Here is a 144179-nt window from a genome sequence, read left to right on the forward strand (position 1 = left end):
TGTTGCACCCACTGGAGTGGGAATAGTAATTTTTACCCCTACGCTATCCAACGCTTTCCCTACAGTTGCACGCTGTGGAGTGGGAATAGTATTTTTTACACTTCTGCTATCATACGGTAATAATATTGGATATTATTTAATTATATTATGTTAATATATATATATGTTTTAACAAATATGATTGTAAAACATTTTTTTTATAACTTTCATTAATTATTTAATTATTATAAGTTAATTTAAGTATTTTTAAGTATATTTTAGTAATTAATTTTTAATTTTAATTTAATTTAACACTGTTTTTAATAAAGTCGATATTTTTTAAAACTATATTTTTGTAAACGATATTTTGTACTCGATATTTTTGTACTTACCTGTTTGTAGATACAAACTCGATATTTTGTCTGTAGATATTTTTTCCTCGATATTTTTGCTAGTCGATATTCTGTCAGTCGATATTATGTCAGTGATCCGTCTGTCGTAGAGCAGATTGGAGTGGCATGTCATAGTCACAGATGTTCAAAGCATTTTTCCGGTCATTTGTGATGGAAAAAATGTTTTTTCAAATGTATTAGGAATGGGTGTGTTATGGGTCTCCCTTCCAAATACTGATCCAGTATGTAATGAATTACCATTTTGCTACCGAATTCCAATTGCAAAAGAGTAATACTCTACCATCATTTTAGAAGGTGTGGTAACCAATTCACAAATGGGAAGGGGTCCCCTTGGAATCCCATCCCCTTTGAGAATGTTAAAAGAAAATATTTTTAAGAAACTTCAGTTAAGGAAAACAGGAGAAATTTAACAAAAATTGTTGTATTTTTAAAAAAATCACAGACTTGGTCTGCTGATTTCAGCAGACCATCTTGCCTGTGATTCCTAATACGTTGAAAATTGCAAATCACTAGGAATCGCAAATAAAAAAACAAAAATGCCATCCATTTAAGATACAGAGTACCAAATAGTGATTCAGAAAAAAAAACGGTATTTAGGAATCATTTTTGTAAAGGTACGTACATCTGGCCCATAGAGTGCCATGTCATAAAGAATCTTACAGTGGAGGAGCATAGAGTGGAATGAAATAGAGTGGAGTTGCATACTGTAGAGTGGAGCGACATGCCGTAGAGTGGAGTGGCGTTTCGTACAGTATAGTGGTGGAGTGTAGAGTGGAGTGGCGTGGAGTGTCATAGAGTGGAATTGTGTGGGGTGTTGTAGATAGTTGTGGAGTGTCTTAGAGTGGAGTTGCATGCTGTAGGGTGGAGCAGCATGATATAGCATGGAGTGGCAGGCAAAAGAGTGGAGTGAAGTGACATGTCATACAGTGTCATAGAGTGAGTGGCATAGAGTAAAGGGGCATAGAGTATAGTAGAGTGTTGTAGAGTAGAGTGGAGTGCATTGGAGTGGTGTATCATAGAGTTAGAGTGGAATGTCATAGAGTGATCGGAGAGTCCTAGGGTAGTGTGTAAAACAGTGGAGTAGAGTGGAGTAACATGGAATATTGTGTCCTAGAGTAATGCAGAGTAAATTGGTATGGAGTGGTAACTAGTGAAATCAAGTGTCTTAGAGTCGCAAAGAGTGGAGTAGACTTTTAGAGAGTGGAATGCCATTGGGTGATGTACAGTGTCTTAGAGTGGCAGGTCATAGAGTGGAGTGGCGTAGAGTGCAGATGCATGCCATAAAGTAGAGTGTAGTGGCTTGTCATAGAGTAGTGTGTCCTAGATTGTCTCAGAGTGGAGGGAAGTAGAGTGGAGTGGCATGCGTAGAGTGGAGTGGTACATCATACAGTGGAGTGGCATGCCGTAGAGTGGAATGGCATCTTGTGCAGTGGAGTGTCAAACAGTGAGGAGGAGTGGCATAGACAGGAGTAGAGCGTTGTAGAATGGAGTGTTGTAGAGTGCTGTATGATGTTGTAGAGTGTGGTAGAGTAGATTAGCAAAGTGCATCTTAGAGTTGAGTGGCATTGAGTGTCGTAGAGTGGAGTAGTAGAGTAGAGTTGAGTAGCATAGAGTATTGTGTCGCACAGTGCAGTACACTAAAGTGGTATGGAATAGTATAGTGTGAATTTGAGTGTCATAGAGTGGCATAGAGTGTTGTAGAATGGAATGCCATAGAGTGCAGTAGAATGTCTTACAATGGAAGGACATAGAGTGGAGTGGTGTGGCATGTGTTAGACTAAAGCGGAGTGGCTTGTCATAGAGTATTGTTTCGTAAAGTGTCTTAGACTGGAGGGACACAGAGTGGAGTGGCATGTCGTAGAGTGGAGTGGCATGTCATACAGTGGAGTGGCATGGTGTACAGTGGAGTGCCATTTCGTAGAGTGGAGCGGTGTGGAGTGCCACAGAGTATAATGGAGAGGCGTAAAGTGCAGTGGCGTATTATAGAGTGGAGTGTCATGAAGTTTCGTAGCTTTGAGTGGCGTGTCATGCAATGGAGAGGTGTAAAGTGAAGTGGCGTGTCTGAGAGTGAAGTTGCTTGTTGTAGAGTGGAGTTATGTGCCGTAGAGAGGAGTGGCATGTATTAAAGTGGAGTGGCTTGTTTTGGAGAGTAATGGAGTAGTGTGATGTAGAATGTTGTAGAGTGGAGAACAGTGACAGAGATTGGAGGGGCATAGAGCAGAGTGGAGTTTTGTAGAGTGCAAAGGCATGTCATTGAGTGGCGGGCCAAAGAGATCTTTACAGTGGAGGGGCATAGAGTGGAGTAGCATGTTCTAAAATGAGTAGAAGGGTTTTAAAGGGGAGGTTTGTAGTGTGCAGAATAGTATCGTAGAGTGTGGTAGAGTAAAGTGGCAAAGCATGTCATAAAGTGGAGTGGCATAGTGTGTCGTCGAGTGGAGTAGAGTGGAGTAACATGGAGTATTGTGTCACAGAGTACAGTAGTGGAAAGTGGCATGAAGTGGTATAGAGTGATGTCAAGTGTCGTAGAGTGTCATAGAGTGGAGTAGAGTTTTGTAAAGTGGAATGCCATAGAGTGCATTGAAGTGTCTTTGAGTAGGCAGTCGTAGAGTGGAGTGGAGTGGCATGGAATGGAGTGGCGCGTCATTGAGTAGAGAGGACTGACTTGTCATAGAGCAGTGTGTCATAGATTGTCTTAGAGTGGAGGGGCTTAGAGTGGAGTGACATGTCATCGACTGGAGTGACACGTCATGCAGTGGAGTGGCATGTCGTACAGTGGAATAATTCTAGAGACAAATACCCCTTAATAAAAAATGAAATACAGTTGTTCTGGATACAAACATCAGTTCCATAAACAGATTCAATTATCAAAGTTTTCAATTATATTACCACAATTCGATCAAAAATTTGAATTACCCCAGCCGGAATAATTTGAAAAACTACCAAATTACAGGTTGTTGAAAAATCAGGTGCTTCATGTAATATATCAATTGATACAATGCCAGGAAACTGATCCTCAGTTCTGATGATGATCCCATATATTTACAGGATCGGTACACTATGCTTTATAGTATTTTTGTTGGGTGCAGTAGTGTTTGCTTTTAACAAGTAGTGACCTAACGGTGTTATATTAATGTTGGTCACTCTTTGCTTGCCTGTATATGTCAATATGTCTTTTATTGTCAGTTTTTAACACCTGGGTGTCTGTGCATTATTGTTTTTGCTCATTGTTTGTTTCAGTTCATTGTTTATTTGCTCCCTTGATCTTTGGTTTTTTAAATTATTCTGGCTGGGGTAATTCAAATTTCTGATCGAATTGTGGTAATAAAATTGAAAACTCTGATCATTGAATCTGTTTATGGAATAGACTTTTGTATCCAGAACAACTGTATTTCATTTTTTGTTAAGGAGCCATTGTCTCTAGGATTACTCACGTACCCTTGGTCCCTTACGATCTTTCGGTTTCCCTTGTGTACATATACCAATACAGTGGAATGCTATCTCATAGAGTGGAGTGACGTGGAGTATCGTAGAGTGGAATGGAGTGTTGTAAAGTGCAGTGGCAGATCACAGATTGGGGTGGCATGGAGGGTCATAGAGTTGAGAGGATTGTCATGCAATTCAGTGGTGTGTCAGAGAGTAGTGGAATGGCATGTTATAGAGTGGAGTAGAGTGTTCTAGAGGGGATTGGAGTAGAGTACAGTGGCATCTTGAAAGGAATTGTCTCAGAGTGGCTTGTCATATTGTGTAGGGGCGTAGAGTGGAATTGAACAGAGTGAATTGTGATAGAGTGTCTTAGAGTTGAATGGCATGTTGTAGAGTGGAGTGGTATATCACAAAGGGAAGTGATGTTGTTGGTATGGGTGAATACGATGTCAATGATTACTGTAATGTATGAAGGTCTGACAATGGCAATACCAATAAATTCAATATCAACATATGCTAAAACTTGTGCCAGCACGACCACGCCAGTACCCATCAGTTCAATGGCAATGTGTGTTATAATAACCTGCACCAGCACAGTGGCGCCTACACCGGCAAAGCTAGTATAATTGTATGTCATAATCCCTGCTCCAATAACAATACTGTTACTAGTAAGAACAATGCTGATGTGCATTATAACCCAAGCAAACTTAACAGTGTCAATACCAGCAAGAACAATGTCAATGTATGCTATGACAACTGCATGCACAATGTTAAGGATGTTGATAAAAATGATACCACTGAATGAACTCACTTCATTGTTGTTGGATTCATCCAAGGTGACTTCCCCATCAACCACGAGTCAGACATACGTTGTTAGACAAGTCCTATGACCACACCCATGCCTAACGAATACTAGGTCACAGGTAGGGTCTCTCTTAACCGAAAGAAAAATGGGCGACCAGGGAAAACCCTACTCGCTTCCACAGATAGATAGTTGCACCACAAACAAGTCAAAGGAAACTGGCCCCAATAAAACCCTTTTGGCGAAAGGCATGCATTCAAAAAAATACCGCAAAGCTAGTTACCACATGTAGATTGAAGCATCATCATCATTATCAACAACTTTATTTCGATCACAAAGATCAAAAAAGTACACATCACATTATTGGTGAAATGCAAAATTTAAATAGGTGATCTTACATAGCATAAATACCATAAAAATAGCTAAAGATCAAGGAAGATTGAAACAGATAAGAAATTAAGTGCATCATAAAATAAATTTGGTGCACTTAATCCACAGTGCATGCCAGTTTCAGGAAAGGCCAAAGATCCCTACTATCGGACATCACTATTCGAAACATCTCAAGGTAGTGGCTGGGGCTGACCAGTTTACATAGTGGAATTATCAATTTTTCCTAGAAGATTTGTAATATGGACAGAAGAATAGCAAATGCACAATGAATTCTGAGCTAGCATTACACACCGGGCATAGATCGTCATTAAAATATCATTACACCACTTTATACAAAACTGTTTTGTAGGCAAGGTATTATAGCCAAACTGAAAGAATAATTTATGTGCCAAAGGGGGGACAATTTCATCTATAGTATCCTCAAAGCAGGAAGCAGATTTAAAGTTTAAAAATTCTGAAGTCAAGCGTCCCTCTGTTTTTGCCAGGGCTTGATTTGATATAGCTTCCCCAAACTTTTCTTTCAGCCTCACTCTTGGTATGATGGCCAGACTTTCCAGGTTTCCCCAGAACCCCTCCATCCCAAGTTTATCCGGTAGCTCCCTTAAGGATTTACACCAGGGGATCGTGGTTACCAATGGTGACTTCAAGAGGCCAATTAGTGATTCACAAAAGAACCCAAGCTCGTCCACAGACCACAACCTGTGCCAGAACATGAGAAATGTATAGTTCAGTTTATGTACCAGCTGTCTGTGAGCGAGGTCCAAGTATAGGGGCACTAGAGAGGTACTAGCAGGGAGGTATACCAAGGATCTAAGAAAATGATTCTCAATTGTAGACAAACAGTTGGTGTTACCCATGCCCCAAAGTTCTGTTTTTATTTTATTTTTTATTTTATACATTTATAAAGCGCCTGACTCACCCCAAATGGGGTATCTCCGCGCTGAGGACAGCAGTAAATATAACACCAAGGGTGAGAGAGATTAGAAGAGCTGAGTCTTAAGTTTTTTCCTAAATGATAGGTAGTTGGCTTCCTGACGAAGATCTAAAGACAGTTGGTTCCATAATTTAGGAGCTAGGTAAAAGAAAGATTTGCCTCCTAATCTGGTCTGCTTGATGCGAGGAATAGTAACAGGCTTTTACCTTTAGATCGAAGTGAGCACGTTGGGGTATATTTAACTAGCTTTTCTGTCAAATATGTTGGGCCCATAGAATTGAGGCCTTTAAACACCAAACAACACACTTTGAAATGAATTCTCTCGCAAATTGGAAGCCAATGTAGGCTGTGTAAGAGAGGAAGGGAAGGAGCACGATAAGGAGCACTAGTCACCAGGTGTGCCGCAGTATTCTGCACCACTTGAAGACTTTGTAAGTCGGAGTCCTTAGCAGATACCAGCAAAGCATTGCTATAGTCCAATCGACTGAGGAACAAACCATGAATTAACATTTTGCGTGTACTCATAGGCAGAAAGTGAAAAATCTTCCGGAGCAGGCTCAGTGCGTAGAAACAGGATCTTTTAACTGCTGCAATGTGACCCTCCAAATTAAGGTCTCTGTTGACTAGCACCCCTAGGTTTTCGACCACAGTCTTTGGGGTAGGAATTACACCCAAATCTTCAGGCCACCACCCAGGAGACCATCTTGAGATAGCATCCTTAAATAGCATAATCTCAGTTTTCCCTGTAGTTAATTGCAGAAGGTTTCTCTTCATCCAGAGGGTTATTGTTTTCATACCTTCAGAGAACACTTTCTGGACATCAGGGGTATATTTATTATAGGTGAATATCAGCTGTGTATCATCTTGCGTAGGAAATTGGGAAAAACCCAACTTTCCTAAGAGTTTGTGCTTTTCCAGCACTCTTGAAACATTTTATATACACACTGATTAACATGTATGATTCAATGTCTCTATATGTGTGTGATGTAAAGTGTTCTGACATCCTTCAATGGTATGAGAGATGCTATAAAATAAAATTAAATACATGTGACAGAGGGGCTATTACTTCAATATAAAATACTAAGGGCCAGATGTACGATCCATTTTTATATGCGCGAACGGGTTTGCGAACCCGTTTGTGCATGCAAAAACCTATTGGGCCATGTACATAGCCTATTTTGCGAGTCGCAATTTGTTTGCGACTCGCTAAATAGGTTTTGCAACTTGCTATTTGGAAGGGGCATGCTCTTCCAAATAGCGTGTCGCAAAACCATGTACAAATGTTTTGCGGTCGCAAAACACTCGCACTTACCAATTACTTCAAGTAGATGGTAATGCATTTGCAAATGGGAAGGGGTCCTCAGGGGACCCCTTCCCCTTTGCAAATGCATGCAAAATTATTTTTTAAGGGCAGGCAGTGGTCCCAGGGACCTCTGCCTGCCCTTATAAAATGAAACGAAAACGTTTCATTTTCTTTTTTTTTTCAAATGCATGGAAAACAGGCTGCATTTTTTTTTAAACTGCTTAATTTAAAAGCAGTCCCAGACATGGTGGCCTGCAGAGCCCAGCAGGCCACTATACCTGGGAGGGCTGGCAAATTGCAAACGGCTCATTAATATTAATGAACCTCGCAATTTGCGACCCCATTGGGAACCCCAAACAGTGTTAAACACACACTGTTCATTTAGCGACTCACAATTTGCCACTCGCAATGTGTTGCCAATTGCGAGGCGCTAAATGAAATGGACGTACCTCTGGCCCCAAAATCCTTAGTACTTTGAGTATTTTACTGTTTTAATATTTGAAATGTAACTCATACAAATTGCTTGGGGGTCCCCGGCTTCCAGTGGTGACTCAATGGGGGTCCTCGGGAGTCAAAAGTTTGGGAACCACTGCCCTACGCTATCCAACGCTTTCCCTACTGTTGCACTATTTGGTGTGGGAATAGTAATTTTTACCCCTACGCTATCCAACGCTTTCCCTACTGTTGCACCCACTGGAGTGGGAATAGTAATTTTTACCTCTACGCTATCCAACGCTTTCCCTACTGTTGCACTCTTTGGAGTGGGAATAGTAATTTAAACCCCTACGCTATCCAACGCTTTCCCTACTGTTGCACTCTTTGGAGTGGGAATAGTAATTTTTACCCCTACGCTATCCAACGCTTTCCCTACTGTTGCACCCACTGGAGTGGGAATAGTATTTTTTCCCCCTACGCTATCCAACACTTTCCCTACTGTTGCACCCACTGGAGTGGGAATAGTAATTTTTACCCCTACGCTATCCAACACTTTCCCTACTGTTGCACCCACTGGAGTGGGAATAGTAATTTTAACCCCTACGCTATCCAACGCTTTCCCTACTGTTGCACCCACTGGAGTGGGAATAGTAATTTTTACCCCTACGCTATCCAACGCTTTCCTCACTGTTGCACCCACTGGAGTGGGAATAGTAATTTTTACCCCTACGCTATCCAACGCTTTCCCTACAGTTGCACGCTGTGGAGTGGGAATAGTATTTTTTACACTTCTGCTATCGTACGGTAATAATATTGGATATTATTTAATTATATTATGTTAATATATATATATGTTTTAACAAATATGATTGTAAAACATTTTTTTTATAATTTTCATTAATTATTTAATTATTATAAGTTAATTTAAGTATTTTTAAGTATATTTTAGTAATTAATTTTTAATTTTAATTTAATTTAACACTGTTTTTAATAAAGTCGATATTTTTTAAAACTATATTTTTGTAAACGATATTTTGTACTCGATATTTTTGTACTTACCTGTTTGTAGATACAAACTCGATATTTTGTCTGTAGATATTTTTTCCTCGATATTTTTGCTAGTCGATATTCTGTCAGTCGATATTATGTCAGTGATCCGTCTGTCGTAGAGCAGATTGGAGTGGCATGTCATAGTCACAGATGTTCAAAGCATTTTTCCGGTCATTTGTGATGGAAAAAATGTTTTTTCAAATGTATTAGGAATGGGTGTGTTATGGGTCTCCCTTCCAAATACTGATCCAGTATGTAATGAATTACCATTTTGCTACCGAATTCCAATTGCAAAAGAGTAATACTCTACCATCATTTTAGAAGGTGTGGTAACCAATTCACAAATGGGAAGGGGTCCCCTTGGAATCCCATCCCCTTTGAGAATGTTAAAAGAAAATATTTTTAAGAAACTTCAGTTAAGGAAAACAGGAGAAATTTAACAAAAATTGTTGTATTTTTAAAAAAATCACAGACTTGGTCTGCTGATTTCAGCAGACCATCTTGCCTGTGATTCCTAATACGTTGAAAATTGCAAATCACTAGGAATCGCAAATAAAAAAACAAAAATGCCATCCATTTAAGATACAGAGTACCAAATAGTGATTCAGAAAAAAAAACGGTATTTAGGAATCATTTTTGTAAAGGTACGTACATCTGGCCCATAGAGTGCCATGTCATAAAGAATCTTACAGTGGAGGAGCATAGAGTGGAATGAAATAGAGTGGAGTTGCATACTGTAGAGTGGAGCGACATGCCGTAGAGTGGAGTGGCGTTTCGTACAGTATAGTGGTGGAGTGTAGAGTGGAGTGGCGTGGAGTGTCATAGAGTGGAATTGTGTGGGGTGTTGTAGATAGTTGTGGAGTGTCTTAGAGTGGAGTTGCATGCTGTAGGGTGGAGCAGCATGATATAGCATGGAGTGGCAGGCAAAAGAGTGGAGTGAAGTGACATGTCATACAGTGTCATAGAGTGAGTGGCATAGAGTAAAGGGGCATAGAGTATAGTAGAGTGTTGTAGAGTAGAGTGGAGTGCATTGGAGTGGTGTATCATAGAGTTAGAGTGGAATGTCATAGAGTGATCGGAGAGTCCTAGGGTAGTGTGTAAAACAGTGGAGTAGAGTGGAGTAACATGGAATATTGTGTCCTAGAGTAATGCAGAGTAAATTGGTATGGAGTGGTAACTAGTGAAATCAAGTGTCTTAGAGTCGCAAAGAGTGGAGTAGACTTTTAGAGAGTGGAATGCCATTGGGTGATGTACAGTGTCTTAGAGTGGCAGGTCATAGAGTGGAGTGGCGTAGAGTGCAGATGCATGCCATAAAGTAGAGTGTAGTGGCTTGTCATAGAGTAGTGTGTCCTAGATTGTCTCAGAGTGGAGGGAAGTAGAGTGGAGTGGCATGCGTAGAGTGGAGTGGTACATCATACAGTGGAGTGGCATGCCGTAGAGTGGAATGGCATCTTGTGCAGTGGAGTGTCAAACAGTGAGGAGGAGTGGCATAGACAGGAGTAGAGCGTTGTAGAATGGAGTGTTGTAGAGTGCTGTATGATGTTGTAGAGTGTGGTAGAGTAGATTAGCAAAGTGCATCTTAGAGTTGAGTGGCATTGAGTGTCGTAGAGTGGAGTAGTAGAGTAGAGTTGAGTAGCATAGAGTATTGTGTCGCACAGTGCAGTACACTAAAGTGGTATGGAATAGTATAGTGTGAATTTGAGTGTCATAGAGTGGCATAGAGTGTTGTAGAATGGAATGCCATAGAGTGCAGTAGAATGTCTTACAATGGAAGGACATAGAGTGGAGTGGTGTGGCATGTGTTAGACTAAAGCGGAGTGGCTTGTCATAGAGTATTGTTTCGTAAAGTGTCTTAGACTGGAGGGACACAGAGTGGAGTGGCATGTCGTAGAGTGGAGTGGCATGTCATACAGTGGAGTGGCATGGTGTACAGTGGAGTGCCATTTCGTAGAGTGGAGCGGTGTGGAGTGCCACAGAGTATAATGGAGAGGCGTAAAGTGCAGTGGCGTATTATAGAGTGGAGTGTCATGAAGTTTCGTAGCTTTGAGTGGCGTGTCATGCAATGGAGAGGTGTAAAGTGAAGTGGCGTGTCTGAGAGTGAAGTTGCTTGTTGTAGAGTGGAGTTATGTGCCGTAGAGAGGAGTGGCATGTATTAAAGTGGAGTGGCTTGTTTTGGAGAGTAATGGAGTAGTGTGATGTAGAATGTTGTAGAGTGGAGAACAGTGACAGAGATTGGAGGGGCATAGAGCAGACTGGAGTTTTGTAGAGTGCAAAGGCATGTCATTGAGTGGTGGGCCAAAGAGTTCTTTACAGTGGAGGGGCATAGAGTGGAGTAGCATGTCCTAAAATGAGTAGAAGGGTTTTAAAGGGGAGGTTTGTAATGTGCAGAATAGTATCGTAGAGTGTGGTAGAGTAAAGTGGCAAAGCATGTCATAAAGTGGAGTGGCATAGTGTGTCGTCGAGTGGAGTAGAGTGGAGTAACATGGAGTATTGTGTCACAGAGTACAGTAGTGGAAAGTGGCATGAAGTGGTATAGAGTGATGTCAAGTGTCGTAGAGTGTCATAGAGTGGAGTAGAGTTTTGTAAAGTGGAATGCCATAGAGTGCATTGAAGTGTCTTTGAGTAGGCAGTCGTAGAGTGGAGTGGAGTGGCATGGAATGGAGTGGCGCGTCATTGAGTAGAGAGGACTGACTTGTCATAGAGCAGTGTGTCATAGATTGTCTTAGAGTGGAGGGGCTTAGAGTGGAGTGACATGTCATCGACTGGAGTGACACGTCATGCAGTGGAGTGGCATGTCGTACAGTGGAATAATTCTAGAGACAAATACCCCTTAATAAAAAATGAAATACAGTTGTTCTGGATACAAACATCAGTTCCATAAACAGATTCAATTATCAAAGTTTTCAATTATATTACCACAATTCGATCAAAAATTTGAATTACCCCAGCCGGAATAATTTGAAAAACTACCAAATTACAGGTTGTTGAAAAATCAGGTGCTTCATGTAATATATCAATTGATACAATGCCAGGAAACTGATCCTCAGTTCTGATGATGATCCCATATATTTACAGGATCGGTACACTATGCTTTATAGTATTTTTGTTGGGTGCAGTAGTGTTTGCTTTTAACAAGTAGTGACCTAACGGTGTTATATTAATGTTGGTCACTCTTTGCTTGCCTGTATATGTCAATATGTCTTTTATTGTCAGTTTTTAACACCTGGGTGTCTGTGCATTATTGTTTTTGCTCATTGTTTGTTTCAGTTCATTGTTTATTTGCTCCCTTGATCTTTGGTTTTTTAAATTATTCTGGCTGGGGTAATTCAAATTTCTGATCGAATTGTGGTAATAAAATTGAAAACTCTGATCATTGAATCTGTTTATGGAATAGACTTTTGTATCCAGAACAACTGTATTTCATTTTTTGTTAAGGAGCCATTGTCTCTAGGATTACTCACGTACCCTTGGTCCCTTACGATCTTTCGGTTTCCCTTGTGTACATATACCAATACAGTGGAATGCTATCTCATAGAGTGGAGTGACGTGGAGTATCGTAGAGTGGAATGGAGTGTTGTAAAGTGCAGTGGCAGATCACAGATTGGGGTGGCATGGAGGGTCATAGAGTTGAGAGGATTGTCATGCAATTCAGTGGTGTGTCAGAGAGTAGTGGAATGGCATGTTATAGAGTGGAGTAGAGTGTTCTAGAGGGGATTGGAGTAGAGTACAGTGGCATCTTGAAAGGAATTGTCTCAGAGTGGCTTGTCATATTGTGTAGGGGCGTAGAGTGGAATTGAACAGAGTGAATTGTGATAGAGTGTCTTCGAGTTGAATGGCATGTTGTAGAGTGGAGTGGTATATCACAAAGGGAAGTGATGTTGTTGGTATGGGTGAATACGATGTCAATGATTACTGTAATGTATGAAGGTCTGACAATGGCAATACCAATAAATTCAATATCAACATATGCTAAAACTTGTGCCAGCACGACCACGCCAGTACCCATCAGTTCAATGGCAATGTGTGTTATAATAACCTGCACCAGCACAGTGGCGCCTACACCGGCAAAGCTAGTATCATTGTATGTCATAATCCCTGCTCCAATAACAATACTGTTACTAGTAAGAACAATGCTGATGTGCATTATAACCCAAGCAAACTTAACAGTGTCAATACCAGCAAGAACAATGTCAATGTATGCTATGACAACTGCATGCACAATGTTAAGGATGTTGATAAAAATGATACCACTGAATGAACTCACTTCATTGTTGTTGGATTCATCCAAGGTGACTTCCCCATCAACCACGAGTCAGACATACGTTGTTAGACAAGTCCTATGACCACACCCATGCCTAACGAATACTAGGTCACAGGTAGGGTCTCTCTTAACCGAAAGAAAAATGGGCGACCAGGGAAAACCCTACTCGCTTCCACAGATAGATAGTTGCACCACAAACAAGTCAAAGGAAACTGGCCCCAATAAAACCCTTTTGGCGAAAGGCATGCATTCAAAAAAATACCGCAAAGCTAGTTACCACATGTAGATTGAAGCATCATCATCATTATGAACAACTTTATTTCGATCACAAAGATCAAAAAAGTACACATCACATTATTGGTGAAATGCAAAATTTAAATAGGTGATCTTACATAGCATAAATACCATAAAAATAGCTAAAGATCAAGGAAGATTGAAACAGATAAGAAATTAAGTGCATCATAAAATAAATTTGGTGCACTTAATCCACAGTGCATGCCAGTTTCAGGAAAGGCCAAAGATCCCTACTATCGGACATCACTATTCGAAACATCTCAAGGTAGTGGCTGGGGCTGACCAGTTTACATAGTGGAATTATCAATTTTTCCTAGAAGATTTGTAATATGGACAGAAGAATAGCAAATGCACAATGAATTCTGAGCTAGCATTACACACCGGGCATAGATCGTCATTAAAATATCATTACACCACTTTATACAAAACTGTTTTGTAGGCAAGGTATTATAGCCAAACTGAAAGAATAATTTATGTGCCAAAGGGGGGACAATTTCATCTATAGTATCCTCAAAGCAGGAAGCAGATTTAAAGTTTAAAAATTCTGAAGTCAAGCGTCCCTCTGTTTTTGCCAGGGCTTGATTTGATATAGCTTCCCCAAACTTTTCTTTCAGCCTCACTCTTGGTATGATGGCCAGACTTTCCAGGTTTCCCCAGAACCCCTCCATCCCAAGTTTATCCGGTAGCTCCCTTAAGAATTTACACCAGGGGATCGTGGTTACCAATGGTGACTTCAAGAGGCCAATTAGTGATTCACAAAAGAACCCAAGCTCGTCCACAGACCACAACCTGTGCCAGAACATGAGAAATGTATAGTTCAGTTTATGTACCAGCTGTCTGTGAGCGAGGTCCAAGTATAGGGGCACTAGAGAGGTACTAGCAGGGAGGTATACCAAGGATCTAAGAAAATGATTCTCAATTGTAGACAAACAGTTGGTGTTACCCATGCCCCAAAGTTCTGTTTTTATTTTATTTTTTATTTTATACATTTATAAAGCGCCTGACTCACCCCAAATGGGGTATCTCCGCGCTGAGGACAGCAGTAAATATAACACCAAGGGTGAGAGAGATTAGAAGAGCTGAGTCTTAAGTTTTTTCCTAAATGATAGGTAGTTGGCTTCCTGACGAAGATCTAAAGACAGTTGGTTCCATAATTTAGGAGCTAGGTAAAAGAAAGATTTGCCTCCTAATCTGGTCTGCTTGATGCGAGGAATAGTAACAGGCTTTTACCTTTAGATCGAAGTGAGCACGTTGGGGTATATTTAACTAGCTTTTCTGTCAAATATGTTGGGCCCATAGAATTGAGGCCTTTAAACACCAAACAACACACTTTGAAATTAATTCTCTCGCAAATTGGAAGCCAATGTAGGCTGTGTAAGAGAGGAAGGGAAGGAGCACGATAAGGAGCACTAGTCACCAGGTGTGCCGCAGTATTCTGCACCACTTGAAGACTTTGTAAGTCGGAGTCCTTAGCAGATACCAGCAAAGCATTGCTATAGTCCAATCGACTGAGGAACAAACCATGAATTAACATTTTGCGTGTACTCATAGGCAGAAAGTGAAAAATCTTCCGGAGCAGGCTCAGTGCGTAGAAACAGGATCTTTTAACTGCTGCAATGTGACCCTCCAAATTAAGGTCTCTGTTGACTAGCACCCCTAGGTTTTCGACCACAGTCTTTGGGGTAGGAATTACACCCAAATCTTCAGGCCACCACCCAGGAGACCATCTTGAGATAGCATCCTTAAATAGCATAATCTCAGTTTTCCCTGTAGTTAATTGCAGAAGGTTTCTCTTCATCCAGAGGGTTATTGTTTTCATACCTTCAGAGAACACTTTCTGGACATCAGGGGTATATTTATTATAGGTGAATATCAGCTGTGTATCATCTTGCGTAGGAAATTGGGAAAAACCCAACTTTCCTAAGCAGTGCAGCCAGCGGGGCAACATAGACATTAAATAAAGACGGGCTAAGACAGGAGCCCTGTGGCACTCCTTTTGTAACATGACTGGTCTTTGAATGAAAAGGGCCCAGATTCACTATTTGAGTCCTATCAGTTAGAAAGTCCTGTATCCAGTTCAAGGCTGAATTCTGAACCCCTATGGAACGAAGTCTGTCTACTAAGATTTGGTGGGATATAGTGTCGAACGCGGCGGACAGGTCAAGCAGTACCAGAATTACTGCCTGACCTGCATCCGCCAGCATTCTTATATCATCAGTTACCTTCACCAAGGCCAGTTCAGTACTGTACCTTGGCCGAAAGCCTGATGGAGAATAGTCCAAACAGTTGGAGGATTCCAAAATGTCCGACAGATGGATGTTGACGTGTCTCTCCAATAGTTTGCTATATAAGGGTAACAAAGAAATGGGACGGTAGTTAGTGATAATATCAGAGGCAAGTTTAGCATTTTTGCGACTTGTCATGATTTGGGCAACTTTCCAGGCTTTAGGAAGTTTACCTTCTTTGATGGAATGGTTTAGAACAGAACAAAGAGGTTCCGCTAATTCTTCTGCCAGCTTTTTGGCAGACTTTGCAGGAATTAAGTCAGTTGGTGAGCCCGACTTAACAGATCTTAATAATAGTTCAGTATCCTGGACTGTCAACGGCGGAAATTCTTTAAGAGCACCCTTATCCCACAAACTCAGGTAATTTGTTGATGTCAGTATCATCCTTTTGAGTGACAGAAGAAATTATTTTGCTATAAATGTCTTCTATTTTTTTGGGTAAAGTAATCCAAAATGTTATCGCAGAGAGATTGAGTGGGTTCTTCTTCAGTGTCAAGAGTTTTAGGATTTACAAAGATGTTGAGAATCTGAAAAAGCATTTTGGGGGAATTGTCTGATTTTTCCAGCTGCATGATAATTTGATGTTTACGCGCCGCTTTTATATTTTTATGGTAAGTGAGCAAATCCATTTTATAACATTCTTTGCTTATCGTATCTTTAGTACGCCGCCATTTACGTTCGAGTTTTTTGCAGTTGCTCTTCTCTTCCCTTAGCTCTGTTGTATACCAAACAGTCTGAGTGCGACTGGACATTGTATTTGACATTTTCTCCAGAATTAGAGCATCCGTAGAGAGCCCCCCTAATACCTTGGTATTATAAATTTCCAAAGCTGGCGCAACCTGCCTGGACAATGTTTTTCTGTGTATTTAGTAATATTGGCTGTCTGATATATTATTTGTAATTTAGTTTTCTCAATGTGGGCATCCCAGTGAGTTATAATAAGTGTTATCACCGTGCACTCAATTGTTCAATTTTACGATGCAATGCTTAATCTCAATTAAGGTTAGGCGCTCATTTGTCACATGGCGTCTTTCCGTGTCTTTAAATATCCAAACGTGATGTGGGGAGGTTCACCTGCCCACTAGAAATGTGCGCACATTATATCATGAAACGTGGATGTTTCTTCACAAACACTTCAAATTTATTCATTCAATGCTCATCATTCAATCAAAATGCTTGATTCAATTCCATCTTTAGAATCAGTTTCATATGCTGGCATAATTAACATCTTATGTCGCAATTAATCCAAATGGTTCTCAGTTTTTCAATACCCAATGCATTTCGGGTCGACAGAATGGGACCCTTCATCAGGGGTCTATAAAAGAAATGAAACAGGACCTGTTCATTCACTTCACTTAACAATACATCATGATAACACTTAAATTAAATGCATTTAAATTGCAAACATAATTCTGAAAACGCTACTCGTTAAATCATAATGTTAACGTTGTACTCTATTCTCTTCCATTAGTTTAAGAAATTAAAGCTCAATGCTCAATTGAAACGCTGTATCAAGGTAAAACATGCATCAATGGGTTTATCAACATGCGCTATATATGCCGTTGTGAAACTCACAAACGACGCTCTACAATGCGCCTGCCCGAGGCCACCCGGTGGCCATCAGGAGGGCGGGCCCTTAGTCACGGAGGACTGCCCCCGCCCTCCCCCAGCTGGTAAGTTGGCCACCCCTCCTCAGGGCATGTTGCCTAGGTGGAGGGGGGCGGTCTGGTGACGCACGTCCGGGGGCACGGGCAGGGTGAGGGTATATCTCACCCCCCGGCCATTGTGCGGCCTCTTTGGCGCTCCGGACGTTGCGGCAGACACGGCGTCCTGATGTAAATATATGATGGTCTGTCATTGGGCCTTGGTACCTTGGGCCTTGCGGCGTGGCAGGGGTTGGCCAACTACGCCCGACGTTTAGGTCCTCGGGTAGATCTGTACTATGTGTATTCTGTAGCACTGATGGACCCCTTGCTATCTCATCAGGTTTGCGGTACACGATGCACTAGGCATCTAGACAGGAGCTATCCTTGTGGTTACAATTTACACGGATAGGCGTTCATGTGAAGGGGGGGGTGCACTGTCAAGTGATTCTTGCTTACGGCCAAGATCTGTAGGGACTTCAGAGTTGCGAGTCCAAAATCTATCTCTTGTCCGGTTCTCAAGGGCGTAGTTTGGCAGTAGGAGTTTTGATCTACGCATAATTTGAGGTTGCGTCGGTTTCCGTAATATAGTGTTCCTTCACGTAATTACATTTGGCAGGATAGGAGTCCGTTATGCAATGGGTCATTTGGCAGGATAGGAGTCCGTTATGCAATGGGTCATGTGTGCACAGCAGTCTATGGAATGACTGCTCGGTCCAGGGGAGGCGCGTAGTTGTGCGCTCAGTGTGCAGGTATGTGAATGGACACCTGCTCGTGCGCATTTGTAAGGCCATTGGGAGCGTTTCTGGACTCCATCTAACATTTCTCTTAACAAGATAGTGCCGCGAATCTCAGAACAGAATGTACATAGACCACAACTGTGTGTTTCAGTGTTCCAAAGGTGTTAACTTCAGTCACTCTATGCAATTTGGCGCCTGGTGCGTCAGTTTTCTCACAGACACCCCATATAATTACACGTGTATGTGTGGCATGGGGATCCCCGAGCCACATTATGTGACTCTTTGGCTGTGGGGAAATTAATACTGGCCCTTAATATCTTACATATGACAGATTCCTGCTTGGCTTACTCCTGTGGCGCTCAATGGGTGGGGCCCTCACTTTTGTGTATTATCTGACTGAACTGTCATGGCATGGTTTCACCTTTTTGGAAGTCCGCCTTGGATGTTCCAAAATTAGAATAACAGCAAATCTGAAGGCTAGCCCTAAGTTAATAGGGCATATTAACCCCATGCGCATATATATCCTGGGGCCTTACCAAGTGGTATAGTTAGTCTTGCTTATGTACATTCATGGTACATGCACTGTTTTAACTTAACCTACGAAGAAAGGTCGTATGACAATAGTTCATTAGCTCTCCCTTATACTGCTGTCGTCTGTTTTCTTCCAAGGCTATGGAATCTGGAAGGCAGCCTACCTGCTGGCCTTCAGTCGGGAGCCTCCGCTGCCTCTCAGTAGTGTGTAGGGTCTACAGCCTGCTGTGTCACACTCATTCACGCTAGTGGAGCAACTGCAACCACTGCCTGAGCCTGGACTGCCAATAATACCTATAGGGTGGGCCCCTGGAAGACTCCCAACTAGAATTGCTCAGTAAGTGAAGCAACTGCTGGATGGGGACTCAGAATGTTTATCTGGTATTCCAGCCCCCTGTTGTTCGTTCCCTTGGGTGGTGGATTGCACGATGGGCTCCTATCAGGAATTGGACTCACGGCTTCTCGTTCAGGGTTAGCGGGGCTGGGCTCCCCTGACTGGCGCTGTACAGCCTCGTGATGAACCTGAGTAACCTCTAGATACCTTTGTGCTCCTCCCAAGGTGAGAAGACGACCTGAGGATTGAGGTAGCATGGTTGAGCTGCCTCCACTGCCTGAGCCGGGACTGCCAATATTACCTATAGAGGTGGGCCCCCAGAAGACTCTCAATATAGAAGTGCCCAGGAAGTGAAGTAACAGCCGTATGAAGGCACTGAACGTCTATCTGGTATTCCAGACCCCCTTTTCCTTCGCTCTCTATATTAAGGTGTTGGCGTGCACAATGGGCTCCTAGCCGGAATTGGACCCACGGTTTCTCACTGGGTTAGCGAGGTTGGGCTCCCCGGGGCTGCGTTGAAACAGCCTTGTGTGAACCTGAGTATCCTTCAGATTCCCGTGTGCCCCTCCCAAGGTGAGAAGTTGGCCTATACTGGGAGCACCTTGGTTCAGCTTATTAATCCCTTAGGTCGGGGGTCGAAGTCAACGTTATAGACCAGCTATTCATGAGGTAGCATGGTTGAGCTGCCCCCAGGTCGAAGGGGCACGGGATACCAGCTGTTTGCACTGGCAAGCCTGTATATAAAATGTAAGTCCTCCTATGCTTTGCGCACTGAATACCCCTCTGTACTTTGCTTGGGTATAGTTGCACAAGCGTTCACGAAGCACAGTTCAGTGACTTTGGAGAACTGCGCCTCGGAAGTAGTTATACATTACCGGGCAGTCTGCTGTTGCTTGGTGTGAAGGTGTGTGGTGGGGTCTCAGTGTTATGCGCAGGTTCGCCTAGTGTTTAGATTAGGGAGCGCTATCAACAGGGGAGGCCCCTCATCTCGGGGGCTCTTTCCGGGGTTTTTGGCCTCTCGAACCTGGGATAGTCTACATTATTGCTGTAGAGGGTTTGTTGTCGGGGGTATATGCTCATTAGTGTCAGAGGGGCTTGGTCAGCAGGCGTGTCATGATGCAGGTAGGGATCTCAAAGGGGCACTTTGTTCTGTCCCGGCAATCCCTTTGTGGTGGTCTTAAGTAATCCTACAGACAGCTATCTTAGTCGGATTTGGCTGGGGATGTCTTAGGGGTGGCAGACATAAGTTTTGAAGCTGGCCTGTCCATCACTCTCAGACGGTCCAAAACTGATCAGACAGGCAAAGGGACGGTTTTCCGGTTGGCCCCCTTGGGTGACCCCTGCTATTGCCCTGTAGAGACCTCAAGTCCTACCTCGCTTTACGTCCTGCGGTCCCAGGTTACCTTCTCATCCATGCTGACCTGAGTCCCTTGTCCAAATACCAAATGGATAAAAATATGCTTGCGTGCCTTGATAGAGCTGGTTTGCTGAAGCAAGGGAAAAGGTTCTCCAGCCATTCATCCCGTATTGGGGCTGCCACCTCTGCTCTCAAGGCTGGCATGCAGCCAGAGAGTGTTCAGAAAGGTAGCATGGCCTAAGCTGTTCCCAGACTAAACCCGAGAGGGCGGGTGATGCCTGCTGTTATACCTTGTCAATCTAGTATTGGCACATGCAAGGTCATTGTCCTATTTATAGTAGGATATTATTATCCCTTCTATGCCTCTGTGCGCTTTTAAGATAGCAGCACAAGCGTTATTGTAAGCACACTGTCTCTATGTTGTGCGGAGAGTGGCGTTACAGCAGTAGTCATAACCTGGCTGGGTGTAGCCTGCTGTCGCTTGTCGTGAAGGGTGTTTAAGTGTCAGGGCTGGTGCTGGAACGCCTATAATTGGACACGAAGCGCCTTCAACAGTAGGGGCCCCTTCTTCCCATTGTCATTCCTGGTATTATGACTCTCGAACCAGGGATGGTACACGAATTTGGTGAGGGATAAGACCCAGGGTATCTGCAGATTAGGGGCAGAAGGGCCTGCGTTTCTTCAGGCATGCATCTTATGCCCCTGGTAAGTTGCTAAGTTGTGCCAAGCAATTATAAAGTCTAGGAAGAAAAGCTCTGTGCCATGAAGAAATTTACCCAACAGAGGGGTCTGGGCTTTTTCAGACATGAAATGATTCAGGACAAAGTAAAAGGTTCTTCGAGGCGGATGGAGTCCTGACGCCGGTTGGCTTAGACTTATTCCTCCTCGATTTAAAAGAGGCTCTGCTGAGCAAAGGTTGCAGGCAAAAGTAGTAGCGTTGGTGGGGGACCCGTGCGACGGCGGGGACCATCGCACAGGTTGTGGTGGAGTTACAGGGCAATCCGGAAACAGAGAGGTGCAATACAGTACTTCAGCGGGCACATAGGGGTGCCAGAGCCTAACCTAGAACCTCATGGGAGGTCTAGGAATCCGAGTCGGCGCCCCAGTAGTCCTTCGGGCGGTTGTGGGCCTGTGCAACCGGGGGTTTGCCTAGATACGCCCTGCAAGGGGCGTGAGTAGTGTATTACCATAATGGTGCAGCAGCTGGCTGGTTGCCACTGTGCTGTTTGGCTCATCAGGCGGGCAGGTGGCGAGAATGCGGCCTGCCCTTGGATTGCCCGTAAGATAACCCAACGTGATTACATAATGTTGTATGTAACAATAAACCTGCAGCAATATTTCCCAATCTCAACACTGATGTCTGTGTGTTTCTTTGCGGGATATTGGCTATGTGGGGGCGGGGGGTTCCTGTGGCCCTGAAGTGACTATGCGCCTGCCCGAGGCCACCCGGTGGCCATCAGGAGGGCGGGCCCTTAGTCACGGAGGGCTGCCCCCGCCCTCCCCCAGCTGGTAAGTTGGCCACCCCTCCTCAGGGCATGTTGCCTAGGTGGAGGGGGGCGGTCTGGTGACGCACGTCCGGGGGCACGGGCAGGGTGAGGGTATATCTCACCCCCCGGCCATTGTGCGGCCTCTTTGGCGCTCCGGATGTTGCGGCAGACACGGCGGGACACTCTTTCCCTCCCTACCTCTAACCCTGAGTGTCAAGTATGGGGGGACTCCTGAGGGAGTTTAATGTGTTCCTTTTTCGTTGCAGGTGGAGTTACAGGGCAATCCGGAAACAGAGAGGTGCAATACAGTACTTCAGCGGGCACATAGGGGTGCCAGAGCCTAACCTAGAACCTCATGGGAGGTCTAGGAATCCGAGTCGGCGCCCCAGTAGTCCTTCGGGCGGTTGTGGGCCTGTGCAACCGGGGGTTTGCCTAGATACGCCCTGCAAGGGGCGTGAGTAGTGTATTACCATAATGGTGCAGCAGCTGGCTGGTTGCCACTGTGCTGTTTGGCTCATCAGGCGGGCAGGTGGCGAGAATGCGGCCTGCCCTTGGATTGCCCGTAAGATAACCCAACGTGATTACATAATGTTGTATGTAACAATAAACCTGCAGCAATATTTCCCAATCTCAACACTGATGTCTGTGTGTTTCTTTGCGGGATATTGGCTATGTGGGGGCGGGGGGTTCCTGTGGCCCTGAAGTGACTATGCGCCTGCCCGAGGCCACCCGGTGGCCATCAGGAGGGCGGGCCCTTAGTCACGGAGGGCTGCCCCCGCCCTCCCCCAGCTGGTAAGTTGGCCACCCCTCCTCAGGGCATGTTGCCTAGGTGGAGGGGGGCGGTCTGGTGACGCACGTCCGGGGGCACGGGCAGGGTGAGGGTATATCTCACCCCCCGGCCATTGTGCGGCCTCTTTGGCGCTCCGGATGTTGCGGCAGACACGGCGGGACACTCTTTCCCTCCCTACCTCTAACCCTGAGTGTCAAGTATGGGGGGACTCCTGAGGGAGTTTAATGTGTTCCTTTTTCGTTGCAGGTGGAGTTACAGGGCAATCCGGAAACAGAGAGGTGCAATACAGTACTTCAGCGGGCACATAGGGGTGCCAGAGCCTAACCTAGAACCTCATGGGAGGTCTAGGAATCCGAGTCGGCGCCCCAGTAGTCCTTCGGGCGGTTGTGGGCCTGTGCAACCGGGGGTTTGCCTAGATACGCCCTGCAAGGGGCGTGAGTAGTTTATTACCATAATGGTGCAGCAGCTGGCTGGTTGCCACTGTGCTGTTTGGCTCATCAGGCGGGCAGGTGGCGAGAATGCGGCCTGCCCTTGGATTGCCCGTAAGATAACCCAACGTGATTACATAATGTTGTATGTAACAATAAACCTGCAGCAATATTTCCCAATCTCAACACTGATGTCTGTGTGTTTCTTTGCGGGATATTGGCTATGTGGGGGCGGGGGGTTCTTGTGGCCCTGAAGTGACTATAACTGTTTAAGCAGTCACAACCGGTGACGAAGTTCGTCATTGGGTACATTTTACTTACAGCGCACTGGAACCAACACTGTCGATACTCTTCTCAGACCGAGCTCATCAAGGAAGTGAATTTACGCGCAAAAACAATCAAGGAAATAAAAACCGGACTAACAGTCATCACATGATCGGGATCAGAACCAATGAGAATGCCCAAAGCAAAAGACAAGACTTTTGCAATGCGAATATGTAAATAAACACGAAAATAAACATTTTCAATGTGTCGATCAAGTAATGTCCAAACAAAATGAGCTAAACACTCATAATAACATACCTAGTTACATTTTTACCCATGATGCTACCCCTCCAGAGTGTGTACCCTGCTCCTTTCTCGTGGCATTAATAGCATAAGCAGCGAGGCCACTTCTATGAATACTATGCAGATTCCAGGTTTCCTGGAATAAAATTACATCAAAGGAGTCTACAAAGGAACACCATGCTGGGTCAACTAGTACCTTAGAGATCTCTGCCACGTTCCATACAAGAAACCATAGAAAGAGATTAGGAGAATCCCCTCCTTCCACAACCCCTAGAGAAGGGGCAATCACATCCCTACTTTCATCCACAATAGTAGACTCGCAATTAGCCTCAGAATCAGTGATCAAGTCCAGTGGTGTATGGGTTTCTAATAAGGGAAGGCTTAAAGATAAGGACACTAGGGAGCCTAAAAGACAGTTGTTATTAGCTGATTTCATCTGCTCCTCATGCAGGAGTCAGCTTTGCCCTCTCCATTTATCCATATTAAATGTGGGAATCCTAATGGGGCTGGTCCGTAAGATGTCAGCAGTGGCCTAAAGGGGGGTCCAGCAGGGGGTCTGTATCTGATGGCGATAAGGGAATTTCCTGGGGTAATTGTGCATGAATTGATCGACAATAGTCCAGTGATCATACCTTCATCAAAAAAGCTAACCTCAATCATGTCCCAAGATGACCCCAACATAGGGATTCATTTTACCAACTGTATGTTGTCTCTAATGTTTGAATAGCAGTGCCAGGTGGACCTAATTAGTAGATGACCTTATTCTTGAGCGAATCCTGGTCTTCAAATCTCGCCGAAGAAAGTTTGGGGACCTCTGTGAGGTAGCTCGCCCCTCAGTTGCCCCATTACCTAGGTCTCATATAGATATCATCGCTTACAGTCCCCTTTTCTGCTGCCCTCCCATGGACTAACTTGGAGGTGTTCCCTTCATCCAATGCAACCTTGCCTCTATCTACAATCCTCTGCCCACCCCATCCTTGGCCAGTACCTAGCGGATTTCCGGGGATCAAGTTAGGTGGATCTCTAGGACTACAATTTCAAGTGGTGTGTAGTGGTAGGTGAGTATGCTTAATTGAAGTAGAATCTTATAGTGGGTTTGCTTTGCACAGACTACAGAATCCAGACTTCAACCCCCTTTGTAGCCTTAGTTGAGAGAGGTAGCAAAGTCTCTGATAAGGCCACCCTCCTACCATTAACCCTCTCTGTTAAGCTGGCAACCTTCACTCTGAGTGTGATGACCTCATCTCTCAATGACTTAATTAGTTCTTTCAACACCAGGATTTCGGCAACAGGGATTATTCACGATTATACACGGTCAGCTCCATCTGCCCCAACCCCAGCTTCCTCAGTAGCAAGGACATCAAATATGTTATGGCACTTGATGAAAGCATTTTTTGAATTTATTTATTTATTTATTTATTGAACAGTTTTCTATAGCGCGAACATGACCCATGGGTATCAGAGCGCTTAACAACATATGGAATATGTTAAAACACAAACCTATACAATATGACAACACAAACATATATAATATACAATAAGACTAAAAGGTATTAGTTAGGAATAATTCCATACCGGACGATTTAGGAAGATAATGTAAAAATAAAAATACGAAAGGACCGGTATCTGTTTAAATATTAGTATATAATGCACTGAGGTAGGTTGGGGACTAATTATACTTCTTTAGGTCTCTATCTTCTACAGTCCCATGGTTGGCATCATCTCAATCGCCGGTGTTATCATATCGTTGGTGATTTCTATGATTTTTCCTGAGTTGTTATCTAACAGTCAGCTCAATGTCAGGTTTTAGCTGGTGGTTTGTCATGTCTGTGGTAGGAACTTACTCATAAGAAAGATCTTAGCTTCCCTCTTAAATGTTGCAGTGTTTGTAATTTTTCTAATCATTACAGGGTGAAATAATAGTTACAATGGGCTCCACATCAGAGGGCACAATAGCTGAAACTTTACTGCATTGTTTGTTGTGTTGTTTAAACATCAATGTTATTTGCTTGGCTGGTAATTTTGCTGGGGCAGTTCAAGGGGGGTGACTGTCATGATTCCAGAGGCATTCACAGGGCTAGGGGAGGGACTGCCTCGTGGAGAGTGGGGGTGAGGTGAGCCATAGTAAGCTAAGTCGTGGCATTCATTCAAAATGGACTCTATCCTGTCCATTGTCTCATAGCAGACAGCACTAGAGGGCTTTTTATAATGGGAGACCAGACACTGAGCTTTTCTTTTGCCCATCTCTTTGGGTGACCTCAATAATTTCTAGTCTAATCAGGGGACACCAAGGAGGCTGATTCAAAATACTACTAATCCACCCACTAAACTCCAAAGAGAGGAACTATTGAGTCCCATTGTCAAATATAGAAAAATCACAGGAGGATTTAAAAACACATAGCCACTGTTACAGTCTATAGAATGTCAAGCATGGGATTAGGTCGGCTTCTGTACCTTCTATTCAAGGCAATCCTGGCCAAAAAGGGGCTTGTGTTGAGCATGTACACGATTTGCAGCAATTGCTAGAACAACTAAGGGAGGTGGCCCCGTCCCGCCTCTTCCTGGCACCTCCTGGCGCGTTGGTTTCAGGGGACTGAAGTCCCCTGGGACCTGTGGCAGGCTGTCGGTGCAGGCAGTGTGAGCTTCCATACAGCGGAAGCCCCGCGGTGCTTAATGCGTATCCGGGCGCGGGAAAGACTTGTTGGCGCCTCCTGGCGTATTGGTTTCTGGGTGCTGATGTCCTCTGGGACCTGTGGCAGGCTGTCAGTGCAGGCAGTGCGGGCTCAGGTGCAGCAGGAGCCCCGTAGTGCTTTATGTGCCTGTCAGTGGCAGTCTGTCCGACATCCAAGGAATCGGTTTGACCGTCCGAATACAATGCCGGCGGTTGGAGCGATGTCGTCGGAGGGACTGACGGCTGCCTCTGACAGGATTAAGGATCCTGTTAGGGGGATGGTCGGAGGCCTAATCCCTACCATGGAGGCAGAACCTGCGTAGGCACCACCTTAAGGATTAGGATGTCTCTTTCCTACAGCCTTTCCATGTTGGCCTTTCTGACATGGAAAGGCTGCCAGGAAGGCACATTGGGGGGCCCCTAACAGGTCCCTGTCTCCCTGTGGCCTCTGCTATGAGGCCTGGTGGGTACCTGTGATGCCCCCAAAACATCCATACCCCATGTGCCAGGCACCACATTCTGGCTGCAGCACAACCCGCAATGGAATAATTGATGAATCCAACCGCCTCATGGGCGGTTGCATCCTAATTTGTCAAATGCCCTTCATGTCAGAAATCTGGACACATACACGTTGGCCCACACTAGCTCACCCCAAAGGTGAGAGGAGAGCCATCTTTGTCCATATCAGATGCCCACACTTGTTGATTTACGACTGGTATGCATTTTTGGAATGTAGACAATTGCTTTATTGTAACTCATGAACTGTATATTAAGTCTGAATGTAAAACTCTGCTGCATTCGTGGAGTTTGCCAAATTCGGCCACTCCACGTTCACGGAGAACGTGGAGTTGCCTTTGCTCCAGATGCCATGTGGTCACGGACCAGGGCCATTTTGCTTGGTCAGTGGACCGTCACTAGGCCTGCATGTGCACTTTCTTTTACAGGTCTCCTGCCTCTTGCTGTTAGTGACCATGTGGCTGGTGGCCAATTTGTGTGTCCAGCCATTGTGCTTTTGCCATAGGCCTGCATGCCTTCTATGTTCTAGACCTCCAGCTTCTTGTTGTGACCATGTGACTGGTGGCCATTTTGCTTAGGCCGCCAGTGTACCTTTGCCATAGGCCTGTATGAGCTCTTTGTTCTAGGCCTCCTGCTTCTTGTTGTGACAATGTGGCTGGTGGCCTTTTTGTGTAGGCAGCTGTAGTGTAGTTCCTATATTCCCAATAGGCTCTGCGCATTGTAATAATATAGCCTATAGATTTGACATAGGACTTAGGTCGACTAGGTCTCTATCCAATGTATTAGACTTAATTGTGAGTGTCAGCTAGCTCAGAGGTCACTAGAAACTTTCTTGAATACACAAGAAGGGATTAGTTTCTGACAACCCCATAAACATGGCAACTTTGTTTCCCCAAGAATAAAACTGATCTCCAAAGTCATGGAAAAAATAGATAGATATTTTACTCAGTCAATCGTGCATGCTTCGTTTTATCAGAGGTGCAAAGAAATAGAGAGATGGGTGTTTTCAATAAAAGGGTTTATTGAACAGTCTTCTTTCTCATGCAAGTAAAGTGAACTGCTACAATCGACATACTGGTAGCAAAATATAATGCGTATAGTAAGAAGAGTATTATAAAATAATACTGTAAAAGCATTGCATGGTTTCTAAAGCATAGATAGATAAATACACACAGAAATAACAAAGGCTAAAAGTACTCAACTGGTGTTTCTAGAATACGCCTACCCCAATGAACCTAACCTAAGTATAGTACGAGGGAAGAAATAAGTGAGGTGTAGCATAGGTTTAGTTCTCTTTGCCAAGAATCTATCCAAGATTTCTCTTAGGGTCTAATCAGCTCCTTACCTTGGTTTTAGAATGAAGGAGGTTTGGTATCTCTGTCTCGGGACTCGATTTCCCAACACCCCGTGAGGGGAGCTTGGAAACACTGGAGCTTGATTCTCAGCGAGAGAAAGGACAGCTTCTCAATCAGTGCATCTGCTGGAGGGTCGGCTTCCTTCGGTACTTGCTGTAGCGAGCTACGTCGGGCAAGTAGATAGTCGAGCTGCTCCAAACCACCGCGTGTTTGCTAGGGCAAGTGTAGGCATATTTATACCTTGAAGGTATCTAGTTTGACGTAAAGTCAGACATAATAACGTCATCAAAGAACCCCAAGGGAATAGTAGTTCTTTGAAAACTCCATGATTTCTAGGAAAAATCAATGTTCAAGCAATGGGATGTCCCTGACTGCTAAAGCCGAGTTGTCCAAGAAATTGTTGTGGCCTTTTGGAACAAGTGGAAGTAGCCATGCCTGTATTTGGACTGGATGGGTTATGTCTAAATATGGGTATGATTTCTATGTCTATATAAGGGCAATGTGAATTATGCCTATATAAAGGCATGAATCGGTAAATTATGCTTGGATCCTAAAATGCTACACAACACAGCCAATGTGCTTTTGCCATAGGCCTGCATGCGTTCTTTGTTCTAGGCCTTCTGCTTCTTGTTGTGAGCATGTGGCTGGCGGCCATTTTATGTAGGCAGCCATTGTGCTTTTGCCATGGACCTGTATGCGTGCTTTGTTCTAGCGGTCCTGCTTCTTGTTGTGACCATGTGGCTGGTGGTCATTTTGTGTTACCACTAGCCAGCCAGTGTGCTTTCCCCATAGGCCTGCATGTGATCGCTTGTTGTGATTATGTGGTCAGTGCCTGGCCATTTTTTGTGTAGGCTAGGCAGCCAGTGTGCTTTCCCTATAGACCTGCATGTCTTCTCTTTGTTCCAAATGCCTTCCTGCTTAGTGTTTTTTTTTTTGCAGAGTTTTATATAGCGCGAACTAGACCTGAACCTAATCAGGTATCAGAGCGCTTTACATATTTTCCAGTTACGTTACATGAGGACACACTTTCATTTTAGGCACGGGGAGACTAAGTGATTTGCCCAGAATCACAGGAGGTTTTGGCGTTGTTACCGAGACTCGAACCCAGATCCCCAGGTCCGAGGTCGAGCGCCCTAGCCGTTAGGCCAACTCAGACCAACAGTGTGGCACTAGCTGGCAGCCATTTTGTCTGTCCAACCCAATTCTGCCTGTTGTCATAGGCTGCATGGATAGTCGAGCAATGAGACAACAGCGTAATAACTTATTGTATCTCTGAGGATAACTTAATTTATGTTTAATATGTTTTTTAATTTTAATTGTTTCCCTTTTTTGTTAATTGGTAAATAATATTTATTTTTCATTTTTTTGTTTTTGAATCATTTATTTTAATTCTATTTTTATTAGCTTATAGGTAGTTACCACTTTTCAACTACATCTGACATCAATTAAGTCAACCCCATGTCTGCTATAGGTGCACAACATCATTCATTGTCTAGGGATTTTTCCTTCCATTGTCATTTTTCAGCTGCACCCCCTGAGTGCCATAGCACACGTGAGTGACATCCGTCACGTGACACACATAAAGCAAACAGTTTCACTGTATGTTGTTGTTGTTTTTGCTCTTTCTTATCCTTCCTGAGAGTACAGTCAATCACCATGAAAGTTCGTATTGGTGTGGTTTCCTGCATACATACACTATATTATTCATTATTAATAATAGGGAGTAACCAGTGACCACGCTAAATGATATTGTGTTAGTTTGTACTACTTATTTAACAGCAACAGCTTATTTTCTTTTAGGTACACAAGAGACAACATCACCCACAGTACAGCCAGAAAGAAGGTCTGTGCTTGTGTGACGCGTGAGTGACCCACATATCATAGACATCTCTTTTACTTGTGAAGCTAAGGGCCAATGCTAACTGACAGCTTCAGGTGCTAAAACTGCTACCAAGAAAGTGGCCAGTGAGAAGAAGAAGGAGCTTACCACCACCACTGGTATGTCAACCCAGATCTTTTTTGGAAAATAAAAATCTGTGCCTGTCACACTGGCCTCTGGGGAGCAAGCTGTGAGCAACACCCCCAAATCAGTGGACCCACACCAATTTAGGCCCAAGACCATGTCTGTCACAGTGGCAGCCAGTATACTCATGTCAAAGCCGACAAGTAGCGTTGTTGAAATTGACCTATCTCGATCGCAAAGTAGTACCCAATTGTTGCAGGAAACTCAGAGAAATGGACAACAGCCACAACTGCCAATAGTAGAATATCCCAAAGTAAGAGCAGTTCAAGGCATTGAGCATCATGCTGAGGAAGTAGAGCAATCTGCAAAAAACAACAATGGGAGAGGTAGGGAGAGTCAAGACGGCTTCTCTCAATCCCCGGTTCAATGTAGATAAACAAAAAGAGAGAGGCCAGAACAATCTCAAATAATGCCACAAGATTGGAGCGAGATAACTGGGGATCACACACTCACTTAGGGTGAAAAGGAAAGCCCTCACACACCGACCTAGTCAGTGTCATGCTTCATCATCGGGCCCCACCAAAGAGGCCGAGTGCCTCTTTGGTGTGCTACAACGCCAGGAAGACTGCGGAGCTGGTTGTGTGAAGGAGGGCGTGCTGTGAGGGTGAGTTAAATTAAAAGTGTCTAAATGAGTATCAAAAAAAAATATTTTATTAAATGATCCCTAAGACACGATTTAACAGGTATTATGTGTCTGAATTTAGTTGCCAAGGATTAGGAATGGTAAAATTCAGATAAATACAGTGAATAAATTCGTCAGTCAACATGTTTCTGCCATATTGCAGGCTTAAATTTGCCAAGGCATTCTTCAGGACTAAACCCCGGCGGTATGGACTCTCTAATCGTCCACCCTAACCAAGGGACGTGAAAGTGAAAAAAAGGGGTGATAAAAGTGCATAAAAAGGGGAGAGCAAATGCTCAATCCCAAAAAAACTCCAAATTCGGGAGTATTTCTGCACCTGTAAAGTGAAAGTACACATACAAACACAAACACAAACATACAATAATTAATAAATGCCATTGCGTTTGGTTGTAGTGCTCCTTAAAGTGTGGCAAAACTCACGTGCCCAAAGTAACAGGTAGGTTTAACACCATCCACATAACCCTAATGGGATGATATCGGTAACTCTGGGACGTGGGGTGATAAGGTGTTTTAAAATACACTTAATTGGAACGAAAGTTAAAAACACACTCTATGTACTCCTTCTGAAGGGATCAATTGACCAAAGGGTCGGTGACCCCCTAGTTTGGTAATAACATACATAATTCTCACTTTAAAATATGGCGCTACTTGCACCATGGGTCTCGGGAGCGGGGTTGGAGCGAAATTGGCACATCCTATGAATGAAAGAAGAAGTATTAGCCATTCGGTCCCGAAAAACGGGCAGTACTTAGCTCTGTATCCAGGCCGATCTGCGTTCAGCAGCACTCACGCCCTCGTTGCTCGCAGCCCGCTTAGACACCTAGGGACTCCCTCGTGACCGGACCCCGTCGATGGAGAGCGGGGCCGGTGAGTGAGTATAAGAGCGAGGGCGCAGGGCGTTGCGTTCTTCCTGGTGGGCGTGCCTGACCAGGAAGAGGCCAGGAGCGCGCCCACCCTCCGTTGCAACGAGGCCTGACACGCACCAGACTGGGAAAGGCGTCGCGTCCTTCCTGGTGGGCGTGTTACACGAAAGCGAGGCCTGGAGTGCGCCCGCCCCCCATCTGCATAGGAGGCTTGGAACGCACTGGCCCGGGTCGGTGTAAGAGAATAATAACAACAACGCCGTCTTTCATGTGCAGTATTGAGTTGGAATACTGGCGCTCGATAATCACATAACAATAAGAAAAAAGCAAATAGCAATGCTGTATATTGCCAATGTTATTAGAGAGAGGGCGACTGATGAGGTCAGTAGATAGCGCCCTAGTTGTGCACTCCAGCACCCATAGAATTAATATGATGAGATACTGTACACAGTGTGGGGAGCAGGAAAAGGAGAGAGACATATTACCAAAAAAGCAACACATAGCACAGAACAGGCAATTAGCTTAGAATTGTCCTTATTAAGACACAATGCAGAGATGCAGGGTGATGGGTTAGATAGTCATATTGATACTCAGGATAATACAGTGTTCCATGGGATATCATCGTTAAGGCCGGTGGTGTGGGTCCCCAAGCGATACACCCAGCGTTGTTCTTTCTCAAAGAGTCTGCTTGTGATATTGGTGGTCCCTTGGAGTGCTTCAATTACAGTCCACCTCATATCATTGGGTGTGTGATTGCTGTCTAGGAAATGACGGCTCAGCTTGGTGGTTAGTTTTTTACACCTTATGTTGCTTCGGTGTTCGCATATACGTTGTTTCACCCTGCGGGTAGTCATGCCAATGTAGCGAAGCTGACAAGTGCAGGTGATCATATACACGACATTGGTAGTGTTGCAGTTAGTGTGTTCTCTCTGTACCCAGACCTTCCCTGGTTCCAATGCTAAGGTTTTAGTTGCTTCTGTCAGGTGGCAAACCGCGCAATCCGAACATGGGTAGTGACCTATAATTTTTGGTAGGCCCCACGCTGCGGTTATAGATGGCGCATTGCTGATAGGTTTCTCTTTCGGCCTGGTGTGGACTAGTGCATCTTTCAAGCTTCGACCTTTTTTGAAAGAAAACAGCGGTTTCTCCCAGTTTTCTTTACAGGATGTGATGATTTTCCAGTGTTTGTTAATTGTCTTTTTCATCACATTGGACAGACTGTTGTAAGTTGTTACACACGTCAGTGGGATTGAATCCGGGTTCTTATCTTTTTCAGCCAGGAGTACTTCTCTAGGCTGGTTTCTGGCTCTTTTTAGGCCCTTATTCAGAATTGGAGCTGGGTAACCCCTGTCTTTCAATTTTTCGGTAAGAATGGTTGACTGTTCCTTGAAATCAGAGAGGGCACTACAGTTTCTTCTAACTGCAACACTACCAATGTCGTGTATATGATCACCTGCACTTGTCAGCTTCGCTACATTGGCATGACTACCCGCAGGGTGAAACAACGTATATGCGAACACCGAAGCAACATAAGGTGTAAAAAACTAACCACCAAGCTGAGCCGTCATTTCCTAGACAGCAATCACACACCCAATGATATGAGGTGGACTGTAATTGAAGCACTCCAAGGGACCACCAATATCACAAGCAGACTCTTTGAGAAAGAACAACGCTGGGTGTATCGCTTGGGGACCCACACCACCGGCCTTAACGATTATATCCCATGGAACACTGTATTATCCTGAGTATCAATATGACTATCTAACCCATCACCCTGCATCTCTGCATTGTGTCTTAATAAGGACAATTCTAAGCTAATTGCCTGTTCTGTGCTATGTGTTGCTTTTTTGGTAATATGTCTCTCTCCTTTTCCTGCTCCCCACACTGTGTACAGTATCTCATCATATTAATTCTATGGGTGCTGGAGTGCACAACTAGGGCGCTATCTACTGACCTCATCAGTCGCCCTCTCTCTAATAACATTGGCAATATACAGCATTGCTATTTGCTTTTTTCTTATTGTTATGTGATTATCGAGCGCCAGTATTCCAACTCAATACTGCACATGAAAGACGGCGTTGTTGTTATTATTCTCTTACACCGACCCGGGCCAGTGCGTTCCAAGCCTCCTATGCAGATGGGGGGCGGGCGCACTCCAGGCCTCGCTTTCGTGTAACACGCCCACCAGGAAGGACGCGACGCCTTTCCCAGTCTGGTGCGTGTCAGGCCTCGTTGCAACGGAGGGTGGGCGCGCTCCTGGCCTCTTCCTGGTCAGGCACGCCCACCAGGAAGAACGCAACGCCCTGCGCCCTCGCTCTTATACTCACTCACCGGCCCCGCTCTCCATCGACGGGGTCCGGTCACGAGGGAGTCCCTAGGTGTCTAAGCGGGCTGCGAGCAACGAGGGCGTGAGTGCTGCTGAACGCAGATCGGCCTGGATACAGAGCTAAGTACTGCCCGTTTTTCGGGACCGAATGGCTAATACTTCTTCTTTCATTCATAGGATGTGCCAATTTCGCTCCAACCCCCCTCCCGAGACCCATGGTGCAAGTAGCGCCATATTTTAAAGTGAGAATTATGTATGTTATTACCAAACTAGGGGGTCACCGACCCTTTGGTCAATTGATCCCTTCAGAAGGAGTACATAGAGTGTGTTTTTAACTTTCGTTCCAATTAAGTGTATTTTAAAACACCTTATCACCCCACGTCCCAGAGTTACCGATATCATCCCATTAGGGTTATGTGGATGGTGTTAAACCTACCTGTTACTTTGGGCACGTGAGTTTTGCCACACTTTAAGGAGCACTACAACCAAACGCAATGGCATTTATTAATTATTGTATGTTTGTGTTTGTGTTTGTATGTGTACTTTCACTTTACAGGTGCAGAAATACTCCCGAATTTGGAGTTTTTTTGGGATTGAGCATTTGCTCTCCCCTTTTTATGCACTTTTATCACCCCTTTTTTTCACTTTCACGTCCCTTGGTTAGGGTGGACGATTAGAGAGTCCATACCGCCGGGGTTTAGTCCTGAAGAATGCCTTGGCAAATTTAAGCCTGCAATATGGCAGAAACATGTTGACTGACGAATTTATTCACTGTATTTATCTGAATTTTACCATTCCTAATCCTTGGCAACTAAATTCAGACACATAATACCTGTTAAATCGTGTCTTAGGGATCATTTAATAAAATATTTTTTTTTGATACTCATTTAGACACTTTTATTTTAACTCACCCTCACAGCACGCCCTCCTTCACACAACCAGCTCCGCAGTCTTCCTGGCGTTGTAGCACACCAAAGAGGCACTCGGCCTCTTTGGTGGGGCCCGATGATGAAGCATGACACTGACTAGGTCGGTGTGTGAGGGCTTTCCTTTTCACCCTAAGTGAGTGTGTGATCCCCAGTTATCTCGCTCCAATCTTGTGGCATTATTTGAGATTGTTCTGGCCTCTCTCTTTTTGTTTATCTACGTAGAGCAATCTGCTCCAGAAGATCCATTGTCTTCCAGATTTCCAGCTAGAAAAAAAGGGTTAGTAATGCCTTATATTTTTCTTCAAGCCCTCCCTGTCTGATAATCTAGACAACCCTTGGATACTGCCTCAGTCTGAGAGTGAGACACGCTGCAAGGCTAGGGAAAAGAAATGTTCCAGAAAGCCTTGGAGTTATGGAGGCAGATGTAGAAGAGGATGATAATGAACCAGTCATCATGGATGTTAGCCGAGCTCCAGTGAAGACCAACGTTACCCCAGCCCAACTTACCGGGGGAATTTGGCAGTGGAACCACAGATCCAACCAACACCAGAGGCCATATTTGCAAAGTCCTGTCAGCGATCTACATCCACAACCACCTCAGTAGAATTAGTTATTAAGCATGGGCGTAAAATCCGTTCCGCTCGCGGATTTTGCGGATTTTCGGTAAATTCACAATCCGCGAACTCTCGCGAACTTGCCGAAAATTCGTAAAATCCATGCGAAGCGGATTTTTTGCTTGGTCGCACTTGCCAACTAGAATACTATACAATTTCGCGGGAGTAAACACTTGCGAACACGTAGATGCGGCGGGCAGCAACAAGCTCGCAATAGCGAGATTGCAAAATTTGCAATTTCACACAAGAAATCCACCAGCAGGCAGCATAAACCTTGAAAATTATGATTTTTATTAGAATAACTCCTCAGGTTGACATTTGCTGCACTTTTTCTTTGCAAGGAGTCCATTTTGGGGGGTGGGGGTGGGAGGAAGAAAGTGCCCCACAGTCTCCAACTTCCTGTTCCTGTCCACCAGGCTCCTCCCAGTGCTTTCTTCATGTGCTGGTCACTTTGATTTGGATCTTTACCTGGAAGGATTACTTTTTGTGGATGCTGCTGGATATTTGGATTTTTGCAAAACTGAAAGCACTCAGCAGGTGCAAAAGTTCAATCTTATCATTAGTAACCATTCCCTGTAGTGCTTCCTGAGGGGCCCCTTCAGAGTTCATTTGCCTACTTGCAACTATTCTATGACCCTGCACTGACCCTCACAGCAGGCTCAGAGAATAGCAACAAGTATACAACAAAGGTCCTGTTAAAAAAATTACACTGCAACAGAAAGCAATTACAAACAAAACTGAAAGCACTCAGCAGGTGCAAAAGTTCAATCTTATCATTAGTAACCATTCCCTGTAGTGCTTCCTGAGGGGCCCCTTCAGAGTTCAGTTGCCTACTTGCAACTATAGGCCACAAAGGTCCTGTGAAAAGAAAGTGCCCTGCAACAGAAAGCAAATTACAGATAAGGAAGCAGGTGCCAGCCAGACTGGAAGTTAAAATTCAGTGACACATTAATCAACCCCAAATTAATTCATGTCAGTTGAAGCAGGGCAGGTGTGCTTGCTTTTTTTCACCCCCATAATCTACAGTGATAAACCAACCAGAGGGTGGCAGTGATGTACCAGAGGGTGGCATGGGTGTACCAGAGGGTGGCAGTGGTGAAACAGAGGGTGCTGTGAACCTGTGATGATGAACCAGATGTAGAAACAACATAGTCGCGGCCGTTGCGAGCCGACAAGTAAGTTCGCAATTGCGAACTGGTACAGAACCCTCGCGAACTGACAGAAATCCTTGCGAACACAAAAAAAAAAAATCCGCAAATTCGCGAGAGTTTGCGGATTTTGCGGATTGCGAATCCATAAATACGCAAGTTCGCGGATTGCCAATTCGCAAAATGCGCCCATGCTTAGTACTGCAGAGAGTCAAATGCCAAAAATGCCCACCTACCGCCAGTTCATCAGACATTGGCAGTGGTACCATCATCAGAAAGTTGAGTTCCCAGTTTGGGACTTTTTTTGGTTAGCCAGAGGGAGATGAACATTGCCATATGCTCCCTTTGTGAAGCAAGTGTTAGTCGGGATAAGCTTGGCACAAACTATGCTAATGAGGGCCAAACTACCCACTTGAGAAAGCACCATATGATCTGTTGGGAGGAGCATAGTGCCAAAAAGCTGCAAGTGTTGTTGGTGAAGAGGGTGAAGGCTGGCAAAGCAAGGAATCTGAATCCGATCCGATCACGGTGGAACGTGAAGAAGAAGAATGAATGAATGATTGAAAGAAATAGAATTGAACGGACTGCATGAGGGATCTGAAAAAGCATCTTCATTACAAAAAGCAGCCCTCTACCCAGCAGTGCAGTAGTATTGCCCACATCAGCAACATCACAATGGCACAAGACTCAGTTTGAGACACCAAGGCAACAGAGGACAATGACTGCCCTTCTGAAAAGCACATTGAGCCTACAACCGCCTGCTCTCAAGAAGTCACCAGCATCAGTGACATCAGGAAAGAAAAACATTCCGGCTTCTATTCCTGACATATTTCGGCCAGAGGGGCAGCATGAATGCAACCACCCAATGGCACATATGTACAGCGCAAGGCTGGCTATAATGTTAGCGCTAGACCTACTCCCCTTTTCTTTTGTGAAAGGGGTGGGTTTTCCTGAATTTGTGGCATCCATCTGCCCGAAATGGAAGGTTCCCAGATGGTCCTATTTTACCAGAGTTGGTGTTCCAGAGCTACATCACAATGTGCTTGAATTGCTTAGACAAGCTTTGCAGCAGAATGCTGTTCACAGTATCCACCTGACAACAGACATGTGGACCAGTTAGCCAAGTGACTGATAACATGTGCATCACTGCACACTGAAGATCTTATGTGGGGGTTAGAGAAAAACATTTCTGCAGGAGTTGACACTGCTGAGATTTTTAATGCTGCTCGGGAAGCATGCAACTGTAGCGATGTTCGCCATGGAGAAATCCCATACAGCTGCAAACATTTTGGAAATCTTCAACAACAAGGTCTTTGAATGGCTGTGACCAAGAGTGCTTGAGATTGGATTTGTTGCCATGGACAATGGCAGTAATATAGTTTATGCCATGACTGATGGTAGTTATATCAGGATCCTGTGTTTGGCGCACGGCATCAACATCATTGTAGAGGACTTTCTAAAAAAATAAGACCAAGTAAGCAACTTACTGTCCACTTTCAGAAGAATCTGCACTCATTTCAGCCATTTATTTAAAGCCCGGAAACACCTAAATGCCAGTTAAAGCACCGATACTGGACCTCCACTTATTACATGCTTGAATGCCTGTTTGAGCAGTACAGACCTATCAATGAATATGCCATGCAAAGAGGGGATGTAACTATGAAAGACATGATCATTGAGATGGACTAATGGGGCCTAGTCAAAAGCCTGACAGTGAAGCTGCTTCTTTTTGTGGTGTTCACAGGGGAAGTCAGCAAAGAGGGCAGTACCATGGGTAAAGCTATCCCGTTGTTGTACAAGCTACAGGAACAGCTAAAAGAGATGTCTGCCATGCACACAGGTGTGGAGGAAACAAAAGATGGATATGACTTGGATGAGAGTGTAACCCTTTGCTTGCCTGCTGCTAATACAAGGGTGCAAAGAGACATTGTGTCCTCCAAACATTATATCTGTGCCACAATTCTTGATCGACGATACAAACCATTACTGTCCACTTTCATTCCTTTTCAGAAAGGGATGTTAGTAAATAAAAAACATGGATAGCTGCGCAAGGGAGTGAGCTAGAAAAAAGAACAGCTGGGAATTAGAGGCCTGTAGTATTGAGTCCACTCAAAAATGGTTATAAAAAGAGAGTTTATCAGAAGGAAAGCACAGGAGCAAGGTAGGATACAACCTACACAGGACTTCTTCCCCAGCAACTGTCAGCGCAGAGGCTGGAAGAGAATCCTGTGACTACAAGGAATGTTAAAGCAAAACAATTCTCAACATTACTTAAAGGAACAACACGACACATCTTCTTCCTTATAAAACAAAAGAAAAAACTGAATAATTAACAAACAAAATCTTGTAACCATATAGGTTTGGAACAAACACGTTTCTTCCCAATGACAGTATCCTTAATACAATTGGAATCTTTAACAGGGTTAGCCACTTCTGAAATAGCTTCATTGTAAATACCACCAGGAATATCAACATTAGAGGCACTAACAGGAACAGAAACATTTTCAACTTCTGAAATAGCTTCATTGTTAATACCACCAGGAATATCAACATTAGAGGTACTAACAGGAACAGAAACATTTTCAGAAAAGAGCAAACCACCATGATCCTCATTTTGAACAATTTGAGAAAGTGGAGTAATATTAGGAAATTGTGCAGAATTAATGGAATCAGTACAAAAATCCTTCTTCCCTTTGTAAATAGCAATTCTCTTTAAATTCCATACTTTTCCATCACTCAAAAGAACAGCATTTCGTAAAACTTTCTTTATCATTAAAGGTTTTGAAAATTGAGATTCACCTTTGCGAACCTTCCATGGGATTTTGACTTTAACCAACATGCCAGTTTCAACATTTGCAGATCCAGAGGCAAATTTATTGTCAAAATTCTTCTTATATTGGAGATGTTTCTCAATAATATTGCCCTTGATTTCATTCATACAAATGTTCAAACAATCTTTCTTATGTAACCAATTTGGATTGTACTTAGTTCTGGCAACACGACCCCTCATAATTTCAAAAGGTGACATCTTCAAAGCGTCATGAATGTTGGTTCTGTAGGACCAAACAGCTTTGTGAAGACCAATTTCCCAATCCTCTTTTTTTAACTTAGCAATTTGAATGGCATTTTTCAGAACCCTATTAAACCTTTCACATAATCCATTACCACTCGGATTATATAATGAAGTAGTTCTATGAATTATACCCGTTCTATCAAAATAAGATTTAGCCAGTTTGGACAAAAACTAAACACCATTATCACTAATAATCTGAGTAGGCAGACCTTCTTCCATAAAAACTTTATCAATAAACTCCAAAACAGTGGCTGAATCGACTTTATCTACAATGGTAATGCAAGGCCATCTAGAAAAAATATCAATGATAGAAATGACAAATTTGTGACTGTCCCCAACAGGCCCCATACTATCCATTGCAACAGTATGCCAAGGACCATCAGGGACTATAGGTACACACATATCAGGTTTTAAAGTGTTAAGTACCTTATCTGAATTTGAACAAACCACACAGTCACGTACCATTCTTTCAGTCATGACATCAATACCAGGCCCCCAGTACCATTGTTTAATATTCTGCTTGGTTTTAACAATTCCACAATGATCCTTGTGACATAAACCTAAAATGGAGTTTCTCAAAGATAAAGGAGGAACAGCTTTGTCACCTCGAAAAATCGTATTATCCAAAACAGTAAGTTCATTCCTAACCTCCCAAAAAGGTTTGAGATCAGATGACAATTTACTCTTCTCTAGCCAACCATCACGAATAGAAGAAACAACAGAGACTAACACTTTGTCCTTCACATACTCTTCAACCCAAACTTTTTTCTCAATACAAAAAGGGTTTTCATCACGAATAAGGGCAACTTGAAAGGAATCCCACTCATTAACAACACACTCTTGCAAATCAGAAGGCATGCGTGAAAGAAAATCAGCAATTACATTGCTTTTGCCTGGAAAGTATACAATTTTGACTATAAAGTCTTGTAAACGCATAGTCATCCTAGCAATTCTAGCGGTGGCATTGTAAAGACCATCTGTGGAAAGCATTTTGGTGAGAGGTTTATGATCAGTTCTAACTACACATCTTTTGCCCCATACAAAACTCCGAAAATGTTCTAAAGACCAAACAACAGCAAGCGTTTCCTTCTCAATAACCGAGAATTTACTTTCAGGAACAGAAAGAGCCCTAGACGCAAAGGCAACAATGTGTTCTTTTCCAAAACTGTCAACTTGCGAAAGAACACTTCCCAAACCCTTATTACTGGCATCAACAGTAATAACAGAGTCAAGGTCCAAATCAAAAGGGGATAACACTGGGGCATTAATGATGTCGGATTTAATACCATTAAACTCATTCTCACAAAGAGCAGACCACTCAAATTTGACTTAAAGTTGTCTGATGTTAAAAACTTTACTAGAGAAACCTTTAACAAATTTAGAATAAAATTCTACCATCCCGAGGAATGACCGAACATCATCCTTACTAGTTGGGGAAGGTGCTTCTTTAATAGCATCAACTAGCTTGGGTTTAGTTGATACACCATCAGAACATAATACATGACCTAAATAAGTCACAGATTTAACCCCGAAATGACATTTGGAAAATTCAATTGTCAAACCTTTCTTTTCAAGAATACTAAGAACTTCTTCAAGAATGGAATTGTGTTCAGCCTCATCTTTCCCATAAATTAAAATATCGTCTTGAAAAAATCTAATTTTAGGGTGTTTGCCAAAAAGCTGGTGCATAATACGTTGGAAAATGGCAGCAGCGGAAGCTAAACCAAAAGGCATTCTCTTAAATTGAAAACACCCCATGGGAGTAATAAATGCTGTGAGATGTCTACTGTCATTATCCAAGGAAATCTGATGGTAAGCGGCAGAAAGGTCCAAAGTAGAAAAAATAGATGCATCTTTAACTGAAGATAGCATTTCAGATATTTTAGGTAATGGAAATATATCAATTACAATGTTCTCGTTCAAATGGCGAAGATCTACACATAGCCGAATTTTGCCATTAGAACGTCTGGCAATTACAACTGGAGAAATCCATTCAGAGGATTCTATCGCTTCAATTATATCCTCTCCAACCAATTTCTCTAATTCCTTCTCAACGTCACTGTTAACTAAAATAGGAAAATTTCTAGCTTTAAAATGTTTAGGTTTCGCATCATTCTTCAAGACAATGCGATGATAAAATCCATGAAAATTACCAATCTTGCCACTAAAAACTGTGGGAAACTTTTTAAGCATGGAATCACCAATTTTTTCACCATCATTAACTACTAAAACTGGTTCAGGACTATTGGGATTCAAAATGATATCCAAATCCCTCTGATCTCTCCATCCAAGGACAGAAGGACCCCGTTTGGCTACATAAAGTTTTCCCAGGGAATCTCTATCTTTAAATCTAAACTTTAAAGGCTTGAAACCAATAATTTCAATCTTTTCCCCCAAATATCCTTCAGGAGAGATATCTGAGGCATAGAAATCATTTCCCAAATATTGTGCGAAATCAGAATTCCACACTTTTTCATTAACTATAGTGTAGGGAGAACCCGAATCAGCATAAATATTAATGGGAACTCCACCAATTAACATGTTACAAATTTGTTTTTTTGAGAATGTTTCTCTTCAGGGAGTCATTAATGTTGAAAATATAAACTTTCTCAAGTGGTTTCTGAACACACTCATCTTCCATTGAGCAATGTGTGACTTTTTTAATGCATTCATCTTCAACAGAACAATGTAAAACTTTTCTAACAATATCTTCGTCATCACTAGAAGAAGAATCACAAATCACCTTAACTTTCTTACTCTTAGACCAATAACAGGCTCTAGAATAATGTCCAATTAGCCCACAATTGGAAAAAATTTCCTTAATGGCTGGACACAATTTAAAATTAGCCAAATGTGAATTGCTACCACACCTGAAGCATTTGAGCTTCTCAGAATTTTTAACATCACTAGGCTTCAGTTTACTTTGGTACTTCTGTTTATCATTAGATTTACCTTGAACTCTAGAAATAGTATGTTCGGAAACAACATTTGAATCAGAAGAAACTTTGTCATTTACTTTGATAGCTTTAGCGCTATGGCCAGACAGCTCAGCTTTCCTAACGATAGCTAAAACATCCTTAAGGTCTAAATCGCCATTAATCCAAAGTCTGTCTTGTATTGATGGATCAGATGCATGCATCACAACCTGATTCCTTATAAGCTGTTCTTGAAGGTGATCAAACTTACAATCATCAGCTATCTTTTTCAGCCGGTAGTGTTGTTATGGAAACCTCAAAATGGCCGCCAGCGTCTTTCGTCATCACGCGACGTGCGTAATGCGTCGTGGTACGATGCACATCAGAATCCAACGTAGGATGGAAGTCGGAGAATCGGAGAGCGAGGAAGAATGAAGACGCTCGATCCAATTCGAAGGTAACCGCTTCACAACTTCACCACGAATTTTAAAAGATGCACAGATCACCCATAGAGTTTCGTAAAGGTTGAGTTAACTATAGACCCAGCGCAAAGACAATGAAAGTTGATCAAAGTCTCTTAAAGGGTTGCGCATAGAGCGGAGGTCTGGGGTCAATTAAAATACAAAGTTACTTTACTCACATGGGTGCTGTGAAGAAGGCAGTCAAACGAAGTAGAGGCAGTCAAGATAAAAGCAGAAGAAAGGTATTCCTTGGAATAGAGGATCTTAAAAATATCGATGGAATTAGAGTAGAACTAATTCTTCAGTAAAACGCTTCTTCCTTGTAAATAGGTAAAAATTGAAAAAAAAAGAATCCCTAAAATTGAAATCATCAGGGTTCAAAGGGTTTCCTAGTGCTTCCTGGACCTCGTCGCCAAAATTGTAGTATTGAGTCCACTCAATAATGGTTATAAAAAGAGAGTTTATCAGAAGGAAAGCACAGGAGCAAGGTAGGATACAACCTACACAGGACTTCTTCCCCAGCAACTGTCAGCGCAGAGGCTGGAAGAGAATCCTGTGACTACAAGGAATGTTAAAGCAAAACAATTCTAAACATTACTTAAAGGAACAACACGACAAGGCCCCTGCCTCCAGGGCAAAAGTCCTGTGGGGCAGCCTCCAACTTCAGAGCCTAAGGGCAATGCTGTTGGCTCACAGCACCCACAACGAACATCAAGAACACCATCAAAAAGACCAGGAGCATTCATCCCAAAATCAGCAACTGAGTGGTTTCTACTGGCAGGGCTTATGTCCGGTGTAGAGGCAAAGGCTGAAGAGGTCGAGGAAAGTTGAGCACCAGCAATGAACATTGAGCGAATGGTCGAGGTCTATCTGGAAGATGCAACAGAGGGTTACCTTGATCAAAATCCATTGGTATATTGGTATGGGAAGAGGCACCAATGGCCAGTGCTCAGCAGTCTGGCACTCAACTATGTGTCTTGTCCTGTACCAAGTGTTTCCACTGAGCATGTTTTCAGTGCTGCTGGTGCCGTTTTCGCAGTGAGAAGGAACAGTCTCTTGCCCCAAAACATGGAGAGATTAACCTTGATCCAAATTAATCAGCACTTTATACCACTGGATTACACCATACCTGAAGTACCATAGGAGGTAGTTGAGGGAGACTCAGGTCATGGAAGTAGTATTTTAGATGACCTACTTCTGGGTGAACCACCAAAGTTTGAGGATGAGCTCTACTTCCCTGACTACTAGGCCTGGGCCAACAGCAACCATCTGGCTTTTTCTCTCAGTCTGTAGCCTATCACTAATCTGATTTCTTTCTTTGATGACAAAACGGAAACAAAAATGTAGCTACTAGGGAACATTAGTTACTTATTTGTGTGTGTCTGGTTGACCAATTCATCTCCACTGTCTTATTCTTAGACACATTTATTGCAGGATTGGAGTTGCAATGTATGCAGTGAAGAAGTACAGACTCACCCCCAAACCCATTTCCCTCAAGCCAAGCATTGGACAGAGAATACAAACAAATGTGTGCCTGCTTCCAATTCTGGGCCATGACTATCTATCCTTTCCTACCCTAGAGGGACTGCCCCACAAGTACATTATAATTCAATGTAAACTGGCAATTCTCTGCTCCTGGAACAAATGGATCTGCATTCTGTAATGTTCCACAAATTGATTACAGTGAGCACACCAGAAGAACAGGTAAATGCTGGCATGCATTGCACGATGAATGACTGTTGTTTGTTGTGATGTTAACTTGTAGTGAGGTGTCATCATAATGTGTGTTGAGAAGAGATGATTAATGGGGTGGCTGGCAGTGTAACACTGGATGTTTGTTTATCAGTCCCTATTATGGTTAATGTGTTAGCGATGATTGGCTTAATGGTTAGAGCGGCAGACCCTGATGCAGAGATCTAGCCCAGGACCAGGGTTCACTTCCCGCCTCGCCGGGTCTTGGGCTCAATTTCCTCGGACCTGATAATTTTCGCCTCGGTGCCTATTCTAATCATGGGTCCCACTCTGCAACTCTGGGCAATAGCTTGCTTAATCTCCACAACGGCCCCAACAACGCTAGAATGCCTTGCTTCACCTTGGGGGTGCCCAGGAGTGGGCAACTCACAGGGAAAAGCCAGGAAGGGTTCCACAGCGGTATGCGTACAAGCGCCGAGATACCCTCATGGGTCGATTTGTGCGCTATACATGTACTACTACATTTACATTTACATTTACATTCACAATGTTGGTGGTCTACCTATGGCTGATCAAAAATTTTCCTCTTAAGGCTATTTATTTTCCATCACACTTGGAAAGAAAGTGAGATTCCTTCACCGGATCTACTCCACAGTCCACACTGCTTTGTTTTATTATTTTCTGCTTTATACTCCTCAAAGAGTCAGACTAGACAAGTCCCTTGGATAATGCAAACACAAATCTAGTCTACACAAAAAAATGACTCAATCTTTCCCTTCTTGTTGTTTAACAACAAAATTGTACTACAGGCCGATCTATTGCATTTGAGTCAGGACTCGGGATACAGTCATAGTCAGACTCAGTAGGATCAGAGATGATGGGACAACTCAGAGCATGGTCATGACTACTTCGAGATCTGCCACCTGAAGAAAATGGAAGTTTTCAAATTCACTGAAACCAACAGATTTGGATTATAACTTTCATGTGGTCCAAGGTAAACAACAGACATACACAACTCGGTGTAGTGGTGCAAAGTGGTGACTGACAGTGGCTTTTTGATTTTTCACTTGATTGATAAAATGTTATGTTGCTGTATGTGTGTGTGCTCAGTGCTCTATCTGGCTCAAATTTGATGCTAAATGGTGGTTGGGGGTGGGGGCTATTGTGGAAGTTAACTGGAAACAGACATTTAGTCATGCTGCCTCTGAGTCTTCTTGTTGCACTTCTTATGCAGTTTCACTTTTCTTCTTGATTCTTCAATATTATTTTTGTTTTTCAGTTTACAGGCCCTTTACCCTGTGCCATACTGGAAAACAATATGACATACCCACACTTACCTTACCAACCCGCATCCACTAGGCGCCCAGAGGAATGTAGATGCAAATCCCAATTTGGCAATACAGTATAATTTTTTCTCTTTACTCATTAGAACAGTGTGTGCTGTTTATGTTTCTTTACTTGACTCTACAGATATTTAAATTTTATTTGCTATCTTTCAAAGCTTGGTTCAACAGAACATAATGTGACTTGGGTATCTCTGAGGGCAGACGGACAATTTGATTTGGTTTACCTGTACTAGTAGTCATCATCATGCATGCATTTCCCTTCCTCCTATAACATATTTATGATGGTCGGCTGCCAAGATTAATGTTGTCTTTGAGTAGTGTTTGTCCTTGTCAAAATATTCCCTCAAATTCCCCTTCCTATCTAATCATCAAACCCCTAAGCCTCTTCCACCAGGCTGTGTGATTTCTTGAGGTGTGACTAATTTAGATTAAACCATTAATTGATCACGTCCTTGGTGGGGCGGATGTAGTGTCACCGTACGAGCTACAAAAAAAGTTCTAACTAACTAAAACTATCTTAGTGACAGGACAGAGTAAAGGAGTGTCAATCTAGTCTTCATTACTTAAGTTCTTAAATAATCAGCCCAAGTGAGCACAAATTTGCTAACAAGTACGATTAAATAGCACCAAGCACCTGTCTAGAATAACGATCACATAATATAAGATTTGTAAACGTAACTTACCTGCATGTAAACAGCATGCTTGCTATTTAGGGAAATAAATATTAGCTGTAGCATAGAACACACAAGTAATAATAATATTAATAATTTTTAGCTAATCACTGAGTCCAGTGACCTGAACCCCTAGCATGTTCAGCAGGTCCTGCTCTCGCTCCAGGATGTGGGAGTACCGGAACATCAGCTGATTGAGGGTGCATCGGATCCAAGAACAGTGTATCTGATCAGCGCACCATCGCTCCCAGCACTTCTGGTGCTCCCGGAGCCTGTACCCGTACCCAGTCCTGCCACTTGGTGTCAGGGTGGAGGGGATGTGGCGCTGCTCAAAACAAATAAGCCTGCGACCTCCACCTCTGAAAAGAAGGCCCGGGGCTCACCCCTTCCGGGCGCCGCCTTCCGCAAGAAGGAGGCTCTTGGTTGCCGCCTTTTTCGGGGCATGCTTCTCTGCCATGATGCTGGGGGGCGGAAACTAAAATGTTGAAAGTATAAAAAAATAAGAAGAAGAGGGAAGGAAGTAAAAAAAAAGCAAGGTAGTAGTGATAAAAACAGTTAAAATACTCAATAAAACACACAAGCAAGCAGAAAAAAATGCAACATACACACTTGGAAAGACAGATGGGAAGATAATAAGTAAAACAGATCAGAAAAAAAGTTTTGGAAAACAAGGATTGAACGTATTAAGAAGGATTGCAGAAGTAGGCCCAAGCACCATAACAGAGAAAGAAACAAGATGGCCGCGCCCATGCATGACCACGTGGTGCAATTCCAGCGATATTTCCACCCGAACATGCAATCTGTGTTGCCACATGGCGGAAACGTCCCATGAATGGGCAGGACAAGCAACTCCGCCCGCTCGCGGAACTCCGCATAGGGTGGCAGTTTTTTTTACCCCTTTACGAGTTGCGCATAGAGCGGCTATGCAAACTCCTCTCAGAATTACTAAATATAACAGGGGCTAAAACTTTGTACACTGAGAGACTTTGAGCAGACACACTTTGTCGAGGCTCCCCCAGCTGCAGCATTTAATTAAACCAACTTGTTCCTGTTTTGCTAAATGCTTCTTGTCTTTTCATTTATTAAAGGTCAATTCATATCCGAACAACATTTTGGTGGACAGCCAGTAGAGATTGGTTCATAAAGCCCGACTGCTGTCAAAGGAAGGCCCAAGGCCGAATGGATTCACACCTGCACAAAAATATTGATGAGCAGATGCCATAATTAATTAGAAGTTCTGATGAATCCATGGGGTGGTCTGTCTGGAGACAGCTGTCATAGGCTAATAGACTACATCTGATTCTTAGTCCCAGCATGGGACAAGCGCGTAGACCAGTTTTGTTTTTCCCCTAGTCTGCACACAGGAAGAAGGCAAAGGTAGCTATGGTTTTTGTACCTGATCTTGGGCGTGGAGCACATGGTACACCTCAGCCCTCGGTGTTAGTAAGGGATCGCTGGTACCACTAGTTGTGAAAGAGATGATACACCTTGTCCCTGGGTGGCAGTAAGGGACAGCTTGCATCGTGGCGTGTGGTGGCAAGTTGTTACGCATAAGCTCTGGGTGTGATATAGTGCTAACATCTCAAACTTATTTTTTTGTTGCAAAAGTGTTCTTAGTGCTATCAATTGCAAACTGGTAGCATCTAAAAGAAGTGAAAGGCACTCCCCTTTGTCTTTCCGGCTTGAATCGCTGGGCGTTAGGCAGTGATACGCACAACACCCCTGGGTGTGATTTAGGGTGTAACTCAGAAATTAGAGAAAAATGTGAACCTTGGTGAATCAGATGTAGATTGTGTCTGGCCTCAGGGGGCCAATAGTTTTCAGGTTATTCCATTTTCTTCATTTAAATTGTTGCTAATTGTTGTCCCCCGAGCCAATAGTGGCTGACTATCATGCTCACTTAGCTCTGCGTACTGGGCAAAGCATCCCCTCTCCATCGACTATAAGCATGGGAAAAGGGCCCAGAATGTTTGGCACAATAAGCTTTTTTAGTATCTATTAGATTTTTTTCCAATTTTATACAATTTCAATTTCAAAAGTCTTTATTTCTGTTTTTGAATCATAAAAGACAGCATTAAAATATTTAACGATTTAAAAAAAAAACAATAAGGAACATATAGTGGAGTTGATTTCATAACATGAATTAAAAATGAGCAATCACATCAGGATATTATGGCAAATTCTCAACCGTCCCACAGGATAAACATATAATTTAAATTAATTATTGATGGTGTATCATTCATTTAACTTCATTTACATACAGTCCATTAAGAATAAAATATTATTAAGAAAAAACTATGAATAAAAAGACAAATACAGAAGGAGTCTAAAATATTCATAATAAACATAGTTTACGTGCACGAATTATCCCCACCCAGTGTAGAAACTTTGCAACAGCAATAACTAGAGGCTGAGAGGTATTTGTTTTAAGGATCCTCAAGGCCTCAGAACCTGATTGAAGACCCAACTGTAAACAAATAGGTTTCAACCAAGACCGCCTGGGGGCTATGTATTCTGGACAAATAAATAGAATATGCCCAATGCTTTCCAGTTGGGTAGGACAGAAAGGACTACAGGGACCAAGGCCTTCTCTCCATTTAGCAGCAAAGGAATTAATTGGTAGAGTGCCCACCCTAAGTTGATGGTATCTCTTCCTGTCCTCTAAAACAGTAATACAGTACCAATAACCCTCAGGAGCAGTTAAATGTTTGAGTTCCAAAATGTCCACAGTCAATGACAGACCAATACATCTACCAAATGTTTTTAATGAAACCATGCTCCAATAGAGGTCTCTTAGAGTTTTTCTAGGTGGGAAAGTATGGGCTGTTGGATCTTCCCATAAACTGGCTAAGCCCATAGCGGAATAGATTTCCTTTACCTCGCGCATCCAGGGAATTTTTTGAGTTGAGCCCTGTCTGCATTTCTAACATCTAGACATGCCGGGCATACTGTGAGAGATCTGGGGTAACCCACAATCTCCTCCAGTATGCCACTGGTCTATAATGGGCCATATCCTCCAGGCGTTGATAGCCTAAATCGTAGTAGAGAGGAATCAGCGGGGTCGATACTGGAAGGGCCGTAATCCCACATAAGAATTTATTTTGGGCCCTGGTCAAAAGGGTGATATTGCTAAAACCCCACAATTCCGCCCCGTAGAGTACTGCGGCGCCTAGCTTTGCATCGTAAATTTTAAGTACTGGCGTTATTGGCCTTGTGAGAGGAGTAGCTCTTTTGTTAAGGCTCATGCTAATTGTGCATGCTTTGTGACCAACTGGGTAATGTGCGGTTTCCAATCTAATTTGGATGCGAGGGTTATACCCAAATATGAGAAAACCTGAGTCTGTTCTAGCCTGACCCCATACATTCCCTCTTGCATATTTGGACGTGTGAAGGACCATAAACTTGGTCTTACTAGCATTTACTACAAGTCCGTGATCTTTGCAGAATACCTCAAACACATCAATGGCTTTTTGAAGGCCTTGCTGTGTTTTTGAGATTAATAAAGTGTCATCTGCAAACATCAGCAGGGGGATCAACTTACCATCCGGCTTAGTGGCATCAGTTGGTTGTTGCTCAAAGTAGTTGATCACCCTGATGATGTATAATGAAAAAAGGGTTGGGCCAGAACGCATCCTTGGCGGACTCCTCTCGCTATAGGGAACTTATCTGTTACACTGCCCAATTGGTTCCATCTGACTTGAGCAAAATTATCCTCATGTAATTTCTTTAAGAAGGACAACATCTCAGATGGCATGCCCTGATCTTCTAGGGCTGCCCACATTTTTTCACGAGGCACCAAGTCGAACCCTGATTTGAGGTCGACGAATGCCGCAAAGAGCATACCCCCCTAACAGTACCACCCGCCAGTAAATTAAAAGAAATCTAAAAACTTGGTCTATGGTGCTTGTCTGACTGCGAAATCCTGCCTGGAGAGGTGACAATACTTCTTCCTCCTCTATCCACCCTTGGATTCTCTGCAGAACAAGCCTTGCGACCACCTTCTGTACACAATCTAATAGACTTATGGGCCTGTAATTTCCTGGATCTGAGCGCTCCCCCTTTTTGTAGATCGGAATGATCTCAGCGCCCTTCCAGGTGTTCGGTATGGGTGAGCCATTGGCAATACCATTTGCTAGAGATTGGATATACAGTGTCCAAAGCTCCTTGTCGTGCATGAACAAATCGGCTGGAACTGAGTCCAGTCCTGGGGCTCTGCCCTTGGGGATGGTATTCAATATATTTCTCACCTCATTTCGCTCGAAGTGTAAGGGGATTATATCCTTACTGGAGGGGGTAAAATCTTCTCTGGTCTCACTAGCCATTTCTTGAGAAGCAAACTGAGATGCATAGTGAGAAACCCACAGATTAGGCGAGACATAATTAATTGGTACTCCCCTTTGGATCCCCCTGCCCCATTTAACCATATCCCAGAATGTACACATAGATCGTTCTTTGCTCGCACAGTAAAGCTCCCTCCAGTATTCCTCATCCCAAGCACGTTTGGCATCGTATTGTGCTTTTTTATAGAGGGCACGGGCACTCTTAACTCTATCTCTGTCTTTTGTTTTTACTACCTCAGCCAGGGCTTTATACGCGGCCCTGCAGGACTTCCCATACCATTGGTCTTCCTTTTTAACTGGCCTATTAGATTTAATAAAAGCCTTTTTAGTGAAAAAAACCCTAAATTGATTAAAAAAATTAGTGTGGATCGGATTGACATTTGCCATTACCTCCTCCTGGGTGATACATTTTTGTAGATCGATGGTCGCCTGGATTGTCAATTCCCTTATTGCTGCAATCTTATCCTCGTTCACTAAGCAGTTTGCCCATCTAATACGTTTGGAGTCGTTTGATAGGGCAATATCGACCCCATCAGGAGATACCTCCTGGCAATAAGATTTAAGTAAATTAAATGATAGGAGTAGAGGATCATGATCGCTTTTGACCCTTTCTACTACCACCATGTCCTTAATATTGGGCCAATACTCCTTATTAGTGAATATGTAATCAATACGGCTTTTACGTAAGCCATTATTAAAAGTAAAAGCCCCATGTTTGTCAGAGGCTGATCTACCGTTTAAAGCACGTAGCCCTTGTTCAACACATAAGACCTTGAGCTGAAGTGCAGCCTTAGTCCACTTTTTGATTGGCAAGACTGTCAGCTGAGGGATATTCCATGTAGAACCTTCTTCCAGGGTCAGATCTATATCGTTGCTGTCTAACGATTCAATACAGCAGTTGAAATCACCCGCTACTATAATGTTACCTTTCTTACAATAAACCTCGAGGAGTGCATCTAGCTCTTCGACAGTGTTCAAGGGTTTACCCCCCGGCATACCCCTTGAGTAAACATTAAAAACAAAAAGATCCTTTGATTCAAGACACTGTACTTGAATTAATAGTAAGTCGCTGCTTTTTGTGTCCATTTGAGTTACATTATATCTGCTATCCTGTCTTACCCATGTTAAAAGTACCCCCTTTGCTCTCCCATAGAGGATTAGAATAGCAGGGACATTGAAGCTAAGGAATCCAGGTCTGAAGTCAGGTACATTCAGCCACATTTCCTGAAGCAATATTAGATGCCTGCCGTCAAGAAATGACAGCCAATCTAGTGATGTCACCTTGCTTCTAAGCCCTGCCACATTCCACAAATCCAGTGAAGTTAAAACAGGATCAGCATCCCTTTTTGTCGGACCATACGATCCACCATCATATAGCCCTCCGCCTTCACTTGGCCCCAATTGAAGAACCATTAGGACCTAACTGTTAATATTGGGAGATCTAATAGATCGAGCTCGGTCTGTAAATCCTGGGAGATTTATTCCCTGGATGCCTGAACCCAAAGGTGCGCATCGCATTGCTTGCAAGGAAAAGACTCTTTGATTTAAAGCAAGATATTCAATCATCTTATTTTATGATACGAATTCATGGTCAGTGGTATACAGTTATAAGCAGCACTGCATAAACTCAATTTGGTGACAACCATAAAAAACTTGGTGCTCTACAAAAGTGACTGTAGTGAGGGTGGCGACGCAAGTGAGAGGGTGAACAGCATGGACGGCGCACTGTGAACAAGGTGCAAGTAATCTACAGTGGGTGGCTCAGATCATGTGACAGAGTGGTATCACAGATTAAAGATTTCTTTCCATTATTTGAACCACATTAGAGAAGTACGCCTATTAATGAGCTGTGAAGTCGATGGCGTTTCGATCGACGTTAGTGAGGATCGTCATCAGGACTTGGTTGTCTGATTAGGGGCGTGCTGGAGAGGCGCTTGATTGGACGCGATCTAGGGCAATCGTCAATTTTGAATTTTACCCGGCATGGGGGCACGGCAGGGAACGCTGGGCGGCCGTGTGGAGTCCGCCGTGGGCCAGCACGAGTCCTTTTAGATCAGCGTGACTTAAGCGGGTTGATTTTCGATGGGTTTGCTGTCATCCAATTCACTGTAAATCTGAGAATGTTTTGTTCTAGATCCTGTGCTTGGGAGGAGTTGACAATACGGAGGATGAGTTGGGTATCATCCGCGTAGTTGAAAACTCTACAATCCAAGTTGGCTAAGGCCCCTACCAGCCTCTGCAAATATATGTTAAAAAGAAGTGAGGACAGGGCAGAGCGTTGAGGGACGCCGCAATTAAGAATGCCTTTGTCCAATACCAGCTCTCCCAACTGAATTCTCTAAGACCAACCTAATAAGAAGGATTTGAGCCATCGATGTGCCAGCCGGCGGATGCCCAGGGCAGTGAGTCTGGCCAGTAATTTTGCATGGCTGACAGTATTGAATGCCGCTGATAGATCTAATAAAATCAGGGTGCTAGGTTTTTACTGTCAGCCATAACTCTGAGCTCGTCAAGTACCGGCAGTATCACCAGCTCAGTACTGTGCCTGGCACCCCTGGAGTAGGTGGTGTTCCTCCAGGAAAGATGAGACTGTTTTGAGGACATGTTGTTCCATAACTTTTCCCAGGAAGGGTAGCTGGGAGATGGGCCTATAGTTTTTAGGGTTAGCATTGTCTGCCCCTGGTTTCTTTACCAAGGGGATTACTCTAGCCTCCTTTAGGTTAGATGGTAGGTACCCAGTCTCCAAAGAGTTGTTTAACATGGTGAGGATCTGTCATCAAACCCTGGTGGGAAATACAGTCCCACACATTACATTATTACCGAAAGAGACAGGAGAAGGACAGGGAGAAACAGAAGCAGGAACAGGCCCAGACACCGCCAAGCTGATCCACAGACCACCCTTGAGGGGGCTGCATTAGCTGCGAACGGATGTATGACATTACAACGCATGCTTTTACATCGCATGCTTTTACATCGCAGTTTTTACAACGCGTACCATTACAACGCATAGCGCTTTGGGGTGCTGGATAGTGAATAGTTTAATTTACTATTCCAACTCCAGTCCCCGTGGATAGTAGGGAAGGTGTTGGATAGTAAATTAAATCTATTCCCTATCCTAGAGCGCCCCCCAGCGCAATGCGTTGTAATGGCTTGCGTTGTAAAAGTTGCGATGTAAAAGCACTGCGTGGTAAAAGTTGCGTTGTAAAGGATGTTTCCCGCTGCGAACATCCAGATGGCTGCTGTCTCAAGTAGAGCTCCACATATGGACTCCAGAGGGTATCCATTTAGTCCTAGTGGCTGAGGTCTGGGAGACTGGGCCTAAGCCTGTCACTACTGTCACTGAATGGGCCACATGGCCAAATGGTGCCACCTAAAAATATACCTTGACCAGAATAGAATAGTACAAGGACAGCCATAACAAAGCATTTACCCCCAAAACCAAACTCAGAATGCCATACCTGCATCACCCAATCAGCTTCAAGTAATTCAGGCTGCACCCAACCCACCAGGAGGGTTCTTCAACGAACAACAATTGCTGCAACAAACAGGGGTTCAGTCCAGCAGGGGCTGGCTTCCAGTTACGACAAGGAGGGGTGACTGTGTGGAGCGGCAATGCCCTAGTACAATTACATGGTAAAACAAACATGCCATTCATCCAAACCATTGCCAAACCCCTTCACATCACTCCCAGTCACCCAGTCACACTTCCTTGCCTGCCTCCACAGCCAGTCTGAAGGTCAGGCATGCTATGTCGATCAGGAATCCATGCTAGAGGCTGCCATCGGGGTACCCGCAGGAGGCCCAGAGTCCCCTTTGCTGATGGTCCCCTGAGGAGGTGTTGGCTGACCACACGCCTGGTGGGAGAACAGTCTGATGAGGGAGCAGGACGGGCCTCCACTGGAGCATTAAAACAGGCACCCAGGGACACTCACCCAAGTCTAATTTTGGGTGGACTACGTAGGTCTCAACTGCCTCAGGGTTTACCAAAAACGGAGGCCCTCCTATAGTTCCAACACATGCCAAACGCTTCAGTGGCAGAAGTTGGGCTGCCTGGTGACGGGAGAGAAAGGGTCTACACAAATGACTTTTGCAGCCCCACACCCCACCCGGGGGGAAGGGATAGGCTCACCAACCGTTTGTAGCCTGTCAGAATGACACTTACAAAACCTCATGATCACCCAAGCTCAGCGATGGCCACAATGGCAGTAGTATCCCATAGGGAAAATCGATCGCATTTGGTAGCACCATCTCCATCAGGCCAAGCACATAACAGTCCCAACGAGACCCCTGACCTCTGCAAAGGAACCACTGCAAAGTAACATATTCCCAGACATTTCCTCTTCAGGTTCCAACAGGGGTCCACACACAACCTCCAGTATCCTTTGTTGAACATAGCAAGGCCCAAAACCACAGATAATCGCCCCCTGGGAACCATACTAAACAACCTGACAACAGCCCAAAGATTCTTGACCCTTCCAGAAGAAGAACGTAACCCAATACCTCAGCCCAATTAGCAGGACACCATGTTCCACACCATGTTCAGAGACCCAAGATAAACGCAAATGTCAACAAAAACATTAGCATAAAATTAAACATCCGCCTCTCCTCACAATTGCACTCTGCCCATGCAGGTCAAAAGGACACCCCCACACTAGTTGAAACATCACACGTCTAAGCAGAATGGCACTCAGGCAAGAACACTGTCGCCACATTGGCAAGGAGAAAGGGGAAACCCATAAGATGAATAGCATTAAAAAAGCTTAAAAGTCACAATTTTTACCCAAAATTCTAGTGCCTACTAAAATTAGGTGACAACCTCAACCCCACTGTTCTACTTAAATTCTATCACCTACGTCTAGTACGAGAAAAAATTGCCTCCAGTAAAACCATATGCTGTACCATTTACAAATTAACGCAGGAATGTTGCAAAACTGCTTAGTAATTTAATTCTCCAAGCTAACCTACAACTCCTATCAAGCACGTCTGTGATCAAGTGCACCAACCCTGCCGCGGTCCGCCATTCCTTCGATCAAGCCTTCGAAGATTTTTTACATGGTCAATGACTCAAGTAATGCAAATTCTGAACTGACTTTGTTGCTTTGTCTTAAAAGACCTTTTTCTGCACCACACTAGGACAAGACACCCCTGGGCACCCAGACACTGGACAACAAGCAACAACAACAACAGGCAACCAAAAGAGGCGACAGGCCCACGCGACAAACACCTCACCAAAAGATGACTCTAAGCAGACAAATGCTTTCCAAGTTATGGCTTTTTGTATTTTTGTACACTCTCTCTCTCTACCAAGGTTGGTCTCTAGCCCCTCCGGAGCCTAAAGTATGCCTAATCTCATGAGTTCTACTTTTACATTCTTGCAATGCATTCGCAGAGATGTCTCTCATATCACAAACACTTACACTAAATCAAATGCTAGTATTCTTCACACACTACACAGCACACACTTACACAACACCTGGTATCAACACATGACTGACAGGCAAACAAACTATGAACAGGTCATGTTATATCTATTCACTAATAACTCAAGCCGTAGGCACAGACAGGCTTTACCTATTGCAGGAGATAGCTCCCGAAAAAGCAAAGTGCCTTATCCATCTGTACCAATGCAGAATAAGAGCAAACATCCAATCCAATAGAGTACAACCCAGAAGGCCTCTGCAACCTCATGACCATACATGTATGCCATGCATGCCAACCTTGCTTATCCCTGGAAAATATCTGTCTGATTGTCTCAACATCTGGTACAAAAGAAAATAGCTGTGTAGCATCAGTCTGGAAAGAGAAAAACTTTGGCTGGGATCATTTCAGAAGAATGTAGACTGCTCATAGAGGCTCAAGTAAAAGCCAGAGAGTCAATACCCTTTTTCACCATGCAAACAAAAGTGAATGCCCACTGGTTAGAAATACTCCGCTAGGAAATGATGAAGATGATAACAGTACTGAGCTCGGGCTAAAAACTATCCAGTAGGAATTGAGAGCCATCCACCTGATGGTGATGCAACATCGGTACATGTTGGGGTTTATGAACGTTATGAAAGGCGGGGTGTGTGCCAAGATTGGTGCTTCCTGTTGTACTTTTATCCCTGGAAATGACATGAAATGACATGGACAATGGGACATTAGCCCATGCCATCCAAGAACTGCTTTGGCTTCAAGCCAACATAAAAAAAGGAGGGGGTGCTCGGGAGTAGGACTTGTTGCATTGAATCTTTTTGTGGATCCCCTTATGGGTATCCAAATTATTCATGTCACTAATGCAGCTTCTTATTATTGTACTTCTGTTACTTGGTTTCCTACAAGTGGAGGTTCCATGCTATCAAAACGCAGTACACAAATTAGGAAATATGCTCATAACTAGGGAAAAGGTAATAGACATTACACACACACACTTTCTAATAACACAACTGTTATGATATATGAGGAGGATAGAGTAGTTGAAGAATCAACAAGAGGGGGGAATGTTGGAATGGGTGAATACAATGTCAATGATTACAATGATGTGTGCAGGCCCTACCAATAAATCCAATATCATTGTATGCCAAAACCTGTGCCCACATGACAATGCCAGTACCCATCAATGCAACGTCAGTGTGTGTCATAACCTGTACCTGCACAGTAGCACTGACACTGACAGTATCAAAGTATGTCATAATCCCTGCTCAAATGACAATACTATTACTAGTAAAAACAGCGCTGAAGTACGTTATGACCTAAGTAAACCTAAACGTGTCAATCACAGTAAGAACAATGTCAATGTATGCTATGACAACGGTATGCACAATGTGGAGGATGTTGATAAAAATTATACAAATGACTGCAATATTATTTTCAGGAACTCTAATGAACTCTCATCATTGCTGTTGGATTCACCTAAGGTGCCCTGCCCATCAACTCTGAAGCAGAGATACGTGGTTAGACAATTCCTACGAGGCACACCCCGCCTATCGAATACCAGTTCACCGGTGGGGTTTCTCATAACCTAAAGACAAACGCGCACCCAGGGAAAACCCTGATAGCTTCCACAGATAGATAATTCGAGGAAATTGACCCCAATAAAGCCCGTCTGACAAAGGCTTGCGTTCCCTAAAAATACCACAATGCTAGATACCTAGTGTAGATAGAAACACTCAACCAATTAGGACACGACATGCAAACCACACATGGTGATCACACGCTCCTCATGCCGGACATCTGGACACATAGGGCCCGATTCAGAGAACTAACTTAAGACAAAATCCTAAACTTACTACTTTTGGTGTTCACAGAAAGCATTTGGTAATAGTAAAGTTAGGATTTTGTCTTAAGTCTGTCTTAAGTCTGTCCTACTACTTTTGGTATTCACAGAAGGAATTTAGTAGTAGTAAAGTTAGGATTTTGTCTTACAGTCTGACTTAAGACAGACTTAAGACAGACTTAAGACAGACTTAAGAGAGTCTTAAGATAAACTTAAGACAAACTTAGGACAGGCTTAAGACAGACTTAAGACAGACTTAAGACAAACTTAGGACAGACTTAAGACAGAATTTAGACAGACTTAAGATAGATTTAAGACAAAATCCTAACTTTACTGCTACTAAATGCCTTCTGTGAATACCAAAAGTAGTAACTTTAGGATTTTGTCTTAAGTTAGTTCTGTGAATCGGGACCATACACACTGGCCTACACTAGCTCTCCCCGAGGTTGCAAGCCATATGTAACCTTATCAGACGCCTGTGCTTTTTGATTTACAACTGAGATGCTTTTTGGAATGTAGAACATTTTTTATTGTACTTCATGAACTGTATTTAACAGCAGCCAAAACTTAGTAAACCGAGAGACTTTGAGCAGATGCGCTCTATCAAGGCTCTCCCAGCTGCATCGTTTAATTAAACCAACTTATTCCTGTTTTGCCAATCGCCTCTTGTCTTTTCATTTATTTAAGGTAAATTCATATCTGAGCAACAGTGTGTTATAGAGTGGAGTAACATTTGGTACAGTAGAGTGGTGTGTAATATTGTGGAGTGACGTGGAATGTCACAGAGTGGAGGGGAGTGTCAAACAGTGAATTGGAGTGTCTTATTTCAGCATGTCGTAGGCTGGAGTGGAGTGGCGTGTCAAAGAGTGTCGTTGAGTAGAGTATAAATGTATTGAGGGGAGGGGCGTAGTGTAGAGAGGAGTGGATTTTCATAGAGTGGCATGTCATAGTGGCAAAAAGTAGAGTGGCATGTCATAGATTTGAGTGGCATGTCATAGCGTCCAGTGTTTTAGGTTGGAGTGGCTTGGAGTGGCAGAGATTGAAGCGCAGTGTCACATATAGGAATAGCATGTCGTAGAGTGGATTGGCGAGTCATAAATTAGAGTAGTGTGGCATAGAGTGGAGTGAAATGGCGTGTTTTAGGATATTGTATAGGGGAGTAGAGTTATTTAGGATGGAGGGGTATTAACTGGAAAAGAGCATTGTAGATTGGAGTGATGTAGAGTAGAGTGATGTGTCGTACAGTGGAGTGGCATGTCACAGATCTTCTTAGAGTGGAGGAGCATAGAGTGGAGTGGCATGTCGTAGAGTGGCATGTCATAAAGCAGAGTGACGTTCATAGAGTGGAGTGGCATTTCATAGAGTGAGTCCAGTGTTGTAGAGTGGAGAGGTGTGGAGTGTCATTGAGTGGAGTAGCTTGTCGTGGAGTGGTGCGTCAGACAGTGGAGTGGTGTGTTGGAGAATAGAGTGGAGTGGTGTGTCGTAAAGTGGCATGCCATAGAGTTTCTTACTGTGGAGGGGTGTAGAGTGAAGTGGTGCAGAATAGAGTGGCATATTGTAGAGTAGAGTAGTATGGAGTGACATGTCAGAGTGGTGTGCCATAGAGTGTCGTAGAGTGGAGGGGAATAGAGTGAAGTAACATAGAGTGAATTTGCATGTCCTAAATGCAGTGGAGTGTCATAAAGTAGAGGGGTATGTTGTAGAGTGGAGTGCTGTGTCATATAGGGCAGGTGCGCTTCATATAGGGGTGAGGCTTGGGCGTGGAGTGTCATAGAGTAGACTGGTGTAGATTGGAGTGGCGTTCCATAAGTTGAGGAAGTGGTAATCCATGGACTGTCATACAGTGGGGTAGAGTGGCATTTAATGGAGGGGCATAGAGTGGAGTAGAGTGTTGTAGAGTGGATTGGCATACTGTGGAGGGGAGTGTTGTAGAGTGGAGAGGTGTGGAGTGTCATTGAGTGGAGTAGCTTGTCGTGGAGTGGTGCGTCAGACAGTGGAGTGGTGTGTTGGAGAATAGAGTGGAGTGGTGTGTCGTAAAGTGGCATGCCATAGAGTTTCTTACTGTGGAGGGGTGTAGAGTGAAGTGGTGCAGAATAGAGTGGCATATTGTAGAGTAGAGTAGTATGGAGTGACATGTCAGAGTGGTGTGCCATAGAGTGTCGTAGAGTGGAGGGGAATAGAGTGAAGTAACATAGAGTGAATTTGCATGTCCTAAATGCAGTGGAGTGTCATAAGGTAGAGGGGTATGTTGTAGAGTGGAGTGCTGTGTCATATAGGGCAGGTGCGCTTCATATAGGGGTGAGGCTTGGGCGTGGAGTGTCATAGAGTAGACTGGTGTAGATTGGAGTGGCGTTACATAAGTTGAGGAAGTGGTAAGCCATGGACTGTCATACAGTGGGGTAGAGTGGCATTTAATGGAGGGGCATAGAGTGGAGTAGAGTGTTGTAGAGTGGATTGGCATACAGTGGAGGGGAGTGTCATAGAGTATAGTAAAGTGGCAAGTCATAGAGTAAGTGGGGTTTCATACAGAAAAGTGTTGTACAGTGGAGCGCCGTACAGTCGAGTAGAGGGAATGGCATGGAGTAGAATAAAGGATTGTATAGTGGAGTGCCATAGAGTGGAATAGAGTGTCATAGAGTGTGGTAGAGTGTGGTAGAGTAACATGTAGTATTGTGTCTCAGAATACAGTAGATTAAAGTGGCATTGAGTGGTATAGAGGGAGGTTGACCATCGTAAAGTGGGAAAGAGTGGAGTAGAGTGCAGCTGAATGTCTTAGGTCATAGAGTGGAGAAGAGCAGAATGTAGTGATGTGTCATATAATGGAGTGGCTTGTTAATGAGCAGTGGTTTGTAGAGTGTTTTAGAGTTTAGGGACCTAGAGTGAAGTCGCTTAGAGGGGAGAAACATGCTGTAGAGTGGAGTGGCATATCGTGGAGTGGAGGGGAATGTCATACAATGAAGCAGCATGTTGTTGAGCGGAGTGGTATGTCGTAGAGCAGAGTGGCACATCATATAGTGGTGTGGCATGTCATCCAGTGGAGTGGCATCTCGTAGAGTGGAGTGGCATGGAGTGGCATAGAGTAGAGTGAAGCGTCACAGAGTGCAGTTGTGTGTCATAGAGTGGAGTGGCATGGAGTGTCATAGACAGAAGTGACCAGTGCAGGTAAGCACGGTTTGGATGCTGACAGACAATAGAATTGGGGAAATGAAATAAATAAATACATCTCATTCCGTTGATTGTGAACATCCCGCCCCCGCCCCACCTCACCGTGCTTACCTGCACAGGCTGCTGCTAGTCGTAGAGTAGAGTGAAGTGCCATACAATGGTAAGGTGTGTTATATAGTTTAGTTTAATGACGTGTCATAGAGTGGAGTAGAGTGTTCTAGAGTGGAGTGGTGCATTGTGGAGTAGAGTCGAGTGACGAGTCTCAAAGTGGTATGTCATAGAGTGTCTTAAAGTGGAGGGGCCAGAATGGAGTTGCACACAGTGAATTGACATAGAGTGTCTTAGAGTAGAGTGGTGTGCTGTAGCGTTGGGTGTTGTGTTGTACAGTAGAGTAGACTGGTGTGCCATAGAGTGGCATTTCATAGAGTGGAGGGGTGTAGAGTGGAGTGGTGTAGAATGGTTTGGCATGTTGTAGAGTAGAGTGGGGTTACGTGTCTCAGAGTGGTGTGTCATAGAGTGTTGTAGAGTGGAGGGGGACAGAGTAAAGTGGCATAGAGTGAATTGCCGTGTCGTATAGTGCAGGGGCATGTAATAGAGTGGAGTGGTGTGTTGTAGAGTAGAGTGGCAAGTTGTAGACTGGAGTGATATGTCATATAAGTGGAGTGGCATGGGGTGTCGTAGAGTGGATTGGTGTGTCCTAGATTTGGAGTGGCATGCTGTAGGGTAAAGTGAAGTGGCATGTCATAGTCCGTCATAGAACGGGGTAGAGTGACTTAGAGTGGAGGGGCATAGAGTTGAGTAGTGTGTTGTAAAGATGAGTGTTGTACAGTGGACCTCTTACCCTGCTCGCAGGCAGGTCGCTCACCACGCTGCTGCACAGCTCTGCCTGCATTGTTTTTGCTTAATCTTGTATTTTTCCCCTGTTCCTTACTTGCTTTCTTGCCCAGACTTGTTTTTATTCCTCTGTGCCTGTACTTGCTTTCTTGTCCAGACTTGTTTTTATTCCTCTGTGCCTGTACTTGTTTTCTTGCCCAGACTTGTTTTATTCCTCTGTCCCTGTACTTGTTTTCTTGCCTAAACTTGTTTTTCCTTCCTGTGCCCAGTTCTCCCATGGCCCCTGCCTGTTTTTCCGTTGCTGCGTTCCTGCGGCCCGCCCCCCCCTGCAATCCAATTTGCCGCCCCGCTCTCGCCTCCCAGCTGATCCTCCCTCCCACATTCCCTCATATGGAAGCTGCGCAGCGGCCACGCAGCGGACGTGCTCAGCGGGCGCTCCGCTGGTGCGCCAAAGCGCCCGGCGCCTGGACCCATGCACCCCGCGAACACCATGATGCCCGACACCGCTATGATGCCAGAACCCTCCACGCACTCAACACCGGACGATCACACACCTGCTTCCTGGCCGCCCCAAAGCGCATCCACAGAGCTTACACCTGCCGGAACTGCTGCTTCACAAGCATCTGCCCCACTATGCTGCCAACCAGGAAAGAACCCAACCACCTCAGATGCATCCTTCTCAACACCCGCTCCATCCGCAAACATGCCGTTGAACTCTGGGACCTACTCGACTCAACCTCCCGAGACATTGCCTTCCTGATGGAGACCTGGCTGAACCCCGCCTCAACACCCGACATAGCCATAGCCATCCCGGAAGGCTACAAGATCATCCGCAGGGACTGCACCAATGGAGTAGGAGGAGGAACCGCCATTGTCCACAGGAACACTCTCAGAGTCTTGACCAACACCAACACCCTCAGCATTGCCGAACGCCTGCACTTCCAGATCCACACCGACCCCAGCACCACCCTCAGAGGAACCCTCATCTACAGACCCCCCGGGCCCGACCACAGTTCAGCGACTCCATCGTCGACTTCGTCAGCACACACGCCCTCACCTCCATGGACTACATCCTCCTCAGGGACCTGAACTTCTACCTCAAGAACAACAACGACAGCAACTCCACCATTCTGATCAACAACCTATCCAACCTCGGACTCAGACAATTCGTCACAACACCCACCCACTCTGCCGCTCACATGCTTGACCCCATCTTCTCCGCAAGCCCCCACGTCTCCTTCAACCACACCACCGAACTCTACTGGACCGACTATCGCTCATCCACTTTATCTTCAAGAAACCTACCACATACCACCGCACCCAACAGATGCCTCGCCGCTGCTGGAGCAAAGTCACCGAAGACCAGCTAAACACCACCCTCGCCCAGAGCCCACCCCGACCCCACTTACCACGACACCTCCGCCCGTAACCTCAGACAGTGGATCAACAACTGCGCAACACCCTCGCCCCAATCAAGAAACCCTCCACCAGTCACACCAACAAGAAAGCCAGCTGGTTCACTGAAGACCTCCGGTCCTCCAAGCAAACCTGGCGAAAGCTGGAGAAGATCTGGCTCAGTGAACGAACACCGGACAGCCATGCAGCCCACAAGAACGCCACCCGCAGACACCATCACCTCATCAGATCCGCCAAAAGGGCCTCCTTCAAAGACCGCCTAGACAACAACGAGCAAAACAGCAAAGAGCTCTTCAACATCATGATGGAACTCTCCAACCCCAGCTCCAACACCAACGACGTTCCACCCTCGCAAGACCTGTGCGACTCGCTGGCCACATTCTTCCACCGCAACATCGCAGTCATCCACGACAGCTTCAATGCCATGACTGCCCCGACAACCACTGAGACCTCCGCCCCCACGACCACCATCCGCACCAACTGCCTGCTCTCCTGGACCAACATCAACGACGACGACACCATCAAGATCATGAACACCATCCACTCTGGATCTCCGCCAGACCCATGCCCACACCACATGTTCAACAAAGCCAGCACAGCCATCGCACCCCATCTCCGGAAAGTCATCCACACCTCCTTCGAGGCAGCAACCTTCCTGGAGAGCTGGAAGCAGGCCGAGATCAACACCTTACTCAAGAAACCCAAGGCAGACCCCAAGGACCTCAAGAACTTCCGGCCCATCTCCCTGCTCCCATTCCCAGCAAAGGTCATCGAGAAGACTGTCAACAACCAACTGACCCGCTACCTTAAGGATAACAACATCCTGGACCCTTCTCAGTCTGGGTTCTGCAGAAACCACAGCACCGAGACTGCCCTCATCGCCTCCACCGATTACATCAAGTCCCTGCTAGACAACGGAGAAACGGCGGCCCTCATCCTCCTGGACCTGTCAGCCGCCTTCGACACGGTCTGCCACCACACACTACGAACACGCCTCCACAACATCCCTCGCTGCAGCCACATCACACTCCACCTGAGAGACCTGCACTGGCTCCCGGTCAACAAGAGGATAACCTTCAAGCTCCTCACCCTTGCACACAAGGCACTCCATAACACCGGACCAATGTACCTCAACAGACGACTCAGCTTCTACTCCCCCACCCGCCAGCTCCTCTCTGCTTACCTCGCCCTCGCCACAGTCCCCTGCTTCCCAAGAGCAACCTCCGGCGGCAGATCATTCTCCCACCTCGCTGCCAAGACCTGGAACACCCTCCCCATCCACCTACGGCAGACCCAAGACCTGCTGACCTTCAGAAAACTCCTCAAGACCTTGCTTTTCGAGCAGTGGCACAATTCCCCACCCCAGCGCCTTGAGACCCTCAAGGGTGAGTAGTGCGCTTTACAAATGATATGATTGATTGATTAATTGATTGGAGTGGGTGTCATAGAGTAGAGTGGAGTAGCATATCATAAAATTAGTGGAGTATCTTAGCATACAGTGTCGTACAGTGGAGCGTGGTACAGAGGAGTGGAGTGGAGTGGCATAGAGTGGAGTAGAGGGTTGTAGAATGGAGTCTCGTAGAGTAGAGCACCAAAGCTTGTCATCGAGTGGAGTAGCATAGAGTGTTGTATAGTGGAGTACTGGAATAGGGTGGCTCAAAATTGAGTATTGTGTCATAAAGTACAGTAGAGTAAAGTGGCAGTAGGTGGAGTTGAGTGTCATAGAGTAGAGGAGATTGTTGTAGAGTTGAATGCCATAGAGTGCAGTAGAGTGTCTTAGAGTGGAAGGTCATAGAGTGGAGTGGCTCACAGTGGAATGGTGTGTCATAGAGTAGAGTGAAGTGGCCTGTCAATGAGTGGTGTGTCGTACAGTATCTTAGAGTGTAGGGGCATAGTACATTGTTGTGGCACTCACCGGCATCTCTAGGGCCACAGATATCATTATGGAATATGCTTGCCATAATACCTTCACCGTTGGGCATAGACCCTGTGGCAGGGGGCATACTGCAGGCACAGGAGGGACGTTTTAGCTTGCCTGTCTTCGTGTGGTTCATTGTTCTCATTGTTAGGCTCTTACTTGATTATTACATGCACACACAGACTATGTATCAAACTCAGTTGCATTATGTTTTATTTCTACTTTGTAAAAATGCGTTTTGTTTTACATTGACTTTGTGAGGCGTTTTATATTTCAGAAGTATGCTACAAGGCTTGCGTCAGTCCACTGAGTGGGTGCTATATTGGGAGGGGAATTATTATAAAAATGACCTTGCCCAACACTGAGCGCTCATTATTCTTTCCCTTGTGTCAAAGTTGCAGCATCCGGGTCACTTTTTCGTGGGGTGGGAGAGCTGCTGAATTCAGGATCCTGCACCATGCATTGGAGGCGGCTCATTTAATCAGCGATCGCTTTCTCCAATTCGGCAGTGGCAGTGATTCCAGGAATCCAGAGAACTGTCGGTGTGGACTTCTGCCATTCACATAGACAGAGATTGTGCATGACGACAGTGGCGAGACTTGGCACTTCAGTGAGGTCAGACGGGTCTCAGGAGAGTAAGCGTCTAGCGCTAATGTGACTTAACATAATTTTGTAGTATACAGTTAACCCCTCGCAAGGCAGGTCCTGTGAGTGGAAATGACTTTGCTACAAACATTAATGAGACATCAAGCAAAAAAAGACTGGGTTGACAAACTTAAAAATCTATGAACCGTCTTTTATTTTCCCTCATGCAAGAATTCAGCAGGAAGTAGATTAGGAATTATCATAGCATCATGAGCCTATGCTTTAATACTGTGACATCTGATTACTAGGGCTGGGCGGTGAACCCTACTCCATTTGTGAAGTTTGCAGAGTTCTCTTCTGAAAAACTCTGCTCTGTGGAATTTTTGCATACTCAGGCTCGCCAGCATTAAGTTGGCGAGCATGAGCGAGGAAAATCTTACTCCAGACAACCTCCTGGTAAGATTTCTCAATGCAGGGGGTTGTGGATGGCCATGACCGCTCGCGTTGAGAAACCTTCTGTTCGTGTTGAGGAAGCTGTCACTCAAGTAGAATATCTACCTGAGCATCAGAATGAAGCAACGTCTCTAGTGCTGGGAATGGTGCCATTTGCACTGATTTTCCAGCACGGGACAAACACCTGTCACTACAAATACGCATGAACGGAACTCTGCACACTCCACCCAGGCCTACGGATTACAGATTACTCCGGACATGAGTTACAACAATGTTTGTTTATGGTATGTAATGCTGTTGTAACCCTGGGCGACTGACTTCGCTACGCCCACGAAGTGGGCATACTGTTGCCTACTTCGCCCTTTGCAAAGTAGGCGAAGCAGGCAACACTACGCCCACTCCTTGGGCGTAGCGAAGTTGCCCGCCACCCGCCTCCCTCCCGCCCTACCGAACATACCTAATTTTTAAGAAATGGGCACATAAAAATAAATAAAGACACTTACCTTGTCCGCGGCGTCCTGGGGCTCCCTCTGCTCGTTCACGCCGCCGTCTGCTAACCATTGCGCATGCGCAGGCGGCCGCGCATGGGCATTTCTCGAGAGAAATGCACACGCGCGGGCACCCGCGCATGCGCATTGGTTAGAAGACGGCGGCATGAACGGCGTGAACGAGCAGAGGGAGCCCCGCGACGCCACGGACAAGGTAAGTGTCTTTTATTTATTTTTATGTGCCCATTTCTTAAAAATGAGGTATGTTCAGGAGGGGGGCTTGCGGGGCGTAGTGGGGCTACGCGAAGTGCGCAGTTGGGCATAGTTTCTCGCCCACTTTGCGTAGCTTCACGTAGCCCCACTACGCTCACTACGCCCAGGGTTATGCTGTAGTAGTACCTGTGTTAAACCTTGTCCCTGTGCTATGAACGATTGCCTGAGAGTAATCATATTATGCAGCAATAATATTGCCTTGTACTTTCTTTCTTTAAAGGTTCATGCCACATTATCAACCGTGCACTAATTATCAGGCTCACATGCAGGCAATCATAATCACATAGTGCACATCATACTAGGGGAGGGGAATTATTGTTAGTAGGCTTTATAATCTTGTTACTACTTTTTTGCAGATATCCATCCCTGCTGTTCCAATTACAACACCCTTTGTCTCACTTGGCCACTCCAATAGCCTATGCTATCATAGCAGGCAGACTTGGTGACACCTGGATGTGGACCTCTGGATCATTGTGCATGCCTTGAAGAGCAACCTAGCCTATGACAGAAGTTGTGTGGCATGCCATAGACTGGAGTGACGCCTCATACAGAGGAGTGGCAGGTCGTACAGTGGAGTGGCATGTGCCACAGTAGAGTGGCGTGGAGTGGCAGAGAGAGGAGTGGAGCATCGTAGAGTACAGTGGAGTGGTGTGTCGTAGAGGGGATTAGAGTGTTCTAGAGTGGCGTGTTGTAGAGTAGAGTGGAGTGACTTGTTTCAAAGTGGCATGTCATAGAGTATCTTAGAGTGGAGGTGCCTAGAGTGGAGTGTCACAGAGTGACATAGAGTGTCTTAGAGTGGAGTGGTTTGCCCTGGGGTGGAGTGGCATTTCAGACTGTGGAGTGTTGTGTTGGATAATAGATGGGGGTGGTATGTCACAAAGTGGCATGTCATAGAGTAGAGGGGCATAGAGTGGAGTGGTGTAGAATAGAGTGCCATGTTGCAGAGAAGAATGGACTGACGTGTCCCAGAGTGGCATATCATAGAGTGGATGGGCAACAGAGTAGAGTGGCATAGAATTAATTGGCATGTCATAGAGTGCAGTGGTGTGTCATAGAGTAAAGTGGTGTGGTATAGGGCCCGATTCACAGAACTAACAAGACAAAATCCTAAACGTACTACTTTTGGTATTCACAGAAGGCATTTACTAGTAGTAAAGTTAGGATTTTGTCTTAAGTCTGTCCTAAGTTTGTCTTAAGTTTGTCTTAAGTTTGTCTTAAGTCTGTATTATGTCTGTCTTAAATCTATCCTACTACTTTTGGTACTCACAGAAGGCATTTAGTAGTAGTAAAGTTAGGATTTTGTCTTAAGTTTGACTTAAGACAGACTTAAGACAGACTTAAGACAGTCTTAGACAAACTTAAGACAAACATAGTACAGACTTAAGACAGACTTAAGACAGACTTAAGACAGACTTAAGACAAAATCCTAACTTTATTACTACTAAATGCCTTCTGTGAATACCAAAAGTAGTAAGTTTAGGATTTTGTTTTAAGTTAGTTCTGTGAATCGGGCCCATCGAGTGGAGTTATGTATCATACAGTGAAATGGCATATCATATAGTGGAGCAGCGAGGAGTGGATTGGTGTGTCATAGATTGGAGTGGCAACCTACAGAGTGGAGAGAAGTGGCATGTCATAGAGTGTTGAAGAGTGGAGTTGAGTAGCATAGAGTGGAGGGGCATAACGTTGAGTAGTGTGTTGTAGAGTGGAGTGGGATGTCATAGAGTGGACTGGCATGTCATAGAGGGAGAGGAGTGGTACAGAGTAGAGTGTCGTACAGTGGAGGGTCGTACAGTGTCATACAGAGGAGTAGAGTGGAGTGGCATAGAGTAGAGTAGACGGTTGTAGTGTGGAGTGTCATAGAGTGTGGTAGAGTAAAGTGGCAAAGTATGTCATGGAGTGAAGTGGCATAGAGTGTCCTAGAGTAGAGTACTGGAATTAGAGTGGAGTAACAAGGAGTATTGTGTCATAGAGTACAGTAGAGTAAAGTGGCATGGAGTGGAGTTAAGTGTCACAGAGTGGAAGAGAGTGGTGTAGAGTAGAATATCATTGAGTGTACATAGGAATGTGCCTCTTTCTGCATGGTTAGCCCCCCCTTTTGCCTGATGCCTGATGTTATTTTGAACTGTAAGTCCACTGGATTCCTGGTAACCAAGTTCCCAGTACCAGATCTTACTCCCCAAAACCATAAAAAACACACAAAAGATAGGGCATAAGGAGGTTTAAAGACCTACCGGGACCAGCTCTCCTTGACTGGAAATAGCAAAACACATAAAGGCTCCTTGCTCTGAATGGAAAGGGAGAGTGCTGGAGTATCCATTTTACAGGATGGTTTCCCTCACCCTATAGGTGACATGCTTCCTTATAGGGTAACCTCCTTTCACTGCAAACCTAGTTGCGGTGCGGGTTACAACCCGCTCACTGAGAGGAAGGAGCTCAGGGATGTTTTCAGTGTTCAAGTGATGGCTCCTAAAACCTATAGTTGAGCAGGGTATGGTGAAAGAACTGGTGAGGGAAGATCAGTGTGTGTGATATGAAACTAACTCTAATGTATGCAAAAAAAATGTTATAAGGGCGTCTATAGGTTAGAGCTAAAAACAATACTCAGACAAGAGGGAATTCAACCTATCAGAGAAAAGTGACGGTTGACATGTTTCAAGCTAATACCCTCCCTGGAGGTGTTTTGGCTTTCATTAGGACCAATGTGAAGTTAGGTTGGAATACGTGTGTTGTAGCAATGAATCAACCATAAATAAATATACTAAACCATTGGTTGGAGTGGATCACCACTCAGACAAGTCCACACTGGTGATGATGTTACCTGTAAATACATAATGCATCCACATACATTCATCACTTCAGGTGTGTCTTGTGGGTCCACATACAATGTTTTATGGGCATAAATCTTGGGATACACAACTGTTACCCAAAAACGTATAAAAATGCATGCAATTATTGCTTACCCGCTGTGTCAGGTATTCAACGCAACCTCTACCTTGGTGCAAACTCAAGGGTGCATCTGTGTCCTAAAAAATGGAGGGACTGGTGGGTGATCAGTTGTACATTCATAATGAATGAGTCATCCACATAGTGAAGGCAGCTGACTCGTGACTAAAAGCAACTCAAAGAACCAGAAACCTAGTTCGATATGGAAGGATAAGAGGAGAAAACTCACTGTGAGGTAATTAATCACCATGATCGGCACAACTTCAAATACCCCTACAAGTCCCAAATAAATGGTACCTCCGGTACCTAGGGCATGGGTACTGAAGAGGGTCATCTGGGGTTGCAGCACTGGTTGTGCCACCCCAGGGCCCCCTCACCACCGTCAGTAAAGGCTGCCATGGGGTGAAGAGCAGCACAGATCATGTTGACGAGAATCACCTTGTCAACTGAAGATCAGCAGTCAAGGCTTGTTGGTAACCAGTTCAGTAACTGACCCCTTCACTGCATCAATCAACCAGAGGAATCTTCACAGTACCGTCAAATGACAGTGGAAACAGCACCATTCCTGTAAGACTTCACCCATTTTCTTGTGGCGTCAACTGCGTGAATGCAGCAACTGGGGCATGACAGCCTCGAACGGCATTGGACTACCCTAACCTAACCTGTAGCTGAGTGCCGCTGGTGAAGAACAAATTCTGCATCCCAAGACCTCTGGCACCTCTAACCCAGGTAATCCAGAACTGTCTGCTGTGCCTGAGCCTGCGACTCCAAAGCCTCTTACTCCTGTGGAGTAGAACTTCCCCTGAACTCTAGATGACTGGTGTCTCCCAAAAATACATGGGGTGTTGCTTCCATCAAAGGCAATGGTAAATGTGTTGCCAGTACTACGCTATCTAACTCTATGCTTTTCTACCAGTAACTATGGTGGTAACTGTTTTGGCGGTGGTCTGCCACCTTTGCATCCCATTCTAACCAATGCATTCTTCCTATTGACTGCAATGGCCCTTGCCTGACGGTGTTGACCACTGTTTGCTTAAGCCATGTAAGCATTTATATCTCGATCTGCATTTGGTTACAAATCGATATACAAAGCATGCATTAACAATTGAACAAAGATCTTGGTTTCTAAGGGCCACATGTATCAAGATTTGGAATAGGAATTACCTAATTGCAATTTTCAGTGAATCACAATTAGGTAATCACTATTCCAAATGTACGAAACTCCATGAAGAAGGCCGCAATTTGGGGCCCCCTAGGAATGGCTAAAATCACCGAGATGGTGCCTGCTGGGGTCAGACCACCATGTCTGTGATTGCTTGTAAATAGACAAAACATTTTTTTTTAAATGCACGCCATTTTCCTTAAAGGAAAATGGGTTTTGTTTAAAAAACAAAAAATGAATGTTTTCTTTTCAGTTTTTAAGAGCAGGCAGTGGTCCATGGGACCTTTGTCTGCTTTTATAAAAAGAAATTCACCACAATTCCCAAAGGGGAAGGGGTCACTTTCCCATTTGCGAATGGGTTACCTCCAACTTCAAGTTGGTGGTAAATTGTGAATTTTTTGCGACCACACAAACATTCATACATACCGTTACGATTCGTCATTTGAAAGGGATGCCTTAAACATGCCCCTTCCAAATACCAAATCACAAACCCATTTTGCGATTCGGTAACATGTTACCAAATTGCAAAACAGATTTTGTTTCATGTGAAAAGCATTTATTGCTTTCGCAAAGTGGCCGATTCCAAGAATGAAAATGTTTGATTCAAGTTGCTCTAAAAGTATATACAAAGATATGACTTTGTTTTTACAAATTGGTGTCGGATTTATTCTTGAGTGTGTGTCTCATTTATTGCCTCTGTGAGTACAACAAATGCCTAGCACTACCCCCTGATGAACCTACCTCCTCGGCCACACTACCACAAAGAGCATTATAATTATATGCTTGCCTTCCAGGGAACCACTGGACTCCCTGCACAGTGTAGTTCATTTTACTGCACTATATAAGAAGCCAGCTTCCTACAGTGCAATAGAGTGTTTTAACGTGGAAGTGGCGGATACTGAACTGGTGTATTATAGAGTAGAGTGGTGAGTCTTGTCATTCAGTGGTGTCTAGTAGCGTGTCTTACAGAATAGGGTGTAGAGTGAAGTGGCATAGTGTGGTGTGCGATGTTATAGAGTGGAGTGGCATATCATACAGTGGAGTTGCACGTAGTGCAGTGTAGTAGCAACTCGTAGAATGGAGTGTAATGGAATGGCATAGAGTGGAGTGAAGCATCGTGGAGTGTAGTGGTGTGCTATAGATTGGAATGGAATGTTGTGTTGTAGAATTGAGTGAAGTGTCATATAATGGAGTGATGTGTCATAGAGTGTAGTGGAATGTCGTGTCATAGTGTGGAGTAGAGTGTTCTAGAGTATAGTGGAGCATAGTAAAGTGGAGTGACGGGTCGCAGAGTGACATTTCATAGAGTGTCTTAGGGTGGAGGGGAGTAGAGTGGAGTGGCACAGAGGGAATTGGCATAGAGTTTCTTAGAGTGGAGTGGCATACAGTAGAATGGACTGGCATGTCATAGGGTGGAGTAATATGTTGTAGAGTAGAGTGGCGCGTCATACAGTGGAGTGGCATGCCACCGATTTAACTGGTGTGTCATTGAGTTGAGAGGAGTCGGGGTAGAATGGAGAGTCAAAGAGTGTCAAAGACTAGAGTAGAGTGGCGTTGAGTGGAGGGTGTCATGCCACTCACCTGTCGTTTGTCTGCAGAGATGCTGCTGGACCTCATATCTCTCCTAGGGTGGTGTCTGATCAGGGAATTGTAAACGTGAATTAACTGCTGCCCCAGAAGGAAAGTGGGGGTTGGGACAAAATAGCAAACAGAGAGACTTGAGTGCCTTTGAGCTCAGCCACCGTCTTCATGGAATTGTACGTACACCTCTTCTCAGCCCTGAAGAGCGTTGTCGTGATATGTGTGTAATGTAGTGCACGGTGGGCTGTACTGAAAATAGAAGTAGAAAGGTTATTCAACAAATGAGTAGTTGTGAAATGTTCCCTCCCAGCTTTGACATTTGTACTAACAGTCAAATACACTATAATGAATCTTTTGCTTCATAGACTTCCATTAATCAACTGTTACTCTTGGAGTTGTGGCACTCCCGGCAGAAGCTATATTGTGTTTTCACATCATACACAAAGATACACTTTGTTTGTTCAACACTAGGCACATGGTGCATACGAGTTTGCTTCTTAATTCACAGACTACAGCACAAAAAGGATGGCACATAAAAAGGTCACTCAGTGCTAAAACCAAGGCCTCAGTATGCATGTTTAAATAATACACGCAATATCTGAATGTTCAAGAGTTGTCCTGTTTTCTGATTTTCAGCATCATAAAATCATATGCTGTGTCACTGGATTTGCAGAGGAGAAGATTTCCGCAGCATCAGAGATTCACAGGAGAGCCGTGGGGCTTTGCAGAAAAGGAATTTCGCTGTGTTGCTGAATTTGCAGGGGAGAAGATGTCCCCAGCGTTGAAGATTCGCAGAAGGGCCACAATGCAGATGAAGCCCAGCTGGCTCGTGGAGAAGTTCAGGTGAGCGGGATGACTGAAGAGTATCCATCCTGTTCAACCAGGTGGTAAGCAAAGCACTGTCTTGTGGTTTGTGTGTGGTATAAATACAGTTCCCAAATCCTGAGGAGTCAGTCGAAATAGCCCCATAGCCATATGCCTATGAGTCATCCCAAATATCATCATAGTCATGAAGTCAGGGGAGATGTTACTATTTGTGCTTTGATGTTTCATGACTTGGTGGTCTAGGACTCTGGAGAATATTCCATGCCAAGAACGTTGTCAAGCCTACGGGGCAATGATTCCCATAAACACAGAGAGAGGCACTTAGATATGTGTTCGATCCTGCAAGCCCCCACACACACAGTACATGAGGAGTTAGACCACAAGAAAGTCTGGGTCATGCCAGTTACCCCTATCAATACGGACTTAATAGGCTGTGCTTCTTGGGATGGTGTGCATGAAAGAGTTGAAGCAGATAGGGGTGTGCACATTGGCAGCTGGTTCCCATTGGCAGCTGGTTCCCATGATTGAACATCTGGACTATACCCTTACTAGTCTATGAAGTAATATGAATGCCCTTTCAATCTTTTGGCATCTAGGATCCTTGTAACTCTGAATCTCAGCTGTCCATCAATAGCTAAAAGAGGGGCTGGAGGTGATGGGTGGGTCTGGGCACAGAAGGGGTTTTAGGAGGGCTGAATGGAATACTGTATGGAAAGGTAAGTCTTTGGGTAATATGAGGCATACGGTTACAGGATTGATTGTACTATCCACAGGGAGGAGACCCACATATCGAGGTTTTAACTAGTGTGGTCCCTGGAGCCATAGATGTCTTATGGAGAGAAACCTGATCCCCTTTCTTAGAATTAGGGGCTTGTATACGATTGGCCTGCTTCGTCAGGTCTCCTTTTGCTTCTTGTAGATGTTTGAGTAATTCTTGTTGCTGCTGAGACAAATGCGGTATTAATTTCTGTTGAGTGGGTGCAGGCCGAGTTTGACTGCAACATCCTCAGGTAACATATGTGGGTTCATCTCTGTTACACAGTGAAAGGGCGATACCCCGGTAGTGGTGTGTCTGGAATTATTGTAGGCTAATTCTGCCAGTGATATTAAGGTCTCCCACGCAATGGAATTGGTTGTCAATAAAAACCTCAGGGTCTGTTCCGGGCCTGATTTACTCATTCATCCTGCCATCAGTTTGTGGGTGGTAGGCAGACAAGAGTCAAGCACCAGTGTCCAAAGAACTGCATTTATCTAACAAAAGGATGAGGATCTGGGCAGTTGGTATCTATTTTAGGGAAACAAAAGGATTCATTTTTTAAAACAGATCTATGATTACCCATGTGATAGTACAGCTATTGGAATCAGGCACATCAGTAATGAAGTCTGTTACAAATGGGGTTTCTGTTTGGATAGGGTATGCACCTAAGCTGGGCAGAACTCACACTCTAGTCAGGGCAAGTCAGTTACACACCAAAGATAATCTGTGCTCGCCCTTTCGTAGCTTGGCACAGAGCAGGCAGCCTTATCATCAGGGCAATGTGTAAAGTGTTTGTGCAACACACTGACACAGGAACACAATGAATACACCACAAAAGAAACTCCACACAGATTTATATGAAAATATATAGCATATTGTACATAAAACAGGACCAAAACAACAGGGAATTATAAATACTGTGCATCCAATGAAATTACTCGTTATCCTGGATAATGCAAGGCAAAAACAGAAGATATCCGTAAACATTTAGGGCATGAAATGCAGTAGAAAGGCAAATCCGTAACAGTAAGTACACATAGGCACAGGAACACCTGCCATCTTAAATACTCACTATGGCCCAGCTGAAATGAGTGCATTAGAAAACAGAGTAGGTCACTGAAGCCCTTGTACATCTACTACACAGAATACAGTGATCTTAGAGTCACAGTCTCCTGAAGTCAGGAAATATCAATGCAGTGGTAACCTGACATGTTCGTGGACATCCATCAAGGTTGCTTCCCATAATTCTTACAGGAAATCAAATGCCCCCAAGGTATGCTACACAGAGTAAAGGTAGGGAAGCACAATCTATGTACACCAGTAAGAGACCTTGCTGTGCCCCAACCCCCCCCCCCCCGAGCCCAAATGCAGCTACCACCATACGCATGGTTCAGTTACCCACAACACAGTACCTTTTTGTAATTATTGCATTCCACGCATCCCTGGGGACCCATTTTCTCAAGAACAAAAACAGCATTTGTGGGGGAAGATGCCGGTTGGGAAACTGGTGGGCCTCAAGGACAGTACCTGCCTCCTCCGATCATAGCCTCGCTTAGCTGCTCCCACAGGATGTGGCTCTGGGTGTGGAGCCAGCTATCAATCCATGTGTGGCTGGCCCGTTGCTGGTTCCTAGGCGATGTGACTTTGAAGGGCCAAGTCAAGAGGCTCTGCATGGCTCTGTTAAAGCTGGTATCCTCAATCACCACCTGCTGTAGCAGTTCCAGTCCCTGAGGGGGAGAGGCAATGGGGAAGAGCTGATCTTGGCCACAGTACCACATCATTTTTGGGAGTAAAAACAATGCACCCAGTGTCTGATCAGGCACCATCAAATCAAGGTCAAGATTACCGGACTCCCCAGTGGTAGAGTCTCATGGTAACAGTGGACATGGGAAGTCTATTGATAGCCTGAGACTTCTTTAACAGAGGAGGCAAACAAACACGCACTTGGGATGCACTGGTAGGTCACAGAAGCAGGTAGGCAGGCAGCAGGCCAGCACATAAGTCAAGTTGCAAAGTATCAGTCCCTCCTGTATCCCAAAAATCAGTCGGCAGCAGGCCAGCTCAACAAAGCTGTTAGTCCAAATGGTGGTTCCTCCCGGCACCACAGCAGTTCTCTGGCAATGCACAGAATGTAGAGCCAAACGTATCTGGTTACAAGTCCCAAGCAGTGTCTTAAAACATGAGGTCAGAGCCCCTATACTTATTCTCAAAAATGTTTTTGATGAAAAGGTGATTTCAAGGGAACCCTTAGAAGTGCACACCAATCACTTTTAACCCAGCACTGGCTCCAGAGAATCAGTAGGGGGCAAATCAGCCCTTTGTGAGAGGGCAGGACAAAACGTATACAAATGTAAAGTGGGAATGACCTCTCTCAGCCTAGGAAAACAATCAGTATGCAGATTAATGTTGACGCATCCCCTGTTACACTCAGTCCTTCCTGTGTTGTGGCGGCCTGGAAAGTATGCACCAAGCGTGCCAACCTGCAATGCACAAAAGATTCATAAGCACAGAGAAAGGCCCACTTTCTAACAGTGATATTTCTAAAACAGTAATGCAAAATCCAACTACATCAGTGAGCAGGTTTTATCCCCATTATTCTAAACATACCAAACATGGCAACACCAATAATTTCTGATTAGGAATTATGAATTGAAACTTAAAAGTATATGAAAGAATTCCCAATGCTACCTATAAGAGGAGTAGGTCTCCCAGTAGTGAAAAACAAAATAGGCTGTTTGTCACCACCAGGACATGCCACACACAAAGGCACATGTCTTCCATTTTAATTACACAGAACCCTGCCCATTGGGCAACCTAGGTCCTATCTTATGCAAGACATACCTCCCTAGACTCCTCTGGGTGTCTAGTTTTGACCCGAGCCTGAAAAGTGGAGCATAGAAGTCAGTTGATATTGTGATTTAGCCCTATTCTACTTGCCAAAAGATGGGAACGCTTTAGTTCCCAGAGGGGCAGAATGACTGTTAGGGTCATATTGGAGGTGGAGGATAGTTCCGAAATGTGAGCAGGTGGACAGGCCACCCCCACACCTTGTAGCAATAAAAAAATAAATCTAGTGTCAATTGGGCTCTCTGCCCTTCCTGCCAGGGCAGATTGGAGTTAAAAACCTCTTATCTGACCCAGGGGGGCACAGGACCGATTGTTGTGGGCCATTTGAGGGGTGGGGTCAGGCCCACTGCCTAGCCAAGTTGCCCCCCACCCTTTTCTCCACAAACAATTTCCTGATGTCTAATGGGATTTCTGCCCACGGGGGGGGGCAGAAAGTCTTTAGGGCCTGGGATAGGGGACAGCATTTGCCCATTGCCAGGAGGACTGCTCCTCATCTAAATATAAACCCCGGTGGTCTAGGGAGCTTTCTGCTTCACTCTGGGGGCAGATTGGAGGGAATTGCCCCCTATCTGCCCCCACAGTAGCGGAAACATTGCTGGGAGTTTTATGGGCAAATGGGGGCTAGGCTTGATTCCTGGGAGGTCCGCCCCACCCATTTTGGCACTAAATAAAATCCCTGGGGTCTATTGGGCTTTCTGCCCCCGGACAGATTCGAGGTCAGATTAGACCTTGAGGATGGGAGGTGTACTAGCCCATTGCCAAGGGGAGCCACTTCCCTATTCCAAAAATAACCCATGGTGGTCTAGTGGGCTTTCTGCTCCAGCCAGGGGTAGAATGGAGGAAAATTCCTTCTATCCTCCCCTGATGAAGGGAGGCAGAAAGCCTGCTGGGTGTTGTATGGGTGGGTGTGGGCAAGGCCCAATGCCTGGGAGGGCCGCTTCAATCCATTTTGCCTTTAAAAAAAACCCTGGTGTCTAGTGGACTTTCTGCCTCCGGGGGAGCAGGTTTGAGATAAGAACCTCCAATATGCCCCCGGGGGGGCAGGAAGTCCCTTGGGCTGGGTGGAGGTGAGATACCAGGGGGGTTCACTCTCCCCCCAAACATAATCCCTGGTTGTCTAATGGGCTTTCTGCTCCCCAGACAGATTGGAGGAAATGTCTACTGCTGGGGACTGTATGGGTGATTAACCACTAATCTGCTGCCGTGTAGTTCCTATAAAACCTATACAGGATCTGCACGTTCGGACAGCATACACCGTAGGATTGTTGTCAGACTGGTTCTGAACACCCCGACCGGGTATGTTGGCCTTTTGTACCAACTAGATCACAACGCCACTAGAATCTCCTCTTACCAACGAGAGAATAGTTCTTGGCAACAATCGAACATGACAACCTTGATCCCTCAGGACAGTGGAAACAATATACTACTTTTCGCTCAGTCACTCATGCTTATTTAGTCTGTCTTAGAGAGATACACAGAATAAACGGACTGGGCATTTTCAATAAGTATTTATTGAGCAGTTGTTATTCTGGTGTAAAATAAATGAGCAGCAACAACCGTTAGACAGTAAAAAATATAAATGATTAGCAGTACTATGAAAGCAAACGGTTGTTAAAGCTCTACCATCTGGCAGTAATTATGAATACATACAAGTGTATGAAATACATGATAATGAAAATTATGCATGCTCCTATGATGCCTCCTTAACTAGATATACCTAAGTATACCTAGCATATGTGTAGGTGTTAAGCCAATAATTCCTCTAGGATGAAGTCAACCCCATTACCTGAAGTGAGAGACTGTGGGACCCTGTCCTGGTCATAAGTTGGACACCCTGTAAGGGATGTTTAGACCACAGCGTGCTGGAGTGTCTGCATGCAGGAACCTCAGCGTCTCTGGTCAGTGTGTCTACCGGGAAGTCCTGGTCGCCTCTGTCTATCTTAGCAAGATGCAATGTATATATACCCATAGGTCTCCCCAGGGGTCCTACCTTGCTGTATTACTGTGTTGGCCTAAGGATAACGTTGGGCATGAACTTTATACATAGATATTATACAGGAGCCATTGTCCTGATGTGCTTCCAAGAATCCTCATGCATAATGTATGAGGCTTTGAACTAGGGAAAAACCTGCGTTCTGAACGCAGTGTTGTATCTAGGTAAAAGATCAGTCCCTGTAAACTGTTATAAGTGTAATATAGGGAAAATATAGGTAAAGGGTAACAAAGTAACCTGGGCCTATATTTATGGTACCTATAACCCACTTCTCTCCTGAATGGACCACTTAGTTAAATTCTCTATGTACTACTAGTATGAATAGACACTGGTACGCTAATAGTCTTAAAAAAACATTTGTTCTTGCTTAAAAATAAATTAAAAAGTTCTAAAAAATCTTTAAAAAAGAAATTGTCACTCAAGCCATAACTCTAATGTGTCCGTAAATATAGTTGGAACAACTACAAGCATTTGAAAGCCATGCATGGTCAAAAAAAAGAAAAAAATGTCCATTTTGTTATGGAGTTCCAATTTTCAGTTTGTTTTTCAAAAAGTCGAATTTATCCCAGCACACAACGGGCCAAATTAGAACAATGTTTTATGTGTCCTGGCTGGTAGACGCAACATTATCGTTTCCTGCTTCCACAGACGACGGTCCCTGTAATACCTCGCAGATTATGTCAATTGAGCACAGATGATTTTCTGTACTTTCCACAGCCGACGTTGGGGCAGCCTGTGCACCATCCTAGACCTTGGTGTCAGAGGAGGAGTCAATGTCCATATCATCAGGAGCCGATACTACCTGTGGTGGCTCTAGGAATGCCGCCACCAACATCGGAATACGCTAGGGACACTGCAGAACATATGCCGTTATCGGGTCCAGTAAAGCATCAGTGTTCGGTTATACACATGATGGGAGTGTCAGACATAGATCCAACACGCATTCTTCTCTGCAAAACAGGCATCGGAGGACAGGTAAGATGCAGTCCATCCAGACTGGTCTAAATGACAGGAACCAAGACGTACTTAGTTCTCTAAGGCGAGGTGTGCCTAGATGTTGTACCATATGATCACGGTATTTTCACTCCAGGAGCACTGTTTCCATCTCCTTGGTGACAGGGATGTCCATGGCGTAGCAGAAAAACTAAGAATCAGGATACCTGCTATTAGAAACAGGATCAACGGCAGTCCTCCAAAAATGCTTCCAAAAACGGAATGTATAAAGTTTGGTATAACTCCGAGGACCATCTGAAAGGTGCTTAACAGTCCAGAACCTATGGCCTTAAATAGGTGGACAATGCCGCCTGACGTATCAAACATGTTAAAGATACGATTGACCAGTTCTGCAAAATGAAAGCGTTGTTCGAATATATGAGCGCCTAAATCTCTGCCGAAATCCTTGCAATCTCGAGTTCAAAAGTCTCTCTAGCGGAGGTTAAGGACACAGACTTCTGTAAAAGCATGGCTTTCATTCTGTTCAAAGCATCAAACCGTATTAGTGGAACATTTAGTGAAGGCCATAACGGAGCCTCCCCGACTGTATGTGTTGGTGGAAACAATACTTGCATACAGCAAGTAACCCTGTAGCTCACAGTTACCAGATATGCAATGCCAGGAAGCATGCCACAACAAACAAGATGATGGACGGAATGTTTCACAATGGCAAAACATTCACCCCCAGTCACAGATCTGGGTTTAATCCATCGTTATTTTGCTCACCAAGCCACCCAGTTCAGACATGGCCATATGCAAATCAGCCTTGACCCTGTGCCTCATGGGAACAGTCCTGCCCGAACTACCAAGCCATGTCCTCCCTGGACCGGAACCAAGCATCCTAGGACCGGTTTCTGGCTATCAGCAGTCTTCAGCCAGGATAGCTTGACTCCAGTGGTGCAATGAGCATGGGACCCACATCTGGGCATACCCTTCACACATAGGGTGAGTAGCAAAACAAACAAGATGATGGACGGAATGTTGTACAATGGCAAAACATTCACCCCCAGTCACAGATCTGGGTTTAATCCATCGTTATTTTGCTCACCAAGCCACCCAGTTCAGACATGGCCATATGCAAATCAGCCTTGACCCTGTGCCTCATGGGAACAGTCCAGCCCGAACTGCCAAGCCTTGTCTTCCCACAGCAGCCTTGATCATTCAGCATCAAGTAACTCCCATTTAAAAGTAGCCTGAACATTGGAGTGATCCAGACAGCTGGGGCACCCATCAAGTGACAGGATAAGCTCGCTACTCAACCGTTACAGGCCTCATGCAGCATTATATCCTGATATATGAGTGATTCACTTGAAGTATTCTCACAGTTTGTGCCGCTTAAAACACTTTTCTATCCCCACTCTGGCATCAAAATCTGTACGGTAATTCCCAAGAATCCTTGATGAATTCCCTACCCATTTCTTCATATCTGTCTGCCTGCTTTTGTTCAAGCAATTATTGAAATTGAAAAGAAGTGTCCAGTAGAGTTATGTAACCATGGATTAGCCATTCTGTGGATGGTGATTCAGCCACTGTAAAAGCTAATCTATCCAGTTTTTCAATATGCAGCATTGTATATTTTGCTCCCCTTTGTGCCATTTCTATCTTTTGTTCTGTTAGATCGTATGAAGAAAACAGAGATGTACTGTTGATGAAACACCAAGGCACATAGCCAGTGTGCAAAGATTGCAGCGTCCAGCTTACCAATATAATAGAACGCAATTGTGATTGCCCATGTTGTAATATGGACAAATCCTGTTCTAATATATCTATTGGAGAAGATACAATGTTGCCCAGTGAATATATTCAGGTGGTTAGTGTAGTAAAACCATTGTTAACCAAAGCTAGCGCTTTCTCTAGGTTTATACAATACATTTCTCATAATCTCTCTGCCATCTCTTGTTGTGATATTTTCCAGATTTCATTATAGACAGCATAATAGCATAATAGCGTTTGGGACGTGGCTTTCTAGGACCCAATAAAAATCCCCATAGGTCCACATCCTCTGTAAGTAAGGGTAAGTGTTGTTTCACCTGTGTGAGTGTTGAGGTCTTTAGCCAATCGAGGCATAACATCCCAACACTGTATAAAGTCACTACCCCTGGATGTTCTTTCTGTACATAGAGTGGATCTGGCCTGTGGATATTAAACACTTTGGTTTAACCCAAGAATCTTTCCTGACATCTATTGGTGTCTGTGGGCCAAATCAACCATCCCTTCCAGTCGGGGTCTGATCTATTGTATTGTATGATCTCATCTAGTATAATCCCTTCTTGTAATGTTATGTTACCCTCGGTGTGTTATGGTGTGGGCATCCGAGTTGTATTCAAGTCTTTGTTCTTGGCTATTCCAAGACAGGAAGTTTGTTCCACGGTGTCATTCAAAAACATGATTTGCTGAGGAATAAGGCATGCTCCAAATAGCGCTTCAGTTCCCTGGACTTGCCAGTCTCTAGTACCCAGACAGATTTTAAGTTTATAGTGACATTCCATAAGTCGAAACCTTGCTCAGACAACTGGGTAATAAAGGAAACAGAAGACATCTGTTTGGTGTTTGTCAACATATTTTTCTGTGTTTATTTTAGGGGATTGGTATAGTAAATGAGTTGTCAGATGATGCAAGGAGGGGTAGAGTAGGAGAGAGTCAAGAAAGGGTTATTTTGGGGATTATAGTAGTGGTATGGGGTTTGGGATAAATGAGAGAGTGGTTGTAGAGGATATATTGATAAATGTATAGGATGAGAGATAGGGTAGTACATTGGAAAGAGTAGTAGAAAGAAGTTTGAGATGAGTCAGAAGGTTGGGCTAGAAGACATAATGAGAGAAGTATTGGCTGAGAAATAGGGTAGTGCATCACAAATGCTAAATTAGAAGAAAGTGATAAATATATAGATCAATAAGTACATTGAAAGTATATAGATACATAAGGAGGTAAGTATATGTAGATTAAAGATATTGATAGAGGTACAGGATGAGAAATGGGGTAGTGCATTGGATATGCATTTTAGGAGAGACGTAACAGACACACAGATCAAGTATATGGAAGGTACATAGATGCACAATGGAAGTAAGTACATGTAGACCAAAGATGATTTTTATTTATTTATTTATGTATTTATTTATTTATTTATTTATTTATATTTATTATTTTTTCTCTCAACAACATAATTATTCTACATGTTTATACAAAGCAATACACAACGATAGGTACATATCTATAGTGAAAACAAATCCTTATATACAGAGGGATATGCTGTAAATTTCTGTTTGCGTAGGGTGCATATGTGGGGAAGAGCCAATTCTTGAGTAGTGTTCTGAAGGTAAGGGGGTTGTCGGTGGATCTTATGTTGGGTAGTAAAGTGTTCCATAGTTTGGCTGCTTGAACAGAAAAGGATGGGCCTCCCATGGTTTTTTCCTTGTATCTTGGGTTTTTTGAGGCGAGATGCTCCTTTAGAGCGGAGGTTCCTCTGTTGAATGTGCTTGGTGATTTTATTCCTGATGAAGAGCGGTTCCATTCCATGTATTGCTTTGTGGGTGATACAAAGCAGCTTGAACGTGAATTTTCTGGCAACCAGTAACCAATGCAGGGCTTTCAAGGCAGGGGAGATGTGGTCTCGTGGTTTGATATGCAAGAGTACTCTGGCAGCCGAGTTCTGAATCTGTTGTAGTCTTTTCATGGTCGTTAAAGGTGATCCGTGGTAGAGGCTATTGGCGTTATCAAGTTTGGACAGAACAAGTGAGATGGTAGCTTGGACCTTGTGCGTAAATCCCAAATGAGGGAAAATTAGATGCAGAGTTTTTATAGTGACATAGCTTGATCTTGCTAGTTTGTCCACTTGGGCATTCATCGACAGCTTGGAGTCCAAGGTCATTACGAGGTTTCTTACTTCCTTCGATACTTTAGGTGGTGATCCCATTTCATTAGGCCATGCGGCAAGCGGGTTATAATGTTTCCAATCGCCACACGTTAAGATTTCTGTTTTTGAAGCATTCAATTTGAGATGGCTGCAAGTCATCCACTGATCCACGGCTCTGAGACAGCTCAAAATTGGTGATTTTCCAATGTCTTTGGGGCATTCCAGTTGAAGGAGTATTTGCGTGTCATCTGCATAGTTATAGTACGTGAGTTGAAATTTATTGATCAGTACTGGTAATGACTTCATGTAGATGTTGAAAAGCATGGGCAAGATGAAAGAACCTCGAGGGACCCCTGCTTTTGTGGAGTAAGGTTTGGATGAGAAAGGTGGGGTATGGATGACATTAGTTCTGTTTCGTAGGTAGGAAGTGATCCAGTCTAGAGCAGTTCCCTCTGTGCAGGGTTCATTGAGTCTTTGTTTCAGAGTGTCATGGTCAACCGTGTCAAAGGCAGCTGAGAGATCCAAGACGAATAGTGCAGCAACCCTGTTGCGGTCAACTGTATTCTACAGGTCATCCCAGATGGCAAGGAGGGCAGATTCAGTGCCTCTTCCTGGACGGAATCCTGTTTGGAAGTCTGACAGTATGTCATTCTCTTCAATGAATTGTGACATCTGGGTGAATGCTGCTCTTTCTATCAGTTTGCCCAGGAAAGGTCCATTTGTAATGGGTCTGTAGTTGTCAGGGTTCAGCGGGTCCAAGTTTGTTTTCTTCAGTAAAGGGTGTATGTGTGATTTTTTGAGTTCTTCTGGAAATATTCCGGTAGTGAAGGAATCGTTGATGATTCTTCTTACTGGAGTGGCAGCAGAGGTTGTTAAAAGAATTGCCTTGAAAGTTTGTGGGGACAGGGGTCAGAAGGGCTGCCAGCAGGCTTGTTGTTTTGTACAAGGATTAGTGCTGGTGCTTTGTTTCTGTTTTAAGTACGAGTCCAACGTGTCTGCTTTGTCTGTGTAATGATTTGCCAGTTTTTCTGTGAAATCTTGAGTAACAGGATGAGTTCCTTCTAGGCAATTTTGTTTGCGAAATTCATTGAGTATTTTATTGAATTCAATATTTGCACATTTAGCGTTTTGAATTCTATCTGAATAGTACCTTCTCTTAGCTTTTTTGATAGCCGACTTGTATAATCTGTGCATTTTTTGTAGGTGAAGTTTGTCTTGTTTGGCGTTTGTTTTGAGCCAGGTACATTCCAACTTTCTACTTTGTTGTTTTATATCTTTTATTTCCATGTTTCTCCAAGGCGTTTTTTTTCTTTTGTTCTGTTGTATAATTTTGAGTGGTATCAGAATGTCAAAAGCTTCCTGTAGCCACTCATATAGATTTTGAATAGAATTTATTGTTTCCAGATTTGTACTTGATGTTAGTTGTGTTTCTAAGTGTTCTAAATTGAGTTTGTTCCACGGCCGATAGGTGGATGGATGTAAGGTAGTTTTAGGTGAGTCGCTTAGTGTTGTTTTATGTTGGAAAGCAAGCAAGTGGTGGTCTGACCATGTGACTGGAGTTACAGTTTGAAAGGTATCTAGTTCAGTATTAGCAAAAATGACATCTAGGATATGTCCAGTGGTGTGTGTCGGTTTGTGGACAATCTGATGCAGGTTCAGTGTGTTTAGGCCAGTGATTATTGTTTTTGGATGGGTCATATTGGGTTTGTCAAACTAAATGTTCCGGTCATCCAGAATGCATAGGTTGTAGTGTATTGTTATCAGGTTTGAAACTATGTCTAGAAGTGCATCTGGGAATTTCCCCTTGCTAGGTGGAGTTTTGTAAAGGAGCAGGAAGTTACAGGAGGAAGACGGTGTAGGAGGGAAATTGTTAGAAGAGGCTCACAATTCTTTATGGAGATGTCGTCAATTTTAGTGATATGTATTGTTTGCCTGAATACAACAGCTAGACCACCTCCTTTTTTTGGCTATACCATTTTGGGTGATTGTTTGATAGTCTAGAGGAATGGCTTCATGCAGAACTGGAGCCATATCCTCTCCCAACCATGATTCGTTTATGAATAGTATGTCTGGTTTTGCATTTGTGAGAAGGTCGTAGATGTGATGCTTGTTTTTAGAGAGGGATCAAACATTTATTAGTAGACAGTTTAGGGGTGGCCTTTGGTGATAGTGAGACTTTGTTTTGTAGAAGAGGGATCAGTATTGTGTGGGTTTGTAGCAATTGTGTTTTTAGAAGTGGCATTAGCTTTTATTAGGATAGCAATCATGTAGCTGTTCTGTATCATGTTCCTCAACCAGCATGCTAAGAAGACACTTTGATGGGTCTGCATGTGTATGTGGTGGAGATGGTGTTTGAGAGTGAGTTGGAGTGCTATGTTATTTTCGTGGTGTAACATTGTTGTGAAGTAGATATGGGGAAGCGAAATTGTGAGGTATGGTAGGTTGCTTATATTGTTTGCGTGTGTTCAATGCAGATGGTGTATGAGTCTGGGTGATGGTGCAGCATGTGGGTCATGTAGTGAGGTTCTAAATTGTCCAATGGATGAGAGGCAGTTAGAAGAGAGTTGCTGTGTTGCTGGAACTGTGTTAGGTGTGGTGGAAGAAAGAAAGCTTAGCATTGGAGTTGGTTCCTTTGTGTGGTTTGAAAGGTGGGTGTATGTTTTGTTTGTGATGGTAAGTATTATGAGGTGTTGTGCTTTAAAGATATTGTGCTGGTGTGTGTGAAATGTTTTGTTTTTGAGGAGTAGTGAAAAGAGGTGCTGATGTATATGTTTCATGCAATGGATTTGGTTGTATAGTATTGTTTGTGAGAGGAGGTTGTATGGTAAAGGGGGTGGTGATGTGTTTATGAGTAGAGTGTATGTTGTGTGTAGGTGGGAATGAAGTAGAGGTCAGAGTGTTTGTCTTGGACTGGTTTGTTGCAAGAGTTGAAAAGTGTGGTGGTGTGCAGTGTGTGTTATTATGGTAGAAGGGAGAGGAGTGTGTTTGTTGGACAAATGATGGAAGGATGAATATATGTTTGTTAGTGTTAAAAGGTGGTCTGTTAGGTATAATTACAACAGAGAGCGTTTGTCTGGATGGCATGTACTTATGTATGGCGTTGATTGGTGTTGTGTTAGTGATGAGTGTATTGGTTAGTGGTATTGGACAGAGTTGTGTACTGTTTGTAGGTGATGGTGGATATGTGTGGTAGTTGGGGTAGTAGGGTGTTTAGATGTGGTTTGGTTGGGTTTGTAGTGCATGCTGGTACATTAATCTGTGCATAGTGTTGTACATGTTGTACATTTGGTGTGAGTGTGTTGCTCCGTTTGTGGATGTGGATGGTGTGGCCTGGGTATTGTTAAATGGGAAAATGGGCAGCATTTCTGGCCCTGGGCCTGGTCAGTCTGCACTCCGGTATGTATTCACCCCAAGTTCCTGAACACCATGGACATAACAGTACATGCCATGCAGGAACTTGCTTTGGCGTTCCCATTGTGGTGCCTTTTAGAAAGTCACCGCCAAGGGAATGGAATGTCAAAGCACCGCCCACCAGACCAAGAGAAAAATCATAATCTGGTGGGTGGTTGGAGGTTGACTTTGGCAGTGCAGGAGCTGGCTGATGACATGGTGGCCTGCTCCTGCATTGTCAAAGTCTTAATCAGGCCCTTAGTGGTACTCCCACTTGGCGGGAGATTTGAAAATGCTCTCGCCAGATGTAAGAAAACATGTTTCGTTGCCCTCAGTAGTGCAGCCTGGGAAACTACGGTGTCTCTGGGATGGGCTACCAGGGACACAGTAAGTGAGCCGGTGAGGGGAATGGGGTCCCTGTGGCTATTAAATGCTCAGAAAGGGGGCAATGAAGTCGCCCTCACTTTTGCATAAAGAGATGTTCCTGAGTGAGGGGGTCATGAGGGCCATTTTAAGACTCAGGAGAGGGCCATGCAGTTCCCTCCCCTTAAATGTTTGAATGCAGCCTTGTGTAATGAGGTTCCCAGGGCCTCCTGAGGCTCAGGGAGGGAGGTTGCAAACCCCTTCCCCTTAAAATATACACTGGGCCCTCAGGAGGAGGTCCCCGAGACCAAAACCATCTCGGGAAGGGGGCCGTGCCCCCTTCCTTAAATACCTGAGCCTAATTTGGGCCGTGCCCTCCTCCCTTAAATAACTGAGCCAAATTTGGGCCGTGCCCCTCGCCCCTTAAATAACTGAGCTTAATTTGGGCCTGAGGACTCCATTGGGGTAGAGTACTCAGGCCCAAAATATGGTATGGTAGGGGGGCCCCACTCACCCCATCCTCCCCATATACTTAAACAAAAAGACAGCCACCATTTTTTGCTTTTCCGCAATCCTGTGGGTGTTCACGGGATTGCAGAAAAAAACATTGTTTTTTTTTTGTCCCAGGCGGGATCCTTGTGGGTTCCTCCCACATGGCCTAGGTGCATGGTATCCTTACACTGTCTCCTTATATAACTTTTTTTGCCTCAGAACAGTGGTCTAAGTCACCAACTTCTGTAATGACTGGCAGTGGCATTTTTCACATGTTGCTGGCAGCTAGCAGAGTACTCGCTCACACAGGAGTCTGACTCCTGCGTGAGCAAGATAGCAAGAGGAAAAAAGTTCCCTGGGCCAATCAAAATGCTCTATTTCTAAATAGTTGCAAACACAACAATTGATGGACGGAATGTTGCACAATGGCAAAACATTCACCCCCAGTCACAGATCTGGGTTTAATCCATCGTTATTTTGCTTACCACACCACCCCAGTTCAGACATGGCCATATGCAAATCAGTCTTGATCCTGTGCCGCATGGGAACAGTCCAGCCCGAACTGCCAAGCCATGTCTTCCCTGGACCGGAATCAAGCATCCGAGGACCGGTTTCTGGCTATAAGCCATCATCAGCCAGTATAGCTTGATTCCAGTGGCATGGAGAGCACGGGACTCATGTCTGAGCATACCCGTCCCACTTGAGGTGACAAATGCAAAAACAACAATTGATGGACGGAAGTTGCACAATGGCAAAACATTCACCCCCAGTCACAGATCTGGGTTTAATCCATCGTTATTTTGCTCACCACACCACCCCAGTTCAGACATGGCCATACGCAAATCAGTCTTGACCCAGTGCCTCATGGGAACAGTCCAGCCCGAACTGCCAAGCCATGTCTTCCCTGGACCGGAAATAAGCACCCTAGGACCGGTTTCTGGCTATCAGCCGTCTTCAGCCAGGATAGCTTGACTCCAGGGGTGCAGAGAGCACGGGAACCACGTCTGGGCATACCCTTCCCACATAGGGTGAGTAGCAAGACAAACAAGATGATGGACGGAATGTTGTACAATGGCAAAACATTCACCCCCAGTCACAGATCTGGGTTTAATCCATCGTTATTTTGCTCACCAAGCCACCCAGTTCAGACATGGCCATATGCAAATCAGCATTGACCCTGTGCCTCATGGGAATAGTCCAGCCCGAACTGCCAAGCCATGTCTTCCCACAGCAAGGGTATCCTTACACTGTCTCCTTATATAACTTGTTTTGCCTCAGAACAGTGGTCTAAGTCACCAACTTCTGTAATGACTGGCAGCGGAATTTTTCACATGTTGCTGGCAGCTAGCAGAGTACTCGCTCACATGGGAGTCTGACTCTTGCGTGAGCAAGACAGCAAGAGGAAAAAAGCTCCCTGGGCCAATCAAAATGCTCTATTTCTAAATATTTGCAAACACAACAATTGATGGACGGAATGTTGCACAATGGCAAAACATTCACCCCCAGTCACAGATCTGGGTTTAATCCATCGTTATTTTGCTCACCACACCACCCCAGTTCAGACATGGCCATATGCAAATCAGTCTTGATCCTGTGCCTCATGGGAACAGTCCAGCCCGAACTGCCAAGCCATGTCTTCCCTGGACCGGAATCAAGCATCCTAGGACCGGTTTCTGGCTATCAGCCATCATCAGCCAGTATAGTGGCATGGAGAGCACGGGACTCATGTCTGAGCATACCCGTCCCACTCGAGGTGACAAATGCAAAAACAATTGATGGACGGAATGTTGCACAATGGCGAAACATTCACCCCCAGTCACAGATCTGGGTTTAATCCATCGTTATTTTGCTCACCACACCATCCCAGTTCAGACATGGCCATATGCAAATCAGTCTTGACCCTGTGCCTCATGGGAACAGTCCAGCCCGAACTGCCAAGCCATGTCTTCCCTGGACAGGAATCAAGCATCCTAGGACCGGTTTCTGGCTATCAGAACCATGTTTAAGGGTAGGGCTCGCCGCAGGAGTCAGAGCCGCGACCGCCTTCCTTGCGGAAGGCGGCTCCCACAAGGGGTGCAGGCATGGGCCTTATTTGGGGAGTTGGATGCACTTGTTTTCTTTGTGCAGCCCCACCTCTCCTTAACCCTGGCAGCAGGTGGCAGGCCTGGGTCCGGGTACAGGCTCCGGGAGCGTCGGCAGCGGTGGGGGAAGGTGCGCCAGGCAGTGTTTTGCTGCTCTGGGGTCCAGCGCACCCAGAACCAGTTGACGCACCGGTGGTCCAATATCCTGGACTGGGAGCAGGACCTGCTGGACCTGCTAGGAGTGGAGGTCCCGGGTCTTGGTGAGTAACTATTTAATTATTACTACTTTGTGTCTGTTCTTCTGCTTTTTGTTATATATTGCGAATATCTTTTTTTTTCCAACCAGCTAGAATGATGCTGCTTACATTACAGGTAAATTACGTTTAAAAGTCTTCTGTGATTGTTATGACACAGGTGCTCTTCTGCGCTACTAATCTTACATGTTTGCAACTTTGCAGCTGCGCTCGCTTAGTGTGATTATGTAAGAGTTTATTTTAGGGAAAATAAGTTACACAATGCTATAGTGACTCTAGTCCTTACTTTGTCCTGTCACTAAGAGATAGGGGCGGATTGATACTTAGGTTTAGTTACTTTGTATGAGTTTGTAATTTTTTTGTGGTATGCGTGATGCCCCCTCTGTTACCTCACGTGCTGCTAGTACCCCAGCCTTTATTAGAACCTTTTCTAGTTTGTTCAATGAGTGGTAATAGGCTTAGCACTAGCAGAACATCAGCATCAATCAATCAACCAAAAATTTGGTGTATACAAAAATGTAGTCATGTGTCCTCCATTTGACCATATGCATTGTTCAGGACTAAAAGAAGTGGAAATGCATACTTAATGTACAATTGGCACGCCTGGAATAGGTGGGCTAGGTCAGATGGTACGTCGTACCTAGGCTTAGTTAGTATTCTGGAATAAGAATGGAAGACTGGATTAGTGTTGATAAATCGTAAGTAGTCGATCCGCAAATTCCCAGATACTACTTGTTGACCAGATGAGATCGGTCAATTTAGTTATTGCAATTGTTGTTTACATAGATGTTTTTTTTACCATTCTTTAAAAATATTTTATTTGTTTCACACCACTCATCAATGTTTGTCTCTTTCTTATATCTTTCCTGTTCAGCACCCAGGGGCAGGCAGACAGGGGCGCAGTCGGCGGGAGAACTCCAGCAACAGGAGGACAACAAAGAGGGCTCTTCTGCTGGCACCAGTAAGTCTTCTTAATTTATATTAATAAATCTTATTCCATAACTTTTACTGCCCCATATTTTTCCTGAACTATTGTTTCCGTTTTCTAATGCTGTTTTTTACCAACAATTATCCTTCTATCTGTACTGTTTCAAAAATCTTGTTATCCCTGCCTCTGCTATGATGATTCTCTGTACTACTACTATTAGTCTGTTTGTACTGTAGTAGCTAAGCTTGCCCAGTTGGCCACTCTTTATTTAAAAGGTTTTAAATAAAACTCAGATTCACCAGTAGCTCTAGCCATTGAGTCCAGTCCTTTGGGTCGTCCTCTTGTACTACTTCTAGGCTTATTGATCTCGAGTCTTTGTTAATCTTGAGGCTTTTCGACAATTCCCACCAACAAATGCCCAACCAGATTTATTACTATTTTGATAGGATAGGACATACTACTACTGTTTGAGGGATTTTGAACATACAGAACTTTGAACAAGAAAATAGGATGTTGGTGATGGGAGAGTGGACCTTCCTCACACACCTCATTCAGAAGTTCAGAACCCACCACAATCCCGTGGCCGACTAGTTATAGTAGTGTCTTGTCATAACCCTCCCCCCAAGATACCTAACAAGTAGGCAACCCAGAACATAACACATCCAACCTCTCAGTCATGGAAGCAATGCACATGCACTCCCATCCTTTCACTCGCTCACTCGTGTAAGTCCACACCAAAAAGCACCAAGACTATGTAAGTTTAAAATTTTAATTTTGAATTGACAAGCTCTGTACGTTGTTCTATAATGCAGCACCAACAGGAAAATGAATAACATTAAAACAATAAACATTGTTACACTTACTTACAGTTGGGAAATAAACCATGATAACTGAGCAGTGGTGGAAGCACCACCATCCCCTAGGTAGGAATATAGTTTATATAAATTTATAAATGAAGATCTCTGAGTGAATTCCGGGGACCCCTCACCGTAGAAGAACCTTGTACGGGTAGTTATTACATCATAAGCTCTGCAAAGCTCTGGTTTGTAGAAGGGAATCCTCCGTCTGTAATGAGAAAAATGGTGCGCGTTAGTATATTGCAAGCATTTCTCAGCCGTGCCAAAAAGTGTAGCATTCATGGATAAGCAATATGGACTAACAGTAGACCAGAACTTCATATAAAAGTGGCTTGTTAATGTTTTGGTTGACCTTGTATGCAGCGCTTAGACAGTAGCAGTATGAGGTCATGTGGGCTCAAAGGTGTCTTATACAACAAGATGAAAGGCAATGTCACATGTGCAAAAATAAAAGACACAAAGGTAAAATGGTTGCATGGCTCGGGCTAACTAAGCAAAGGCTAGAATGACCCTAGGGACCATATATAACTACTAGTGTCTACTCTACTACTACCTGATTTGTCCTAGTGATGTATGTTGTATACTATCATTTTTCAATCTTGCTGACCAATAGGGGGAGGTGTATATGACACCTAAAAAATGTGTAATGTTTTCTAGGCGCATTACCGACCACCAGTGCCGGGGCCAGCGGCGAAGGTGACGTGGCTGGCGAGGTTGCCGCAGTTGCGGATGGAGTGGTAGGGGGTGAGCCAGCACCAGTTGCGGGCGGTGGTAAGTTAGATTCATAATCCATAACTATTGACATTACACTCACTGCATGGGTGTACTGTATGTATACTGTACTGTTGAGACTTAGGGTCCCATTAGGATGGCGAGCGGATTGCCCCCGCCGGGACGGCCGTATTCACCGCCAGCCTGGCAGGGGCAAACCACCCACCATCCCTGTAGAAAAGACCCCCCGCCATATTACAATGGCTGGGGGGTCCGCGGCGGATAGAAAGACCGTCCTCCGATTTTCCGCACGGTCAACATGTTGACCGGGCGGAAAAGGGTTCCATATGGTGGCGGTGTCTGAAACACACTGCCAGCCATGTAATGTGCATTTTGGAATGCCTTTCAGTGGTGTCATTGCCGCCACGGAAAGGCATGCGGAGTATGCTGGGGGGGTCCAGTTGGTACTCCCCTGCCTTTTAAAGCACAACGTGGCAGGCACCCCGCGGTGCCTGTCACGTTGAGCTTGGAAAAGCACAACATGCATTTTTTAGCATTGCGACGGGCGGTGCTTTCAGCACCGCCCGCCTCAATGTTAAAAATACGGGATGCGCCTGCCACTGTGGCGGGCACATCCTAATTGCCCCCATGGACCCCTGCCCTTATGGCGGACGGTCCCTTTTAGCGTGAGGATGGCGGGAGGACTAATGATGCCCTAAGTAAGGAAAAGTTGTTGTGAACGTTTGTAAAGGCATTAGGGAGGGAGTATTGAGTAACCAATGGCCTCATCTATCTGTGATTTCAACTCCGCTTTGAAAGTTTTATGAAGAAGACTAAAAGTCAGACCAAATCACCTGGTGTTGAACTAAAAAGTGAAAGACGGGTAGAAGGAAGAAGGACGGGCGAGATTTAATATTTATGACTGACAGAGAGATGGATACATGTGATGCAAGCATGCAAATTGCAAAGGTGGCTGATAGGAAAGAATCGGATGCATGGTTGGTTGAATGCCTAAAAAAATCCTGCAAATGTTAAAGCCCAAGCAAGTGGGAGGATAGATACATACCACAAATGTTATGTACTGTGCTTTACAGTGCTACCAATGTTGCCACTATGTGTATAATTAACTTGTCTTACTGTTTTTCTAAGAGTATATTTTACAATTGTCTTGTTTTTTCTTTTTGATATACAGCTACTCCTTCCAAACCAGATCGGAAGGAGTTTGCCAACAAGGCGCGGCGCCACAAGCTCGAGGCAATCCAACTAGAATATCGGCGGCTGGTGGTCCAGGAAGAGGAGGAGGAGGTGGCAGCAGCTGAAGCCTCCTTCAGTGCCCTGGGCCCCAGTCACCGCGCTCCAACGGTACGGCGCCACCGTCTGGTGGCCGCCCGCTGCCGCATTTCCATCTCTGGTGCCCCCCCGCTGTGGCTGCAACTGCTGCGCTCTAAAGCGCTGCATCGCCCTACTATAGGAGGCAGTGCGTGTCCTCCAAAGACAATCCCGCCAGACATAGGAGACCCTGTCTATTGCCCCTTTTTTAGGTCTCGCTCAAGACCTATTGCTGTGGAGTTGGCTCTCAAGGGAGACAGACCTGGGCACGCGTGCCGATTTCACATCGTGCACGCGCATGCCCAGCCTCCCGGAGCCGTGCACATCTCTTGCTCCACATTCCACATTCACAGCGTCAGCCTCTCACAATCACGCGCGCACACAGCCACACTCACGGAAGCACACACACGCATGCGCCCACACACTCGCACACACTGGCACACACACACACACACCCCTCCTCCCCCTTACCTCACTGGGCTCTTGTTGTTGATTTGGCGGCCCCCTCCCAGGGCCGCACAGCACTCCTCAAGGACAGCGACGAAGACCGCAGGCGCCGCCACTGGGCACGAGCCGCAGGATACGCTGATGTGCACGCTCACGGTGTGCCTACAATGTGCACATCGGGTTCTTTCGCTTTCCCTCACTTTCCCTCCCCTGCGGAGACAGTTTGTTTGCTGACTCGCTGTTTTGTAAAACTACAGTCTGCAGAGTGCAGTGAATCAATTACGGCTCTCAGCAGACCAGCGTGCCCTCTCGTCCTGCTGTCCACCCTGACAACAGGTCCAGTGATACTGACGAGGGTCAGGCCACAGAGGCACCTCCCGCACAGCAAAGCGACATTCAGCGCCTCAGTGTCCAGACTAATGTAGTAGCTCCCAGCGCTTCGGGTCGTACTCATCGCTTCACTAGTCTCCCAGGCCTGCAGCACTGCACGTGCCATGTTTCAGCACTGTGCTGCTACAGGGACTCGCCGCAACACTACCACTAATGTCTCACCGCTTGCTCCCTTGCTCAGGGGTGTGCTTGGCCCCAGCTGGATGCTGGCCGCTGCAGGGGTCCTTAGCAGCTCACGGGTGCCGCAGTGTTCGTGCTGTATGCTTTTCTTCCCAGCGGGGGCTCGGATCTCTCATCTTGCGCCCTCCTCCTCGCTTACTTCTGTCTGGCTCTCTCCGCTTTACCGCAGGTGCCGCCACTGGGCACGAGCCGCAGGATAGGCTGATGTGCACGCTCACGGTGTGCCTACAACGTGCACATCACGTTCTTTTGCTTTCCCTCACTTTCCCTCCCCTGCGGAGACAGTTTGTTTGCTGACTCGCTGTTTAGCAAAACTACAGGCTGCAGAGTGCAGTGAATCAATTACGGCTGTCTCTGCAGACCAGCGTGCCCTCTCGTCCTGCTGTCCACCCTAACAACAGGTCCAGTGATACCGACGAGGGTCAGGCCACAGAGGCACCTCCCGCACAGCAAAGCGACATTCAGTGCCTCAGTGTCCAGACTAACGTAGTAGCTCCCAGCGCTTCGGGTCGTACTCACCGTTCCACTAGTCTCCCAGGCCTGCAGCACTGCACGTGCCATGTTCCAGCATCGTGCTGCTACAGGGACTCGCCGCAACACTACCACTAATGTCTCACCGCTTGTTCCCTTGCTCGGGGATGTGCTAGGCCCCAGCTGGATGCTGGCCGCCGCAGGGGTCCTTAGCAGCTCACGGGTCCCGCAGTGTTCGTGCTGTATGCTTTTCTTCCCAGCGGGGGCTCGGATCTCTCATCTTGCGCCCTCCTCCTCGCTTACTTCTGTCTGGCTCTCTCCGCTTCACAAGGCTTTACAGGCTGCGGACCTACACAGCTCAGCACCGCATGCACATCCTACTGTCTCAAGCGGAGTTCTTCTCCAATCCTGAGCTGGAGAGACTTCCAAAGCACTCCGCAACATCTCTCCAGTGCCCTGATACAGATGCTGGGCTGATTTCTGTAAAGTAGACATCAGATGCCATGATTATAAGCGGATTATTAAACCTGACAGGCAGAGCTGCATTACAGTGCGGCCACCTTGCTGTGGGCCCTCTAGCCCCTCAATAGTGTGTTACTTTATGTAAAAAAAATAAAAAACTGTAGAATTTCACTGAAACACAAAGGTAAGAGGGACGTCATACTTAGGTTCACTTTTTACCCATTCAAAATCATAGAAATTTGGCAGTTATAGTTATATAGTTATATTTATCTGAAGAAACTCTAACTCGTGCCGTTAAGTAACTCTAGGCCACGAGTTATAGTTTCTTAACCTAAGAATAGCTAATATATATGTCTACCCCCCCCCCAAATAACATTTTGCAAAACAAAAATTAAAGCTAAAAGGCTTGGCAGTTAATTAACGTTGTATCTATTGGCTTTGCCTTTGCTTGTTTTAGCTACAGCTGTTGCCAGAATCTTTCTGACATGGAGGGTAGCGTGAAGATAGAGCCCGTATGTTGCCATCTGTTGACTCTTGAGAAAGCTGTTTTGCTTGAATCTCGGACCGCCCTGGCTCATTTAGTCAGGTGATTCAGATTAATTTTTCTCTAAATGTTTGCTCAGTGCAGCTCCTGTTTTTCTGGGCCCCTGCCTTTGATCTGAGCATGTGCAGCGCGGGCTGTTTATCTCCAGAGATATCAGCCCACAGTCCAAGGAGATAAGGCGGGCGGCATCGAAAATGCGCGCAACTTTCATTCAGATTATTTACGTTTACAGGTGATGGGAGCGCATAATATTTTCTATAGACGCGGCGGGTGCTTTCACATGTATAAGTGTCATTCAAACAAAAAAAAAGTGTGAAAAGTTTTCTGATTCGACATGGGAAGTTTAGTGTGGTGCGGATGACGTGGGATTGCTGTTCTTGGCTGCAACACGTGTACGTCTCTCCACCAACCAACATATGTTGCACAATTTTGATTGTTGTGCAGATCCGTAGGGTGACCTTGGTATATTTTTTTTGAAGGGCTACGGAAAGAAATGTTAATGCTTCATTTCCCACTACATTTCTCCCAATAATCCTCTCACAAAGCCCCCATTTATCATGGTAAATATGCTTCTACAGCTCATGCCAAACCGCATTCTGTCACAGCCCTATCAGTTAGAAATCCGTGGGTGAGCCCTGCCGTCAGGGTGGCCCTGGGCGCTGTCAGGAGGCGTCACAGGGTCAGACCATGGGGTCTGAGGGCAGTAGAGGACCTGAGAACATCCTGAGGGGTTCTCAGGGGCCCTTCGCGCCCTCACTCTATCTATCTATCGCCCTCACTCCATCTATCTATCGCCCTCACTCCATCTATCTATCGCCCTCACTCCATCTATCTATCGCCCTCACTCTATCTATCGCCCTCACTCTATCGATCTATCGCCCTCACTCTATCGATCTATCGCCCTCACTCTATCGATCTATCGCCCTCACTCTATCTATCGTCCTCACTCACTCTTATCTATCTATCGCCCTCACACTATCTATCTATCGCCCTCCCTCTATCTATCACCCTCCCTCTATCTAACTATCGCCCTCCCTCTATCTATCGCCCTCCCTCCCTCTATCTATCTATCGCCCTTCCTCCCTCTATCTATCTATTGCCCTTCCTCTATCTGTCTATTGCCCTCACTCTATCTATCTATCGCACTCACTCTGTCTATCGCATCACCACAGCATCACTCACCACCACCACAACATCACTCAGGGGCACCACAACATCACTATACGCTACCACAGCATCACTGAACACCACAGCATCACTTGTCGCCACCACAACATCACTCAGAGCCACCACAGCATCAATCTGTGCAACCATTCAACAACAACTGGTTCAAATATGTTCTCTCAATGTTTCAAGCTTTATTACAAATGTCACAAAAAGATGTTAATATTTCACTTCTGTTCTTGGATTTTCATCACAATAAAATACACTGAACATAATCTTCACAAAAGTTGTTTACAAAAGTTTACGCTATTGCCATTATAAATTACAATAACTTTTATTTAAGTATTAATTATTTTAAAAAAATTTAAGCCATTGTCATTTGTAATATCAATACATCTAAGTCACATAAATACAACACATATTGCATTAAAAATGCTATAGGTGTCATATTTGCGAAAGTTAAAACTATTGGCATTGTAAATGACAAAGCTATTATTTTCACTATTTTCAAAAGCAACACTTAAATAAAACATTTGTCATTTACAATAGCAATAGCTCAAACTTTCCTAATGCGAGACCTATTGCATTGCAAATGCTTGTTAATTCTTGTTTTGGTGGGTGGGAATTGGGCGTTGGGGTTTTGGACATTTGTTTGGACTTTCTCGTTACGGACATTGGTTGGGGTTGGGGAGAGGGTGGGTCAGGTTTTGTGGTTTTTTTTACATAGTTTTTTTTGTTAGGGTTATATTAAATCTATATTTCTACTTTACATACAATGTTGTTAATGTTTTGTCGGTGGGGTTACTGTTTTACATCACACTGTTTCCTTGCTGGTGCAGGTCCGCCCATAGTTTGATTTAAATAATTGGCTGACTCTGTAAGATACAAACAGATAGATGCAACACCCCTCACTGATTGAGTTGTCCTACTAGTACTGTCAGTCTCTCGCTTCTAGTCTGTATATTCTTTAACTGGACTCAAAGGGTGTGTGAATTGATTGAAAACATGTCCATTATTAATTATGCCTCCCCAAACTTCTCTTACCTTTGCTTGATGTTTAACTTAGGCACAGTGATGGCTGCATGGTGATGATGGTTTCCTTTTCCTAAAATGCCAAGATTGTGGTGGTGGTAGTAGTAGTAGACACTGACAGGGCAGCAGCATTTGCACAAAAAAAATGAGACAGTCAGTCGCCTTTGAGAGAATGTTCAAGGAGTAGTAGAATGAAGTAAAGTACAGAACTTACCGAGCAACAATAATATGCAAGAATATTTTACAACAAAACATAATGGTGGTGGGGATAGCCTCCTAGACAAAGTTATAAACTATAGTTGTGCTGAGTCACTTGACTAGGCCTACAGCGTAACAGTTAGTGCTGTGTATGAGGATGACAACAAATCCAATCAATGCCGGCAATTAATGCAGAGGTATATGTTCCTTTGGTACATATAAATCACCTCTAAAATATACTGCTCATGGGTGGGAAAGCAGAAGAAGATCATCGCTCTGCCTTTAAATTGAAGTACTGTTGCTTTTGCCACATCCGCCCCAGCAAGCGTGTGATAAATTATTGGTGAACATTTAATTTAGTCACACCTCAATAAGTCACAGAGCCCGGGGGGAGAGGGTTAGGGTTTGTTAAATGGATGGGAAGGGGGGGTTTGGGCGGGGAAAGGTTTGAAAATGAAAAACAGACAGTACGCATGGACAAACACCAAACAACAAACTCTTAAAACTACCATATCCATATCAATATGTTAAGGGAGAAAAAGGAAATGCATGCATGATGATGATTGATAAGGAGACCCGGATTACATACACTTCTTGTTCAGTTGTTCCGGGCTTAATACTTTTACAGATAGCAAATACATCTTTTAAATATTGGTAGGGATGAATCATAAACAGAGAGCAAACGTAATGATAATAATAACAACAAGAAGAACACACTGTAGTAAAGATTGTAGACAAAAAAAATTTATCAAATTATTTAAAAGATGATGAAAGTTGATACTATTACTGTGTTATCCTGGTCAAAAATGTGGACTGGATTTGCATCACAGCATTCCTCTTCGGCCTCTCGTCCATTAATCTTGGGTGTCGTCAGTCGCCACTGCCCGCCTGGAAAATGTAGATTTATTGGTAAGGTAAGTGTGCATTGTAATGTTTTCCCAAGTATAGGGCAAGGCCCGGCCTGTAATTGTAGATGGAAAAACAAAAGGGATATTGAGAAACGAAGTTGGAAGAAATGCACAAGTTATGGTGTAGTGCAACAAGAACACTTTCCAAGGCGGCATGTATGCATCATCTCTACTCTAGTCTGTTTCCAGCATTGACCTTCAACAACAACAGGTCAGAGCTGGCCCACAGTGACGGCACGTGGCTTAGCACATCCTCGGTTTAGAGTACTTTTTTTAAAGAGTTGGACAAAGCACATATCCAGCAACATAGTATTTTACAATTTAAGTGAGTAAATCAATGCACCGCAGTCATCCCACCGCTACACTCAACTCCACTTCTACACAGACATTTAGGTCTGCTGTGGTTGTTGTTGACGTGTTTACCTTTTATGCCACTCATGAAACGTCCTCCTGACTTGTTATTATTTCATCAATCATCTCCGATACTTGTACTGACTGACTGTGAAGATCGGCCTGCAGTAGAAGTACAATTTATTTATTACACAACAAGAGTAGAAATATTATTGACTTGAGTCACTCTTTAGTGTGTACAGTAAGACTACTAGTACACTTTGACTTCACTTCATGCACAACAAACAAACAACAAAAACACAAACACCAATCACTCAGAGTCAGGTGTCCAATGCATGACATTCATTTTCATTACCTGTTCCTTCTCATCTTAAGTTAACGGGCCGTCTTTTTCACCATCATCATCATGGAGAGTGCTGTTGTCATACTCAGTGTGCAGATTGAGTCCCCTTCCTGTATTAAATCAAAAGCAATGTATCAAGCTGCAGTAGAAGTTCAAATTGATTTTTAAAAATAGTTGCCAGAAGGGGACAATTGCATTGAGTTATGTTTAGTGTGTACTGTAGAAAGATGATTAGTGCACAATGAAATAACTTCATGCAGAACAAACAACAACAAAATCGCTCAGTCAGCGTCCAATGCATGGCATCAATCATTCATTCCCTGTTCCAGCTCATTTTCAGTTCATGGGCAGTCTCTCTCGGCTCTGAAAGGAGGATAGCTATAGTAGTCATCATGTTCCACTTCTTTTAGCGGGACTAGGAAAGATTTTATTTTTTCTTCTATTTTGCATCATTCAATCATCATCTGTCTTGAGGGCAATGGATTTAGGGAGATTCAGGAGGATGGAGTGGAGGAGCTGGATTCGGCGGACTGTACAGTGAAATGCAGACACCTGAAACTTGTATATTGAAATAAGAAGAGTAGAAGACGATGGTGACGGATTTGTTGCGATTCAAAGTTTGTAACCGGAAAGACAGACACACAAATAAAGGAAAATAAGGGAGGAAGACAGTAAGCGCAAGCCTAATTGTGAGGGAAGTAAACTCGTCCTCAAACTCTGGGGGTTCAGCCAGTAGTAGATAATCATGTAACACACTAATTGCTTCACCTGAGCCGCTGTCCTCATCTTTCTCCCTTGCTTCATGTATTGTGTAATTTGGTGGTATGAAGTGCTGATTCATTTTCATCATTGTTAAGCTCTCCACGTTTTTGGGCGAGAGACCGGTCCTTCTTACTGTTACAATGGAACCAGCAGCACTGAAAACACGTTCAGAAGAGACACTTGAGACAGGGCAAGCCAGATAGCTTATCGCTAGCCTGCTGTGCAGTGGCCATTCAGCCCTTTTCCTATACCAATACTGCAATTGGTTTTGATCAATGTACACCTCTTTTGGGTCATCCAGATAGGCGTCGACCATCCGCTCAATATTCAGGGGTGCTGCTGCTAACCTTTTTTCGGGCTCTTTTCTCTGTGCATCAGCACTGTGCTTAATACCAATGCCTAACTGTAAATACCAATCGGTTTAACGATTCTACTGGGTCTAATGATCCAGTTGTTGTTGCTGTTGTCGATAGTGATGGTGAGTGTTGTGAGCTAAATGCACTGCCCTCAGCCTCAAAAGTTGCACTTGATGCCGGATGCCCTGCTGCAGTTCTTCTTGTGGGTTGATCTAGCGGGCTTTTAATTAGCAGCCGTTCATTTTCCAACTTACTTGCTGCCTCAGCTATCCAAGTTTTGCAGCGGGCAACATCCATCTCTGAAAAAGGAATGAATGTCTTCAGTGCCAATTTTGCCTGTGGATCCAGAATTGTAGCAGAAGCTAAGCAACGGGCTAAGCTCTCCACCAAGTCATAGGCTTCTTTTTTTCCTGTAAGTAACAATAAAGGAGGCCCCCTACTGGTAATGATTATGGACCAGGGGAGAACAAAGAACAAAAAGAAATGGGGTCCTATGGGGAGCCACAAACGGTGGTTCCAGTGGGAAAAACTACCCGTATTTAGTCGCACCTTGGTCAATGATACCAATCACACAATGGACAAAGAAACCTCAAGATGTTCAGTTGAATTTACCTTCTGATAATCACAGTAAGACATTTGGTTGAACCTGTTATCTAGTATTCAAAATAATGCATACAGCAGACTTAATACAAGTTAGGTACATAAGTGACAATAAAAATGACAAAAATATTTATCCAGCAAACATATTTTTAATCATCAAGGGTTAATTCATTTATACAAAAAAGATACACAATAAAGATATCAAATACAATGTGACATATTAAAACGAATAAAATAATATAAAAAGCTCAGGATGCACACTGCAGAATGCGAAAATGATAAGAAATGTTCAGGAGGAACAGTTGTCGACGCGGCGTTTCGGTACAGTGTTAAAAACCTTCATCAGGACAGTTTCTGTTAAAGAAACAACAAAATTACTGTGTGTTTGGTTTACATACATCATCATTTTTTAAAAAAGTTTTTTATTACAAACAAGCTATTCTAACCCAAGACATAATTCCAAACTATTTGTTTTACATATTTCTGTCATTGTTTTTTTTCCCCTACCCGAGAAGAATGGTCAGGCACGCATACAAACGTGCGAAATATTATGATCGAGAAAGTCTTTTCAATGGTAAAACAAATAGTGACGATTCCCCTAAACCTATTATCTTTGTAACTAATTTTACCCATATCACCAATAAACTCAAGAACATAATTAACAGAAACTGGCATCTAGTAAGCGACAAACATCAGAGTCGACTCCCTAAACCTATGTTCTCTTTCCGACGAAACTGCACGATTCACAATAACCTCGTGCATACATATAGTGAACCCAAGAGACATGAGCAGCCATGTATTGACCATGCCCCTTTGCCAACTGGAACTTTTCCTTGTTCTGGTTGCAGTAATTGTAACGATATCATCCGCGGCAGCACCATCACTAATAATAACGTAACCTGGAAACCCAAAAGTTTTATGAACTGCAGGACCAAAAATGTTATATACTTGATTCGTTGCCCCTGCAACTGTATATACATTGGAGAGACCTCTAGAGAAATTCGCATTAGGATGAATGAACATAGGTCAGCCCTCCGCACCAACAAGAAAGGGGCACCACTTACAGACCACTGGTGCAAGGCGAAACACTACATCAGTGATCTCAAATGGTGCTGCCTTGAAATTGTCACAATGACAACCAGAGGTGGTGACCTCAACCAGAAAAGAAAGAAGCGTGAGCAATTTTATATGTCCAAGTTCAACAGTGTCAGGCAAGGGTTAAACAGCAGAGAAGATTGGGAACGCATAGTATAGGACCTTTTTGAAATGCCCAATGCCCTTACGCGAATGTCAGTACAAACAGAAAGACAAAACGCCTATTCATTTTTCTTAAAACTATTTTAATATATATGAACCCGAATTGCACCCAGATACCTTCTCTTTTCCAAAAAAACGGGTGCCAAGATTTCCAATTCGGGCCATTATAATTTGTTCAATTGCATTTGACTAAATAACATGACACTCTTTAATTATAATGCGTGGCTTAAGGCATGCAAGCCACCACGGATGTTTCTGTAATACACAATAAAGTTTGTTTTTCAAATCTCGCAAGTCGCAAACAAAAGCGCCCGTAACATGTGACCTACTTGAGACCAATCAGGCATTAGAGCTCAATAAACCAATGAGCGGCTTCTTCTGATATAAGCTGCGCTACGCGCGCTAAAACAAAAATACTTTGCCAGAACCCCCGAGACGCTGAAGCTAACAGGAGCAGGGAGGCCGGCCCGACGAATTGAGGTAAGCGATAGGGACTTGTAACCTCTAACCTAGACCTGTAGCCCTGCCTAACAGTGGCGCAGGCAAAGTAAATTGTACGCACGGACAATAGCTTAAATAATGCCATAATGCTAAGTCCGTCGTTTCAATATACAAAATTGAGCACTATCAGACGCCAATGCCGCCACGCGTTCAACGAGCTCTACGAGTCTATCTTAGTAACAGTAATTCTTGAACAGATAAGCCCTCGTTGCTCAATGTAAACTAAACAAACACCAAATCATAACAGCTTACAATCACTAAGGTTGCCACATGCTGACCGAACCACATGTGGCCACCCGACTAATAACAAGTCTATGGACAAACAGCCCCTGATCCGTGGGGTTTGCGTTTGGCAACTTCAAATAAATTAACAGCATATCTCATGCGCTTAACACAGCTAGAAACTGCAAACTAAGAGTGCTCTTTCTTCACAGATTTCGGTGACTACGAGTGAGGCTGTCAATTCCCCCTCTCTCCCAGCGCACACACAGGTTTTTATTCATAAACCGTGGTCGCATCGCCTCCCACCCAAGTAATCAACCGGGGTAAGTCAAAATTAGAGACAGAGGTTGTCTGATGATATTAAACAGGCAGTAATAACATTAATAAATCCGCCTTGCCCTCCTCTTTTCACCTCAGGTATATCCAATCAAACAGGATACCCAGATACATCCAATTAAATAGGATTTTGAGATCGGTGGCTCCTGTTATTTCAGTGTGAGCTTGCTCTTCAACTTAGAAAGGTATTGATTATGGGTGTATTTACAACTTGTCAACCAAAACGCAACTATACCTCCAATTACAATTTGTTGATGGCCTTTCTCTTTATTAATTTTTAGATTGTTTTTATCTTCATGCCCAGCCAAAAATTGATGAAATTGGTTGTAGCCCTCATACCTAATACCCTGCACGCTATTCCCAGTGCACCATTAAGATCATCATACCTCTTAATGACCGAGGTAAGCATTTTCTTACCACGCATATCAACAACTAGGATATATAGAATCCCACAACAGTAGTGCTCAGCACTCTTTTATTTTTTTCCCTCCACCTTTTTCATGATACCAATAATATAAACCTCTCTCCAACCATCGCCTGATAACCTTTTGTGTTGACCCCCTGTTGCAGTTTAATAATGTGTAAAGGAAAAAAAACAATGACAGAAATATGTAAAACAAATAGTTTGGAATTATGTCTTGGGTTAGAATAGCTTGTTTGTAATAAAAAACTTTTTTAAAAAATGATGATGTATGTAAACCAAACACACAGTAATTTTGTTGTTTCTTTAACAGAAACTGTCCTGATGAAGGTTTTTAACACTGTACCGAAACGCCGCGTCGACAACTGTTCCTCCTGAACATTTCTTATCATTTTCGCATTCTGTAGTGTGCATCCTGAGCTTTTTATATTATTTTATTCGTTTTAATATGTCACATTGTATTTGATATCTTTATTGTGTATCTTTTTTGTATAAATGAATTAACCCTTGATGATTAAAAATATGTTTGCTGGATAAATATTTTTGTCATTTTTATTGTCACTTATGTACCTAACTTGTATTAAGTCTGCTGTATGCATTATTTTGAATACTAGATAACAGGTTCAACCAAATGTCTTACTGTGATTATCAGAAGGTAAATTCAACTGAACATCTTGAGGTTTCTTTGTCCATTGTGTGATTGGTATCATTGACCAAGGTGCGACTAAATACGGGTAGTTTTTCCCACTGGAACCACCGTTTGTGGCTCCCCATAGGACCCCATTTCTTTTTGTTCCTTCTTTTTTTCCTGTACACCTTTGTATGATTAAAACACCTTCTTCAGCTGATGCTCTAGCATTTGCAATAATGGGATAGCTTTGCCCATTGTACTGTCCTCCTTGCTGACTTCACATGTGAAGACCTCAATAGGACGAAGCATGTCAGTCAGGCATTTAACTAGGCACCATTGGTCCATCTGAAGGGTCATGCCTTTCACAGTAGCATCCAGTCTTTGCATGACATATTCATTGAGTGGCCTGTACTGCTCAAACAGACGATCAAGCATGTAATACGTTGAGTTCCAACGTGTTGCCACCTGCTGGATGAGTGCTTAGACTGGCATGTTATATTCACGTTGAATGATCCTCAGCTGCTTCTGAGCTTTAAAATAATAGCTGAAATGAGTGCATATTCTTCGGCAGATGGTCAGTAATTTTCTGACCATGGGTTATTTTTTCAGAAATTCTTGAACTATAATGTTTATGCAGTGCGCCAAACACGGAACTCTGAAATAGGGAACCAAGGTGCATGGCCTTAAGTACATTACTGCCATTATCTGTGGCAACAAAACCAATACTAAGCCCTCTTGGGCGCAGCCATTCAAAAACCTTGCTGCGAAACTCTTCCAAAATGTTTACAGCAGTATGAGATTTCTCCATGGCGAACATGGCTACAGTTGCATGTTTCCGAGTAGCTTTAAAAATCTCAGCTGTGTCAACAGCACCTCCTTCAGATAGCGTATATCTAACCCCCACAAAAGAGACCCAGTGTGCAGTGATGCACATGTATTCTGTGGCTTGGCAACTGGTCCACATGTCTGTTGTCAGGTGGATATTGTGAACAACACTCTGCTGCAAAGCTTGTCCAACCAATTCCATCACATCATGATGTAGTGCCGGAACAGCAATTCTTGCGAAATAGAACCTGCTGGGTACCTTCCATTTAAGGCAGATGGCTGACACAAATTCAAGGAAACCCACCCCTTCCACAAACGAAAAAGGGAGAAGATCCAGTGCTAACATTTTAGCCAGCTTCGCATTGTACGACCATGCCGTTGGGTGGTTGCGTTGGAACTGCCCCTCCAACCTAAGCATGCTCTCAATTGTAGGATGGATTACTTTCCTTTGTGGTGCTGTTGTTTTCATTAACCCACTTAGGCTCAACGAGCCAGTTTGTCTCATTGCGGTACTCGGTCGCCTTAGTGTCTCAGCCTGACTCTGAGTATGGATCTTACTGCGGTGCCACTCAGATGTTACTGAGGAGGATGTCGGCGGTACCACTACACTGCAGGGGACAGGGCTAGAAATGCCTCCCTCTTCTTCACTTTCCACCGCAATAATATCATCCCCTGATTCTTCATGCCCAACTTGAATGGATTGAGTTTTTTTACTTTGTTTTAAGTGATTCTCCCACACAATAGTGTGGTGTATTCTGAGATGACTTTCTTGGCCTCCGGTACCATAGTTTGTACCAAGCTTACCCCGCCGAACACCTAGTCGACAAATTGAGAATATAGCAATGTTCTCCTCCTTGGTGCTAACAGAAAAGAAATCCCAAACTGGGGAGAAGAACTTTCTGGCACTGCTGGATGTGCCACTTTCAATACCAGATGAACTGGAGGGTGTGCTTAGAATGTGACTCTGTGCAGCTACATTGTGACTTTTACTACCACTACCTACTGAGATGGTTGAGCTGGATGTAGGTAGTACCTAACTTCCTGCATGGTGAAGCACTCAGTCCTCTACAAGCATCAAAACTTTACTGCAATTGTCAACCATACATAGGACAGGGCTAAGCTGTCATATGGTTCATACGGTTACTACAAATTAGGTAGCACTGTGTATCTGGACAACATAAATGTCAGAATATGGGGACTGAGTCCACACATATCATCAGAATATATTGGCCCAATTCCTAGCAAGTTTAAAGTGCCCCATCTGAACCCCTCAACACCCAAACATGACCACTCTAATTCCCCAAAGAAATCATGGAAACAGATCTACCCTAATGATGTTTACTTCTACATGCCCTAGGTAAACACAAGGAAGACACGAATTAGCTTTTCAAACATTTATTGAAACAATTGTATTCTTGTATAGAAAGCATGAGCTGCACTTATTAGGAGTATAAAACAAAGCTTTGTAACCAGCATTACAAGAATGGCGAAGAAGATAAACAGTCCATTATTATGTAATTAAATAATTATACTTACACTCCTATATAATACTACCTACACTATCAAGAGCAGAGTGGGAATACCCCCTGTCAGATCCAGTGACACAGTCTACACCCAAATACCTGTGTATGATGGGTAACAAAGCCAAACTGGTGTAGAGCAAGCTATTGTCCTTGGCAGGATGAGGGTTACAGTCAGCAGTGCTGCACCTCTGTCACAGTGCACAGTGTTCCAGGCTAATCCCACCAGAAGTGCTCCACTGCTGAATATGGCTCAGGGTCAGTTTATATGATAAAAGTGCTGTTCCAATTGCACTGTGTCAAGAGTGCAGAGATAATGTGATTGTTTGTCTGGAGCCTTGTAGATGTCCCCAACATAACAACAAAATGCAAGGACATCACATTCAATGTTCCTGTCACGGAATGTACAGACATCATGATAATATACGTACTAAGAAATATGCTACATGCAGAATAATTTCGACGTAAACTCTTGTGTAAGTGCAACGAATATAAAATATTCCCAAATAGATAACAATATCAAATTAAAAAGTGTAGCTAAAATAGAGATTTAGCTGCGACCCTTTTGTACCTTACAACATAGCCAGCGGCCAAGGTCTGCACTCATCCTTGCCCAGACCTCCATGACTACTCTAGTTGTTCAGCATTCAGCCCTTAACCGCAAAAATTAGTCAAAGGCTCTATTGTTCAAAGGTGTGCTGCTGGCGGGTCTCCGCAAGCTACCTACCCCCCTGCACCCATCATTTGGGTAAATAAAAGTAAAATGACAATGATTCCTTCAAAATTGCTTCACTACAAAAATAATGAATTTCTTTTGCATCTTTAAAAACCTTTATAGGCAAGCTTATTAAAGGAAAATTAAAGAAGAGCAGTCTCCGGAGAGGGAATCCAGCATGCTCTCCTGCAACCACCATGCTGGAGGCATTACCACTGGTGCTTGTTAGTACATGTACATGTACATGTATATGTATTTATTTAGTCTTCCTAGATTTGAATGAAAAATCTCTAACATAATGCTGAGTGGACTTCGGTCAAAGTACATTATCCCGTCACCCCACACCTCCTTGTGTTTCTTGTTTATCTTCCCTCCAATTTCTGCAGCCTACATCCTTCTTTTCTTTGTTTTTCTTCTTTACCCCCTTCTATCTTATTGTCACACTTCCGCTTAAATGGCTCCTCTTGATTTTCTTCTCTTTCATTTCATCATTGTTTTTTTAGATCCTTTCCTAGCTTTTCCCCCATATTAAAACTTTTATAGCTTTAAATTTGTTAGCATGTCCTTGCAGTCTCCAATTAGAGGCCAAGGGAGCACCATAGGGTCCTCCTGTTAATCCCTGCACCATGTGGCAGGCTCCTTGAGGACAACTGGAATATTTTCCATAGATTAATCAGTGATAAATGAATCAATCCTTTTTTTGAACCTCTTGGGTAGCCAAAGTTATTGGATTAGATGCCTAACTCACTTGATCATGACATGCTTCATCATCGGCACCTATCCAAAACCCTGGTAGGACTCAACCAAAGATAAAATGGGAGTTCTTAGAAAAATCAAAACCGTACAAGCAGGGATCCAGGTGAAAAGTATATTTAAAAATATCTACAGGTATACCCATCAGTTTATTTTATTCAGAGGGTACCTGGGATATGGTTACAAAGATGTTTTCAGGTTTTTCGCTGAAAACAATTGTTCAACTAAACCTACTGTCTTTCTGCCAACATGTTTCGGCCGGATTAAAGCCCGTTTGGGTCTTGGGCCTTCATCAGGCTTGCTGTGTGTATCCCTGCTTGATTATACATGCACACCATGCATACTTGTGAGGCCTAAAGCTCTCACCTGTCTCGGTCTTCTGTTTTACCTAAGCTTCTCCTTGTCTGCCTGACTCTGCGGCAGACAGGGAGAAGCATAGGTACTCGTGTTATGCTCGTACTTTGACAAAAGTGTGACAATAACATGGCACCACTCTCCATGACCGCATGAATTTTGAAAACCCCAAATCAAGGACCATCCACTTCAGTGGCAGCAGCAACAATTCCTGGTCAAAACTCCCTTCTGAGGTGCAGAGACTGCAATGTATATGGCTACAGAGATATCAAGAATGGCCACATACTGCATGGGCTGTATTGTTGTCATAAGTGCTGATGAGCAGTCTCTTACTGCTATTCACAATGCTGCAAAACAGCTTACATGTTAATTTTGTTTCTCTTTTATATGTTTTGCACATTTTTCAGTGTACGTTTCTTCAATTCCTGCTGTCCCAGTTGCCATTTTTGTTATTATATTAAAGAACAGCAAAAAATGTACAACTTTACAAAAGCCTTAAAAAAAGGTTCCTTTTGGAACATTCTTTTACAGTTAAAAAAAGATAAAGTATGTATATGTGTTGGAACAACTGTATGACTGGTGTATCGATAATTGAATGAGTGCGCAACTGAGGCATGGATGTTACAATGAGCGCAGCAGTGCTGCCTGAGTAAATCTATGAGTGCATAAGTATTGCCTGAGTGATTGGATGAGTGCAAATTTAGTGATTGGTTGATTGCATGTGCGTATGGGTAGTATGAGGCTGAATGGTTGAATGCAAATATAGTGTGTGAGTGAATGGAAGAGTGCAATGGTAATGCCTGAGTGAATGAATGAGTGCATGGATAGTGTCTGGGTGATTGGATGAGTGCATGGATAATGCCTGGGTGAATAGATGAGTGCATGGGGCCTGGCTGCTTGAATGGATGAGTAGAAGGGTAGTACAGGGTTGTTGAATGTATGCATGGGCAGTGTCTTGGTGAATAGATGGATGGGTAGTGTCTGAGTAAATGCATGGCATACCTACATCATTTACCAAATACTTCTTCTGCTTCTTAAACATATATTCAGCATTTCTCAAACAAAAGTTACATTCCAAATGAAGCTAGTACAAGAACTCCTGACGCATTCTGCACTAGCAATCCTCCTCAATTTTAAACAAACCATGTTGAAGGAAAAACACTAACCTCACCATTTACATGACATCTTTGCATCTTCAAGTATAACCAAAATCCCACCACATATATAGCTATGTGCAACCACAAGAACCATATCTCACAATCTAAACATATGCAAAGCGGTCATATATGTTTAAAACCACATTGACAAACACTTCCCAATACATACCTAACAAGTATCACTTCTTTCTAATTCATATACAGGCGGACAACTTGTTCTCATCATTTATTTTTGATTATGCTACTCCTGTTCAATAATGTTACTAAAAGCACTACAACTCCCAGAATACAAATAACAGATGTATCCATTCTGGACATGATATTTAGACATTTAAAACATTCTTAGTTCCTCATTGCAACTTTCCACAAGACTCGAAGAAACATGCTACTTCTCAATAAGATACACCAGTTGTGCTTTAATCCACTGATTAAAAAGCATATCCATGTCTGTTTTCCATTTCCTTTCTTAAGCAACAGACAATAATAAGACTTCTTGCTAAGGCTTCCAACAAACTACTTAATTTATTCACTTTCATGCTAACAGCACCCAATTAAAAATATCTGTAAAAAAACACCTGCATTGTAACTGCTTTTTCTTTGGAAAAGTACCTCATTCAGATCCAGTCTTCTCCTGACCACTATTGCTCCTTCACTTCAAAATGCTTAGAGTATGGCTTGTGGGCCACAGCTGTCTCTATTGAACTAAGTAGACTGCAAAAAACTTGGGTTTACCAAATGTGCAGATTACTTGGTTTGGCCAGAGAGGGTTAACGTTTCATTAGTTGCTGGCTTTAGTTAAATCCATTGTGCATTACCAAGCTCCTCACCTCATGATTGTTCAATGTGTTGGCAATGACCAAGGCTCATTGACTGGGGTATGGCTGGAAATCCTAATGAAGGAAACCTTTGCAGAACTGATGTAATTGTTTGCTCACACTGTCTTGGTCTACTCTAATATATGACAACAACAAAGAATCTGCAGGTCCCTAAGGCGATATATATACAGACAAGTAAACAGTACAATCCCACAGGAAAGCACAATTAAAGTGAGTCTCATTTAAGAGGATGGAATACCATCACCCACCGAGGTGGCATGCTTCATCATTTGGGATCTCCTCTTGGCTGTAACCTGGTGCAGCCAAGGAGCTGCAACTCCTTGCTAGAGTAAAGGAGGAGCTTGCGGATGTTTTTAGTGTAATCCAGGACTAGATCACCTAAGATCGATGGAGCATGAAACAGTGTGGTAAAAGTGGGTGATGCAGTGTATGAAATAAGTGAGCTAAAATTGACTACCAGAGTTTATTAGGTATCTCGTGGTGTCAAGGGTTAAAAAGCAGTAAGGGCGCCATCGGAATAAATGTGCAAAATGTGTGAAAAAGCTGAGAAGGCCTACATGTTTTAGCCAACCCTGATCCTACCTTGATCATGGCTTTCTTCAGGACCTAGTCGTAACTACTGCACACTGAATAAGTGAAAAATTAACACAAAAAAAAAGATTAAGGAACGATACAGCAAAACCTGTGCAATGCTTTAAGTTGAAACTACAGACATACGTGTCGAACTCCTGTTGGAAGAAGAGAAGAATTCATGTATACATTCATGTTTCCAGTCTGTATATAAAAGAACATTTCCAATCAGCGTAAAACCTCTCAAAAAAAGTGAGAAAGAACACTATATCAACCGCCTTACCTTTATTTAATTGGGAGGGAACCCACCGCTCCTAGTAACAACTCAGGGCGTGAGGCAACGCTCTGTGAATGGGGAGGGACAAAAAAGAGAGAAAGAAAAACTAGACCCATGAAAGTTGGCAGTTTGTATTAAAATTGGTGGACCAGCATGGCACCACCACTTTGGCTTTTAGGCTAGATGAGGATTTAATTAGGTCAGCACCAAGGTGTAAAAATGCATTGGAAGAGACTCAGACCTACTGCATATCACTATTACAGACTTGTCATTGTATAAGTAGGCTGAAAAATAACAGGGGAAGAACAATCTGATTATAAGGCTAGTTCACTACTCATGTGTTAGAAACCCCCAATCTGTCATGCTCATCCCTCCCATAGAGTTTATTAGTTCAATCAGGCAGTAAAGAGATATTAGTGCAATTTGCAAGTTATGTACCGGCTCCTAGCAGTATTGGGGCAAACAGTTGTGCCAGGGTTTAAAAAGGGGGTGGCATAATACTAAAAGGCCCGTGTCATAGAAACCAGTTATCTCTAGGGACGGTGCCAAGTCCATCGTTTGTATTGCTTAAATGGGTGCCACGTTTAAAATAAAAATGGGATTAAACAAACAAGAAAAGAACCCTCTCAGCATAGAAGGGACCCATCTGACACCCGCTGCGCTTACCTAGTCTGTCGCTACCCCGGGCTCGATCCTGAGTGTCACGAGGGGTGGCAAACAAGCGGGTCGTGGGCTTAAATACAGTTAACAAGGGTCATAAATGAGGCTCAACTGGGGGGATCATTGTAGTGACGCCATTCGAGGAGCCCAAAGTCATGTGGCCCAAATTGTGACTCACTGACGTGTGACGTGGTCACGGAGACCTACCCAGGAGTGTGGGAAGCCTGGGAAATGTAGTTTCCCATAGTCGTCTGCTGAGTTTATGTACAAGCATAAAGAGAACCATGTGGCTGATGCATTTTAAAGATACAGAGGAAAGTTCTTTGCAACGCCCCAGCGTTACTATAATTCAATACCAGAGCAAAGCAAACAAAATCTAATTGATGCTTCTACTAAGAGTAAATACAATATAAATCCAAGACCTGTAATCACAGGTGATTACAGAAAGCTTCCCAGGAGTGTGGAGAGTCTGGGAAATGTAGTCTAACAAGTTTGTATGCCGTGTATATGTAAATGCGAGAAGGAAATTCTTGACGCAGTGTTGAAGGTGCAGGGAAAACCACAAGGTTTCTGTAATACGATACCCCCACAAGCAAACGAAACCAAACAAACAAAATGTAACTTCAGGCTCTGTAATCACACGGTACGGTTGGTAAAAAGCAATCATCGTACTGTGTTTGTATTATCCTTAGGGCTAGCGTGCACATGGATTAAAAACTTTAAGATAACCATAAGAGTGTTTGTTTAAGAAATCAGGTGTCGCCTCTGTATGGGTACCGGCATGATATGCCTTGTAACCATGCCCTGGCTCAATATATTGCGCTGAAAAAGGACTGTATGTCACCAAGACCCCAGTAAAACATAAGCATTGGTTGTCAGAGAAAATAGGGGAATATGTTCATGACATACGACAACTGTGTAATTGCCAGGAGTGCCTGTACCCATAGTACAACGTTTAAGGCTCAAAGCTATTGTTAATGTGCTCAAACTAATGTACATGCCATGTAGTATTTTTTTAAAATGTACTCAGTTGGGATCTCTGGATTATTTATATCTCTGAGTGAGGCCCCAAAGAGGGGGAGGCAGGGAACTGTGCTTACTGATGATGCAAAGACTGTCACCTATTAAACAGGTTAGGGACTCAGACTAGGGTCTACGGGATCTCATCATTTAACCCCTCCGAATCACTGCGTAGCTTAAAGACCCAACACTGTTCTTTTCTAAATACGAATCTGGCCACATCAGTGATGTGCCCTGGTGTGTATGGATGCTCAAGAATGGTCCAGACCATGTCCCATGGCCTGTGTTTGAGTTCGAGTAAGTGGCTGGCTACTCGAGTAGATTGTTTTCTACACCGAAAAGTGATTTTCTGCTCCATGATCCTTTGTTTAATCTTGCGTGTAGTCATACCAACATACTTTTTCAAGCAGGGACATGTTATTAAATAGACAACTCTCTCGCTATTGCAATTGGTATGCTTGGTTTGTCATTAGTCCACTCCTCTATTGGTCTTACATAGAGATGTTATTTGTAAGAGCTGTTTAATTATAGAGGGAGAATAGTTTGGGAGTCCCTATGTGAAGCGGCCACCACTTAAGTGGTGTAGGAAAAGACCTTCCATTAATTTATTTTGCCTCACACACCCTAGTGGTGTCATGCTTCATCATTGGGACATCATGAACCCTAAAAGTCTTGGTGGGCTCAGCCAATATTTCAGGGAGCACTTAGATAATATATCTGGCCAGGGGGATAAAGATTAAAAATTCACCGGCAGACCCCAGTTTCCCTTTATTCTTGGGTCTGGCAGGAATATTAAAATTAAATTAACAATAGAGTTGTTTGGATTATTATGGTCCTAGGACCCTAGGGCCAACATGTTTCAGTCCTAATATGCCCAAACGGAATTGGTGCTGGAATTTCTTCAGGGCTATGTGCCCCCTGGAGGAAGGAAATACAGGGAATTACCCTATACTATTTAAGAAAGGGCAGGTAGCTGCTGCTTTGTAGGTCACCGTTGATGTAATGTTGAATTACTCCATCCCGTTTGGAGAGTCGTATTTCACCCATGTGGAATCATGCTAGAACAGGGAAACCAAATGTATTGGTCTTCCCCAGCTGTAAACCTATTTTGAGCGGGTTCCATCGGCTTCTGTGCAGAGGATTGGTTTGTCTCCACGGTCTGAGTTCCAATGTCCAACTCCGTGGTGTGCTTAGTTTGTGGACATACTGCACAAGTACCACATGGATAGTGTCCCTGGACCACTGGCATGTTCCAAAGTGTATTTTGTCTCGGTGAAGGGTTTAGATTAAGTACAGGAAGTAATGGCGCTCTGGCATGTGCGTTTGAGGGCTCAGGATGAGGTTAAGAGTGCACGGTGCTAACAGGTCAGGGGGTACAAACCCAAACAAGAAACAACCGCTGCAAGAGTGTAGGTCAAGACCCACACAGTGAATATAGAGCAAAGTCCTGTGCACATGTAGGTGGATAGTAGGTTTTAGTTTAAAAACCCAACTACTACATGATTTTTCTTGAGGAAATAACAAAGGTCGACATCAAGAGTTTTATGTAGGAGGATTTATATATAAATCCAGATAAGTACAGAAAGACACAAACCAGCCGAAACGTGTTTCGTCATAACGTAGTACAATTGTGACTCTTCAGGGCTGTAGGTTTGGAAGATGGGGTCAGGAAAATCACGAAACCAGTGATAATTCCAACCCGGTTGCGGCAAGGGTAGTGATTAAATGAAAAAAGTTGAAGTAAACTTCCCCAGAGTCCCTAAGTAGAGACAAGCGAAGGCAAAATCAAGGATGGGTACCATTACCTTGGAATATCATGACGTGAACCCTATCCGCTATATATCCGGAGCCTAGATCTCCACGCCCCACGGACGTACCCGTCCTTGGTTTTGCCTTTGCATGTCTCTACTTAGGGACGCTGGGGAAGTTTACTTCAACATTCCCGATCCCGAATAGGATGTGTGCTGGTGTGTAATGTTAATATAAGTGTATACGTATATTTGATAGTGTTCTATTGATCATTGACAGCATGTATGAGTGAATCTATAGGTAAGTGATTAGATGTGTGTGTAGTTCTAGGAATTACTGAGTGGGTTTTTAGATACTTGTATTGCTGTGTCAATGGATTCAAATATGGTACTCTGTATTTTTCAGTGAGTGATCAAAGGTTTTAGTAGTGTATGATGAGGTGTATCTGATTGTCACGTGGGTGATGTCATCAGTGATGTCATTTCAGATGTCATCAGTGATGTCATCAGTGATGTCACTGACATGTAATGAATGATGTCATATGTGACATCATCACCAGTGGATTGCAGGCGCGAGAGTTATAGTTAGTACAACTAACTATAACGGAGGAATTTCAATAGTTTTGTATGAGTGAAATGTCCAGCTAACTATAACACCCCTGAAACTTATGGTTTTTTCAATTAATTTCTTAGGTTTTTTTAAATGATATTTCCTAACTATAACCTGCTTGAAACCTATGGTTTTTGCAGTGAGTTTCAAAGGTTTTTTCAATGATAATTCACAACTATAAACCTGCCTGAAACCAGGGGTTTTTTCAGTGAAATTCAAAGGTTTCTAAAATGACAATTCCTACTTATAATGTTGACCACTTCCCCATATTTTGAACAAGAAACCAAATCTGCAATGCTACCTAAAAAATCAGGCAATAGTTCCACTTACCAGTGACAAATTAACATCAACATTTAACTAATGTAAGAAGGTCGACTATGTACTGCATGAATTACATCCAACTCACACCCATATTTAAAGAGCAATATGTAATAGAGGTTCTATATATACACTTCCGACCCCAACAAAATCACAATACCCAGCGCCACCACCACTACAACCACTCCTCCTGACCCCTCCCCCTCTACTACCTCAGAGGCTGCTCAAAACAGGACAATGGACCTTTCCAAAATAATATATCCCCTCAACAGCACACTAGCTCAATGTAAAGAGATGTGGCAACCAAGTATGTATAAGGGAAAGAACTCGAACATCAACAATAATGTACACTAAGACTACCGGTGAAATACTATACACAATTCACTATACAAACCAAAAACTTTTCCGTGTGTAGATATACCATTGATATGTGTAGTGTACTGAATAGTGGACGCAACCATATTATCCCAGACACTGGGAAATATTTCGGTCATATAGCTGTCTTCACCCCCCTTTCAAACAGAAGCAGAGAGGGCTACTCCAACGTAAACAACGTCAATGTAAGACTATGAATAATTAGGCTACACCTTGGGCGTGCTTCACTTCTGCAAAGAGAAGAGACTGCGCCGCAGCGAAGGTCCGCACCCTGCCATGTGGCTGCCGCCATGACCACGTGCCTCCTCCATACAGGCCCATTGCGAACTCAGCGCCACAGTACCGCAGACTTATGCCTGTATCGACTACTGTCTTCGAACTACACTGCGGACAGCAGGGTTTACAGCTTGAATTCAACTTTGGATCTAAATTTGTTGTCGGTATCTGTGCTGAGTATGGCCTTCAATCTACACTGCGGTCAGTAGAATTGACAACTTGATACCAGTTGCGCATCAGCACTAGAAAAAACATTGAATTCAGTCTCGATTTATTGAAAGCAAAGACAATTGTACTATGTCCTCCGATTTTGTTAAAGTTTGAACAGTAGGAAATTCAGCCTTCATTTTTTTAATGCAAAGACAATTGTACTATATGTCTTCAGATTTTGTTTACATAAGTGACAAAAAGCATTCGTCCATGTCTGTGTAAACAACTGACTTAAATCTACACTGTGTACAACAGGGTTCACAACTTGAATTCAGCTTTCCATCTACACTACGGACATCATTCAAGTTAGCCTTGATTTATGTCAATTCTACTGTGTCGTCAGATTTTGTTAACGTATGTGACAAAGAAAGCATTCCTTGATGTCTGTGTCAACTACTGCCTTCGATCTACACTGCGGACAGCAGGGTTCATAACTTGAATTCAGCTTTGCATCTACACTACAGACAGCATTGAAGTTAGCCTTGATTTATGTAAGGCAGAGACAATTTTGTTAAATGATGCAACAAAAAACGTTTGTCAATGTCTGTACTGAGTACTGCTTTTAAATGTACACTGCGATCAACAGAGTTTACCACTTGATACCAGGAGCGCATCAGCACTACAGACAACATTGAATTCATTCTCGATTTATTTAAGGCAGAGACAATTGTACTGTGTCCTCAGATTTTGTTAAAGTATGTGACAAAAAAAGCATTCCTTGATGTCTGTATCAACTACTGCCTTCAATCTACACTGCGACCATCAGGGTTCACAGCTTGCTACCAGTGGCGGTTTAGCTCTACAGACACTATTAAATTAATTCTCGATTTGTTTAAGGCAGAGACAATTGTACTGTGTCCACAGATTTTGTTAACTGTGACAAAAAAGCATTCATCGATGTTTGTGTCGAGTAGTGCCTTCGATCTACACTCAAAATACTGTGCCCCCCGACCATGCATCATCTCAGGATACGTACACTCTAAGCGCCAAAGGTACTACTAACTCAGTGCACCAAAAATCATCCCTCAAACCTACACAAAATTGCCACGTGGCCTTACTAAGCCAGAATTCACAGGACAAAAAACATTGCTATCAGTACGTCATCGCAGGCTCCACTGAACCATGTTGTTTCAGGTACCACTAACTCAGTGGAAACCAAACTAAGTATAACACCTATCAAACCCTACACAATATCCCTTAAGTATGCTTCCTTCAAAAATTTAATATATCACTTATAGATTTAGTTGAATAATAAAATGCACGCTGCATACATGTTTGATCTTCCACTTCAATCATGATTGCAGATGATGCACTCCACCCGAAGATCTACACTGCAGACAGCAGGGTTTACAACTTGCATTCACCTTTGCATCTACACTATAGATAGTAGGGAATTCAACCTTGACTTATTTAATGCAGAGACAATTATACTGTATGTATTCAGATTTTGTTAAAATAAGTGAAAAAAAGCATTCTTCTATAACTGTACTGACTAGTAGCTTCGATGTACACTGTGGACAGTAGGGTACAGAACTTGAATGTACCTTTTGATCTACACTACAGACAGTATTAAATTCAGCCTCAATTTATTTAAAGCAAAGAAAAAAATAGTGCTGTTGTACTGCTAGTATACGCAAGCACCTTCAATCGTTACATCCTGTGGACTATGGTCAAAAAAAATGTAGAAGATTGCGCCAAAGTATACCTCCAGCACCAGCAATACCAAGTTCCTCTGGGGTATCACCTTCAACATCGCCACCAGACATATGTCCCCAATTTGTGAAAGTTAGAATGCACTGCGTGAAGTGGAATCGTTTAATTTGTTATGGGAGCAATCAGTACACCTAGTTTGCACAACACTTGATAACCGTCAATGCTAGTTTCCCTCCCTCAAAGTTCCTGTAGTCCAGTATGCAACAGTGAATGGTTTCAGTGCAGCCCGCTAAGACCACGCATCATCGCAGGGTGAGCACACGCTAAACACCAGACGTACCATTGACTTAGTACACCGTAAATAATCGCCACGTGCCCTTGTTAAGGCAAAATTCAATAGTCAAAACTCATTTTTACCAGTGCGGTCTGCCTGAACCACGCATCATCGCAGGCTCCAAACAAACCGCCCCTACCTCAGTGCACCACAACTCATGAACTCTTTACAATAGAATCTTCTGTGTATTATTTCACATACAGTGCTCCTACCTTTGTACAGCAGAATGATTAAATATCTGTGTATGATATCATGAGTACTCTTCTACTTGTTACCAACAACATAATAAAATGGAGTCGAGCACACGTGCCCGTACCCACTTCAACTAACTATCTGTGTCTGTGTTTTATTATGTTTGTAAAATGCTGCTCCTGCGACCTACCACATTACATTGTCCTATAAATAGTGGATACAACCATCTTACCTCTGACAGTATGGGGCCAATTAGGATGGCGGACGGACTTGCGTCCGTCCGCCACCCCTGAGTAGGAGGGACCGTCCGCATGGGCAGCGGCGGTCCCTCCATGGCAATTAGGATGTGACCGCCAGGGTGGCGGTCACATCCTCTATTTTTAACATTGCGGCGGGTGCAGCTTCAAGCTGCACCCGCCACAATGTTAAAAATGCATGTGTTGCATTTACATGCACAAAGCGGCAGGCACCGCACGGTGCCTGCTGCTTTGTGTACGCAAATGCAGGGGGGTACCATAGGTACCCCCCATGTGCACCCCCCACCCCCGATTCACCCAGGGGGCCCGCAACGGGCCCCCAAAGTGAATGTCCGTATGCTTTTCCATGGCGGAAAAGCCGCCGTGGAAAAGCATATTTACACAAACATCATAATATGGCGGACGGTGTCTCATAGACACCGCCTGCCATGTTATAGCTTTTCCGACCGCGGCGGAAAAGCGGCGGACGGAATTCCAGACCCACCAGCCATCCTAATTTGGCGGTGGGTCTTTGGAGTCTCCGCCGCGGCTTTTCCGCATCCTCCAGGCCGGCGGACACTTCCGATGGCCCGGAGGATGCGGAAAAACCGCCATCCTAATGAGGCCCTAAGTGTGGAGTATTCCTCCTCTTTTTTATGTATTTTTTTTAGCATATTTATATAGCGCAAATTCAACTCAAAACTATATCAGTAATTTACATGACCACTGTATTTACAGTACATTTTCAGGCACGAGTACATTACGTCATTACTCTACCATAACAGGATGTGGACGCAACTCCGAGCCTCGAACACTGATTTCCAGCACCAAGTTCTACAGTGTACCTGAATAACCACATACGTATATATATTAGCTGCTCTTTATGTGCCACAAATTGCAACTTAAACCTTTCACAGCCCTGTATTACTACAGCTACAGCACTCCACTGAATGTACAACAAACATTCATAATCACAGAAATGAGTCTATTTTGGGAGCGAGTTGTTCTTGGGGCTGATACTTTGTCAAGGAGACCACCCGTACCTGAATACTTCCCCCAAACTCGGGCACAGCCGCTGCTCGTCTCCCTCCCGCCGCCGCCATTCAATCGCGGCCGCTGTGCGGAGGGGGATTACAAATCCCAGCGTCCCTTGTGCCTGAACAGGAAGCTGCCACCCGCAATCTCGCGCCTGGAGGCACTCAAATACAAGCAGAGCCCCGGCGGAGCGGGCGAGTCTATTTTGGGAGCAAGTTGTTCTTGGGGCCGATACTTTGTCAAGGAGACCACCCTTACCTGCATACTTCCCCCGAACTCGGGCACAGCCGCTGCTCGTCTCCCTCCCGCCGCCGCCATTCAATCGCGGCCGCTGTGCGGAGAGGGACTACGAATCCCAGCGTCCCTTGTGCCTGAACCAGAAGCTGCCACCCGCAATCTCGCGCCTGGAGGTGCTCAAATACAAGCAGAGCCCCCGCATCGCGGGAACGCGCGCGGGCTAGGCGCGGGCTAAGCCCGGGCCAAGGGCGGGCCAGTTGTAGCCCGTTAAAGGCCGGAAGAGACTGGACTGGGCCCTCCCTCTAACTCCTGCCCTTCTGCATATTGCTCTCTGTAGGGCTACTGACATTGCAGTAAGTGTGCCAAGGTTGTATTTACGCATGTAATTATGCCTGCCCGGGATAAAATAAATAAGACTGTCGACGGCCCATTGTTATTAGGCACCCTAGATAACTTTATTACACAAACAAACTCTGTTATAGACCAGGGGATTATTTTGATGGAAAGGAGGGTGTCACAGGATCTTGCGTTTGCAAAAAGGTCCTCTATGGGTCACCTCGCAAATGCCCTTACGCTGGAAGTAACCAAAAGGGCAAATACCATGGACTTAGAGGTCCTCATGCACAGTCCTCCGAGCTTGCAGGGTTCGTTTTGCTCCCTGCCTGCTCCTACTTTACATACAACAGTGGAGCCGCCAATAGGTTTAGAAGCGGAGAAAGTGGTAGCAGAGGCTGCAGTGGCCAGTCCCCAAATCGCATAAAATATTAGGCAGCTAAGAGGAAAAAAGGAAGGGGCATTACCAAAAAGGAAGGCGCCAGCGCCTGCTGCTGTAAACAGCAAAACATCTAAAACCACTAAGGGTACGGATCAAACTGTTATACCTGCCGCCTCAAAGCAAGTAGTCGTTTCTACTAATCAACTACCTAGCTTGGAGGGGGGCATGCTTGCTGATATTACTGGGGATAACATACGAGGAGGTAGCATAGCTAATCATATCAACAATACCCAGGGTGGTTCAGGCCCAGAAGGATTGGTTGAGGACTTATCCCTAAATCATTTTGCGTCCCTAATAAAATCCTTACTTGCTCCCTTGGCGGAGAGGCTTATTGGTATAGAAAAACAGTTAACAAGGTTGGAGCTAGAGTTAAAGAGTTGTAAGGGGGGGAGTCTAAAAACACCTCAACTGGTACCCCACAAATAATTGTGGCTCCCGTTGGGCAGTCTACACAGAATGATACGCAGGTAGCGGCCCAACCCAGCGCAACCCTCCCCAAGGTAGTAAAAGATACCATACCCTCGCTAGATACCGTTAGTTTTATGGGCAAAGTAGCTATGCCACTTTTATAACAGCCTAAAGCGGTGGTGAGGGATACCTTTGAAGAAACCCCAAGGCGGCCGAAACCGGCATTATTGCCTCCACAATCGAGCCTGTATGTCATAGTGCTAACGGGAGTGCCTGAATTGAAAAACCATAGCCATGAACTATTTAATTGCCTGAAAAAGAAAGTAGTGCATTGGCTGAATGTTAACAGACCGCTACCTACCCATATGCGAAGTAACATCTTGATGGTGCGAAGGGTTCCCTGGGTGGGGTACACACCGAAAACAATCGCGGGAGACTGTGTTTTGGTTAATTTTAATGATCCCCACACGGTGGAGTACATTTGCTCATGGGAGCAGAACAACTTCAACCCTAATCTAGGGACATCGATAGAAGGTAGATCACTATCGTACTTTTTTCAACCACCCTTTCACTCGGACATTGGGGGAGGTTGGTCACATGTGGGTCATGGACAAGGACAGGCTAGGATGGTTTTTTTTAGACAGGGGCCTCAATACTTAAAGAACTACCTACCACTACACAATAGGTTTAGCCCGCTGGAAATGGTCGATTGACTGCCTATGCCAGTAACTGGTATTAAGTCTCAAAAAGGGGGGGAGGAATCAGAGCAATATTTCACCCTCCCCAAGCAAGAGCACCAAATTTATATGGAATGTAACCCCAGAGAAATAAGTACACAGGAGCCTATTGTCAGCATCACTTCAAGATCTAACCCGACAGATATAGAAATTTGCGATAGAGCTTTAACTTTTCTGACTAGTGAAGGGGGTATTCTGAGAAATAAGTCAGCCCCAAGTCATACAGTTAATAGAGAGGCCACAGGTTGCGAAGATTTAACCACGATCCCCACAGGGGAAAATGGGGTCCTGGTTTTAGCAGGAAATGACGTATCGTCATTAGAGACTCACAACCTTTAGGTCTCAAGCCCCATGGTGGCCGACAATAAGTTGGCAATCCTGTCATGGAACATTACGGGGTTAAGACCAAAAAGGGGGGATACGAATTGGGAGGCATTTCTTGCAGTACATCACATTATCGCCCTGCAGGAAACATGGGAAGCGAGTGATAGTTACCATCTGGAGGGTTTTCAGACATTTATTAAATTTGCAGCACCATCTATGATGGGGAGATCTAGGGGTGGTCTTATTTTGCTATTTAGCCTGAAACTCCAATACAAAGCAGTGTTAGTAGCGACACGCTCCCTAAATATTTTGGCGGTTAGATTGGAAGGGGAAAACTTGCCTACAATCTTAGTAGTAAATTTTTATAACTCTTTTACCAGGGGGGATGAATTAGAGCATGTAAAAGCACTCTCAGTCTTTCTGGATGATTATGATGAAGACAACAGTAGTTTTTATTACCTGTTAGTGCTTGGTGATTTTAATATTCATGTTTGTCCAATGAAATGTTTGCAGAATATGGATTCTGAAAATTATGAATCGGGGAATACTCACTTCCAGCACTCGAGGAGTGGGTCACTTCTGGAGAGTCTTTTAGCTATACATCATTTGTTTGTACCAGTGCAAGGGGAAACTCAGTGCCCTGTCCCAACTTTCAATGGCCAAGGTACAGGGTCTATTATTGACTAAATTTTTGTGTCCTGTCCTCTGAGGGATAAAACGGGTCCTTTAAGAGTGGAGCAGAGGGGATTTAGTGACCACAATCCTCTCATGTTGACTATTGATATGAGAGTTTTTAAAAGTAAACCGGTCGCTTCTAACATTTCAAACTCCAATATAACCTCTAAATGTCAAGGACGCAGATTAAGGTGGGAGGTGATCACCCCTATTGAATTCCTGGAAAATCTTTACAGAAGTAAAGCTGATGACCTGTCTGTATGTTTAGGGGAAAACTCTGATCCAAGGGATATTTTGGTTACTTTTAATCGCATTACAGATCAGGTAGTTGTTGATTTGACCAGGAAAGGCAAAATAAGGCCTAAGAAATTGAACAATTGGTTTAACCAAGCCTGTAGTGACACACACATAGCGCTCCTAGCAGCCTTAAAACAACCTGGCAAGGACGCCCAGAAGATAGTGGTGGCAAGAAGGGCCTATAATAAGGCGATTAAACTGAGGAAGATTGAGCTTAAAGACATGGCGTGGGGGGAATTGACCAAAGTGAGTGTTCTGAAAAGTAGCACCCAGTTTTGGAACATTATTAACAGTCCTGTGTTTAATGAGACAGAAAATACCAATCAGGACTGTCTCATTCCCCCAGATAAGTGGGTGGAGCACTATAGTGGTCTTTATGCGGAAATAAATGACCTATCCTCTTCCTCACAGGGCGAGTTTGTTCAGCCGGGTAAGATTACTTTTAGTATTGAAGAAGTCTTGGAGGCTATTGAGACTACAGCCCATGGGCATACCCCAGGCCCGGACGGGGTCCCGGCAGACTTGTACAGAGCAAACCCCCATTATTGGGCAAAGATTTTAACTTCTGTTTTTAACGCAGTCACGTTAGTGGGTCCCCCAGTGTCCTGGGGCAAAGCAGTGATCGTCCCAATATTTAAGAAGGGTTCAAGAGAGGATCCGGTATGTTACCGGCCGATCTCGCTCTTGGACACGGCTGTCAAGATTATGGGTAAAGCCGTCTTGGCACGGATGACTAATTGGTTGGACGAGAAATCAGTTATTTCAGACCTACAGTATGGGTTCAGGAAGGGAAGAGGCAATGCTGGTCAATGCCTAAACCTACACCTTGTAATAGGGAAGTACACAGTCGCTAAGCAGGGGGACATTCATCTAGCTTTTATGGATTTGTCCACTGCTTTCGACCTTGTAAATCATCAGAAATTGTGGACTTCCCTATTTGACACGGGTCTGGACCCTGCTTTGATATCTTTTTTAGCGGCCATCCATAGTGACACAAGTTTTAGCAAGAATGGGAATCTGACGGATTCCTGGCCCGTAAAGCGAGGGGTCAGGCAAGGGTGCATTCTTGCACCCTTGCTGTACACACTCTATATAAATAACTTGGGGGATGCCTTAATTTCATCGTGTTTGGATATTCCGAGAGTGTGTCACAAAAAAGATTCCGGCATTACTATATGCAGATGATACTGTGCTGATAGCCAGGATGGCCAGAGGGTTGCAATCACTTCTAGACTGTTTAAATAATTTTATGGATTCCTTGGACTTGAAAACCAATTTAAAAAAATCACAGGTTATGTCACTAGGTGGTGGGCGGGCGAAAAGGGCACCTTTTTCTGTAAAGGGCAGTTCCTCACGAAAGTCCCTACCTTCCCCAACTTGGGTATTGTATTTGATGATAATAGATCGTGGGCAACGCAACGCTCCCTGAAAAAGAACACACTGGCAAGGGCGACAGGGGCCTTGTTAGGCTTTGCCAAACGCTTAGGCTGTAAGCCTTTACCGGCCATTATGAAGATCTATAATGCCAAATGTTTGCCCATGGTATTATATGGGAGTGAGGAGTGGGGCTACACTGATTCAAGTGAGATCCAAAGGTCAGAAAAGGTCTTTCTTAGGAAAATGTTATCGTTACCACAATCCGCAGCTACTTTTAATGTGCATGAAGACTTGGGAGCAGGTTATATTTCTGACCAAATAGCTGTTGCGCCGTTACTAGGGTGGCTAAGAATTTGTGCGCAGGAAGCCCCTAACTTAAATCAACTAATCATTCAGGTTTGTCTGACCCTAGATAAGGCCATGGCTATACCATGGATCCATTACATTAAAACACAAATGGAGAAAATGGGTAGTTTGGATCTATTTACAAAACCCAGGGCCCTAAGTAAAATTTCTATAAAGAATATAAAACACCAATTCTTAAGCAAAGCGATGGCTCAGAGGGAAGAGGAGGAATTGGCGAAACCATCTGTTAGAAAGTTTGTTATGTTAAGTATGGGAAGAGAGATTCAACCATATCTTACATTTATAAGCAAGCCGTTCCATCTGTTTGTCTTGCAAAGGTTTAAACACAACATGTTACCATGGTTGTTGTCTTTCCCCTTGGGTTTCGCCATAAGTGGGACCTTGGGCCCATGTCCATGTGACAGGAATTCGGAGCAAAATGTTCTGCACATGATCCTTTTTTGTAAGTTCTATAAATTACAGCGAAATAAATTTATCCTGCCGTTGTTTAGAGCCTGTAACTTTAAGTAGGCAAGACCAGCGTTGGCCTACTTACAAATGCTTGGATCCGCCGTGGTCTGTTTTGGGGTGGCAAGTTATATTATAGGGGCGGTGAGATGCCGCAAGAAAATACTGCTACCATAACCATCTTTTTGTGCCAGTTTTATTGACCAGCCTGTTTCACAGTAGAATGTGTTTACAATGTGACATTTACCTAGATGACCCTGGGAATTTTTTAAACGATTTTAGTAACATAAGTTTGATATTGTACATGTCTTTGTTAATTGGCAAGCACTTTTTTATTTTTGTAAACTGTTGTGTTATTTGTGATATGAATTCTGACAATCTATGATGAAATTCTGTATGTGCTTTGATGGTTTTAAATTTTTTTAACCGAATGAAGTGAATTTGAACTTGAACTTGCGTCATGTCCACCATCTTTTATGTATGCAACTATGAACAAATATAGAGTCAGTGATACCCCGCACCTTCCATGTTGGCCAAGTTGTGGAACTTTACAGATATAATGACACATTTGCTTTTAAGACCCGGGTGACGTCAGCACTACAAAACTGACACCCGAATCACTTGATTTTTTATGTAACTAATGACGGAATCATGCCCATAGCTCTGGAATCATGGTTCAGAGCCTCGCGCAGCACTGGCATACATCATGCCAGCCATCTCCACTTACGCTACCAGGAAAAAACAAAAACAAAACAGTGCCCAGATTTCCATTGTAGTGATTTCTTAGTTCCAGGTCTAGTTGTCAGAACGGCACACACACACTCCCTCATACCTGGTATACACCCACACCACACCCATCTAGCACATGCGTCACTACACACGTGACTGTACCAATATAAAAGAGGGGGTGCACACGCTCTACACCATTTTAGAGTTGCTCCCATCCCAAACGCTGAGATGGCCCGTCCTAGTGGTTCAGACGCCTCATGTAGGCCCGAACCACCGAGTACAAGGGCCCACCACTACATGCGAGGTCTCTTTGGTCACTGAGTTAGTGGTACAGCAAGGACTGAGGAACCTGTGATGATGATGGGAGCACGAGTATTACTGTTAGCCATACCGATATCAAGACTCGCCACCATATGTCAGACTTCTTGGTGGCAGAGCGGGACTGCATGATGTAGAAGGTGTCCTGTCCACAAAAAAGTGAGCAGAGAGGCCAGGGTGCGCATCGGAGGAAGTCGATGGGCTACAGCAGACTGGATACAAAAAACCGACGCAGCGATTTAGGCGTACGCAGTCCTATATACCGTATCTTATTGCATTTATATATATTTTTTTCCAATTTCAGGAACGTTTTTATAATCGGTCAAACGTCCGGAATAGAAACTTTACAAATAGTTGTTTTTAAATGCTGGAGAGAAGGTGTGTGAAAGGACGATCTTATTGTACTCCACATTAAGATAGTAACAAATACCAATCATAACATCTTTCTTTTACTATCTTTTAGATGTAGAGCTTCAGGGTGCCTTATGTCCCGGGACGTGATGAAAATCACACCAGTGACAGAAAGGTGAGTTGCGAATATTCTGTTCAGTCACTCTCTCACTTCCTTTCTCCTTTGATAAAGAAATGACACACAATGTTAACTTCCTTTTTATTATCATAGAGGTTGTGTTTCACAAATTGGCGTCATCCCCCCCAAAACACCTACAAAGCTCTACGTTTGTGAATTCTGCGATGATGCTTGGCAGTCATAAGAACGTCTGAGAAGACTGCTTCGACACGTGGTGCACCCTCTTTGAATCACGCCAATGGCAGAAGGTGAGCAAATAAGCTTGTTTCCGAAACAACAACAAGTCATCTGTGAAAGGAGAGTGGGTAGTTTGCAGCAGCTTCACTGTGTAGAAATGTACAATTACATCCGACATGTGAGGATAGGTTACAACAGTCTGAGGGGCAAACCTACAAGCCCCTTGCGCCACTTTTGTGTCACTTTTAACATGGGAAAAGTGGCGCAAGGAGCTTCTAAATCTGCCTCTGACTTCCCAAGAAAAACACTCACCTCCGGACTTTGCGAGTCAATGGGGTGCAACAGTCTAGGTACGCAATATTGAGAACTCACCACTATGCAGTGGGTGTGCATGGGATATACTACTTTGGAAGAAAAACAGCGCACAGACACCTCCTTAGAGTGGAAGTTGATCAAATACATTATCCTGAGTGTACAAATAAATAAAGCAAAACTATACGTGTGCAGTTGTATGTACTATGCTATTACTAACTCTATATACTATTTTTTAGATCACTAAACTGGAGGGTGCACTATGAACCAGCACGTGCTTGGACACACAAAGGAGGCAAAAGGTGAGCTCTGAGTATTTTCTCCAGTATGAACTGCTCCATCTATACCTTTCTCTCTCTCATAGTTTAAATGTCGTTTTTTCTCTCTTTCTCTCTCTCACTCTCTCTCACATTGTTTTTCTTTCTCTTTTAAAGTTATGGGCGCTGCTGTCCACTCTGCCATGTACAACCAAAGCTGAGTTCAAGTTGTGAACTTTGTTGGTCACAGTGTTTACATAAGGTAGGCAGAGCGGCCTAGATATACAATGCCACCGATAAATGCATTAGAAATATAAAAGCTTATTTACAAGCCCTTTGCACCACTTTTGCATCACTTTTAACATGGGAAAAGTAACGCAAAAGTGGCGCAAGGGGCTTGTAAATAAGCCCCAAAGAATATTGTCCTGCATAATGACTTGATCACTCACCTAATTTTGTCTCATCCCTGAATCATTTTAAAGACCTGTTGGTCCATACTATTAATCTGACGCAGTAGGCACTTCCATACAGACATCTCTTGAACGCGGGCCTATACGAGAGGTGGAACGTATCAGTCACACTGCAGACGTGCAAATAACCAAATATTGCCAAATGTTACCTTAGCTTGTAATGTTTGACCTCATTTAGTCACATCGATCTAATTTTGAACACGTATTTTCCTTTTTGTTTTGCAGATTACCTTCCCTACTTCTTTTGGAGTCCATGCCACTTTTTTTAAATTGTTTTTTTTAATTATGTTTCTAGTTATTTATTACATTGTTATCTTTAAGTTACGTTTCCAGTTATTTATTGTTGTTTTAATAAAAGTTCATTTTTTAAAAAGTATATACGTCTTCTTTTTCTGATAAAATTTCACTATTATTTAGTGTGATAATCATATAGTTATAAAACATTCAAAAATAGAAATTATATTTATAACTAGAAGTATAATACTGAGACTAACTCTTTACCAGCTCTTTACCACAGTCTATAGCTACGACTAACGGTTCCTATGGAAAACTTTTAAAACTCCAGCACAGTAACTGTTTCAATTAGCAACATTGTGTGGTGAACTTCCTAACCTCTGTGCTCACTTAAGTGTTCCATGAACTGTTACTATGGTAACAGGCAGTAAGCAGTTTGGGGGTAGAGTTGAAAGGTACTGGCTGTACAGAAACCGTTATATTTACTCAGGATCCTCTACATGACAGAAAGGAAAGCAAAGTAAAATAGGACACTGTGTAGGTGAACAACCTTTACAACGAAACTATTACAACGCACTACCATTACAACACGGTCATTACAACGCAAACCATTACAACGCATTGCGCTGGGGGGCGCTCTAGGATAGGGAATAAGTTTAATTTACTATCCAACACCTTCCCTAGTGTCCATGGGGACTGGTGTTGGAATAGTAAATTAAACTTTTCACTATCCAGCACCCCAAAGCGCTATGCGTTGTAATGGATTGCGATGTAAAAACCGCGCTGTAAAGGCAGGCGTTGTAATAGCCTGCGTTGTAACGTCATACATCCCACTGTGTACCAGATTTACAGCTCCTGCAGTGTCCCGGGGTGCCTACCCCGGGACACTGCTGTTTGCTATGAGAGGGCAGGAGTCTTGCGGCTCCCGCCCTCCCATAGCAAACTTGGTTTGGATTTTGAAAGACAGAGCAGTGAAATATGTTCTCACTTTCAAAATCCAAACCAGATTTCTTTTCCACATGCAAGTTAGCATCTCCCCATGCGGAAAAGCAATGCCAGCTCCCGGAGGACGCGGGGAGCCAGTGGGACCGTAGGGGCATTGTGTCTCTCCCCACGGTCCCCAACATTTTTTATAAGACCCGGGGGATAGGGTCCCTGGGGATATTAGTAATTACTAGTAATTACTGATAGTGGCTATTTTTTACAGTAAAATTAGAAGTTGCGCACCCAGCGCATCGCTCAGTGCGGCCCCCTGGTGTGCACGCGCTGGATGCATGACTCATAATCTGTGGTGAGCGCGACTCCAGCGCCTTTATTGCACAACTTCTAAGCGTTTGGGAGCCAGCATTGCTTTTCCACATGCAGCTCCCCATGTGGAAAAGCAATCTGATTTAGATTTTGAAAGAGAGAAGAGATTTCCTTGCTATGGGACAGCAGGATGGACACATAACATATATGCAGCTGCGGCCACCTCTGATTTTGGCGTGTTTAATAATGCACTGCGTAGGCATGCTCACACACTTGGAGAACATTTGCATGCAGAGAGCTGGTGCAGAAACTGATGTGATCCATTTCTGCTAGGATCAGCAATATGGGGTTGCCCTTGTAATCCCAAGAGACCTTCTGTAGATATAAAATAACCTACTAGCAAGGGAGGGTGAGATATAGGTGAATTCTAACCTGTTTCTATTTAGCATTGTAACATGCTTTCTCCCATTGTATTTTATGGAATAGTAACTATGCTGATAATCTTGTTGCTTATAATATGTTTGCTTGTATTAGCTGCGCATGAGAACACAGCATTAGAAATAGTTATTTCAAACTTGCTCATGTCTCCTTTTACTCCCTATTTTGGACTGGTATGAGAGTATAACGAAAGAGTGTTCATGTGTTCCACATTGCCTGAGGTATTCTAAGTTCCATGTTCTGGGTTGTCTAATCCTTGGGGTTATGGATGAACCAATGAGACACTGATTGCTAGTCTGGTAGGGGATTGTGGCTACTAAGGTGAGTTTTGGTACACCCTAATTCACTGAGGTTTCAAGTCTCTATGCACAGATCTGTGTATGAGCAGAATCCCTGCTACATGGCGCCCAACGCTGGTGGTCTTATTACATGATGCTTGAGCAGTACTTCATTCAGTCCTTAGCCCCTCGCTATTGTTTCCGGTTAACAGTGGTGTTGGACAAACCTACCTATAGTTACATAGGTCTTTTCAAGCTTGAATCTTTCAATACGGTTTCCTTTTGAATTACTACCCATTTGTGCTACATTGTTTTACATTGTACCTTTTTTTCCCTGTGTCAGTATGACCTACATTGACATACCGCAGCATAGTCGCATTGCGGTATGCAACCATTTGCAAGCTTATAATGTCGGCTTGCTGTTCGTGAATTTATTTCCGAAGAAGCAGGCGCCCTGACAAGTGTCAATTCCCTGATGAAGGGCATGAGAGAAATGCCCGAAATGCATTGGATATCACACAATGACATTGCCTGAAATACATAGGAGTATTATCCAAATGGAAAATGTTACGAAGTTTGAAATAATGAAAGATATATAAGCGTATTAAATGAACTATGCATTCAACGTATATTGAAGTGTGTTGAAGAATTTTTTCCCTCATGGGAAAGACAATCTAGTGTGTGCCTTAAAGGGATGAGATTGGACATCGTCCGATCTCACATCTATGTATTTTACCAGACGACGTTGGACCCTCGTCGTCACCTCTAGGAGCACCACCAAAAATATTTAGCCTCTAACAAACATTGCTAAAACTACAGCTGTGCATCTACCCAATAATTCATTATTGTTCCAAAAGGCTTGGAGGGCATGGCAGTTATTTTTGTAGTGAGTGCTGAGGTGGCATACCCTTTTGAGATTTACTACTCGTGGGTGACGTTTCCCGCTGTGGATGCGGCTACTCAGGTGTTTCACACTTATACTCACACACCCGTGCCTGGGGAATATGTTCCATATAGGACACAGGAGGTTCCGATTTCTGCATGGCAGCAACGTGTTTGGTTTAATGGCACCCTTCCCCATAATTTACCAGCGGCTCAATTAGGTAATTTGTCCATCCCAGGCGCTTCTTGACCTGTGCTGGCAGGATTTACCCCGCATCCCCGTGCGGGGACTGTCCCCGTTGCTGAATTGAGGCCCCTATATAACTCTTCGATCAGTGTTATCAGGGCCCCTGTTCAATATATCACCCGCATTTTCCTGGGCAGGGCCCCTGGAGTTGCGGCCCTTCCAGCTGGACCAAGCGGAATGAAGCTTAGTCCCGTGATGGTCAATGCAGTAATGGGCAAGCATCCCCAAGATAAGGATGATATGCCTTTTTGGCTTGCCGAGAAATTTGACCAGCTGGAGGCAGTTTTTCCTAATACGAGTCCCGTGGAAAACCACAGGATTCTTACAATTAGTTTGCCCAAGGACTTGGTACCAGAAGCCGGTGACTGTGAGTCATGGAGTAGGATTTTTGCGGCAGTGTACACGAGGTGCTTCCTTCCGACGGTCATTAAGCGTGTTCAGGACAAACACAGACCTGAGGCTGTGGTTGAATTGAGAATGAGACTCGTTGGCACATTTGACGTAGTTTCGGATCTCGTCCTTTCCAATGTAAAGGGAGATGTGGTAAGCATTCAAGTGGCTAATGCCTTGCACGATGTCCCCGATGCGACAAACCCCGACAGTTACCGAGAATTATTACGGTGGCTTATAAAACAATTGGCCATAATAGTTTGGGTGTCAAGCCCTTTTCTGCTAAAGATAAAAAACAAACTCAGGGTGCGAAGTCTGAAACAGACGTTCAAACCACAGCTCCAAAGAAAAATTGGAACAGAAATAAAAAACAGGGGAAACAGCAACAGAAACAGGAGTCTCGTCCCCCATCACCAGTGCCTGCGTCTACTGAGCGCGTTTTTGAGTTGTGCGACCGCACTATGATTAAGTCGCGTGATCGATTTCAGGTTCCTGATCAACACTCTCCTCGTTCTTCACAGGACACATTGGCCTCTTCGTCCGGTGGTGGAAGCGGCGGAAGAGGTAGAGGTGGCCAGCAGAGTCGCAACCAGCCCCGCCCGAAAGACGGCAAAGGCAAGCAGGATGATTCTTCACAGAAAAGACCCGTTTCAGGAAAAGAAAGTTGCTGCTGTAACTGCGAGATATGCCACAGATAGTGAGAAAGCAGCTTCGAAATCAGACATGGGCGCTGACGTTGTTGGACAGCGCGGCGGAGATTACCATAGTGCAAGAGGCCCTGCACCCACTACTGAAGGTGACAGCGACTGACCAATATGTTGTTGTAGAGACAGCTGATACTAGACTAGCTCCCCCTGATTTTTGAAATTGTCATTTTAATTGAAGGTGACATTCAACGTACCATAAAAGGGGTATTTTGGGAAAATCTTACAACTACCTATGACATTTTGTTAGCGGAGACTGACTGGTCTACACCTTTTGTTCTCGCGACTCCGAAAGGGGAGGAGGTAATCCTCCCTAATTTCTCGCACACAGTGTCTGAGGAGCATGCGCTGAATTTTGCAGAAGAGTGGGCTAAAGCCCTTGTGCTGGCTCTGTACCGTACGCACTGTGGTTGGGATACATTTTCCCCGCACCACGAGATTCCCTTACTGTCTATGCCACAGCCTCAACCTTAATATCCTATCCGACGTGAAGCTAAGGCTTCCGTTGCGGAAATCCTTGAACAATCGGAATATCAAGGAGTGATTGAAACTTGTGTGTTACCGATGAATAACCCACGTTTTACTGTGAACAAGCCTGACGGATCGTACCGTTTGGTATTGGATTACCTGCATTTAAACTCGCATTGCCGTACCTGTGCAGTACAAAATACCCACGGCTCTGCTTTAGTGGATGGTCTTGTGCGTAAAAGGTTTAAAACCACACTTGACATATCCAATGTTTTTTTTGCCCACAATCTGTCTGGTCTAAGTTTCCAATGGACCAGTTTTACCAGTGTTGCAAAAAGCGCCAATTTAAACGCCTGGCCATGGGCTTTAAGAATAGTCCGGGTGTGTTTGCTGCTCACATTGTCTCTCTTTTGGAGAGAGTAGACCCAGATGCGTGTTCGTATGTGGATGACATCTATCTCACAGACGACGAAACTTGGGCGCATCTGTGTCGCGTTGATCGCATAATTTGTAACTTTGCAGACTTCGGTTACAAATTCAACTTTGCAAAGTCTCACATTGCGGAGTACACAGTGTTGTTCCTGGGCTACGAGCTTGACAATGAAGGACGAGGGTTGGCACCTCATTTCTTGGAGAAATGCGCACAGCTGCGCGCTCCTACAACACTGAAAAAATTACAGTCCTTGCTGGGTCTTGAATTTCGGGCGTACCTATATTCCCAAATATGCCCAGCGTATCAAGCCTTTGTATGCTTTGATACAACCTACTTTTACCAAATCATGCTGGCTGCCTGAACATTCAGCCATTTTGTAATCTTTGCAGGCTGATCTTCTAGAATCTAAATGCTTACTAACTCGTGATAACCACATCAACCTGGTGATAAGAATCATCCCTGGGGCGGTGGGTTTCACTTACCTTACTTTTGACGATGGTGACACAGTACCTATCGCTTACAAGTCACTCTTGTACACTTTGGCTGAAATGCGGTTTTCCACTGTGGAAAAACTTTTGACAGCAGTGCAAATGGCGATTCTTAAGGAACGTGCACTGTCGCAGGGAAAACGCATGTTGATTGTTACCCCGTACCCTGCTCTAGGGGCAGTGACGAAAGCCAGTGTACCAAATTCTAAAGCTTTTCACCCACCGTGGATACAATGGGTAACATCATTGACGTCTCCGGATGTCACATTTATTTTTGATGCCTCCTTACAGTCACAAGAGTATCTGCAGTATGAGTTTGTTCATCCTGCGCCATTGACTATGCGCCCTTTGGAGGATTTCCATTGTATCATTTACACTGCTGGTTCAGTGCAAGTTGCACATGGGTCTAAACACGCATACGTCTCAGCTTGTGCCATTGTGGTAGGTACCATAGTAAATGATTAATTCAAGTCCAATATTGTGCATACACAGACATTAGGGGACTGCACCGCACAATTGGCACAGCTCCGTGCTCTGATGCTTGCATTGGAGTACGCTGATCCTGGTGTGACGACTCTTATTGTTAGTGATTCTTACTACTGTGTCCAGTCTTACAATGAAAACCTGTTCTTTTGGGTTCAGAATGATTTTCGTGATTACAAGGGTAGCACGATAAAACATAAAATGATCTGGGTTCAAGTGGCTGAGGTTAAGGAGCAGTTGCCACTTGTGTATGTAATTCACACTCTCGGTCTTCAGCAAGTGGGAGTTCACGCTGTCGGCAATAGTTTGGCCGATGAGGCCGCAAAAACAGCAGTATTTAAATATTTGGTTGCAGCAGTTACACGTTCCAAAAGTAAGACTGATGATGATATCTTGGCGGCTGTAGCCGCTACTGAGAAGGGAAGTAAATATCCTAAGGGTTTCCCTTCAAAGTATTCATATCACTTAAGTCCTTATAAAGTTCCTTATGTGAAAATACCGGATGTTGGAGAAAGACTGATTCCCAATGCGGACCGCAGCTCCACACTGATTACAGCTGCTCAGGAGGATGTTGCGTCTGCGCATTCAGGCGTTTCTGCTACTGTATCTCAGTTACAACAACGTTTCTGGTGGCGGGGACTGTACAAACAGATGAGTGATTATGTCCTTCAATGTGATATTTGCCAGCAGATTAAGCCTTTAACTGCTACGCGTCCGCCCCAGACACAGTTGTACATTTGTAACAAACCACTTGGTTGTGTTTATTTGGATCACTGCGGTCCTTTTTCCTCTGATACTGCGGATAAGTACATCTTAGTTGCAGTTGATTCTTGCACCTGCTTTGTGTGGGTGTGGCCACACCACAACGCTGATTCGCGAACTGTCATAAGAGACTTGCATGTCTTTGTAGGGATTTTTGCCTGTGGCACCTTCCATTTGGATCAGGTTCCTGCTTTCGCCTCTAAGGCGTATAAGGATGCCATGACTTTGTTGGGGGTCCAAGTCAAGTTTTCGTCTCCATACAGACCTGAGGGTAATAGTGTTGTGGAACGAATGAACCGATATTTAAAGCAGTCTTTGACAGCTACAGTTATAGGCACTGGCAGGAACTGGCTGGCCCACCTAAATAGCGTGCAACATGCACTTAATAATCTCCCTAGAAGGTCTCTGGGTGGGCGGACCCCATACAAAATGTTCTTTGGTATCAAAATGTTCGTCCCGGACCTTGACGGTCTAGACTAGGTGGCGGTTGCTGCCCCCTTTGACGTAGATGAATGTTGTCATGTTTTACAGAATCTACAAGAGACGAAAGACAGTCTTGCAAAGGAACACTTGCCCTTCACATCTGAAGCTGCGTTGCAGATTCCCGTAGTTGGCTGGCTACCCCAAGTTGGAGAACTAGTTTGAGAGAAGATCGAAAACAAGAAAGAATTTGGTCCCTCATATCGAGCTCCAGTTCCAGTGCTTGGCGTGAAGGGCACAAGAACAGTCATTTTACCACCACTTCCAGGTCGTAAAGAACAAAAGTACATCTCCATTGACAATGTCAAACTTCACTGAGTGGCCGATTCTTCTTAGTATGACTCCTGCGGTCTCATGTCTATCGATTTTGAGAAATTCTGTTTTGGCCCCGGGTCCTAACCCCAGGCCTGACATTGCCTTCGAGATGCCTGCAGTTTCAAGTCCTTTGTTAAGTTCTCCATCTGATGCTCACCTTGATGAGACTGAATATACTTACCTAACTCACTTATCAATGCCTGATTTGCAAACCTGTTTGGCTACAGAGTCAAGATTTTCATATGACACTGACTCTCACACATCAAAGACCCCTTCAAAGATCTCAATTTTTGCATCATGGTTTAAAAAACATTTTTTGATTACTCATTGGACCTACATTTGGTTGGTGCTTTTTTCTATTTACCTATTCATGTCTATTGGATTTGTGGTGTATTTTTTCCACCTTGTCAACGGACACTATGTTGAAGAGAGAACATGCATTCAACATATTAATGGAACATTGGCTCCCCATTCCTCATCACACAGATTGAAGAGGGACCTGGCTTTTGTTAACATAACTGCTTGTCCCGTCTTAGATGGGATTGTGTAGGATGCTATTAGATTTCAAATTCACGGACCCACAGAGGTCATTAATGTCCCAAATGTCCTAAGGGATTCAATGGGGGTTGTGATTAAACAAAATATATGTTCTGATGATTGGGATGTTCAGGCCGTGAAAGCTTTGTTTTCTGATTTGAAATATTGTGCTGCCTTTGATGCTGAAGATTTGTATCTAGATTCCGCAAATTATGGTGATTTGTTTTGTTATCAACACTTTGGCAATCACTACTTGCATAAGGCTAACACCAGGAGGAATATCCTTAATTATACTCAATGGGAACATTGTGCCGCTCCTGTACAAGGCAGTTCCACATCTCTTTTAAAGAGGTTCACTTATTTTACTGATTTTAATCAGTCAAATCCCAATGCATTTTATTTTAAAATGACCGAAAAGTCCACTTCCAAAGTTAGAATTACCCACACAAAATTATTGTATTCAAAGTCCTTTTTAGGCCAATTGGCTGTTGGGGGCTACGAACTGTGGAAAGATACTATTGATCTTAAATCTGTTTGGGGTTCTGAAGATTGGCAAGTTCAAGGCACAGAGGCTTGCATCGTGCATGCCTCATCCCGAACCATATGTTGTTTCTGAACTCTACGATTTCACAAATGACTTGCTTTGGATTGGCTACTACTAAAAAATGAAATGCTCATTCTTTTCCTGAGTTAGAAGAATATTCCGGTTGGAATAATAATACCGAGTTTTCCATCAGAGAATTACAGACTCTGTTACTGAATTCTGCCTTTAACATATCCAGTTTCGATCCTAAGGGTTGGTTGCTGTGGCACAAATGTGCTGATTCTTGCCAGCATCGTTTTCTGGGTTTAGCTTCAGGCTACACACAGGTCAGGGTGGATCCCCGTTTTGAAAGTGGTCATTCTGTGACTACCTATTCTGTAGGCAAATTATGTCAGAGTTGGCTCAAACATTCTACTTTGGCGTCAGTTAAGCTGCATTTATCTAAATTGACTGACAATGTTGATTTGAATGCTTTTGTGAAGGGCCCGACTTACGGCAGATCTAAAAGATGGATATATGCTATTTACAACGAAGTCTGGAAACCGTCCCAAATTGAGGTGGCTTCCTGCATTAGAGCTATAGATCAAGCAAATTTAGAAAAAATGCTAGCAGTTGTAGATATCAGCATTGACACGCTTTCTTCCCGCATTTACACATTGGATAATATTGTTTCATATGTTGTTGATATTGTGCAAGAAGATGTATTTGTTTTGTATCATGGTCAAAATCAATTGCGTTCTATTATGCAGTTTGCATGGACCTTGCAGACCTTGAAATCTGGAAAAGTGCCATGGCACTACATGAATACTTCATCATTTGCCCCGTTTAATTTGACTGACAAGCAATGTTTTATGTCAATGAAGGATGCAACATTTTCTATGTTGCACATTGAAAAGTTAGAACCATTACCTTTTTCTGTGGCCGAAACAAATTCTGCAACGTGGCTTATCCACGGTTTGATAACTTTACCTTTTCCCCTTTTCAAGTTTGAGGCCTGTATGAAGTACTACGCAATAGGCAGATATGAACCTCTGGGCACCGCTTATCTTCATGAAGCTTGGTAACTACCATTTACCTATAGGTGCCTTAGGGAGGGAAAAGAGGTTTACTTGAATGGTGAAGATTGCACTACACCAGATCACTCATTAATGTGTAGGAATATCCAATTACATCGCTCATGTAACCAGAACGAGCCGAATTTAGCCTGTATTTTGAAAGGTACACCGGCACCTGCTATCATACCCACATTCACATTACTGGCAAATGGGAGTTATTTACTTTTAAATAACGAGGATTGTTGTGGGATGGTAGCCAGAATTCCTTACGTGGTTACGGTCAGTGAGCGTGTAGTTTGTTGTAAAATTGTAATGTTTCCTCCTCCCCATGGGGAGCTTGATGTTTCCATCTGGCCGACGATTCCGACCTTGAAATCAGAGTTCAACAATATGAGTCATATAAGAGCTCTATTGTCCCAGAAAGAAGTCGCCCTCACATCTGCTCGTGAAACATTTGTCCTTCACGTGGCAAACACCCACACAGAGGTGCATGCTTTGTTAAATACGGATTTGCCCTTGCATTTCGGTGAGCTAATTTACACTATCTTTAATGCATCCTCCACCACGGAACTGGATCACTTTTTTAAAGTGGTTAGCAGTGGCCTTGTGACTTCTTATCAGACTATATTTGGTGTGTTCCCGGCATTTTTTCATTCGATTTTTTCCAGCCTGTTTGGTGGATTTCCCTTAATGCTAGCTCTGGCCACAGGGGTACTCCTGTTGTTTTGTTTATTTCAAAATGAATGCACGTCCTGTGTTGCAAGAACATCTGTCACGACAGTTGCTGCTCTGGAACCGAATGCTTGAATATTATGGAGCGCTGCATCTTGCTACTTTGAGTGCAGCTTATGGACTATCGTTTCGATTTTCCTTTTTCACATGCGTCCAGCCTGTCTTTCATTGCCTGCGTTGCGATTTCGACTGGGTCCTGCATTTGTGTCTCTGCAATACAGTGTCTCCCAATGCGGATTATGATCAGCTTATGAGCCTTTGCAGCGATGCATGGAGTCCTGGGACGTGGAATGTTTTCGCAGCAGCGTGAGATTTCTTGGCATGCAGCTTCATTGAAGAAACACAGAGTTGCCCTCTGATGGTGCTAGAGGCTCCGGTAATTGAGGAACATGTATGTTCTTTCCCTTTGCTGAATTGATGGCTGAAGTGTTTTTAGATGAAGACAGTGACTTTCTATGGGAGGCTGTTGCTACATATTTTGCATATACATTGTTGGATTGAGATTTGTTATCGCTTCTCTCTCTCTCACATGACCGATGTTGGACATCGGATATTTTTTTTTTTTAATTGTTTTTCTCGATTTCACTTTTTTCCACCCAGCCCTATTGGCTTCCGTATTTCAGTTACTAAAATTGACAATTTATGGAATTTGCTCCCATTTTTTCACTGTGGCAATTTGAACTTGGTTCTGACTATCGTTTTTGAACTCTGCTTTCCAAAATTGCCCCTTTTTCTTATCCGTGCTCGGATCAAGGGAGGGTGTCATGGGGATGAGCCTTGCCTTTACACTGTGTTAAGTTGACATGAGCTTATTAGAAGTTTAAACACCATTTTTTCCTTTCTGCAGCCTTTTTGCACACGGCACACATTATTATAAATGTTTAGAGTTAAGCAAAGCGTTTTGCTTCACACGAGAATAATATGTTTTTCTATACTAGCAGCCTTGCTTGGTAAGCTTTGCCTGAACAGTAAGTGCCGAGGCACTGGTTTAAACACCATTTTTTCCTTTCTGCAGCCTTTTTGCACACGGCACACATTATTATAAATGTTTAGAGTTAAGCAAAGCGTTTTGCTTCACACGAGAATAATATGTTTTTCTATACTAGCAGCCTTGCTTGGTAAGCTTTGCCTGAACAGTAAGTGCCGAGGCCTTCAAAGTTATTTCAACACAGTGGTTGTTGTTCAGACTGCACAGCGCATGTTCTAGACATAAAATATATGCAGCTGCGGCCACCTCTGATTTTGGCGCGTTTAATAATGCACTGCGTAGGCATGCTCACACACATGGAGAACATTCGCATGCAGAGAGCTGGTGCAGAAACTGATGTGATTCATTTCTGCTAGGACCAGAGGTATGGGGTTGCCCTTGTAATCCCAAGAGACCTTCTGTAGATATATAATAACCTACTAGCAAGGGAGGGTGAGATATAGGTGAATTCTAACCTGTTTCTATTTAGCATTGTAACATGCTTTCTCCCTTTGTATTGCATGGAATAGTAACTATGCTGATAATCTTGTTGCTTATAATATGTTTGCTTGCATTAGCTAAGATACTGCGCATGAGAACACGGCATTGGAAATAAATATTGCAAACTTGCTCGTGTCTCCTTTTACTCCCTGTTTTGGACTGGTATGAGAGTATAACGAAAGAGTGTTCATGTGTTCCACATTGCCTGAGGTATTCTAAGTTCCATGTTCTGGGTTGTCTAATCATTGGGGTTATGGAATAACCAATGAGACACTGATTGCTAGTCTGGTAGGGGATTTTGGCTACTAAGGTGAGAATTTGGTACACCCTAATTCACTGAGGTTCCAAGTCTCTATGCACAGTTCTGTGTATGAGCAGAATCCCTGCTACACTCTCACAATACATAAATCCCCGGGGAGTGGCGGTCCCCTGGGCTTTGGAGACCTTGCAGCCTCCCCAACCGTTACTGTTTGGAGCTCCGGGGGGCAACGGGGCCCTCGAGTGCCCCAGGAAGGGGGCCACGCAGTCCCCCTCCCACAATACATAAAGCCCCAGAGGTGGTGGTCCCCGCGGCTTTGGGGACCTAGGACCCCTCCCCCCACCCTTTTTTTAGCCCCTGGGGGTGATGATCCTCGGGGCTGGGGGGCCCCACTGGACCCCCCCATAAAATGTATTAATTTTGCCCCCGGTATTTAGCCCCCCTGGGGGCTAATTATAAAAAAGCTTCATTTATTTTATTTACTTTTTTTACGGCTGAGTCCGCGCACCCTACACCACTTGCCGGGTCATTTTTTAAAAAATAAAAAAATTAATTTGTGGGCAGGTCTAGAGGGTAAAAGTATTTCTACCCTGCCCCCTTTCTACGTTTTGCACACATATTCCACTGACTTCTTCAGCCTCGCTTCTGCCAAGGCACAAAATGGTTGCCAACAGTTCCTGGTGTCGAATGTTGACAACCACTTGACAGCCAATTAGCATTCAGCGCGTGATTGGAAGGGTGAGCTTATGGTGCGACGACGGTGTGCGCAGACACCGAGGATCCACCGCGCCCATAGATATATAAATGATTTTAACTGTAATTTTCTCAGGAACTACCGAACAGATTGACACCATTTAAGCAAAAGGCACAAGTCTGAACTGAGGACTACCTCTTTGCCAGATTTGGCGTAATACCATTCAGCAGTTCGGGCTGTAGCTGTGGGTAAAGGTCCTATAGGAAATTGCATGGGGAAAACACATTTTGGGACCCCCTTTTTTTCTCGGCCCCCGCTTGACGAATCATACCAAAACTTTCAGGATAGGAGCAGACCAGAGCTGGCCAAAAGTTTGGAAAAGTTCGCAAAGATTCATCAATCGGGGCCAAAGTTATTGGGAAAAGAATGTTGCGGATTTCCTATGGATAATAGGTCATAACTATAACTACCTACTGGCGACCGCCAGTAGGTAATATATACATACATACATACATATATACATACATAATATATACATAAAACCACCGGCCTGATATATATTACCTACTGGGGA

Source organism: Lissotriton helveticus, chromosome 3_1 (genome assembly GCF_964261635.1).
Source record: "Lissotriton helveticus chromosome 3_1, aLisHel1.1, whole genome shotgun sequence".
Taxonomy (NCBI): Eukaryota; Metazoa; Chordata; class Amphibia; order Caudata; family Salamandridae; genus Lissotriton; species Lissotriton helveticus.